This window comes from Musca vetustissima, unplaced genomic scaffold (assembly GCF_032173495.1).
Source record: "Musca vetustissima isolate MV318-11 ecotype Yass unplaced genomic scaffold, APGP_CSIRO_Mvet_v1 utg39613, whole genome shotgun sequence".
NCBI lineage: Eukaryota > Metazoa > Arthropoda > Insecta > Diptera > Muscidae > Musca > Musca vetustissima.
Genome location: NW_026875038.1, coordinates 6,321 through 150,499, shown reverse-complemented (window position 1 = coordinate 150,499; position 144,179 = coordinate 6,321). Strand labels below are relative to the sequence as shown.

At 34.4% G+C, this 144,179-nt stretch overlaps 4 protein-coding genes across 4 annotated transcripts in view; 3 read left to right on the top strand and 1 right to left on the bottom strand.

Annotated features, from left to right (window-relative positions):
* LOC133337550 (importin-11-like) overlaps positions 1–2,852 on the bottom strand; it is a 6,453-nt gene extending 3,601 nt beyond the window's left edge. Inside the window, exons 1-2 of the mRNA XM_061545768.1 lie at positions 2,767–2,852; positions 519–2,625 (exon numbers count right to left, since the gene is read on the bottom strand). Coding sequence (XP_061401752.1) covers positions 519–2,606 — 2,088 coding nt within the window. The 5' untranslated portion in view covers positions 2,607–2,625; positions 2,767–2,852. The remainder of the gene's footprint in view (positions 1–518; positions 2,626–2,766) is intronic.
* A 2,922-nt stretch (positions 2,853–5,774) lies between these two features.
* On the top strand, positions 5,775–11,711 carry LOC133337548 (mannose-1-phosphate guanyltransferase alpha-like). Its single transcript, XM_061545766.1, has 6 exons — positions 5,775–5,819; positions 5,885–6,652; positions 8,603–8,739; positions 8,808–8,928; positions 9,037–9,180; positions 11,559–11,711. Exons 1-6 carry the CDS (start codon positions 5,780–5,782, stop codon positions 11,657–11,659), a joined length of 1,311 nt encoding a protein of 436 aa, XP_061401750.1. The 5' UTR covers positions 5,775–5,779; the 3' UTR covers positions 11,660–11,711.
* Positions 11,712–50,159: 38,448 nt separating this feature from the next.
* On the top strand, positions 50,160–128,716 carry LOC133337543 (RNA-binding protein fusilli-like). The gene is made up of 12 exons (XM_061545762.1): positions 50,160–50,294; positions 87,097–87,537; positions 98,215–98,491; positions 98,559–98,648; positions 98,801–98,855; positions 109,111–109,221; positions 110,442–110,712; positions 110,780–111,094; positions 112,559–112,705; positions 112,777–113,017; positions 125,458–125,733; positions 128,538–128,716. The coding sequence occupies exons 1-12, from the start codon at positions 50,166–50,168 to the stop codon at positions 128,582–128,584; spliced, it is 2,400 nt and encodes a 799-aa protein (XP_061401746.1). The 5' UTR covers positions 50,160–50,165; the 3' UTR covers positions 128,585–128,716.
* Positions 128,691–129,287, top strand: LOC133337549 (probable serine/threonine-protein kinase DDB_G0280111). Its single transcript, XM_061545767.1, has one exon. The coding sequence runs from the start codon at positions 128,691–128,693 to the stop codon at positions 129,285–129,287; it is 597 nt and encodes a 198-aa protein (XP_061401751.1).
* Positions 129,288–144,179: the final 14,892 nt, after the last annotated feature.

Genomic DNA, 144,179 nt, shown 5'->3' with positions numbered 1-144,179 from the left:
TCCTTATATGTTACTTGATATAATCTGACCGCTTCGTTAACTCCACCAACTGACTCAATAAATCATACCCAAGACCTTCGTTTATGGTCCTTTAGCCTTCATGATATCGATATTTTACTTCTTGAATTGTTTATGGTCCTTAGATATTACTTTACGAAATATGATCGCTTCGTTAACTCCTTCAATCGACTCACAAAACATACCCAAGACTTGCGTTTAGCCTTCTTGATTTAGCTCTTATACTTGTTGAATAATTTATAGTCCTTTAGATATTACTTTACAAAATCTGACCGCATCGTTAACTCCATCAATTAAACTCACTAAAACATACCCAAAACTTGTGTTCAACCTTCTTGATTTCACTCTTGTACATAATGAACTGTTCCCTTTAATCATCACAATCAGTACTATCATTGTATGATTAAAATTTCTTCCTAACTTTCTCTAGAAGTTAAAAACATTATGAAATTGCATTCATTACGTCATCATCTCAATACATCTACTACATCACAACTCACCTGCAGATCAGTACTCAATGCAATCACACTATACAAAAATGGACGCATTTTCTCCGGTATGTCACGTATCGCTTTCACAACTTGTTGTAGTGTACAGATGATAGCACACCGCAGCATACTATAGTCCTCGCTTTCTTTCCATAGCAGAGGTAAATATGATATTAAACTATCGGCATAGGGTTCAATGTTATCACTCATTTTCTCCACCAGCGATGACATAATAGCCAATACTTTCATTTTGGTATCACATTCTTTGGCTTCACGCAACAGAATGAAGAGAGCATTGAACGAGGGTTCCAAATAGGGTAGGAAGGATTCGGGAGCAAAATCAAAATCAGATATTAATATGGATAATGTACTGGATGCTGCCAAACGGATGGACATATCTTCAGCTGGTCGCAGAAGATGTAAACATGCCTCATATGCCAAGGGTCGTAGATTACGCGAAAAATTAACACCAGCCCATTCGCCCAGTAGCCATATGATACGTCTTCTTAGAATACGAAAATTAAGTGCATCGATTTTCAGTTCATTCAACAGTTGACCACTAAACCAGGCATCGAAATCGAGTTCATTAAATAAATGTAATGAAGCCTGCCCTGCTGCATTGTAAATTGCATCTTTGAGTAAGATATCTTTTAGATCCGATTCCGCTGTCAGCTGTATTTGTTGAGCTTTCTGTACATATTTCACAACTTCTGCTGACATTTGAGCTTGATAATTGGTAACGCACACCGTAAAGAGAGTCTCAACACAAGGCCTCAACGCATATTTCCATGTATCACCACCACTATCATCTTGGGCAAACTCCTCCGGATCCTCCAGCCATAAATCCAATTCGATTTGTGTCAGAATAAAATAATGTGTAATAATTTTCTCACAAATATAACTTAAGCGCTCCTCGGTGAAAAAGGTTTCCAGCGATGAACGTATCTCCAAGTCCTGGCTATTTTCATTATCCAAGAAGTTGTCGATTTTCTGCCAATAGAACGGTGACATTAGACCCTTCATCAAATTGATACAGTGTATGGCAAATTGGCGAAAATTTATGACGTTTTCGGTGAATATCAGATAAGCACTAACATGGAAGACATGATCGAATGTGAACTGCAGGGCCATGGGTACGAAATTCTTAAAGGCCACGGCATGTGTATCTTGGAATTCCAGCAGGGTTTTCATCTGTTTCAAAATCAACTTTTCCAGCAGGCTGACCAAGTTTTCGTCGGCATTCAATTGGCGCAGTTCGTAGCGGACACTTAGGCACTGCTTCAAGCGTCCGAATAACTTCTCTACAAATTGTAAGCAAACAGGGAAGTTTTGTGGCTTCATATAACCATAAATGGTTAGCTTCCGCAAGATCCGAGTACACAACACTGCAATCTCCAGCGTGGTTTTGGCCAACATGGGCTGGCCATCTTTCAGCTGATGGAAGAACAGTGTGCAGTACGTTTCCCACATTTGATAGAGAAACTCATAGATGTTGCTAGTCAGCTCCTCGAAGACTCTCCTCTCGCCCCATATGCGACGCGATGCCAAGGCCTTAATGACATGATGCAACGTCAGCAGTACCCGTTGTAGTTCTCCGCTTTTCAGGGATTCACAGCCAGCAGTGTTCGAGGCGGAGAATGCTTGTATACGCTTCAGCAGTTCGGGCATCAGTTGTGGCCAATCGTGCGGACAGTCTATGCGTGCAATACGTGCCATCAGCACCGCAATTTGCAATGAAACCTGGGGAATGGGCTCGTTCGAGAAATGCATCAGCAGCAGGTCACGTATTTGCTGCTTTTCCTCCGGCGACAATTCCTGACGCATGCCCTTACGCCAATACTTATTAATGCCATTCTTCAGGTAGACCACGGCCATCCAACGGACATTGACATCCAGCTGTTGGATAATATTCGGATCGCCCACCGCAGCCAAGCACAAACGTGTTAACGTCGGAAAGAACCCCGTCTGTGATTCCCATTCTACCAGCTGGGCCTCAGCTTTGCGTACCACCTCATGATTGCTGTCGGTAGCGGCTCGTAAAGCCTGACATACCATTACTTCTGGTGAGAGAGGAGGCGGTGTTTGTTGCTGCATATCCATTATGATGGATGGCAAAATGCTACAAAGTTTGCAACCGACAAAAAGAAGGAAGACGAAATGAAAAGACGAACGTAATGCATCAATAACCGGAAGGTGTGGCTAACAAAATCACAGATATTGGACAATTTTCACAATGGAATGTGTTCGGGAGATGACTTACATTTTTTCAACATCAAATACGGCTCCTTTTCGATAATATTGATTGGTCTAATGAAAACGGAAAAATTGAAATATAATCGTGAGAATCTAAATTTTTGTAACCAAATGCTAATCGAGAGACGTCGGCGAACAATGACACTGTCAAATGGGGTATGTTCAGTGTTGTGCGAAATTGAAAAGAATGATGTCAATTTGTTGGCGAACAAAAAATTTGCAAATCCTATTAGAATTTGCTTGCTGCGGAACAGGGTGGTTCATAAATTCAGTATTTTTTTCTTTTTTCAGTCTTTTGAAGAGTTTACTTGTGGCAAGTCTTTGTTTGTGGGAGAGAGGGGCAAGGGGAATACAAATGGAAAAAATTACTCGTACGGGCAAACATGGATGCAGGTTTTTAAAAACCGTCTGATCAGAATTCTCTCGCCTTAAAACTCTGTAGGTGTCCATCGCTAATTAGCAGAAGACACAGACAGTTTGCCAAATATGAAATTGATAATCTAGCTTTCTTCTCCGGAATAGACACAAAGAATATCCTAATCTTTGTTAAAATGTTGACATGGCTGAAATAAATAATTTTCTACACTCTTTTAGACTTTCTCTATCTCTCCTTTTTCACTTTCCTTTACTCCTTTCTTTTCAGGTATCCAGGGTGAGCACAATGGACAATGGTCTCTAAGTGAAAGGGTGTTTTGCTTTATAGGAGATCTACAAGGTCTCTCTGTTAGCGTCAAAGTGCTGCCGGCCAGCTCATTCTGATGGATGTATATCCGAAGTAAAAACAAACATCTCAGCAGTATTTCCTAGTATTTGCCAATGGACATGACGAGCTTCTTCGTATTAACCCCAAACTTACTCTTGGCCAGCATGCGAGTATAATGGTCTGTTCCCGTACTGCAAGAATCTACTAGAATTTACTATTTTCTTCGATAACATAAGGGAAAATTCGTTATCGTAGTAAAAAGTTGTAGTTGTACGGGAACAGAACAGTAGGGAAAAATAAATAAGACATTCATGTTATTTCCGAACCCTGGAAGAAAAGACAACATAAGGATTTAATATAACTCTGACATACCGGAAGAGCACTTGCTTTCTTAACAAGTAGTTTCAAGAGCACTCCGAAAGTGATAATGCGAATAGAGGTGTGCTATGTCGTATAATACCCAATCAACCGAGGGGTTACCGCCACAATTTACGAATGAAGATGTTACAAATGTCATCAAAAAATCGCTGGGATCGGACAGAATATACATGGCAATTCTTAAGCAACTGGGCGAACCCGGAGTAGAGTAGTTAACATAATTATACATGGATTCCGAACTATTATGCTGGCTCTTAACCTCGATACCGTCAACAATGCCAAGCTGTTCGATGGTATAAAGAAGACCAACCATATGTGCGGACGCCATTCATGTGTGGTCATATTCCGTCCAGAGGTCATATTCCGTCAGAATTTAAACGGGTGGAGTGTATGTTAAATTTGTTATACCTCGGCATTTTAACCAGAGACTCCATATAATAAACATATATTCCTGATCAAAATAAAATTCGTTGACGATGACCGACGACACCCCCTAATATTCGGTGATACAAATAAAACTAATAATAAAAAATTTAACTAACTTAGTTCACTTTTAAGGGTAGATCCCATAAAAGAATAATCCTCATTATTCAGTATTTTCAAATTTTCTGGGGAGTTTGGACACGTTTTTCAAACAAATTGACTATAATTTATTAAAATTATCAAAATCTGTTCATTTTTGAGATATTTGGTACATTTTTTTAACCGAATTGGCTGTAATTCGGTACATTGATTTCCCATTGGGTAACAAATCACTCTAATAAAAATCGACATCGGTCTACTTTTTAGTATAGTCCCTACTATCGGTACACCCATTATTTTAACCGAACTGGCACTAAAACAGCACATGTTATAAATCCGGTATAATGTTAACGTACTTTTAACTCCTTTAATGAAATTTGTTTGATATTATTTAAGTCTGCTTTTCCACAGGCAGATTTTTATTTGTCAATTTTTTTGTTTTCTCTTTTGAAATTTTCGCTTTGTTTTCCATAGCAAATTTTTCTTTGCGAAATTTGCGAATCAAAATACAAAAGAAAGAAAATAAAAGTCAAAAGTGTTTGCATTTTAAAGATTTTTTTTAATATTTTATTTATTTTTTATATATTTTATTACATAAATTGCAAAAATTAAAAATTAAATTTCACTTGCACAAATTAAAGCAACAGGTTTGTAAACAAAAGCCGGCTGTGTGTCAGTAAAGCGAATAGGTTCAAAAGAAAATGTCAACAAAATTGTTTTCAACGAACAGAGCAAAGCAGAATTTGCGTGTACGGCAAATTCTGAACAGGCAAATTTTTGTTTTTCTTACTCGCACCCCTCTCGCCTACAAACTCAGTATTTGCCAAATAAAAATTTGCCTGTGGAAAAGCAGACTAATGGAATTGATTATTTAGATCCACTGATCCGGTGCAATGTAAATGTACTATAATTTTGTTCTCATGTTGGACGAACTTAACCTCAATTTTTTTTCGATTTTTAGTGGCACCTCGATGTACATATCGAATGCATACCTTTTAACGAACATCGAATGTGACCGCGATAACTGGTCTGATCCAGAACCTGCAAGAATGTAAAATTTTTTACTACGATAACATTTTTTTATGATATCGGAAAAAATTTTAAAAATTAGTAGATTCTTGCAGTACGGGAACAAACCAAACGTTATAACCCCGATTTAGTTATCCCTACCACCCATTGGCATTTTTGTTATTATTCTGCAACTTTATCGACGTTTCATTCTTCTTCCTTCTTTCGAAATTGTTCTAAAGAGAAAGAGGAGATAAAAAGAAATCAAAACAAATAGAATTGAACGTACATTCGGTCGGTCGATTGTCGACGGAAAAGATAACACACCGGGTAATTAAATACCACGTATCCAAGTTGCACAAATATTTCATTACTCTATAACACAAAAAAATCAATTAAATATCTAGAAATGATTAAGGCTGTCATACTTATTGGAGGGCCACAAAAAGGTAAACATTTTCCACCCAATGAAATTGTATTACTCAAAGGCTCCGTTTACAAAAATATTTTTTAGGTACCCGTTTTCGTCCATTGTCATTGGATACCCCAAAGCCCTTATTCCCCGTTGCCGGTCGTCCCATTATTCAACATCACATCGAGGCATGTCTGCGTTTGCCCGAACTAAAAGAAATTCTCATCATTGGCTATTATCCACAAACCCAAATGGAGAACTTTGTGACCGATATGCAGAACTTGTATAGCATCAATATACGCTACCTGCAAGAGTTCACCTCATTGGGTACGGCGGGAGGCATGTATCATTTCCGCGATCAAATCAGAGCTGGCAATCCGAAAGCATTCTTTGTCCTGAATGGTGATGTCTGTGCCGATTTCCCATTGCAGGAACTGTACAATTTCCATCGTCAACGTCCGGATACAGCTCTGGTGACCATTATGAGTACAGAAGCAACACGTCAGCAAGCTGTACACTATGGTTGTTTGGTATTTGATCGTGAAACGGGTGCCGTCTCTCATTATGTGGAAAAGCCAAGTTCATATGTATCGACGTTTATCAATTGCGGGGTGTATGTGTGTTCAATGGAAATATTTGGTAAACTGGCAGAGATATTCCATTCCAGGGTGCAGGAATATAATGGAACAAATTATGTTGGTATTGGTGGTAGTAATGGTAATGGCAAAGATCAGGGTCATATACAATGGGAGCAGGAGGTATTAACACCATTGGCGGGAACGGATAAATTGTTCGCCATGACAGTGCCAAATTGGTGGTCCCAGCTGAAGACAGCCGGTTCGGCGATATATGCTAATCGTCACTATTTAGGTGAGTTGATTTTTTTAACTTATTTTTGGAATTAATTTAAGAACTTTATATGATAAAAGGAGTCTTGACAGTGGCAGCAACGTAATGTTAATTAAATCAGCTGGTCTAAATAATGTAAATCAGGGAAGCAATTGTGGGTGTTTGAAAAAATTTTCTAGTGTGGACCGCCATGCCGCCTTGAGAACTGCAACAAGGTTATTTTCACAAAAGTCCAGTGGAAGTTATTGTCTGTAACACCCAGAGACGTTAAATGAGATCTTCATGATCTAAAGAGAGAGATGCCCAAAGTTACTTGTTTCAATCTCTAGATCAACAGAATTATATCAGACCCCAACATACCATTCAGTAATCAAATCTCAATACCACTTGAGAACAAGCTTATAATAACAGTTGTTCTTAAGCTTTTTTTTAGTAATATTGAAAAAATGTTGTTAAAATGTGAATTCACAAACAGTTTTCAACTATGCTTGAGAAACTATTGTTGTACACAAATGTTTCTCAAGTGTTGTTAAAGAAATCTGACTATTGAGAAAAAATTATTATTCTCAATAGTTTTTTAAATGTGAATTCACAAGCAATTCTCAACTATGCTTGAGAAACTATTGTTGTACACAATTGTTTCTCAAGTATAATTCAATCTGACGATTGAGAAAACCTTCTTATTCTCAATAGTTTTTTAATCGACGCTGTCGTCGTTTGCCCACGCGTCAGCTATAAACTGGTACCGTTAGTTATTTTCATGGAATTTGTGTTGTTTTGTTTTGTCTGTAAATTAATTGCAAAGTTTGTTAAGCGAGCGGACGGACGTGCATTTTCATGGAGTGATAAAAAGAAAAGTGTTAGAAATCTGTGCACAACAATGGCAATAAAAAGTAAGTAAAAAATTAAAAAAATACAAAATTTAAATACAATGTTATTAATATTTTTAATATTTATAGGTGCAGCATTGTCTATTGGGATCACTGAAGACCTATTTATAAAGGACACCCGCACATTTTTTTCAATTTGCCAAAAATCGGGGCAAGCTTCGAAATATTTATAAATTAAAAAAAAAAAATCCAAATGAAATATGAAACTATTTTTTTACTATATTAACTATAATTTCTTTTTACTATAATTTTAACTTTTAGCTGTGCAACTAAAATTTGAATTAACACATGAATAATGAATTGCATTATTATTATCAAGCTTATAAAAATATTGAGATGAGTAAGCTTATATACACACTAGTTAAGATAATATTACATTTGTAAGCTTATTCTACAATTGAAAAAATAAGCTTTAATATAATATTACATTTGTAAGCTTATTCTACAATTGCAAGAATAAGCTTTTAGTAATATTACACAAGTAATTGTATCATAAGGGTTCCGTTTTGATTTTTCTACAATTATTTATAAACATTTCTCAAGATTTTCTCAAGACTTTTTCAAGCTTAATGCTTGTCTTGGTAAGCTTAATATAATATTATTCTCAATACTTTTGGTTTGTTGGGACAGATCTGAATGACATTAATACAGATACACTCTCCCAGATATTAAAACAATTTTGTATGAATTATATACACTGAGTCCATTCACCATCCATAACATAAGAGATGAAGTAGCAGCCTAGACCAACACGAGTTGTAGCTCAGCTAAAATCAGAATGGAGCAACTTCCCCATTTCTTATTGACAGCATGTGGACTAGGCCCACGCGAAATGTTGCACCAATTCAACTGCTAACATTGGGCTACTCAGATTTCAAATTTTCTGAATTTGGATACAGAGGTGGCAGAACCAGAGACTGTATTTCAATGCCCCTTAAGAAAATTGATATTATGAAATCTTCTGAAAAAAAATTATATTGCTTATATATACGATAAATGTATTTTTATATATAGGAATAAGTTCGATCAACCCATTACCGTCTTCCTTTTATTTAACTTCTTCTGTATTTTCAATTTGCAGAATTATACCGTAAAACCCACCCCGAACGTTTGGCAAATGCCGGTGTAAAACATGCGGAAGGTGATGGAAATCTTATATGTACCATATATCCCGATGTGCATATACATCCCAGTGCAACGGTACATCACACAGCTGTGGTATGTAGAATTAAAAATAAAACTTTTTATCTAAAAAAAATTATTAACCAATTTTTACAACTTTTTAGTTGGGACCAAATGTATCAATTGGCCCTGGCGTCACCATTGGGCCAGGTGTTAGAATACGTGAATCAATCATTTTAGAAAATGCCGTTATCAAAGATCACACATTGATATTACATTCAATCGGTGAGTCATACAAGCATAAAGGGGAAAACGAAACAGTTTTTGGGGGTATTTTTCTTCTATCTATTTTAATTTATTTTTTGTGTTTTGTTATTGTTTCCTCTTTTTCAGTTGGTCGTGGTTCAACAATCGGCCAATGGTCACGAGTTGAGGGTACACCCAGTGATCCAGATCCAAATAAACCTTTTGCCAAAATGGAAAATCCACCGCTGTTCAATAAGGAGGGGAAATTGAATCCATCAATAACCATTTTAGGTGAGTGTACAGATGGAAAAGGTGAATACTATGAGCATGAGCGAACAGAGATTATCAAACTGAAATTAGAAACTACATGGTGCCATAAATTAGACTTGGCTGGAACGTCATCCTTCCAAGTCAAAATAGTATATATTACTGGAAGTTGCACTGGCCAATGAACGTCTTCGTCGTACGATTCCTGAAATTTCAAGGACCAAAAAACTTACTCCTAAAAGTTACAATATCAGTAACGTTATGAACTTCAAACCTAAAACACGAACAATATGCCAAGAACACGCAAACACGCAATGTGTTGCCACACGCCGACGCGTTGTTAGGAATCTGCTGCAAGAAGGCGAGACTACGAAAAATATTCGACGATCATATGGCACAGAATGGAGGAGGACGCGCCGGCAAAACCATTCCGAATTCCGTATAGCGGAACACTTAAGGAAAACTATCGAACACGCACGTAGACGACATAATGAGTTGTATCGCAGGTAAGAGCAAGAAAGAAATACAGCCGCGCATTCTCAACGAAGACAGAATTCTATATATCGTAACCAGGAACAACTAAGGAATACTGTTGATCATGTTATTTGGCGCCAGGTCCTAGTGAATCATGATGAGGAGCAACAGAGGAATACTAAATAGCATGCTCATAGAGGTCATGACCCACTGTATCATCAGGATGAACAACAGAGGAATACTGCAGAGCATACTCATAGAGGTCAGGACACACTGTATCGTGGAGAGGAGCAACATAGAGATGCTGCAGAGCATGCTCATAGACGTTAGAATCCACAGCGTCGTGCGTAGGAGCAACAAAGGAATACAGAAGAGCATGTTCAAAGACGCCAGACGATATCGTTTACTATAACGATATATGTGTGAACGCCTGCCGTATGTGGAATTAAGAAATACAAAGTGGACGACTCGTAGAGTGACAGGATGTTCCCTAAGTTGTTGTGATTTTTGCAGAATTGTACAACCTCTACCTTCCGGACCATACCACTTGGGTGGTTGAATGCAGAACAGATTCCGGGCATCAATTACCCATAGATATTCGGTGTATTTTTTGACAGTCTTTCCCTGTCGTTTACCCAAGCCACAGTTATTTGCCATAAGAGTCCTTAAGTCGTTGGTCCGGACCACATGAACGGCTGAAATGTAGCTCCCGGCTTTCCTGTCGTTTGCCAAGCCACACATATTTGCGATAAGTTGGGAAGTACAACCAAGGTCCTCAAGTCGCTGGGCGGCAGCACTTGGGGCGCTACAAAGAGACCTTTTTGACATCTTTAAAAGAAATATTCCCGCCAGTCCGCATTCAAAACTCGATACAGTACCTGTTTGGTTGTTATCGTCGGTTAAATCCAGACTATATTTATATGAGCAGACTTCCTCCATATAGGATATATCTTCTCTATCTTCATTAAGAGAGGGAGGTCGAAACGTACGGTAGTGAACTGCTAGATGAGCAGATCCATTAGACCTGAACAACATTTATTCATATGTATGTAATCGTCCAGGTAGTAGAACAATTCCGTTTGAATGATATATTCGGGAACCATACTCAAATCTCTGGCCGGCAGTATTTGGAGTGTTAACTTTGATGACATTTTTTAATGCAATTGGCCGGTTGGTGGTGTGGTATGCGGTCCCATTGGTTTGCGATTGTAAGTGGTTTACGGGGCGTATTGAAAGGTCACTCAGACCTGCCAGATGTCACCCAAAGAACATGCTTCGTCACGACATCTGTAGATCATCTTCATAAGAAGGCGAAAATCATACCAGTGTTAGTGTCTCTAACACCTGCAATGGACAGCCTTATTCCATTCAGGCACGTTAGGATAGATTTAGGGAGATGTCCAAAGTAACATGCGTCAACCTCTAGAGGCGACGATAACAACCAACAGGCCTTTCAGGCAGGTCTGAAAATCGCCAACAGTACGTCGTTTGGTATAAAGCCCATATCTTTGTCAAAGATCCCAGGAAGCCAATTCTCGATGGTATTGAAATATGTCTATTTAAAATAATGAACATTTTTATTTTTCGGGAATATTTAAAATAGTAGAATTTAACTCACATTATTTCATAATAGGTTATTTTCCTACCATGGTTATATTCAAGGTTAATGATATTAAAAATATTATCTTTATCAACATTTTTACTTAGTAATTAAATGTTAACAAAATATGTTGAAAGAAAATATTTACATTAATTATAACTGCGGGTGTTGTCCCAAATACGGATAAATATTAAATTTTTAACTTTTGATATTATCGAAATGTTAATGTTATTTTTAAAATTAAAAATTATAAAAAATTTAATACTTTTTCCCAAATTTTAAATTCATTATTTTATTATGTTTTGATTTTTTTCCTTTTTCTTTCTAGGATGTTTCGTACAAGTGCCTTCGGAGAAGATCCTATTAAATAGCATTGTATTGCCGCACAAAGAACTGAGTCGTAGTTTTAAAAATGAAATCATTTTATAAAATAATAAAAACAACAACAATAACCTAATTATTATTTGCCATTATACAATGTAATATTTTGCTTACACTGATGTTGTGTGTGTCTTTATTGTGCAGTTTTTTTAGAATTTGTTTTATTATTTTGTATTTGTATTATGTACTATAAACTATTTTACACAATTGAAAATAAACTTTATAAATAAAATCCATTAAAAATACATTTTTTATAAATACTGCTGCGGTGAACTTGTTATACCCTCCACCATATAAAACCGATTTGTAAAAACTCTACCAAGTTTGTTTATACTATGACTAGGACCGAACAGCGAACTTGTGGGTCATGTCAAAATATTGACTTATATAAACATTTTATACCAAAACACGAAAAAACTCCGAAAAACCATGAGAAATGAGGCTGAGCCATTCATGGAAGCTATGCTAAAATATTGCCAGATAATAAACATTTTCTGTCTAAATACGAAAAGCATCCGACATCCCTTGAGAAATGAGGCTGCATCATAAAAATACATAAAATGGTGCAGGGAATTTATACGGGATCGGAACTTCATATGGGACATTGTAAAAACATAGAGTTCTATTAACAATTTGCTGCAAAGAAGTTTTTCATTCGCCAAGAACAAGGGATGCCAAACTACAACCACTTCGATTATAAAACCAGTGAGCGGATACCGTACACAAACACCACTAAGCTCAACGTTTCATGATCATAATTGGTATCAATTTAAATGTCAATTACTCCTCTTGGATATACTATCAACTTCTCGGGTTTATGTCCTTCAGGGGAGGATCTACATATATGCTATAGAATATAAATTTTGTAATTTTTCACAAAAAAAGTCTGGGTCCATTTGACCCGCTAAACATTGACAAATCTTCATCAAAAAAGTCATGCTTATTATTTCTCCAGATTCCCTTTCTCGTTTTGTTCCGGTCATATTTGTTGCCTCTAGAGCGACCAGACAAAAACCACGTTATTTTAGGTTTGATTTGGTACGTTGTGCACTAATTCGTCCTAAGCGGATAAATTTTAGTTATTTGGTACATCATTTTGGTAATATCGGATGAAAATATCTATGGAAGCTATATCTTAACCTGAAATATCTTCAATCCAATATGCTATGTAATATTTCATGTAAAGCGAACAGACATTGGCTCCACTATTTGCATAAAATCGGACAAAAATATATGAAGGTACTATATCTACATCTGAACCGATTTCAACAAAACTTACCGGATGGCAATCTGTAGTGCTCCATTGCATAAAGTCGGACGAAACTATATATGTGAGCTATATATAAATCTGAACCGATTTCAGCAAAACTTAACACACATGCCTCAGTACTCTGTGTGGTCTCAATCGGACCAATATAGGCAGTATGGTGCTACATTTACATAAAATCGGATGAAACTATATATGGGAGAAAATATTGTCTCAATCGATTTACATAAAATCGGACGAATTTATATATGGGAGCTTTATCTAAATCTGAATTTCAATAGGGTTCGTCCTTGGGCCAAATAAGTGACCTATATGCGACCTGTACTTTGTTCACAAAAATACATGGACGGACAGACAGACGGACATGTATAAACCGACTCAGTAAGTGATTCTATGCATATTCTCAAAAGCAATTTTGGATCTATCTCGATTCCTTTTGCCTGTTACAAACCTATGCTTAGCTAGCTTGTGACAGAACTTTCGTTTCATAAGCCGAGCTTAAAAAAGATTTCCAGGCGCGTCGGTCTTTTGCACAGTTTCTCCAATTTGATCTTTCCGTCTTATTCGTGGCCTTCCCATTCTGCGTGAACCATCTTCATCCATTCTCACAACATGACCTAGCCAACGTAGTCGCTGCCGCACAATACGTCTAACAATGCCGATGCCCGAGTATAGTTGGTACAACTCATGGTTCATTCGACGTCGATATTCACCGTCGACGCAGTGCGTAATCGTCTGAATTGCTTACACCTCTCCCTTTCCATCGTTTTTCCTGTAAGGCAATAATATCGGCTTTGTACTTACTGAGCATATCCGCCAAAGCGAAAACTGCGACTGTTCTGTACAACGTGCTCACATTCCTAGTGCAGATTCGCAGATCGTGGTCCTTTATACGTTTGCGGGGGTCGTCAACATTAGGGAGGTTTGGTTTTCTTTTTCTTTGCTTTTTCATAGTAGGAGGGGTTTTCCGAGTATGGGCAACTAACCCGACGTCTCAACCCATTTTTTATAGTTCTTATGGGTGAACTCGCGGCACATATCAGATCACTATTTCAAGGGGTGATAAAAATAGCTACCCAGTCGACACCGCGGGGAGGTCAGTGTCCACAATTGAGATGAAAGAGGGACCAAAATAAGCCTGGGCTTCGCCATGTCAAAGCCAATTAGAGCCGTTGCTTGGTACCTATCATCCCCTACGCCACCCTTATATTGCAGTACAGTAAATAATTACATGAAGTTTCAATTACATGGCCACTTCAAAGTCAATTTTTTTTATAAAAACTATTATTTATGGAAAAAATTGTATGCAACAATTTTTTATTTTTAGTACAGTATATCTATGTGTTTTAAAATAAATCTTAATATCTTTCGATTTGCACGAAATTTGGCATAGCGTAGTGAATTAGGTCTAGAATGATGTGTGTTGAGTTTCCTGAATATCGGTCCAAATTTAGATATAGCTCCTATATACATTTTCGTCCGATTTAATGTAAATGGTTCACCAAAGTCCACATATATCTTTCGTACTGAACTTAGTATAACCTAGAAGTTAGATATAAATGCTGCACCGAATTCCTCAGGTGGGTCCGATTGGCACAAAATTTTGCACAACTTATGGAAGTTATTATGAGATAACGTGTGGCAAGTTTTATTGAAATCGGTTCAGATTTAGATATAGTTCCTATATATAGTTTCGTCAGATTTTAAGTAAAAGGTGCACCAAATACCCAAAGTTATATAGTTTATACAAGCTAGTATGTGGAAAGTTTAATTGAAATCGGTTCAAATTTGGATAGAGCCACCATAAATATTCTCTCTTGATTTTAAGTAAATGATGCACAAAGAACTCAAAATGTGGCCGATATTCGGTGACAAGTTTCGATGAAATCGGCATAGATTACGATATAACTTTTATAAATATTTTCGTCCGATTTGAAGTAAATGGTGCATCAAAATCCTCATGTTTATCAGATATGGGCACTTCCGCAGTCACTTACAGTCACTTCAGAGGCAAAATCAAATTATAAATCTTAAATAAATCGAAAACAATTACATTTTTCACAATTCTCCCTTATTACTTTTTTGTAGAACTTTAGGAGTACTATCAGTGGTAAAAAAATTGAGAGCCTCTAGTTTTTAACTTTTGAGATAAAAGCCACAAAAGAGCGGTCACTCACGCGACTTTAAATATACATGACTTTAGACATCACTGACTTTACACCGACTTTACTACTTTCCTTACTGGTTTTTAATGAAATATACCTATAACTAAGGCAAAAAAAAAAAAAAAAAAAAACGTTTGCGGGGTCAGCTAGTTAACTATAAAAACATTTTATTATATTATTTTTTTTAGCATTTTTCTGGCACATTTACTAATTTTTATAGTTTCTTTTCTTCTTTCTTTAAAACATATTCTAGCATTTTTTCAATAAAAATTTGGCAACACTGACCATCACAGATACGACAAAGCTGCAGTTGGCAACACTCACTGTGATATTTTGTTTGCTGTGGCAAAGAAAACAATTATTAACCTCTTCTCAACACACCTGTTCTTGAAGTGAGAATTATGACCACAAAGAGAATGCAATTGGATCTCTTCTCTTAAGACTGTCTTATCTCAAAAAAAATAAAACACACATTTTTCATACTCACAAGCTTTTCAAAAACATTAATGAGTCTCTCTCCAGGTGTGTATGTGTGTGGGTACGTCAACAGGTAGATATGTAGGTGGTAGAAAGGTAAACGCTAAATTAGATATACGTACGTTTTCCATGGTTGGTTAATGATATTTCTCATGCTCAACGGTTAGTTAGTTATTGAAGAGAGTTCGTGGAGTTATCAACAAGTCAGCCAACTACTCTACTGACAGATAAACTGACAGATGAAGTGTTTTTAGCGTGTATAGAGGAAGAAGAAGCAAAAAATATATACAATAAAATAGAGAAAACGGTTAAATTCTAGTTCGATGACGGTGAATTTACAGTGGATTTAGAATTAATCTTAAGATTTTTAATTTCAAAACAAATTGAAGCTAATATTGGCTAGAAGAGAAAATCAAATTGTATACCAAAAAAATATATGAAGTGGTGAAATTTGTGTAAAAAAGAAAACAAGTGAAAAGTTTCAAAGCCACAACAATTCGGAAAGAAGAAGAAAATAATAAAGCAGAGTTGTAAAAAACGTACACAGCCAACAACAAAAACAACAGTAAAGTAAACGAGAAATTAAGGTTTTTTCCTACGAAAACCTTTAATTAAGAGGATCTACAAGTGCAACCCAGGTTTTATGATCATCGTCATTGTACAAAAATAATAAAAAAAGAAAGAAAGAAGAAGAAGAAAAACAACAATAACATCAACTATAGTTATCATTACCAGGCAAAAGGCAAAAATTACCCCCTAGGGGAGAGACGACTAAATGAACAGGTATGTAGGCAGTTAATTTGTTGTGTACTATTGTTGTTGTTGCTGCCTTTTTGCCAGCCAAAAAAAGAATTCGAATTATTTGTTTGTCAGCAGTGGCAGCAACAACAACCAACAAGCATGGCCAAATGAGAATACAACTGGCAATATTCTCCAATGATTATGGGAATGCATCAGGTTGCGTGCTTGCGGCCATGGATGGATGGTTGGGTTGGCTGGCTGTCTACTTGATGGCATGTCTAAGGTACACACACAGTGTACGTACGGTCAGCTACCACTATGTGTTGCAAGTGAGGGGTTAATAGCAGTTTTAGAGTAGTTAATACATACAGATCGACCGACAGACAGACCGACACTTGTTTGTATGTAAACTTGTTTTTGTTGTTATAACCAATTTAACTCTCACGGAGCCAACAACAACGAACGACGTTGATGATCAGTTGTTGTTTTTTTTTCAACATTTCTTTATCCATGCTTCTTTTCTTCGCCTTCTTCTCCCGTGTATTGTGTGTATGTGTTAATATGTGTGAGTACACAGGTAACAAAACACAGCAATATTAACGGCTGCTCATTTCAAACTCCCCTTTGTTTTCTCTTGGATACTGTTCTACTCACATTTTGTGAGTATGGGAGAATAACTGAATTGTTGGCAGTTAATTCTCATTGTATACAATGTAGTTGTTGTTGTTCCTATATATGGTTAATATTTGTAAAGATATTATCTCTCATTGTTTTCACAGACCGACAGAAAAGTGCGGTAACCAAGGGTTTGATTCCAATTACACATTTTTAAGAAATATGACTTATTCCGATAAAAGGACTTGGAAATTAATTACTTTTTCTAGGTGTCATTGTTTCCGGTTTACATGACACAATTTTCCCACCAAAAATTGTTTTCTTTGAAATAGGCAAGTGTACTTCAAACAAATCAAATGAAATTTGTATAACGTGCACAACTATGTTTGAGGGTATTATAAGTTTGAGTGGCTCCAAGAATTTGTAACACCGCGAAATTTTGGTCCTAGACTAATACTGCTCATGCATAGGATCCGGTGCCCTTGTTTATATGACGGTTTCTCATTTACTCATCGACGCCTGTATTATTTGAGCACCTCTATCCAAGACAGCCTTTGAACCGGTGACTATCTTTGAGGATAGTCAATAGGATTTTAAAGTCATCAAATCGTGTAATATCTGCCAGCCAAAAGAACAAACACACTGTTGAACCTGAGCAACGTTGAAATTAGAGTAATGACGGTAGTTATTACTGGGCACTGCAATATCAAGGTCTTTACCATTAAATGGAACTATGATGTTACTGATTACTGCAGACTCTGTGATGATGAGGAGCGGACGGAGACAATCGAGCATCTCCTGTGTCGCTGTCCAGTTCTGGCCTGCAGACGGCATAGATTAGTGGAAGTTCACTTTCCATAGTGTCTAACCTTCTATTCAACTATGGAACCTGCTAACCTATCCTAGTCTCAACATTTCCATCGTCATATATCGACTTAGACATATGTGTCTGTTTAATTCGTAATCAATGTTCAGATGACAGTTAGGACATTTTGCATATAGGCTAAAAACGACATCTATGATCGGTTAATATTTAGGGGATAAAAAATTATTTTTTAGTTTTTCTGGTCGCACAAACACGCTTCAATGGGATAAAAAATGAATTCAGTTACCTATGTGGTATCGATTTTGTGGTTTGAAAGGTATGAAATTGGAACATAACATCTGTCAAACTATGTTGTTAAACCATTTTGTTTCTTATCGGTTGAAAGTCGAACATTGACAAAAATGGATCGATTAAAAATTATCAAAACCTACTACAAAAATAGTGATTGTGCCACAGAAAAATACCGTGCTTTAAGAGAAGATTATGGCTTACATAATCGTCCAACTACGGGTCCGGAGATCCAAACGGGACTCTTGATCAGAAAAAGTTTCTATGTCGATTTACGTATGTCCGTGTGTCCGTCGAAATCACAATCGAGATCGCAATATTTAAGATAGAGCTCTGAAATTTTGCACAGACACTGCTAGTACTCCTAGGATGTTTGGTATTGCAAATGACATATATCGGTCACAACCTTGTACTAAAAATTATTAATATTGAATTAACTTTTAGGGTAGGTTCCATATAACGGTATCGCACATCTCTGTACTAAAAATTACTCATGGTGAAGAGTATAAAAAGTTCGACCTGGCCGAACTTAACATCATTTTAACTTGTTCTTGTTGTTCCGGTTTTAGGTTCAAAAAGGTTGCAATCTAAACCGGCTGCGATCAAATGCTTCTGAAGACAGTTGAATGGGTTTAGCTGAACACTTAAATAGATGCAGCGTATCGTGATAACCGAGTCCAAGTTGTGCGATTGCTAATCATTGGTGCTTGAGGGGTTCTTCCGTGAACCGTTTGTAGGTGTATGTCTTTCCTTTTGTATCTGGGGCATTCTGACCTGCCCGAAATCCTCGTATATTCCTCTCCTGATTAGAGGCTTGGAGCTTGCTAAGATGTTTGTTCTCATTCATCTTGTACCTCTTGATTCAATTGTTCATCTACATTAGCCCTGTGCAAGCATGGGAACTGGTGCCCTTGTTTACATTTATCAATAAGCTCGTTCTCTACGTTCTCCTTTAATATGTCATTTCATATGGCGGTTTCTCATTTACTCTCCGATCATTTTCTTTATGCTTATGCTGGGCAACCATGGGAACTGGTGCCCTTGCTTACTTTGTATCAATAAGCCCCTTCTCTGCGTTCTCTTTTTGTAGGACATTTCATATAGCGGTTTCTCTTTTACTCTCCTCTCTTTTTGCACACCTCTACTTTATGCACACCTCTAATCTAGATCTGCATCAGGCAAATCACCGCACGCGTGCTCACTTTGAGAGTAATTTCTATATTAAAACACAGAATAGCGGCTCTCTACATATTCCTGTTCATTTCTAGGATGGAATTAAAACAACTATATGAAGGACTTAGTCCCTTTTACAGAGCATACCGAAAAAGATTCAGGGACGAGATTATCCAACTCTAGGGCTCCAACTCTGTAGCTAGCAAAGAACTGGGAAGGTCGAAACGTTGCTAACTACATATTACCAGTAGCCAAAACTCCGGGCATGCTACACATCTTCGTCACTCGTATTTCGTTAAGTTGGTTGTCGTTTAGGACTTAGTCCCTTTTACAGAGCAAACCGAAAAAGATCGAACCGCTTCAGGAACGAAATTATCCAACTCCAATTCTGTAGCTAGCTAGAAAAGAACTGCGAGGGTCGAAACGTTGCTAACTATTACCAGTAGCCGAAACTCCGGGCATGCAACACATCTTCGTCACTCGTATTTCGTTAAGTTGGTTGCCGTTTAGGGATAAGTATGTCGAAGTTCGATTAATCGGAGGAAATTGCAAAGTCGACTTTTCCTTTTCGACTTTCGATTTTCTTTATAAATGTTTGGTGTTATCGTATGAAGCTTATGTTATCAAAAATCAAATATTTCGGTATTTTAATTTTTGGTCGGAGTCAAAAATCGAAATTGTTGACCAAGCAGCAAAAGAAGGCTGTTAACCAGTGTTCGCTTCTGCATATAAATTGGCCTATAAATGGTGCTATTTCAAAAGTTGAAGACTAACTTTGGGGCGAATAGACAAGTGAATAATCTAGTATAGCCCATCAAAGCAACTCTCATTTTTTTAAAACTTGCCCGAAATCCAATAGAACAACATGATTCAAAAAATTCTAAACTCACGGCTTGTGACAAGAAAATCATAAATCGCATCATTACCAATCACTCATTTAGTAAAAACCCACTCTCAACCTTGAAACTCATCCAATCTGGCAACTTCAATTCAGAAGAAACTGTCTCTCATATAATTTTCAAATGCACCAAATACAGGAGCAACATACCCAGCCTTTAATGACATCTTCTCAGTTGAGGATTTCATGAATAAACCACGGAGAACATTTATACCAAATAGTCAAATACATAAGAGAAATAAAAATTGAAATTTTAAGGCAAATTAACCAAGTCTATAAAATTTGTCGTGGAACTAAAAAGGATTGCAAGTCCAGACGGCGGCCATTTCTCTAAAACATAAAACAAAATCATTTAACGTAGAAAAAATAACAAAAAAATCGACTTTTGCTCTCGACAACATGTTCCTATAGTCGATTCCTTCGGCAATGTAAACTGAAACATATATACGCATTGAATTCTTATGTGAATGAGAATTATCTAATTCAAGAAAAGAAGATTGCCGGTAAATTGATTGATATTAAAGAATGTAAATACCACTGGCGGAAATGCAAGATGTCAGATCTTCCGAACATTGCACCGTTTTCACTTGTTACTGCAAGTCATCTCCATGTAATTTTATCCGGTGTTATAAAAGGTTTTTATGTGGCATATTACCACTAAAGCCTATTCATCGGCAAAAAAAAATCCCCACAACAAGTGTTCCACACCCATTGTGCAAAATATTATTGTTTTTATCAATACATAAAAACACATATGGATTATAGCCCTACTAATCCGATAAAGTGTTTAACAGGTAGGTAGTCGGTCAGCCAGTCATCTCCACATAAAAAAAATCAAAAAGTCATAAATAATCTCTTGTTATTAATTTCTCTTTTTCGCCGTTGTTGTTAGTGGTGGTCACAGATTGGTTATTTGAAAACATTTACTGTGGTGAATATTTTTTGATCAGCCCTCGATTCGTTTGAAGTATTTTCGAAAATTTTTTAATTCAGAACACTTCGATATACTGCACTTAAGAGATTTAGTGTGAAAATGGAAAATTATTGCATGCAATTTTTCCATAAATAACGGTTTTTATGAAAATACATCGACTTTGAAGTGGCCATATAATTAAAACATTGTGTGATTTTTTACTTTACTGCATTTTTTGAAAATGTTTTTAAAAAAGCTCTTTAATTTAGTTAAATTATGTAAAGTAAGCACCGATAAAATCATTTACTGATAAAAATTTTTGAAAAAATCTGTAAAATCTATCAAAATTGCCAAAAATTTGTACAGTACACCTTACATTCAGAAAATAACCCTTATTATAGAAAATAAAGGTCCGAATGCACCAGAAATTGCTAGAATTAGTAGAAAACAATAAACAATTCTCAAAATAAATAAATATTTGAAATAAAAACTGAAAAAAATGGGAATTAACCTTAAGGAACGATTCAATTTCGATAGCCTTTATTGAAGAAGGCCGGAATATTTTTGCAGTATGTGAGGAAATATCGATTGATATTGGCATTTATTATATCAAATCGATTGTTCGAGTAGTACAGAATATATTTTATCCAAAAATATATCATTCACAACAGAACGAACAGAGATCAACGCCTATGTTTACGAGTAAAAGTTTCTGCCACACAGCAGCATTTTTGATGCTCAACACAAGACTTTAAATATTTGTCAAATTGTAAATTTTTTCTTTCTTTTAGGCTAAAATAGATTAAACGGACATTATTCTATTCAAAAAATATTATTTTGGAAAAATATTGTCATGTTCAATATATTTTAAGGGTCAAGAGTTAACCATCAAACATGCTGCTGTGTACCAGAAACGTTTTCTCGTAAACATAGGCGTTGATCTCTGTTCGTTCTGTTGTGACTGATAGATTTTTTGATAAAATATATTCTGTACTACTCGAACAATCGATTTGATATAATAAATGCCAATATCAATCGATATTTCCTCACATACTGCAAAAATATTCCGGCCTTCTTCAATAAAGGCTATCGAAATTGAATCGTTCCTTAAGGTTAATTCCCATTTTTTTCAGTTTTTATTTCAAATATTTATTTATTTTGAGAATTGTTTATTGTTTTCTACTAATTCTAGCAATTTCTGGTGCATTCGGACCTTTATTTTCTATAATAAGGGTTATTTTCTGAATGTAAGGTGTACTGTACAAATTTTTGGGCAATTTTGATAGATTTTACAGATTTTTTCAAAAATTGTTATCAGTAAATGATTTTATCGGTGCTTACATTACATAATTTAACTAAATTAAAGAGCTTTTTTAAAAACATTTTCAAAAAATGCAGTAAAGTAAAAAATCACACAATGTTTTAATTATATGGCCACTTCAAAGTCGATGTATTTTCATAAAAACCGTTATTTATGGAAAAATTGCATGCAATAATTTTCCATTTTCACACTAAATCTCTTAAATGCAGTATATCGTTCTGAATTAAAAAATTTTCGAATACTTCAAACGAGGGCTCCACAGTAAATGTTTTAATTCTGTGACCACCACTGTGAATTAAAAAATTTTCGAAAATACTTCAAACGAGAGAGCGAGGGCTGTTCAAAAAATGTTTACCACAGTAAATGTTTCTCTCTCAGGGTAATTCTGTGACCACCACTTTTGTTTTCGATACTGAAATGAATGAATGACAAGCAGAATCAACGAAAAAGAAACACGATTTGGACTGGCGTTGTTGTTGTTGTTGAGTTGAAATTGGAAATTGGGGACCAGACAAACTCACAAAAAAATTGTAGATATAGGTGTAAAGAAGGAGAGTTGAAAAAAAACACGAAACGCTCGTTGGCTTGACTGGTCGATTTGGTAGCTTGGTTCAGGTTTTCGTACACACAGTGGAAACCACAAATCACCAGTTGCTGTCTTGCCATCTAACGGAGAGCGCGACTAAACGGATAACCTCGGACTAAACAAAATAACAACAAATAGTGACGGCGTAAAAATTGACAATATCAAACAAAATTTGGACACTTTTTTAAAAAACAGTTTAAACAATTTTTAGAAAAATTGAAATACAAAACATTTTGGACTTTTGTAAATAAATTGAATTTGAAAAAAATATTGAAAATCTTTAAAAAAAAAATCAGTGATATTTTCCATGACATCTTCAAAAAACCAATTAAGATAAAAAAGTGCAATAAACAAACAAGGTTCGGAATAAAAAAATAACTCAAAAAACAACAAAAATAAAATTTTCTACAATATAGAAAAATTTCCATTAGTTACAAAAATCGAAAAAAAAAACGATCGGGAAAATCCAAGCTTAGCTCTATCCAGTTATTTGAACATATTTTTTTGTTGCGCCTGTGCCTGCCTGCTGACCATTCCAGTCGTCCAATCGTCATTAGTAATTATCTACAACCTGTTGGAGCAACGGAAATCTGTTAGTATCTCTTGTACATTTATTTTTTTCATTTTTACAACAAGTGTGTGTTTGGAAAAGCTGCAGGAAAATTGTGGATAAACTACCAAGAAAAAAAAAACTTAATAGAAAAATAAAATCGTAATCAAGTAAAAAAGCAAACCTGATTAGACAAAACTAAAAATAGAAATCATTTTGAAGCACCATTTCAAATTCCCCCAAGGCTGAGATATAGATTATCAGAGCAGGCGAGCCAGACAGCGGAACCATAAACAACAAAACATAAATTAAAACAATTCTTCCCTGCCTAAACTAAAGTGACATTCAGTGTATATATTTTTTATTACGATTGTACAACAACCACAACCAACCTGTAACTATCATAAGAAATATCGTATATTATTATTTCCACTTCAAAACCAACAAAAACAACACGCAAAACGCTTTCATGCGTGCAACAAGTGCAGCAGTGCTAAAGTAAGTACCACTTAACTACCCTACCCCTGTCTTGGCTAGCTAACTACCTACCTATCAGACATGCCTATCCAGCTACATACTATGTATGTAACCGATCTGATCATCAAAACATTCATGACTATCAGTCACAAAAAAAAAAACGACAACAACAACGACAAAAAATAGGCTAAAAATTCCTAAAAATATTTTTTATTACATTTTTTATTTGAATTCCATTCAAAAAAATCTTGGCTATTTCCATTAAAAAATATCTTTCCTCGTAAGAAAAAAATCTTCTTCCCATTTGTCGTGAATGAACGAACCAACGATTTTTATTGCCAAATTTTTTCTTGTTCTTCTTCTTCCTCTCGTTTACTATCATCCAGTCGTTTTAAACGTCATCTCATTCTTGATTTTCTTCTTCGGTTTTTTTTTTATTTTTTTGGACTTGGTTTGTTGATGATCTGTGAAGTGAAAAGAAATTTACAGTTAAAAGTAACGACCAAACGTTAAGAATACCAGAATAATTTTCTGAAAATAAAAGAAAAAACTGAGGTGAAGCATGCCGAAGAAGAAGAAGAACGATCCGTAAAGTAAAAACAACAGTGAGGGTCATAATTTTGATTATAGTTCGAAAAAGGAGTCACAGAATTGCAACCAATTGTCTCCATTTTCGAAGTTTATCTAAGTTCGGATAGAATATTACGATCGAAGTTTGATCGTGAGTTATTATGCGTTTGAAAGCGTTTTGGTACAGAGACACTTAAAACTTGACGATCGGAAGCAAGGGAAGCTTGTGCGGTATGCGATAGAAGATCCAAAAAATAGTGCTGTAAAATTAGCCAAATCATACAAGAGTTCGTCGTAGTCATGGCACAATAAATATTTTGTCCATTTAGCACAGCTGATGTCTCGATTATTTGTCAAAGTGGGTAATTTCTAATTGAATTCGATGTGCAATGTTGCCAACCATGTGAAATATTATAAGGAAAAATTTGGCAGATACATCGCCTTATCATGGTCGTAGTGAACCAATAGTCTCCTTTTTCGAACTATATATAAGTTTGGATGAAATATTTCGAGGTGCAAAATGCTGATCAAATTATTAGCCAAAGTAGTACAAGACTTCGTCGGAATAGAAGTGCATGTTCAATAAGTTTAAAAGTTGTAGAAGTTTAAGTAGAAACGAGAAATGTCCAAACTGTGGAAGCGAAATAAAAATCACAAATGAATACAATGAATATCTAAGTGTTGCCTTCACACCAAAAGTATAATTCTCCAAACATATAGAACAATCCAGTCAAAGATGGCTCGACCTGGAAAAACTTAATGGGTGGAAAAGAAGTAAATATTCAAATGAAATGGAATCTCCATCAATCCATTTGCAGAGCAATACATAAGTTCGTATTGCTCTGTGGCTCAAGTCTGGGGATTTCTTACTTCGACGTGGTAGATAAATTGCAGCGTGATTTTCTAAAGAAAATATTGAACGTAGACAGTTTTACTCCAAATTATGCTCTCATGCTAGAGACGTCGGTCGAAATTAGTCATTTGAAGTGCTCTGGGTAGCAAACATAAAGAATTTAGCACAACGAGCGGATATTCAATGGCCAGATACTGCAAATGAGTTTTAAAGGAAAATATTTACTTCAAATATTATTAACTCTGAAAAGCTACATATATTTTCAGAAAATTTAAGAATATACAAATTTTTGGACTTTTCTATGGGAGAATTTTATTTTACTGAGTCCATTACTAGTGACCAAAATTTCATGGATTCTTAAAACAAGGATTGGAATGATTAATTTGAATGTGACAAGAATCGAATCAAGAAGAAAGCAGGGAGTGCACCTTATGCAATAGAAATTAAGATGGAACCTTAAAAGTTTTTTTTTTTTTGGTTCTAAGAGATTTCCGATTGATAATTTTCCAAGCTGCGATATTATCTAAGGAAGATATCGCGACGTTTTGGATGGTCATGAGATAAATCATTGGAATAACTCGCGTCTTATTTAAAAACATCTTTAAAATATAGAGGATTACTAATAAGCGAGTATATTTCGTTATAGAATCATAATGAAATGTCAGACGGTTAATAAATAACCATTGTCGATTAAACTATTTTTTTCTCCGTACGATTTTAATTTAATTTTTTCATTTTTCTTCAGAGGCATTGTTGATGTTTCACCCCGATAATGGTTTATTAGGATGGTATAAATCATTGCCTTGACATCCTTTCCCTAATTTTGATCTGGTCCAAACTTGGCATTGCCGCCTTGCCTAAGCCTACAACAGAGAGAGTTTTCCATTCTTCACAAGCAGTGTCTTGTTTGGTAGACAAAGGAAATTTACGGATACGTAGTCGAGCGCAAAAGTCGACTTTTAGACATTTCGATTTTTGCCACAGACCAAAAAGTTGATTTTTAGATCTTTTTTCGATTTTAGCTTTGACTAAAAAGACGAATTTTCGATCTTTCAATTTTGTCAAACATGCTCAAAATTGATTTTCGACTTTTACCGACTAATGCATAATCGAGTAAAAGTTTGATATTTTATAGGAATTGTTGTCATCAGATAAATTAAAGTTCTGGAATGTGTAATTATTATGCAATTAGGGCTTTGTAATAATAAACCAAGTATTTATGAAGAAAATCGAAAGTCGATCTTGAAAAGTCGATTTTCCTATTTCTTCAAAGATCAAACGTCGACTTTGACTTTTAGACATTTCAAAACAAAAAGTCGATTAATCGAATAGTCGATTTAGTTAGCCCTGCAATTTCGTTCATTATTATTCGCTTTAAGTTTCGAAGTTTATTTAAATTTGGAAAGAGTTTATTGTTTGTTTTTTTTACATTTTGCACAAAAATGTGTACAACGTTGTGCAATTTTTCAACAAACGAAAGATACAACTAATGAACGACTGGAGAAAAAGGAACTAGTTGAATGACAGCAGAAAGGAACGACGGGAACTAGATGAACGAAAGAACCGGACCTAGTACAGATCGTTCCTTCTTCGTTATAATTCATATGAACCAGTTCGTGTCGGAACAACAAAACTCTAGTTCTCGAGCATGCGAAGCATTTGAAGTTGAGTAATAACTCCTTTCCATTAACGTCACCTTAGCTCAAAAATGTTTGTCCAGTTCTGTTCCACGAGCTTTAACATTAGTTTGTATACCATTTTAATTCCTATGTCTGTTAAGAATTGATTATTTATACCTTTTGTCGGTAATATATTTCTAGTTTGTGGCTAATTAGTTAGTGATGGAGATTATTTCCAATGATAATTAAAATATGACGATATTCAACGTCATTCAAGGGAAATTAAGTAAGTCGTCTTAATTAGAACATATGTATGTTTACAATAAAAATATGAATATGAATAATTAAAAATCGTCATGATTCTTGTTAGACGGATTGCAAATTCAATATAGGTTAGCATTTTTTTAAGAAGGTTCCCATAAAAAAGGCCCCGCTAATTTTTTCGGTACGTTGAAGTTTTTAGCCAAGTTTAAACATCACATATGAAACGAACGGAATACACAGTTTTACCCAAACTTTGCACATTGTAACATTTTTATCAATCCCAGATTAAGTCCGAAAATCGGACCCATCTGTCCAGTCCGTATGCTACCGCCTGCACAAAGTGGTAACATTTTAAAAACTTGAAATTTTCATTTTAAGCGAATGGATTAACCGATTTGATACATTGCATCAGCTCTCCCACAAACTGTCGCAATTAAGAAAATTTTTAAATTTAATAACAAATACTCACCCTCGACACTACTGTCTAGTGCCGATAGACCTCTGCACTTTTTTACTTGTTATTGCTAGGTTGATTCAAAGGTTGGGCGCCATTTATAAAAAAACATGGTTTTCCTACTTTAGAGGATTATACAACATCAGTACCCTCGTGGTACGATATCAGATCAATAAATTTGCAACTATTTTTATTTTTTGTAACCTCCACCATGCTCACACTCCTAGGATGTTCGACATTGAAATTTGGATATATCGGCCCCGAAGTGTCTATAATATGACATTCGCGGTTTTTGTTGTTACAAGGGACATCCTTGTAAAAGGTCCCGAATTTTGAATGTATAGCGCATATGCAGAGATTTTTTACTACTATGCTCTGTACTATGCTCATAAATTTCTACTACTCTTAGGATGTTAGGTTTTTAAGTTTGGATATATAGGTCCTCGTATTGGTATAGCATTTTCAGTTAGTTTATGTCCCTGCGCACATTTCTCAGCCGCAGTGTCAATAATATAGCAAAGGACCTGCTTGCAGAAGATTTTGAACCGGAGCCTTGATGTATTTGAATATGTACTTTTTGCTGCAAGAATATCGTTCCGATGTGGGTGCCCAGATTTGGGCGCCATTTTTAAACGCATGACTTCCAGCCGATACATATTAAAATCTGTTTTTTTCCTACCATGCTCAAATAATTATACTACTCTTAGGATTGAAGTTTGAATATATCGGCCTTCGTATTGGTATAGTCATTGGTATTTCGGCGTCTTATGCACATTTCTCAATCTCAGTGTCTATAATATATAGCATTTTAGATTTTTTGAGGCAAGGTAAAAGGTTTTGACCCAGACCCTTATTGTAATTGAATATTTATTTATTGCTGCAAGAAAATCAATCCTTGGTTGATCTCAATGTTGGGCGCCATTAGCAAACGCATAACTTCCAACCGATATATATTAAAATCTGTTTTTTTTCTACTTCAGAGGATAATATCAAGTACCACTTTAATACATTTCTGCTAGTCCTGGGATGATAAGTATTGGAACTTGGATATATATGTCCTCGTATTGGTATCGCCATTTCAGGTATTTCTGGGTCCCTTAGCACATTTCTCAAACGAAGTGTCTGTGATATGACATTTATGGTTTTGTTGTGTTTGAATATGTATTTATTGCCGCGAGAATAACATTACTATGTGAATCCCAAAGTTGGGCGCCATTTGTAAACGCATGTCTTTTAACCGATACGTATAAAAATCTTGGGCTTTTCTACTTTTCTACTAATCCTAAGATGTAAGGCATTGAAGTTTGGATATATCGGTCCTAGTAGTGGTATAGCCATTTCATGTATTTTTAGGCCTCTCGGTACATTTTTCCACCGAAGTATCTACAATATGGCATCCAGGGTTCTTGGTGGGCAAAGGACAAGCTTGCACAAGGTTTCACCCGGTTTGGTTGTGTTTGAATATATTTTTATGTGGATCCCAACGTTGGGCGCCATTGGTAAAAGCACGAGTTCAAGCCGATACGTATTAAAGTCTGGGGATTTTTTTTCTACTACAAGTACAATTCTCATAAATTTATACTACTCTTAGGATATTTGGGTACATAATTTGAAATATCCGCCACATAAAGCTTGCGCCTTTATTTTGGAATTTTTAAGGCCATCAAAAAGTTTCTGTAATTTAGTATTTTGAGTTCCTCAAAGAGTTACATTTTCATTTTTTTTATCTAAAATTGGATTTTTTCAATACTTAATATTCATTCATAATTTTTACAACTAGGGAGATTGAAGATGTTTAAGACAATCAATTTTATGATTTCATTCTTCTGTCCCGTTTCTTTTTGAGTTTCTGACATCCGGAATATAGATTTTTTTTAAATTCATTTATTTGTTACTTTATATTTTATTCAGATTTTACAGACACTCCAGTTTCGATGGCAATTTCTTTCTCTTTCCCTCTTTAATATTCAGTTTTTTTCCAAGACGATTTATTATTATTAATATTCTGATATTTTTTTATTAATGACTAGAAAAAAACTTTTGAGTTTTACTGTTAGTCAAGAAGAATCATTAAGTTTTGGTGTGTTCGTGTTCTACCAACAATTTGCAAGTATCTTTAACATGTAAACCGGGCTCTTTCTCTCTCACACTATGTGATCAAAGAACCAAAATACTGTCTTAGAGAAAGAGAGATGGGAAGAGTGGGGGATTGGTATTGGGAATGACAGTTGGTGGGGCACATAAAATAATGGTAGATGATGCGTGGAGTCAGCGTTGTTTTTTGTTTTCTTTTTTACAGGAGAGAGTCTCTGCTTGGTTGTGAGCTCTGCTCTCTGTTGTTTATGTTTTTTCTTTCAAATTAGGCTTTCTCTGTCTCTCTCTCGGCTTGTCAGCTCCCCATTTTACTCCATATTTCTGTTGTTGTTTATTCTTCTTCTTTTTCTTTCATTTGTTTGTTAACAGCACAAACGGCCAAAAAACAACACACAAATATTACGAAGAAAAATAAGAAGAAGAAAACTTGTTAAACCGCTGTTACTGCCAAAATCTGAACAAGCAAGCACATTTGTTTTACTGGTGATGGTGGTGGTAGTAATGGTGGTGGTCAATATAGTCGGTTAGACATAGCGACTATCTATCTGTCTGTCTATCTTACCACAAATGTGTTGTGTTGCGGCGGTGTGTGTACATTTTTGTATTAATTGTACAAATGGCCAAATTGGCTTTTTCGTTGATGATGTTGCCGTTGATGTTGGTTTTAATTTTATTTTGCACAAAAAGTTATGTTTACGGTATAATTCCAAAAACAAAAATTAAAGCCATGACTGAGTTTATCGTTTGTTGATGGGGATTTTGGTTGCTGCGGCTGGGGGGTAAAGGAGCTTTGATTGTTTTGATACATAAAATCTTACATACACACACACACATTAAACCCAAGACCATCAAATAAACACAAACTTTAAGTCTTTATGGCCAGAGTTGTCAGAACGTCTTACCCCGTTTTCATCTTAACAACAATGTAAACGTCACATTTGTGTTACAACATTGATGATAATTGTTGCATCCGTCGTTGTCTTCTCTTTCTCTCTCTCTGATGTTTGTCATTGTTTCTGTTGTTGTTGCTGTTGCACGACTCTGTCGTATATGTCTGAATGACAAGCATTGTCGATTTCCTTTTCTATCGAAAGATTTCCTAATAGATTTATGTTTTGTTGTTGTTGTATTCGATGTGCTGTTGAGGTATGAATAATACTAATACTCGGGGTATTTGGTGTGTCGTTGATGTTGCCTGCTTGCTAAGAAGAAAAAGAAGAATTTATGGAATTTTAGCAATTTTGGTGAGAATACACTGAGAGAAAAAAAAATGGAAAATATAAAAAAAATATTTCATTTCGAATTTTTGCTACTTTGAAGAAAAAATTGCCCGAAGAAAAATCAGGAACATTTGATGTTTTCATACCAATTTTCCTACTTGAGTTGTATTTGGATATATTTATTGCTGCAAGAATAACATTCCTATGTTTGACCCAAATGTTGGGCGCCATTTTGAAAAGTTCAACTTTCAGCCGTTTCTTGTTATACTCTCCAACATAGTATGGAGGCTGCTTACATATGTTTGTAACGGGCAAAAGGAAACGAGATAGACACTTTCTGAATCGATTTATGCATGTCCGTCAGTACGTCTGTCTATGTTAAATTGTAAATAAAGTACAGGACGCATCTATAATCCGAATTGGATGAAACCTCATTTATTTGAACAAGGGACAAACTCTTTTGAAATCGGGAAAAATCGGTTCAGATTTCTATATAGCTCCCATACATGATTTCATCCGATTTAGTGTAAAGTCCTTATATAGCTTTCGATTTGCACGAAATTTGGCATAGCGTACTGAATTAAGTTTAGAATGATGTGTGCTAAGTTTCGTGAAAATCGGTTCAGATTTAGATATAGCTCCCATATATATTTTCGTTCGATTTAATGTAAATTGTGCACCAAAGTCCCTATATATAATTCGATTTGCACGAAATTTGGCATAGTGTACTAAATTAAATCTAGAATAATATGTGCTAAGATTCGTGAAAATCGGTTCAGATTTAGATATAGCTTTCATATATATATTCGTCCGGTTTTATAAGAAAAAAATGTTTCTATCCATAGAATTTGTTTGAATTATTACACTTTTTGGGAAAAACCATTGATGCAATTAGAACCGCACATTACTTATATATTTTTTCTAGCATAATTTTTTATTTTTATATCAATATAAATATATTTGTAAAAATCTGCATAATTTGAACAGTACTACGTTATGCCATTTTATTTGAACCAGTTTAATTTTTAAGGGTTTTTTTGGATAATTTTTACGATTTTTAATTTTTTTTTGGAATTTTTGCGGCTTTTGCTAATTCATTTTTAATCGCTTGAAAACGTAATTTTTGAAATGTTGTTTACGCATTTTATTTATTCATATTTATCCGGTTTATCTGCTTGTTAATTGTTCCTGAAATTATTGCCTGTGGTTATGGTGCTGATGATGGGTATGAATTGGTTGGATTTCAAGGATATATTTTTCATTTTTTCGTGGAAAACCATAATATGTATTTCATTAATAATTTCAAAAAAATCGGAAAATTCGAGGACAGTTATTTTTCAAGTTATTGAAATGATTTATGTCCCTTGTCATAAAATTCATTTTTATACAACTATTAATAGGAGATTTTTTAACTAACTTCTAATAAAGATAACATATTTTCCATGTCCGATAATTTGAACTTGGTTTTTAATGGTGTCAGTTTGTATAGCTACTTTCTTCATACAAAATGTTACAGATTTTCAAGTTATATTGACTTTCAGCTTATATATTGAATTGAACAGCTTCGACAGACATGTCACAAATTTAATATTGTTTCTAATCTTGTAATTTTTTTAATTTCTAATTCTCCATCTAGGTGCTAATTTGGGTCAAGGACCTTTAATATTTGATAAACGTCTTTATTATCCAATTTTGTTATTCTCGAAGTAAAAAAAAACAAAATATTTTGTTGTTAATAAAATTGAATTGCGAAATATAATTTGCGGTTTTGGAAATGCCAAATATAAATCTTGAATTGTGAATATTACTAAATGGAATATTTATTAATTAATGCAACTAATTTAATATTTATTATTAAATAAAAAAGTTGTCACTAAAATAAATATTTCATCATACAACAATGAGCTACGTATTAGTTAGTGAATTTTTTTTTTGAGAGTTTTGCAGCGGTCTTCTTAGACCTTCTTATGAAGGCCATTGTCCTATGGCGTAGCTTATATTTAAATAGAAATGGGTTGCAATAAATTTATTTAGACGAATATATATTTGGAATGTTTATTGAAGCTGGATTTGATAAAAACATTATATCGAGATTAATAAATTGATTTTAGCTCTAAAATAAGTACACATCAAGAAGACCATAATACATATATACTTATATATGTCCTCCCACACAAGTGTTGCTACATATAACTGGTCTGACATATGTACTAACCCTGCTCTAATGGAACAATCGCCAGGCGACCATTTGTTTCAAAAAATTTCTTGCATGAACAATTTTTGTTGGAATTGGTTCATCTTCGAAGACCCACTTCGGGCTCATATGTACAGATACATGATTTGTCACCTTAGCGTCTTGTTAAGAAAAGCCAGAAACTAGTAAGGAAAGTAGTAAAGTCGGTCTGGGCCGACTATATGATACCCTTTACCACTTTGGGTACATTCTACATATGCATCCTAACAAATTCATGTCAATGTTCCTTCGAGGGAAATTGAACGAATTTAAATATGTGATTTTTATCTATAAGAGAACCGACTAACGGGAGAAAATTTATATATGGGAGTTATATTTAAATCTGAACCGATTTCAATGGAACTTTCTAGAGATTATTTTACATTAACTTCAGAACATTATACAAAATTGTGTACCAATCGGACAAACTTTGTATCTTTAGTGCATAAAATCGGAACAAAACATATATATATGGAAACTATGTCTAGAACTGAACCGATTTTCGCGAAACTTGGCACACATTATTCTAAAAATAATTCAGTAGGCTATGCCAAATTTCGTGCAAATCGAGAGATAAAAAGGGACTGTAGTGCATCGTTCACATTAAATCCGATGAATATATATATATATATATATATATATGGGAGCTATATCTAAATCTGAACCGATTTTCACGAAACTTAACACACATCTTTCTACACTTAATTCAGAAGGCTATGCCAAATTTCGTGCAAATCGAAAGATATATAGGGACTGTAGTGAACCATTCATCTTAAATCGGACGAAAATATATATAGGGTTCGCCCGTGGGCAAAATAGATGAGCCGTGCCAAATTTTATCCAATTCGGATCATAAATACGACCTGTACTTTGCTTACAACTCATTTCCACCTCGTTGTCCTCAGTTTGTTGACGTGGGTACGTCAACGTTGACTTTAAACAAAATTAAAGATAAGGATCACACCAACAGTTCTGCATTGATTTAAAACCTAAAAGATAGGCTATTCAGAATATAGATCAGACATTAACCAATCGAAGTGGCTCATATTTGGAATTTCAGGATCTTGGAGGGTGAGAAACATTGTTGTCGAAAATTTACGATATATATCGACTTCTATCATTAAAGTGTAATTCTGCATTTCGGGTTCTCGCCGAAAAATGTTCAAGATCCCTTCCCATTTGTCCATGTCCAGACTGATGTAAGGTATGTTGAATTTAAGATGTTATGCCGGAGCGAACTATACCACATGTTTATACCCTTCACCACAGGGTACTATGCCTTTGTGCATATGTTTGTAACAGGCAAAAGGAAACGAGATAGACAAATGGTTCCTTTTGAGAATATGCATAGAATCACGTTTTAAGTCGATTTATGCATGTCCGTCCGTCCATCCGTCCGTCCATGTATTTTTGTTAACAAAGTACAGGTCGCATTTGTGATCCGATTTGGATGAATTTTTGCACAGTTCACTTATTTGGCCCAAGGACGAACCCTATTGAAATTGGGAAAAATCGGTTCAGATTTAGATATAGCTCCCATATATATTTTCGTCCGATTATATGTAAATAGTGCACCAAAGTCCCTATATATCCTTCGATTTGTACGAAATTTGGATTTATAAGTAAATGAAGAGTTCAAAATGTGGTTGAATGCAAAAAACATACTGAAATAAGTGTAACCTATCATGTGACAAGTTTCGATGAAATCGGTTTTGATTTCGAAATTTTGCTTTAAATTTATTTACATAATTTTGTCCCATTGTAAGAAGCAACTCTATATCTGACTAAAATTTAGTATAGGTTGCAGAATCACATATTTAATTTCATGTTAATGGTCCTTCAAAAATGCGACGTCTGTTAGGAGCCCATCTGTTGAATATACCCAAAGTGGTGAAGGGTATCATATAGTCGGCCCCGTTCGACTTTACTACTTTCCTTACTGGTTTTTCTTTATTAACGGAATAAATTTCCGTTTTATTACATTTTGAAATAATTTGTGTCCAAAATTTAATATTGAATTTAGATACTAAAATAATACCTAAAAATAATACCTGTAGTAGACCAAAGTGACATTCTTTTGGAAAGCAAAGTTGTGTTCTAATAGAGAACTACGATGTCTTCATTGAGAAAATAAATTTTATATAGAATACCAAAACAGGTACTCATAGAAGTCCTACAGTGCTACTCATAGAAGACCAACATAGTTCCGTATATATTAACAAAGGGCTTCTTATAGAAGAATAAAGGGAATACTTATAAAATACCAAAAGAATTTAAAAAATATTCCCCCTGTCACCTATATCCTTCTCCTCCTCACTGTTGACGTGATGATTGATGCAATTTTGAAGCTTTTGAAAATTTATTTTGTTGTCTTGTTTTGTTTTTAATATCATTCTGCAAAATGTCTCCGCCAATAATAAGACAGGTTGAATGGTTATTTTTATAATTATAGCCTAGACTCATCAACACCTGTTAGATGGGTAATCTCTCTTTTATTGATGTATTTTTTTAATTTTGCATTATGGATTTTTACAAGGTTTTTGAACTCAGATTCTCTATAATGTTACAAGTGTGTAGGAAATTTAAAATATATTTTAATGCGTAATAATATGACAATGAGTCAAACGGTTAAGTGGTGCTAAAATAAAATTAACTTAAAAGCGAAAATTTTTATTAAATATATTTTATTGTTTAATATTTTAATTTAGTTCCTGGTCCAATTTGAACAAAAAAATGCAGTATTTTGATGACAATTTATATGGTGGGGATTTTTTAAAAGAAATTTTAAGATTATCGATTTCAAGTATAGGATGACAACAGGAGATCCCCTGTCAATCAATTTGAATTAAATACCTATAGTTGCAGTTTCTATGCCGAAGTTTAAATCCCGACAATAAATAAAAATTGTCTTCAATTCAAACCCTACTTCTCTCAGTAGATTACATCTCTTTTCCAACCACTTCGAGTTGAAATCAAATATAATAATTAAATTTACGTAATTTTTTTTTATAAATTCATATACTCATATGACGAATATTATTGTCTCGTATCGTCATATTAATTTTTTCCTAAACAAGGATTTCAAGTTTTGCTTTCGTTTTGGGATTTTCCTTTATACATAGTAGATAGTGCAACAACAACTCAAATATGATTCATTAAAAATAAATTGTTGTATCTAACTCTTAAATGAGATTGGTATCTGAAAATATATGCGGAAAAATAGAGAATCAGAATTAAATGGCAAGATGGCATAGTTCAATTTGCCCTTCACTATTTGCATCATAAAAATATTCTAGACATGCAATTTATGGAGAAGAATATTAACTAACTATTATTACACAGGGTAACAAGTTTTTTTTTATTTAAAATGAAAGATCAAAAAATTGATGTGAGAGAAAGCATATTTTTTATATATCAATTTCCGCTCTTGATGTTTTATATTGTGGTTTTATTTTGTTTTGTTCCCCAGTGTAATGAATAGCATAAATTTCCAGTAGCTAAACTATTGCAACATTTTTATTAGCAACAAATATTTTTTATTATTATCATTTAAACACTTGATGATTTGCAGCTACTGCATTCTCATTCAAAAATTCTTGTTGTTGTTGGTTTTCTGAAGATCAAGAAAAATGTGAAATGAATAAAAAGGTTTTCTATCAAACTTCATATCAACAACTTGTATAAAAATCCATTATTTATTATTATTATTAATAATCAATTTTATTAATGATAAAATTAGTAGTAGTTACATTGAACCTTTCTGACAGAGAGGTCGTAGTAAATTATCAGATTTTTTTTTAAATTTTAATATGTATAATTGTAGTCTGGAGTATTATGGGTATTAGTGTCCAGTTGAGGTGCCTTCAAGAATAGCTTTTTTAATATGTTATATTAAAGTAGATATATAATTTGATTTTAATTTGATTAAAAATGATTTTTAATATGTAATATATAGGAAAAAAATACATTTTTATAAAGAACTTTCTTGAATTTAAAAGAAACCATTTTATAAGAAAATATTACAAAACATTCAATCTTTATAAGGGAGTAAATTGTTTAAACCTCGTCGAAAAGTGGAAAAGGTTTTTGGAGAGGATGACAATTGATACTTTTAGGCAATACCGAAAATCTTAATATGAAAGTTTTGGTAATATATCCTGCGAATTATATTGTGTATAACCAAATCACAATGTGGCTGCACCATGTCCTTGATAGCTTCCCGAATTTAACATTTTTTGAACTTTTTGAATTGATGCTGCGGTAAGTGGTTACGTACCTTCAGGTCCAATTGCCTTTCTATGGGCCAGGTATCCGGTTTCAATTCAACTCCACACCAGGTCGAAACTCTACCTGCGATTTGAGAAAAAATCCAAGTCAGAATTATGTTATACCAGGTGCCAATACCCATCTGCCAGACAATATCATCGAACCTAGTGGCCACTGAACCCCGTGCTACCGAAGGTGTTTGGTCGTGTTCATAAAATAACTCCAAACAGTTCTGGACTGATCTTCCCATCGACTAGAGCTTCTGTCCTCCGCTTCATAGCCGAATAATAGCTGCATACTCCCTATAATGAAACAGTCATTGGATGGAAATAAAAGCATACGTGACAGCTAACGTCTATCAACATTGACAATCCACCATACCCCAATGCACCACACCCAACGATTTCCCACAAGCCTGCTAGTTCGGGAATGGTTGCCCACAGACTACAACCTCTGCTCATTATAATAATAATTTTTGGGTTCCCCAACATTGAACATGGATGGGAAGCAGAAGTGTGAGCCAACGTATTTTGATGTAGATTGTCATACAGCCCTCCAAACCCAAGCAACGATGGTTCTACAAGCCTATGTAATTGTCCAATAAATCTGCTACTTCGGGAATGTTAATCATATACTATATCCTCTGCAGATGTGAAAGCATATCGAAATTGACTGCAGTACAACACTCCGCCCCTATCCAAAGATCGGTCAACCTGTCTACATAGTTCGGGAATGACAACCCTACTAGATTCGACATAAAATCCGGGAGAAGATGAATGGACTTCTCAAAAATAACTCTTTGGTTTTCCGAGCCTCAAATTGTTTTTAAGCCACTGAGATCGGAATGGGCCTCATCAGTCAGGATGATATGTTCGATTGATTTTCGGAGATTTTTCATGAATTATATTTGTCAGGGAATATTAAACCCAAAAGTGCTCATCAAACAGCCACACTTTGATGACGAAGAGGCTTCACAACAATAACTATTTGATTTTTCAAATGTCCAGATGCTACAATTTCGCTGTAGCCACCGAGTTGGGAAGTGAGCCTCATTAGTGAAAATGGCTACTTGATTGGACTTCAGATGATATTTCGACATTTCAAAGATACGACGCTGTTGATGACCAACCTCATTTTCGCAAAAGTAAAGTCTAATAACCACACCGAACCATAACCCACAGCAAACAACCACATGATGAGGGTGTATAGAGGCTTCTCAACAATACATCTTGAACATTCTGAGCACCAGGTGCGTAGCCACCGTGGTGGAAAGTGGGTCTCATAAGTGAAATTTATTACTTGATAGAATTTCGGATTATTTTTCTGTAGTTCAAGGACCTTGGAGTTTCTTGATCGACATCGATTTCCTGATCCTTACGGATTTTATACAAGCGCCATTCTAGCTATGCTTTGGACATTTTTTCGAAATGGGCTGTGATCTGTCATACCGGTTTTTTGGAGGCTGAAATTATCAATACATGTCTATGTTCGGTATTTTGGAGACATATCCATCATATAAAGATCATACCGAATTTTCGGTATTTTGAGGATTTTAGACTCATTTTCCCAATGTGGCCCTAACTTGGTATTCCGGGTTTTTGTAGACCAACATAGCCCTCAAATAAATGTCAGGTTAAATTTTGGGAATTGGGTTTCGGGGGTTTTTTGAGACCTGCATATATCAGAGCAGAAAAAGGAATTACCCCATATAAAGGCCCAGCTCATTTTGAATGAATTTCCCCAACCAATTGCAGTAAATTGGCATTCCAGCTTCTTGACAAAAAAAAAAAAAAATAAATAAATAAAAAATACTTCTCCTCAGGAAAATGTACATACAGACGTTCCCTTCAACATAATGTGAAGTGTGTCTATGTACAACTTTTAGACTCAATAATATAGCTTTCAATTCATTTTTTTACTTTAACATGTTCCATATTGACCGTATGGAAAAAGACTCTCCCTTTTCAAAGAAAATTAAATTTATTAAAAATAAAAATTCCCAATAATGATGACAATTCAAATACAATTCAAGTTCTATCGTACTGAATACTGAAATAGTAGTTTATAAATCATGTTTGTGTTTGTTGTTTATATAAATAAATACGTGCGAAAACCCAGCAAACTGTATTAAGCCGTCCGATAGACATCTATCAAAAGGCTGATCATGTTAATACAAACAATTCAACAATGGCTAATAAAAAAAATGTTGAAATAACCATAAATTGCCAAGTCATTGTGATATTCTATAAAAAATTAAAAAACAAATAATATGCAAAATTAACTTATGAAATAAAATTAAATCATAAGACAACACATATTGTCATAAAAAATATAGTTTCTAAAGGAAAGAAATGGAATGAAAAAACATTGGTAACTAAAAAAGTAACTAAAAAATTTACAAAAACAAAAACAAATTTTATACAAAAAAATTTCCATACCTACTCTAATGATATAAATCTAAAGTCCGGATTTACTTTGGCAAATTTAAATGCCTTAATTCTGAAGTTTGTAGATGCAAGAGTTGAGGGAAAAACAGCCATTCACGGCTCTTGGGCCCAAACTGAAAATAGCTCCAGGTAAAATTGACTAATGTAATTTTGGAATAAAAATTGAATTCATTTTACTCCATCCCCCTGTGTTATATATTTTAGTTGAAAATAAATTTTAATGTCCTATATGTAGGCCCCAAAAACATGTTAAGAAAAATGTCAGTTCAAGAAAATGTCAAATAAAGTGCAGACAACATTAAAAAACACACACAAACACATAAAAATAAATAAAATAAAAAACTAAAGTGATTTGGTTTTCCGGGGTTAGAAGTGTTTTATGATACCCTCTGCCTCTGCTTAACACTTGACCGCTGACCATTGAACGGTAACATCCGGAAACATTTCATACCACACACACACTCTTACACACATCATACTATGTGTGTGGCATCATATTTGGCCGCCACTAGCCTCAGTTTCATGTACATGTTGCAACTTAATTACAATGCTTGTTACTTGATTTTTTTTAATTTTAAAGATTTCTTGAAAACCCCCCGAAACAGTAACACAATATTATGAAAGTCTTGTTAAAGCAGCTGTGCCCAAAATAGGTCCCATGGGCTGTCGGTGTGTGTCAAATTGCTCACACATACAATTATAAAAGAGAAAATTTTGAAAATAAAAATTATTTTCAAAATTGTCATTCATTCCTTTTCGTTTTTATACACTAACCGAAAAAATTGGGATATTTCTGGCAAACATTAGTTCGGAACAGGTCGAAATATGTGCGCAATATTATGCCGGAAGGGCAAAACAGAAACAAATATATCTTTATATGAGAAAATGTATCATCAACATCCATATTTGCATTAAATATTAAATTTGTTCTTCCTTAAAATTTGAAAATAATATTTTAACAAAATTTCTCCCAGTATATGACATAGAAACAGAACTTTTGAAAATATTGTATTTGAAACATATACAATCACAAAACTTGAATGTATTAGTGTGGACAGCCCTGTGTTAAAGTTTCCTTTTTGTTTTTCCATTGTTATTGTTGTTGCTGTTGTTGTTTTTTATTATTTTATATTTATTTTATTTTCCCTATGTCATAAGTAATGAAAAACAATAACAGTTGGTAGTTTTTTTGTTTAATGTCCATTAATGATTTTTTATACCCTTCACCACACTGTGGTACAGGGTATTATGTCTTTGTGCATATGTTTGTAACAGGCAAAAATAATCGAGATAGACCCATGGTTCCTTTTGAGAATATACATAGAATCACTTTCTAAGTCGATTTATGCATGTCCGTCCGTCCGTCCGTCCGTCTGTCCGTCTGTCCGTCTGTCCGTCTGTCTGTCCATGTTAAATTGTAAACAAAGTACAGGTCGCATTTATGATCCGAATTGGATGAAATTTGGCATAGGTCACTTATTCGGCCCAAGGACGAACCCTATTGAAATTGGGAAAAATCGGTTCAGATTTAGATATAGCTCCCATATATATATTTAACCGATTTAATGTAAACGGTCCCTATATATCTTTCGATTTGCACGAAATTTGGTGCAGCCTAATCATTTAAGTCTAGAATGATGTCTGCCAAGTTTCGTAAAAATCGGTCCAGATTTAGATATAGCTCCCATATATAGTTTCGTCCGATTTCATGTAAATGGTGCCCCAAAGTCCCTATATATATTTTGATTTGCACGAAATTTGGCATAACGTACTGAATTAAGCCTAGAGTGATGTCTGCCAAGTTTCGAGAAAATCGGTCCAGATTTAGATATAGCTCCCATATATAGTTTCGTCCGATTTCATGTAAATGGTGCCCCAAAGTCCCTATATATCTTTCGATTTGCACGAAATTTGGCATAATGTACTGAATTAAGCCTAGAGTGATGTCTGCCAAGTTTCGAGAAAATCGGTCCAGATTTAGATATAGCTCCCATATATAGTTTCGACCGATTTCATGTAAATGGTGCCCCAAAGTCCCTATATATCTTTCGATTTGCACAAAATTTGGCATAACGTACTGAATTGAGCCTAGAATGATGTCTGCCAAGTTTCGTCAAAATCGGTCCAGATTTAGATATAGCTCCCATATATAATTTCGTCCGATTTCATGTAAATGGTGCCCCAAAGTCCATATATATCTTTTGATTTTCACGAAATTTGGCATAACGTACTGAATTAGGTCCAGAATGATGTGTACCAAGTTTCGAGAAAATCAGTCCAGATTTAGATATAGCTCCCATATATAGTTTCGTCCGATTTCATGTAAATGGTGCCCCAAAGTCCCTATATATCTTTCGATTTGCACGGAATTTGGCATAACGTACTGAATTGAGCCTAGAATGATGTCTGCCAACTTTCGAGAAAATCGGTCCAGATTTAGATATGGCTCCCATATATAGTTTCGTCCGATTTCATGTAAATGTTGCACCAAAGTCCCTATATATCTTTCGATTTGCACGAAATTTGGTACAGCCTGATCATTTAGGTCTAGAATGATGTCTGCCAAGTTTCGTGAAAATCGGTCCAGATTTAGATAGATATAGCCCCTTTTATTATAGATTGATTTTAAGTAATTGACGCACCATATATATTTTCGCCCGATTTCAAGTGTAATTTGGCATCAAACTCCTCATGTTAGACAGATTGACATCAAAGTTTGCACATCGTACAAAATTGGGCATAAAATTATATAGTTGCGTTTTCTAGAAGTACAGACATAGCCCTACGGATGACCTATTTATATTTGTTTGATGTCGATTTACATACTTTATGGATAGATCTAGGTAGATTCGCATTTAGATAAATATCACATATTTTATTTCATCCAATTTCATGCTAATAGTCCTGTGTAATATACCCATAGTGGTGAAGGGTATCATATAGTCGGCCCCGTCCGACTTTACTACTTTCCTTACTGGTTTTAATATGAAACAATAACATCAACATTTTAATGATGATGAAAACATGCGCAGATCGGTAGCAGCAACAACAACACACACACAAGTGAAATCATAATAAAGATATCTTGATGTACTACATTAAAAACAAAACGAGGTGAGGGCGATGAGGTTGGGGAAAATAATAAAATATGAGTGATAAAATTAAAATCTTCAGTCAGTTTACCACTTGCGAGTTGAGCTTAATGATCGAAATTTTGCAATGAGATGCAAACACGGGGAGAACCCACACACCCACCATTTTTTACGCGCTTTGCCAATGATTAAGCAGATTCTCAGGCCTATTGGGCTATGTGGTTTTACGAAGGTCGTATGTTGATAACAATGCGTAAATAATCGTGCTACATTTATTGAATCGGACTATTATCGGGTTTATTATTATTTGAATATCTGGTTCAAAAATGTAGAAAAACGGTTATATTTTTTTTCTCAAAAAAAAAAAAAAAAAAAAAAAAAGGCAAATAGCTACAATTCCAGACATAGTACGTTTACATTGTACAGGATTTAGTTAACCTAATGGGTTTCAATTGTCAATTCCATTCTTCGATATTGACAATAAAATAGATAAACTCAATTTTTAAAAGTATACCCCATGTAATGGTTCCGCTTTATACCCAAGGTTTTATCAGCATTTCTTATAAAGGATTAATGCCAAAATCCCAAAACTTAATAATATAATTCACTACAAGGTCTTCTGAAAGTCTCACAATTCTCCCATACATTTTCCTTTTGACTTGGTCCCGTATTGTCCGTCCGCATTTTCCCAATTCTTATGGCTATAGTTTAACATTTGTTCAACATTTTGGATTCTTAGAGGATAATATAAATTTTTTCATAGCTTTGGGTATGTTTAATGCCCGAAGGTATGTTCAATGCTCTTTGGATATGTTTAGTGCTCTTTGGGTATATTCAATGATCTAAAGTGAAAACCTCCTCGCTGAAAGCTTTTCAATACATGTTCAAAATTAGACATAAAACCGTATCATGTTTTTTTCTGAGTCTATAAATCGGAATTCGTAAATTTTCGTTTAGACTTTTTGATTCTTGGAGGATAAAATACTATCATACTATTTTTTCCATAGTATAGGGTATGTTCAACGCTCGAAATAACCCAGTCATTTGAAGATCGCAGAAAATTTGTCAATATATGTAAATTCCTTATTAGATTTTGTTGGAAAACGTATCAGATTCGAAAAAATATGTTTTTAAATACCATACCATTACATAATATTTCTATGAACATTGGTTATTGGTTAATTTTTGAGACTTTGACTTTGTCAGACTATAAATGTGATGTGTCTGATACATCCCTCACAAAGGGTCAAACTTTAAAGTAGGCAGTGATACCTCCGCTAATCAAAATAACATACAAAAAAATCAGCATATTTCATATACTGGACGTCGTAATTGCCTTTTAAAGTATTCTCCACCATGATTTATAAACCTGTTCAGCAGACATATTCATAACATGGGTTTTGAATCCTTCAATGACATTTTCTAGCGACAAAAACCCTGACCACGTATTTTTTCTTGATATGTAGGAATACAAATAAGTCACAGGGCAATAAAAAGGAGTTATTGGGTCTCAATTCAGGGCTGACAAATTAATTTCTAAGAGTCGCTGATTTGAGTCGATGTGTGAGGGCTCTCTGGTTCGTTTTATAATTTTTCCGAAATTTTCAGTCAAACAAATGGTGGTGTACCACTCAGAATTGAAACATTTAATCATATATATGGGGCTTATTTTATTTTAAAAAAACAAATTCTTTAAAATTGTTGACGAAATCGGAATTTGATTATGGTCAAATGACCATTCGCTCAAATGACCATTTGTAGCCAAATGTCCACTTTTGCCGATGAAGGAAAGACAAATGCAAATTCAAGTGATTCTCCCTCGAAATAATTTGGATGGATTTCGCTCGTCTTCGAAGACTCACGCAGCCGCAGCACCAATAGATCAATGGCTTCACTCGTGACAAAGTTTTAAACGCCATACGAAGCACTGCGATCGTTTCAAAAAAATATCCTCCAAACGACACTAGCCTTGTTTATGCGTTGGCTGAAAGTTTATATATTATAGGTTTACATGTTGAACATAGTCCGTAATGACTATTCCGAGAAGAGGCTATTGTAACGATTGAAGAGACCATTGGTAATAATACCCAATCAGAGAACAAATTACATCTGGGGAATGTTGTTACAAAGATAGCTCAAAATTGGTTTATGATCTACCAAAAATTAAAATTACACTCCATGGAAAACATGTAAATGGATTTCCCCTTGTTATTCTTCTGGGGAGCATAGAGCTTCCACAAATCAGCGTCATCTTACTCGGTTAGTCCTAGGTAGATGATTGGTCCACAGTAGCCTGTTCTTGGTGATGGGACTGCCATCTATCGTTGCATAGAAACAACACCTCCCTGAATTTTGTGCAGTGGTTGAAGTCCTTGCTTATTGTAGTATTGGTCCTAGATCCACATTAAGAATCATCTTATATCGTCTAGTTGAATCGATATGGATGTGTATGGTTATAATTATGATTATAACGAATTTTTGCTGAATTTCGAATTTAGCAAAGGATGACACCTATAGGTGATTGAGTAATGTTTAGGGGTGCAAGCGACTATCGATCTGCAGGCCACAATTCTAATTCTAACAACTTTTGTAACATTTAGTGTTGCTGATGGCTTGTTCACTCGTGGTTTTGACTTTCAATGTGAACCATTCCCCATAATTTTCATACCACACACATATACATGAAAATATTTCCCTTACTTTGAATATGTCGCCATCTATCTGCCAATCGAAAATTACCATCAACGCCAATTTGTACTGGTGACGATGTTGTCGATAGCGATAATAATGATGATGTTTGGCAAGGTGCTTTAATTACAGCCTCTGCCAAAAGGCGCCATATCTGTGTATCTGTGTCATTTAGACTATAATTTGTTGGTATAGTATTTTCATGGAACCTCTCTCAATCTCCGCAAACAATTTTAATCTCTCAGTTACTTAAGTAATTTCCATCAATTGTTTTGCTGGTTTTTTTCTCCGTATTGTTCTGCAGTCACCTAAATTGGCATTCAGAGGTAATAAAAAATCCCCTACACCGTCATACACATATTTATTTCAAAATCTAGTCGCTATTATTTCCATAAACTTGGTTGTTGTTGCTTTGGCTCGGCTTTGCTCGATTAACCCAAACACCTCTAAACTTGACCCATGACCATTGAACGCAGCCCATCGAGCAACGTCAATGAGACGTCAGTGTAAATACGCATACCAGTGGCTGGTTGGCTGGCCTGCCACCACAGAATTATTATATCATGTAGAAATAATAACAAAAACATCGTATAAAAAACTTTAGAGAATTAAACAAAGCTTATTTTGCATTTATTTTAGCGCGGACTGGCCACTTAAAGATGTTATTAAATGTTTTTTATTTAGATTTTTGTTTTTGTTCAGTACATTTTTTAATGATAACCGGTATAAGGCTCTAATGCAAATTACAAGGTGTATTGTCGTTCATACATATAAATATTGAAATAATACATGGGCAATTGTCTGATAACTATGTGTGTAGTTAAATGTAACATTTCCCTTGACCTGCGGTGTGTCTTCACTTTAATGGGTCACCTAAAATTTTTACATTTTTAGTAATTATTTTAGGAATCGTAATGTTGTAATACAATCGAAATTGTTTGTAACGACATATCGGTTATAACGAAGGTTACCGCTATATCCCGAAAGTTCTGCCCTTTATTTTGATATCGCTTACAACTACTACGACTTCTTACAGCCTCAAATTTCTCCGGTCACTTGCCCGTCGTTATAAGCGATTTCGACTGTACTTATATTTGGAGATCGATTCGATAAGTTTTAATTAAAATGTATTTACTCGTATTAAGTTTTTCAAAAAGGTGTATAGCTAAATTCTGGCTTCACAATATCTGACCTTGTATAAATTTTAATGAAACTTCTGTCTCTAACCTAATATCGCTGTTAAGCTACATTAACAGCGATATTAGGTTATGTAGCAAATCATAATTTATTCCCAAAAAAAATATTGTGTGGTTGTTTTCAGAACAGAAGATACACAATATTTTTTTTCTTTTCTGATACAGGCTAAGCATTGTTCACCTTTATTAAATATAATAAACTTCAGAATTTATTATGGAGTAAATATGTAGTTTGTTAATTTGAAAGGATTTGTCATCAATGAATGTTTTTGTTTATTTTTTCGAGGAAAAAATTCATGTTTGAATTTCTTTAATATCTCTGAATCATGATGTGATATTGAAAGTTGTAAATAAGTGCTTGTGAATACAGTCGAACTTCTATAAATTGTAATTATAATAAATTCCACAAGGCGAAGTTGTTTCCGGGATGGAAGTTAGACGTGAGGTCATTCTGTTTGCAACACATTCAAATATTCGTCGAGGGAAATGGCAGTACTTAAAATAACTTCTAAATTAGCAAGGACTCCAACCACTGCACATATTTTAAGGAGTCGTTGGGCTTAGACAACGATAGATGGCAGCCCAAATTGCCTAAGACAGGCGACATTAAACTAATCATCTACATAGTTTGAGTTCAAAAACCATTAACAAGACTGAAGCAAAGCAATATAAACAACAACAGGATTTCATGACAATGACGAAATAGGACGCGCATTTCTGGATCATGATGTAGTTTTGAATGTCACAAATAAGAGTTATGTGAATACAGTCGAAATTATAATTATTTCCACAATTTGAAGTTATTTTCGGGATAATGGTAGTTCGAAGTCATTCCGTTTGTAACACATTGAAATATTCGTCGTGAAAAATGGCAACACTTAAAAAACATCTAAATAAGCAAGGTCCCCAACCACTGCAAAGCATTTAAGGAGCCTTTACCCTCAGGCACGATAGATGGCAGCCCAATCGCCTAAGACAAGCTACAGTAAACTAATCATCTTCTTAGTTGGAATTCAAAAACGATTAATAAAACTGAAGCAAAGCGAAGGAAACAACTACAGGATTTTATGGCAATGATCTTCGGCACACAAAATAGGACGCCCATTGCGCAATGGCATTTACGAATTCTTCGTGAAGCATCGAGGTTTGAAAAAAACCAAATAAGATCGAAGTCTTAGGCATAACCGAAATGAGATTGAATAATAGCGATGAACTTCCAACAGAAAATGACAAATATGTACTATACAGTGGAAAAAAATACGGTGAAAGCGGAGTTGGAATCGTACTGTCGAAGTGCGCTCAAAAGTCGTTGGAGACATGGAAATCAATATCTGGCCGTGTGATACTCGATTCAAGAGCAATGTAAGAAAAGTCATCATAGCGCACGGAATACGATGATGGTACTGTGAAAGATGAATTCTGCTCTGAATCAAAAACCATGCTTAATGAAATTCGGAGGGGAAACATTGTGAAGGCTTATAATTTTCAGTTAATACAAAAACTCTACCCGGCCGATGGTCAATAACGTAGTGCCATTGCTGATTGAGTCTTTGAAATTATGAAAATTATCTGGAGGTCCATGGGAGAATCATTTTGACTGATGAAGCAAATTTCAACCATGGTGGCTACGTCAGCAAGCGAAGTTACCGCATCTGGGGCTTGGAAAACTCAAGAGTTATTGTTAAGAAGCCTATCCATTCGAATATCAGGGGGCTTTTTCTTCTCTTGGGAGCATATTGTTTTACAAAGCCTGTCCATCTTAACTGTCCTTGTATTGGCTTCGCTAATTGTTTAAATTCTAGCTATTGAGATGATTGATCTGCTGTGGCTTTCCCTAGGCTATAGAGCTGCCATCTATCGTTGCTTAGAAACAACATCCTCTTGTATTTTGTGCTGCAGTTTTGATCCTTGCTTATTTAGTGGTTCCATTTTCCTCGTGATGGCGCTATATCCTTTCATTCATATTTTGTGTTATCCCCATTTGTTGATGTTGATGCCGAGATTGGTAATTAGTCCTTTGGTCTGTTCCAGTACTTTTTTAATAGTAAATCTAGTAAAAGGGAAACATTTCAAAATTGCTCTCAGAGTACAAAATAATTTGAAAAGTTCGGGAACGCAAATCTAGTAAATATGCCAAAATTAAATGGCAATACTTCATAATCAACATAACAGCCAATCAGAAGTAGGCACCATTTTACTCTACCAAATTTCTCGAGTAAAAAGTTTTCAAAGAGAACGTCATTTTGTTTTGTGCTCTCTTAAATTTGAGTCAATGTTTTACCAGTTTTGTGGGTTGAGGAACGGGTTTCGAGTAAAAAGTTGGAAAATATGTAATATGAGTAGATTCTTTTAGGTTCTGGAACAGAACTCTTGTGTTATTTTCGTTGTTTTTATTGTTTTATTCCAGCTTATTGATCTGTTCTAGCCTAGCCCTAGGTTATAGGGCTGCCATCTATCGTTGCCTAGAAACAACGCCTTGAATTTTCTGCAGCGGTTTGGATCCTTGCTTAATAAATAGCGTAATATCTCCTGTCATTCTTATTTTTGTTATAATTTTCCTCGATATAGTGGTGCCATTTTCTTTTTAGTCCTTTTGGGGGCATAGGGCTTTAACAAAGCATAGTCATATTAACTGTCCTTGTGTTAGTTTCGTTAATTATTTGTTGCGTTTTCAGGACAGCTTCAAACAAGGACTACGCCCAATATTAATCTCGATATGATACTATAATTTCTTGACTTCATAATTTATTTCTTATATTGTTAATTTCGGTAAAATTATATTTTTATTTACTTTATTTATTATAATATATATTTTTTATTTAATAATTTAATTTTTTAAGTCAATTCATTTATTTATTTTTGTTTCGTTTTTTTCCTTTCTTTTCAGATAATGACAACCTTCAACAATGTACCAAATCAATAATTGGTACTTTTAGTACAAACAAACAGAAACTAAAATAAAATCACAACGACAAAAACATAGTCCAAATGATTTGTAATAATTATTGGAAAATACAACAACATCAACAAAAACATCATTTAACTACAAGTGATAGCTTTGACGTTAATGTCCTCTACAACAACAACGTTTTGGCCGCATAAGGAAAAACACCCTAACACTACCTAACTACGCACACACAAAAATCTACTTAAATTTTAGTTAGTATATTTTTATAAAAAATATAAAGGAAGAAAATTATTTTTTTCTTCTACACCAATATATCAACTCAAACGGTTTGATACCCAACACAACCCAACACAATGCAAGGTCCCGAACATGTTGTGTCATTCTATGTGGCAACCTGTGGACAAAATGGACCCGGTTTGGGTTCCGATGAAAAAGAAATCATATTGCTGGTCTATGTGATTTTGGAAGCGGCAACGGGACAGGTGAGATATATTATTTTTTTTATTTTACTTTTATTGTTTTTGTTTTGTTTTGTTTTTTGCCCAATCGCATTGAATTGCTTTGCAATTGTCAATTATATCGATTATTAAATAACTGTGTTTGTTGTTTTTATTTATTTGTTATTGTTTATTTGTATATACTATAATTTATAATTGTTTTTGAATGTATGTTATTGTTTGTATTAACTTTTTTTGTCTTGTGTTCATTTCGGGGTACGCCTACTTAAGCTCCATTGAAATGAAGGGAAACGCCATTGTATTCCGCGCTGTAAGGTTTTAATTAAGAAAACAACATGTAGAGGCATATTTTTATATGTATGTACAATGTACATACAAACATATGTATCGGACAGAGAACATAGATTGGCTATGGAATTGAAAGTCGCTTTTTAATTTTAAAGATGTACGCCATAATATGTTCTGTCAATTAGGGTTGTTGCCAATGGGGGCAAGAATTTGCTTTCATATTGGATTTTATATAGTTAATCAGACATCGGATGAGAGTGAGGCATTGGATATTAGTCTGTTATTCAACGAAAACAATTTTTTGAGAGAAATGATCGGAATTTTATTTCATAATCAGAAGGAAGTTATGCCGTTAATAATGAAAAACAAGTAAAAACGCATTTAGGATCGTTCGGACCGAACTTTTTGTACCCTACACCATGAGATTAACAATTAAAATACCATTGTTAACCAGCTTAATAAATGGTGAGTTATGCCATGGTAAATTTTTTTGAAGATTTGCATTTAACTGCACAGGGAATATTAAATAAAACCAGTAAGGAAAGTAGTCAAGTCTGTCGGGGCCGACTATATGATACCCTTCACAGTTTATTGTACAAAATTGTGTGGCAATCGGACAAACTTTGGGTCTTTAGTGCACAATTTACATAAAATCGGAAGAAAATATATATAGGAGCTATAACTAAATCTGATGGACTTTGGTGCACCATTTACAATAATTCGGACAAAAATATACATGGGAGCTATATCTAACTCGGAACCGATTATCACGAAACTTAACACACATCATTCTAGACTTTATTCAGCCTGCTATGCCAAATTTCGTGCAAATCGAAAGATATATGGGACTTTGGTACACCGTTTACCTTACGAAAATATGTATGGGAGCCATATCTAAATCTGAACCTATTTTCAGGAAACTTAACACACGTCATTCTAGACTTAATTTAGTACGCAATGCCAAATTTCGTGCAAATCGAATGGTATATAGGGACTTTGGTGCACCATTTACCTTAAATCGGACGAAAATATATATGGGAGTCATATCTAAATCTGAACCGATTTTTAGAAAACTTAACACACATCATTCTAGACCTAATTCATTACGCTATGCCAAATTTCGTAAAAAATCGAACGGTATATAGGGATTTTTGTACACCATTTACATTAAATTGGACGAAAATATATATGAGAACTATATCGAAGTCGGAACCGATTTTTCCCAATTTCAATGGAGTTCATCCTTGAGCCAAATAAATGAGCTGTGCCACATTTCGTCCAATTCCCATAATAAATGCATTATATGGGGGCTACTAGAAAAAGTGAACATATATTTATAATTTTTCGTGGAGAAATTTGTTATCCAAACGTACAAAACGGAAACCCGAATTTAATATAAAACCAGTAAGAAAAGTAGTAAAGTCGGACGGGGCAGACTATTCACCACTTTGGGTATATTCAACAGATGAATCCTAACAGACGTCACATTTTTAATGTAAAATGAAATTGGATCCATAAACATGTCATTCTGCAACCTATACTAAATAGAAGCTATATCTAAATCTGAACCGATTTCAACGATTTCAGGAAACATAAACCACCTAATTCATAACGCTGTGCCAAATTTCGTGCAAACCGAAAGATATATATTGACTTTAGTGAACCATTTACATAAAATCGGACAAAACTATATATAGAGCTATATTTAAATCTGAACCGATTTACTCGAAACTTAACACACGTCATTCAAGACTCAATTCAGTATACTATGCAAAATTTCGTGTAAATCAAAAGATATATATAGACTTTGGTGCACATTTACATAAAATCGGACGAAACTATATATAAAAGCTATATCTTAATCTGAACCGATTTTCACGAAACTTAGCACACATCATTGTAGGCCTAATTCAATACACTGTGCGAAATTTCGTTCAAATAGAAAGATATTTAGGGGCTTTGGTGCATCATTTACCTTAAATCGTACGAAACTATATATGGGAGCTATATCTAAATCTTGACCGATTTTCACGAAACTTGGCAGACATCATTCTAGATTCAATTCAGCACGTTATGCCAAATATCGTGCAAATCGAAGGATATATAGGGACTTTGGTGCACCATTTACATGAAATCGGACGAAACTATATATGGGAGCTATATCTAAATCTGGATAAATCGGTTAAATATATATATGGGAGCTATATCTAAATCTGAACCAATTTTTCCCAATTTCAATAGGGTTCGTCCTTGGGCCGAATAAGTGACCTATGCCAAATTTCATCCAATTCGGATCATAAATGCGACCTGTACTTTGTTTACAATTTAACATGGAAAGACGGACGGACGGACAGACAGACATGCGTAAATCGACTCAGAAAGTGATTCTATGCATATTTTCAAAAGGCACATATCTCGTTTCCTTTTGCCTGTTACAAACATATGCACAAAGACATAATACCCTGTACCACAGTGTGGTGAAGAGTATAAATACATTCAATTTTACATATGGCTTCGATTTTTACATATCGTAGTGATTTGAGTCTAGAATTATGTTTGTCATAATTTCTTTGAATCGGTTCCAATTTGTATATATGTATGTCTCATGTCTATTTTCGTTCGATTTCAAAATGAGGCGCCAATGATTCCACACATTTGTTCGATTGAAACAAAATCAGACATGTGTTACCATCCTGCGGCTAGAATAAGGATTTTGGTGTTTTTTGAAATCGATTTAGGTTTAGATATAGCTTTCATAAATAATTTTGTGCGATTTATGATTTAAATGGGTTACAAAAAATATACATACATATGTCTGTACAGTCGACACGAAAATGTGCATAGACTATCGACATGAAGCTAGAATAGTGAGTATTGAGTTTTCTTAAAATCGGCTCAGATTTAGATATATCTACAATATATATGTTCTGCGCCAAAGACACAAATATTATCCGATTAACACCACATTTTAATTTCGATATAGCTCCATATACATATGTATAAATTGTTTTTTTTTTCAATTGACACGAAATTTTACCAGGGCTGCCGACTAGAATTCAATATAATTCGAAAAAGCATAATTTAATTTAGGGTATAATATATAAGACCCTGTCCGACTTTGGTCCTTTTTAAGTCTATGTAAGTGTTGGGTCATTGTTAAAAATTTTGATCACATCTGTTTCCAAAGATAATTTTTTTAAATTATTATAATATTGCTCTAGTCATTTTTTTTCTATACTAAATTGACATTTGTTTTTATAAATGTAACTTTCTACTAACCACAAAAATATATAAATAACAAAAAAAATGTCGAATTTGCCAGTTTCCAGTTTTCTCCTGTTTGTCTTTTCTTGTCGCTTTTTTTGCAAACTAATTTGTTTATTGTTTTGTGGTGTGTTAGACAGACAACTGGATTTTTTTTTCATTGTATTTGTTGTGTGTGTGTGTTAAATACAATAATTTATTTGTTTTAAAAATTAGCAAATATTAAAGCAAATTTTTAAATGACACACAAAAAAGGAACAACAAAATGCACTAAAAAGATGTTAACTCATTCACTCACACTCTCTAATGCTCCTGCTTTTTTTTTGTTGGACTGCATAATTTTTATAAGACGCAATGATGCCATAAAGAGGGCATTGACAATTTTGTTGGTCTATTTTTTGTTGTCCAAAAAAAAAATCGTTTTCATTTTGTCTTGCGAAAAGTTAACTTGCAGACAGACGGTGGTCAAAACGGCTACTCTAATATTGGCCTGGTATGATAATTATTTGAGACCGGTTTCGGTTTCCATAGTCTTTTCTCAAAAAATAACGACAACAACAACAACAAAGGAATCGTTTGCTGTCAAAAAAATATATTTTAAATAATTATTTGCAATTAAATGCACACAGAAATAACTTAATTTGTATTGTTGTTGTTGTGGCTCTTGTGCTTGCATTATAAGGATTAGAGTGCTTATTTGGATTTATTGATATAAAAAAAAAAACAAAAAGAGTACAAATTTGTCACGGCCTAAAGTTATTCAACTTGTCAATATATATTTTAGATAGGTACATGCATTGGATACCTTACTAATTTATTTTTATATAAATATAATAATTTTTGTGATGTTAACTGAACTTTTTATACCCACCACCAAGAGGGTTACAATCAAAATATCTAATGGGGACTTCTAGGAGAAAACTCATGTTATGATAGGACCTTGAACATACCGAAAAATACGTGAGAAAAATATGATTGAAATTCTTAAAATATTTAATAGTGGGGCTTCCGTTATATGGGTATAATAAAACGGAGATCAATATCGATATTTTTGGAAGTGAGATTTGACAGCCAATGAGAATACAAAATACCATATTACATCCCATTCGGTTGAAAGACGTGTGCAAAATTCTCAAGATACAGACTTGGGTCAATATTAATAATAATTTTTAATAATTTAATCATTTTTAGAGCCGAAATGTGGTGATACTGCTATGAGAACCCAAAATACAGCCAATTTAATTGAAAAAGCCGTTTTTAAAATCCACATATTGCGGGGTACTTTATTATGGCGACTACCCTTAAACGTGGGTCAATGTTAAAATTTTTAGTATGGAGGTGTGATATGCAACGAGAAGCCAAAATTTTTGGTAAGGAGATGTGCTATTTCATGAGAATCCAAAATACCAAACTACAGCCAATTAGGTTGGAAAACCTGCCCAGAATACGGTTATATGGTACCTACCCTGAAACTTGGATCAACATTAATAATTATACCCTAAACCACACTGTGATACAGGGTAATATGTCAAAAGGGAAGGCAGAAGGAAATGAGAAAGACCCGTGGTTCCTTTTGAGAATATGGATAGAATCACTTTCTGAGTCGATTTATGCATGTCCGTCCGCCCGTCTATCCCTCTCTTAATGTTGTTGTCTGTTGTTATGATCCGATTTGGATGAAATTTAGTACACGCCACTTATTTGGTCAAAGGAAGAAACCTATTGAAATTGGAGAAAATCTAATCAGATTTAGATATAGCTCCCATATATATGTTCGTCCGATTTTATGTAAATGGTGTACCAAAGCCCTTATATTTTCTTCAATTAGCACGGAATTTGGCATAGGATACTGAATTAGGTTCAGAATGATGTATATAAAGTTTCGTAAACATGGGTTGAGATATAGATATAGCTCCCATATATATTTTCGTCCGATTTATGGTAAATGGGGCACCAGCATAGCTCCCTTATATATGTCCGTTCGATTTAATGTAAATGGTGCACCACAGTCCATATATATCTTTCGATTTTCACGAAATTTGGCATAGTGTATTGAATTAAGTCTAGAGTGATGTGTGTTAAGTTTCGTGAAAATCGGTACAGATTTAGATATAGCTCTAATATATATTTTCATCCGATTTTATGCAAATGGTGTACCAAAGCCCCTACATTTCCTTCAATTTGCACGAAATTTGGTATAGCGTACTGCATTGCGTCTAGAATAATGTGTGTTTAGTTTCCTGAAAATCGGTTCAGATTTAGATATAGCTGTCATATATATTTTCTTCCGATTTAATGTAAATGGTGCACCAAAGTCCCTATATATCTTTCGATTTGCACGAAATTTGGCAAAGTGTTCTTAATTAGGTCTATAATGATGTGTGCTAAGTTCCGTGGAAAACGGTTCTGATTTAGATATAGCTCCGATGTGTATTTTCGCCCGATTTAATGTAAATGGTGCACCAAAGTCCCTATATATCTTTCGATTTTCACGAATTTTGGTATGTCACACAGAATTAGGTATAGAATGATGTGTGCTAAGTTTCGTGAAAATCGGTCCAGATTTGGATATACCTCCCATATATACTTTCGTTCCATTTTCCATAAATGGTACACACAAAATATGAAATTGATTCAGATTTAGATTTATCTCCCATATATATTATGGTCCGATTTAATGTAAATGATACACCGATTCGCACGAAATTTTGTACAGTTTACTGAATTGAATGAGTGCTAATTTTCGAGAAAATCGGTTCTGATTTATATATAGCTCCCATATATATTACCTTTCGATTTAATGTAGATGTTGCCCCAAAGTCCCTATATATCTTTCGATTTGAACGAAATTTCGCATAACGTACTGAATTAAGTTTAGAATGATGTGTGTTAGGTTTCGTGAAAATCGGTTATGATTTTTTCCGATTTTATGAAAATTGTGCACTAAAGACCCAAAGATTGGCCGATTGGCACCCAATTTTGTACAATATAGTGAAGATAACCTTACTTGTGTGAAGTTTTGTTCAAATCGGTTCAGATTTTCATATAGCTCCTATATATACTTTCGTCCGATTTTAAGTAAATGTTGCACTAAAGGCCCATACCTGCGCAGATTGACAAATCGTACTGAAATTAATATAAATTAATCTTTTGTAAGTTTCCTTGAGATCGTTTAAGATTTAGCATAGCTCCCATATATAATTTCGACCTATTCATGTTTATTGTACACCAAATAATCAATGGGTGTCTGATTGCGATTCAATTTGAAACAGTGCAGCATACCGAATAGCGTCTGTGAAGTTTGCTTTAAATCTATTCACAAAATTTAGCATAGGTTGATGTTAGTCGGTTTACATGTTCGTTAAATTTCATGTCAATGTTCTTTCGAAAAGGCGACGTCTGTTAGGACACATATCGACGCCTCCGAAGAATAGTATGCTAAGTCTGAAAAGTGAGTTTTTCAGCAGAAGCTCTCAAAGTATGGAAGTTTCTTAAATCTTACGTGCCATGCTAAGTACATTTTTGCTTATAACTTTGGTTTGGATTGGCCGATGATTACCAAAAAACGTAAAGAACTTTAAAACATGCTAAGTCGACTTAGCACACACATGTAGAATATACCCAAAGTGGTGAAGGGTATCATATAGTCGGCCCAGTCCGACCTTACTACTTTCCTTACCAATTTAAATATTGCGATCGCTACAGTGATTTCAATAGACGAACACGTATAAATCGACATATAATTTTATTCTGATCAATAAAAATTACTGTACTTTATGGTGGAGGGTATAAAAAGTTCCGTTTTAAAAAAATATTACATAATTGTATTACATTATTTCCGTTTCTGCAATTTCATAAGTTTTCTTGTAATCAGAATTACATGAGGGCTATAACAAGATTTATTTATTCATTATAAAACTCATTGAGTAACCAATCTAATCGATCTAATTTCAAAATCAAGTCTTAGCGAAATTTTGAATTAATTCTCTGTCTGGTTAAGGAAAGTTATTGAATTAAACAATAAGTTAATTAGGTAGAAGTTTTTTTTGTTTTCTATCAAATCCTAATCAATTTACATGGCTATTTTTCATTACCTTTCTTTGTGCCATAAAAATTCTACCATTCGAAAAACTTGAAAAAAAAACAACAACAATTTTTCGCGTGCAAAAAAATAACGCTTTTTTGCATGTCATTAACCCCCTAAGGTCAAATATCGCATAATTACGAAGAGTAGCAGGCCAGGGAAAGGTATATGCGGATTTCATTGGCGATTTATGTAAATCTCTAAATGAATGACTTAAGTCCCTAGCTGGCCACTTCATATATATATATATATATATATATATATATATATGAAACTATGTATGTCGGATTGAATGTTCGCATTTATTTATTTATTTTGTTTCGCTATGTAAGTCATCTGCCCATCATTTAATATGTAAAGAATGTTAATAAGGCTATGCAGAAATATTATTATTGGCATTAGGCATTCTCCAAATCAATGTTTATTTTTTCTGCTACTTTATAATACAAAATTTATAAATTTATACAATGCGAGTTCAAATGCTTCGTTCGTCGGGACTTTCTGTTTTACATATTTTTTGCACACAAGAAAAATACCACAATAGAAATATTCAAAACATATCATATATAATTTGGAATCTGTGTCTCTGCGAACAGGTTTTCTCTGTAGAATTCCACTGAAACATTTTTCTTTCAAGTCGACGATAAACGATGACTATTGACTCGGTTTTGTTTTTACTTTATATATTTTGGCAAATAAAGATAAATCAAAACGATGCGACAGAAAATGCATAGTTGGATTTGTTTGTAGTTGTTGTATTTTAAATAATTTACATAACTAATACAATAATATAGTAGTTAATCGAATTTTAAATGGAAACCAAGTCAACAACTTAAATATATAGAGGTATGTCACAAATTCCGATCGAAATGGTTTCAACTTCGTAAGTGAATTCCGATCGTTTTTGTTTTGGCTTTTATAGATTTCGATCGATTTCAAAAATTCCAAAAAATAAATACCTTTATTTGATTTAAATATGAACATTACCAAAATCAAAATACAACCAGTAAGGAAAGTAGTAAAGTCGGACTTTGGGTACCAATCAGAAATTTATGAAAAATTGAATTTCAATATATAAATGGATCTCGACAAAAATCTTAGACCTAATTCAGTACTCCGTGCAAAATTTTGCCTCAATCGGACAAACATCTAATTACATAAAATCGCAGGAAACTATATACATACTTACTTAGCTGGCTTGTGACAGAACTTTCGTTCCATAAGCCGAGTTTAAAAAAGATTTCCAGGCGCGTCGGTCTTTAGCGCAGGTTTTCCAGTTTGAAAGATCATATTCGGCAATGCTGTCTTCTTCTTGATCTTTATATCTTATTCGTGGCCTTCTCCTTCTGTGTGAGCCAACAGCTGGTTCGCTTTTATATGCCTTTCTTCATCCTAGCCAACGTAGTCGCTGCAGCTCAATACGTCTAACAATGCCGATGTCCGAGAATAGCTGGTACAGCTCATGGTTCATTCGACGGCGATATTCAGCGTCAACGCAGATCGGCCCATTGATCTTTCGGAGAATTTTGCGGATAGGGCTGTCGAATGCCGCATTATAGTCGACGAATAGGTGGTCTGTGTCGATGTGTTTTTCGTGAATTTTTTTCAGGATTTAGCGCAGAGTGAAAATCTGGTCAATGGAGGACTTGCCAGGTCTGAAGCCGCATTGGTATGGTCCAATAATGTCATTGACCATTGGCTTCAGTCGTTCACACAGCACGCTGGATAGCACTTTATATGGGATGGGAAGGAGACTTATTCCTCTATAATTGACACAAATTGTCTTGTCTCCTTTTTGTACACGGGACACAGGATGCTGAGGTTTCAATAATTGGGCATGCATTGCTCTAGCCAAATTGTACTAATCAGCTGCTGCCTGCTCCTTACCAGCATCTGACCATCAGTCTTGAATAGTTCGGCTTGTAACCCATCTGCATATGCTGCTTTATTATTCTTCAGCCGATTGATTGCTATTCTGACCTCGTCTTGGCTAGGTGGTATACACTCTATACCGTCATCTATTATTGGTTCTGGAGTATCTTCTTCACCGCCACTATATGATATCAGAAGCTTTTCAAAATGCTCCTTCCAGATCCTCAACACACTGTCTGTATCTGTCACCAGGTTTCCTTCTTCCTCTCTGCAGGAGGTTGCGACTGCACCAAAGCATTCGGTTTGGTGTTTTACTCGTTGGTAATATTTTCGGACTTCTTTCTGACTCCTGTACATCTCGATTTCCTCACGCTCACGTGTTTCTTGTTCTTTCTTCTTTTTTCTGAAAATACGTTTCTCCTCTCTCCTTTCCTCCCGATAATTCTCCATCGCATTACGTGTTGCTACTGTTTGCAGGGTTGCTATACGCTGCGTTTTTCACATCAGTAACATTACGACACTCCTGATCATACCATGGGCTTCTTGATGGTTGTTTTTGGTACCCAAGTGTTGCTTTTGCTGCAGTTTGTAGGGAGTGGGCAATTCTTTGCCATTGTGCTTCTATACTATTATTGGGACAAGAAGTGCTTTCTTCAAGCAGATGGGTAAGTTGAGCGGCTTCTGCTATCTGTTGTGTTTGCAGCGACAAATTTCCGTGTTACATTAGATCGCACCTTGAATCTGTTGCTGCTAACTACCTTGTTTTTTGCTGCCGCGAAGTCAATCAACCTCATGCCGTTATCGGATGTTTTTTATGGAGGCTTAATTTTCCGACGGTGGAACCAAACCTATTTTTCTTCCGATTTTTGCATTAAAATCTCCTAGCAGAATTTTAAAGACATGGCCACGGCTGTTTGTAGGCGCTCGTAAAATATGTCTTTGGTCTGTTCATCTTTGTCTTCCGTCGGAGCATGGGCGCAAATAAGACTGATGTAGAAGAAGTTCGGTTTTATACGGATTCGCTCATCTATTGGAGTGAATCTGGAGACGAGGTCTTTTATTCTCCTCTCATCTGATTTGCTTACGCCAGTCCCTTTCCATTGCATTTCCTGTAAGGCAATAATATCGGCTTTGTACTTCTTAAGTACATCCGCAAAGGCGAATGTACAAGTAAAGAGCCGTTGCTTATCATCCCTACGCCACCCAACTATATATGGGAGATATATCTAAATCTGAACAGATTGCAACAAAACTTCCCATACATAAATTTGGACATACTTCAGTACGCTGTGCAAAATTTTGTGCCAATCGGCCTAAATTTAACTCTTTGGTGCTCCATTTACATAAAATGGGAGCTATATCTAAATCTGAACCGATTTCAACAAAACTTGACATACATCAATCTAGTCCTAATTCAGTACTCTGTGCAAAATTTTGTCTCAGTTGGACAAATATTGGGAGTTTGGTGCTCCATTTACATAAAATCGGACGAAACAATATATGGGAGCTATATCTAAATCTGAACCGATTTTCTCCAATTTCAATAGGGTTCGTCCTTGGGCCAAATAAGTGACATATGCAAAATTTCATTCAAATCGGATCATAAATACAACTTGTACTTTGTTTTGCAAAAATACATGGACGGACGGACGGACGGACCGACGGACATGCGTAAATCGACTCAGAAAGTGAGTCTATGCATATTCTCAAAAGGAACCATGGATCTATCTTGATTCCTTTTGCCTGTTACAAACATATGCACAAAGACATAATAATAAAAATAATAGCCTGACAACATAGTTGTGTAGGGTATAAAAAGGGCCCCTTTCTGGCTACGTCGCTGAATCGGACAAGGAGTTGTAAAATCGAACGAAAGTATTAAAGGGCGCTATATCTAAATATGAATCGTTTTTTTTTCATCATAAATATTCGCATTTTCATTGTTAGGCCAGAAATTATTTTGGTGTCCCCTTTACCCGGGGTATTGATTAGTCTGTCACTGTATCGAACATATAGATAGATATAGACGTTCCCAAACATTTCCAAGTCTGGCTTTCTGTTCCTTTTCAATCTTGTTTTCTATTTGAAACAAACATCATTAGTGGGGTTTTTATTTCGGATTTCGGATTTTCTTACCATACACTAGAAAAAAACGATAACGAAATGTTTCTTGGAAAGACTAATCCGCTGGGTATTCATCAACAGATTTCGCCTATTATACGAGGAGGTCTTTCGATAAGGGTCATCTTTGCTCAAATTTTGTTTGGTTAATTAATCTTTTTTTTTCAGTCGTCAGTGGGGGCATTGTTTGGATTTCCCGTGTTGGTCAAATGTTTGCCATAATTATGTTTGAAACAAATTATAATTAACGTGAGCATGTGTGTTAGTGTGTCTTCACACTTATAATAGATTTTTAATTTGTTAATAAGAAAATATATATATTTTTTTGCAAAACTTTGCCAAACACTTGCCACTCACACACACATACTCATACTTAGCAACTAAAATTCCAAATAAACCAACTTTCAAATGACAAAACCAACAAAGCTCACCGACTGACATATAAAAAAATTCATAATGGTTATTGTTTTTTTTTCTGTTGTTTGGAACAATTTATGTAAATTTTGTGTGATATATGAATATCATTTGACACAGAGCGGGGATTCACCACCGTCGTCTGATAACAGCCAAGGGGTCACTGCACGCAACTAACCAATATCATCGACTAAGTTGTGGTGACCAAATGAAAGTTATTAACCAACATTTGTAGAAAAAAATAATTTTCGTTTGAATGGTAATCAATCTTTTGAAAATCCGAAACCTAAAATCAACACGGAGAAGATGAAGAAGATCCATGGAATTACACATTAATGATGGGTTAAACCAACCATTTCGGCTAAACTTAGTTGTCAATCAGTCTGTTGCTAATTGTGGGAAGTTGTTGTGTTGGATCTTCTTCCTCTAACCTCACCACCCCCCATGAAGAGTTATAATTATTATAATGGTAATTATGTTCAATATTAATTAACCTGGATTGTTGGGTGTTAAGTTTGGGTTAATGTTATTGAATGCAAATTTTTTTGCAATTTTTTTGGCAAAAATTAATCGTGTTTTTGGTTATGAGTTTTGAACAAAATGGTAGCTAAAAATAAAAAAAAATATTTTTTGTTTCCTTACTTTCTCCACTAGTTTCTATTTTTTAATCGACGGAATTTTCAATAGGTTTGGTAGTGTTAAAATGGATTTTTAAGGACCTTCTTATCAAGAGAACAAGTGCATCTGTATGAATGCTATTCAGACCTGTCTTATAGGCCTATTGATATAGAGTTTAAGAACCCCCTGCCTGAGGGGGTAAAGGAATAGAGATAGACACATGGTTCCTTTTAAGAATATGCATAGAATCACTTTTTGAGTCGATTTATGTCCGTCCGTCTGTCTATCCATGTTAAATTGTAAACAAAGTACAGGTCGCATTTTTGATTCGAATTAGATGAAATTTGGCACAGCCCATTTTTTTGATTTAATTCGAATCTACACTAATTCAAGAATGTCCCTACAACATTTCAAGTGTAAATCTCAAGAACTTTTGAAGATATAGCCGATTTTTTGTGTCAGCATCAAGTGACGGCTAAAGGGCTTCTCAAACTTTAAAAGCGTGTTTTCTTTTGCGTATGGCGGGCACGATAACTGAAAAACTAATGACCCAATCGATTCCAAATTTTTACACGTTTCTCTGTGAGTGTATAGCTATCGTATGAACTAGGATAAAACCAATCGGGGAAGATCTTCCTTATTTTTTAACTTGTTTTTTGGTCAAAAATCGGCAATTTTCCAAAAATATTTTTTCAAAGATCCGCCATTTTGTTAATTTTAGAGCGAAGTCAATAATCCTAGTTCATACGAGAGCCAGACATGTACTCTTCTTAAAACCTTTGGAATTTTCCGATTCCGATGTTCCAGTAAGGAGTTATCATGCCCGCCATCAAAAATAAGGACTTCTCTTTAATTACCAAAAACAACAACAAAACAACAACAAAAATTTTTTGTAAATTATTTTTCTTCCTTTTTAAATCTTCAGATATATATGCGCAAAGTTACAAACCTTAACAAGCATTGGCATTGTTTTACCAGCCCATTTAAAATCTTAAAAATAAAAAATCGAGAATGGAGGGGGTTCCCTTAAAGAAAATCGCTTGAGAATGACGTTATTGTTTTTTTTTTTTTGAAATTGGTGCTAATGCAGCCATAGATTCCATAAGGATTTCGAACGGGTGTCTGATTGAAATTAAATTTTTAACAGTGCGGTGTACCGAATAGTGTTTATCAATTTTCCCTGTAAATCGTTTTCCATAAATTTGTCTCTGCCCAAATGAACATAAATTTTTCATAAGTTGTAGACATGCATATTGACATGCTATTTTAAGGATACATATATACAACATACCCAAAGTGGTGAAGGGTATCATATAGTCGGCCCAGTCCGACTTTACTACTTTCCTTACTGGTTTATTATTTATTTTTACAATTTATTTTTTTCTAATGGTCAAAAAAAATTATTTTATTGTTAATAAATTGACAAGCAGATCAGTTAATGCTGTCATTATGTGTCAGAAAATTAATTTTATTTTTATTTATAATAATTTAACACTTAACGGTGATAACTTGTCAAACCAACCCCAACATTTATTATATAGAAACAACAAATAAAGAGGCATATAAACAAATATATTATTTATTTTAATGCAATATATACTGATAATTTATTTTTCTCTCCTTCTTTTTTTAGGTAAGATAATTAATTTTTTAAATCCTGAAATATCATAAAAAATGTTGGTGAGTTGTATTAAAATACGAAGCAAGAATGCATCGGGTTGACTCATATATGTTTACCGTCAACCAATGACCACATTGTTTTGTTACACATTTTAACCAAAAAAAAAAATAAACAAATAATTTTTTTTTTCACGAGAGCACCTTTGATAGGAAAATATGCACTTTAGCTGTAGGCATTTACATTGAGGCTCCCTCAACCCTAGGCTACCTAACCCTTAGAAAACATTCGAATTGACTAAATATAGATGGATATACTGCAATATGCACGACCAAACTATAATGAACAAAATTACACCTATCGCCACTTCTCTGGGTTCCCTCTATTAATATCTATTATTAGTAGTTGTAACACGTCTATGCGGAAAGGACACCAACTTAGGCCGGCCTTAATGTGAACGGATCCGACGGAGATATGATTTCTTACCAGAAAGACAAAAATAGGAAAATAGGCTTTAGCCTATAAATGTGATTTCAATTTAAAGATAATACACAGAATTGATTGCGTCGAAAGCAGGTGTGTGTAATTTAAAGTAACAAGTAAAAATTTTCCTAGTAAATTACCAAATTTCGTAGTAGCTGTAATTTGGTATTTCTAAATATTATACCATAGACAGACGACAGCCTTAATTTGCATTAAAAAGTTCTTAATTTGAATTAAAATTTACCCCAGACAGACGAGAGTTTCTTCATTTATGAACCAGTTTTTGTTTCAAAACAATTGTTTGTTTGTGTGTAGGAAGAAAATATTGGCATTTGTTTACAATATTTTTTAGGATTACATCTTTTTGAAATTGATACATGGCAGGAAGGAAAACTAACAGCTATAATGAAGATAAAACAGCTCCAAATTTGAAGAAATGTTGAATTTTGCCTTTATTTTTAATTTATATTTTCGTAAACATAAACAAATTTGACAGCAATCAATTTATTTTCTACAGCATTGCCATATTGAAATTGCTTAATTCAGTATAAATTCAGTTTGATTTTGTGCATTAACAACACATAAAAATGAGGATAATGTACAAGTTAATTTGAATTAAGGCTGTTAATGCAAATTAAGGCTGTCGTCTGTCTAGGCTATTAGAATTTGAAATACAAAGAGAAATCTCCTTTGGGTGCAAATTTTTATTACTAGGAACTTCAAATTATAAAAATTCGAGTACCAAACACCCATAGAAAAGCCCCTCTCTATTTTAAGTATTTTGTCTGTTGTTATCACTCTATCCTCTTAACGAATTGAGACAGATCGGCAAAATTTGGCATAGAATTATTTTTTTGTCTACAGGCAGGTCAAGTTCGAAGATGAGCTATTTCGGTCCTCGTTCAGGCATAGGTCCCATATGTCGGTACACCAATTTTTTTAGGTTTTTGATCGTGTCCCCAAAATTTAAACATTTTGAGATTTTTATGCGCGTTTTTGATCGAATCCGCTGTAATTTGGCACAATGTGTTATAAATGGGTACCAATCTTCACAATAAAAATGATCAATATCGGTCTACTTTTTCGGTTAGACCCCATATAAAGAAACCCCCAATATTTTGGTATTTTGAGGATAATGGACACGTTTTTTAACATAAATTAATTTAATTAGGTATTTGGGATTCCTATTCCTATCCAAGTTTTAGGTGATTGGAAAATGCCTTCGCCGAACTTTCTAGGGTAGCAACCCCCATACAACGGTACTCTAAAATATGCGGATTATAAGGATTTTGGGCAAGTTTTTCAATTGAATTGGCTGTGTTTTGGTGTGGTGGGTTCTAATTTTGTAGCAAATTTTCCCATCAAAAGTTATCAACATTGGTCCAATTTTCTGGGTTGCCTCCATATAACGGTACGAACAAAATGTGGTTCGTTTGGGGCATTTGAACGCGGTTTTGGTTGTCCCCATATGGGCGTATTCTACCATAGTAGATATTTTTTGTGGAATTCTAAGAATTCTGTGGAAATAATCTGCGGTAATCATTCTATCTTCGGAGGATATCGAGATAAAAAACTTGAATGAAATATACCTCCCGATTTACTATATTTGTAATACAATTTAGTATTGAGGTATATCGGTCCTTAATTAGACATAGCTCCTCATATAATGATAACCCCAAATATTTGCTAATTCCTAAACATTGGTCGGTCTTTAGGTATAGCCTAATATAGCTTTGCCCTCTAAATTGCAGTATTTTTTTTTTTTGCATTTGGGGTTATAGGAGTATAAATACTACTTCGCCTAAAACTTTCAAAAATTTGTTATGCTTTGCCACGACACAAGGTCTCGACCCATTTTAAATATTTTGAAGTTTTAGCCAAATTCTCCAATCGATATAAATATGAATAAAATTCATTTTCAATCTTCCTCAAAAACTATCATTTGGCAGGGCGGGTTATTCGATAAAAATGAAATAAAATGGCTCTTGTCCGAATATGTTCAATATGGATTTGGTTTAGATATAGTCGGCATATAATGGTTCCGATTAATTTCAGGTATTTTGAAAATCAATCCATCTTAAGGTGGAGTTTATAAACAATTCGTCTTTTTCAAAAATTGTAGTAGGTATTTAATCCCCCAACACCCATTCCTATATACCGACCAGATGAATCAATGTACATATGGTGTGATTTTCGAGAAATTTTTAACAGGTTATTCAAACTCAAAAGTCAGGACCTTTTAAATTTTTGTGCGAAATTAATAATTCTAGTTCACCCCAAGCCATACATGTACTTTTTATAATCCCTTTTGACAAATTGGTTTGGTATTTTAATTACAAAAACTACAACCAAAATCAGATACCGTAGCAGTATAGTAGAACGTTGTCCTACATAACTACGATTGAACTTTGACGTCATAATGTGGTCCAATGTGGCAATGATAACATTAAACAACACTTAAATATGTAGATCACTAAAAATAGTTAAGTATTTCTCGCATATCCCAGGTCCTCTTTCTTACAATGGAAACTTTTTCCGATTAGGATTTCCCACAGTGAACATTTGAAACGCTAAATATTCACTGATCGGTATTCGTTGGCCAAATCCCCTCTCCGTGTAAAATTTCGTGACGTTCTGGTGAGACAAATTGGTCCATTTGTCCAGCTATGGCAATCGGTATATTAAAAGGTATCCCTAGTAGTAATATTTCGCGACTTTAAAAACTCTTAGGACCACACAAATTTTTATAATACCTTTACAGCATAGTTGAGCTGGGTATAATTGTAGAAAATTTGTTTGAATAGAGATTTGGGAGTTCTTTAAACATTTTGTACCTATTGTCCCCTAGCAGAAAATTTTGGGGGTATTTTATAACTCTCCCTCATCCACCTGATGTTTCCTGAATAGTTTTATTTCGGCTGTTTTGATGGTCCAACAATTTTTTTGTATTTAAGCATAATAATTGTTGATGATTGCTTTTGGATACACACATACGTATGTAGCAACTTGTGTATGTATGTGTATATGTGCGTGTGTATGTTGGTAATTACAAACTATCAACAAATATAAAATGTTTATCATAAATCGCTTCATTAAATGAGTTAATAATGGCTTTGAATATTTTTTTTCTGTTTTGAGATTTTAATTTCTGCTTTGTTTCATTCGATCGTTCGTTTTGTTTGTTTGACATGTTTGGGAAAAGTCAAATGGATTTATTTACGTATGTGTGCCTGTATGTATGCACGTAAGTCACTGTGACACAGACAAACCGACAAACATACATACCCCCTGTATTTATGTCAAAATTCATTTTATTTTGCGGTTTTGACATCATAACTTTATGGCCGAACTTGTGGCACGAATAAACATATTATTTTATTTTTATAGTAGAGATGGTTTCTGATTGGCGGGGTGAGGGGGGTGGGGCAGAGGTTTTCTCTTTTTTGTGTATGGTTTTATAAAAAGGGTTAATAATGATGACGATGGCGATGTTGATGATGTCGTTGATAGCATTGACAGTGCTGGTGATAGTTGTGATGGCAGTTTGTATTGAAATCTCAATTTTTATTTTGAAGTTTTTCATTTTCTTTTTTTTCGGAATATTTTAATGAGTTTTGGGGAGTTGGTAGGGGCAATAAAGTGTTCAATTTCTGATTGCTACTGTGTATTATTTTATTATGGCGTTTGGTTTGAAAACATAGATAATTACATTGGCTATTATTTTTTTATTATTACCAAACTAGTTTTGTTACAATTGCATGCCAATGTATCCATAAAACAAAATAAATAAAATCTAAATTGAGTTATTTATTATTTGGTGGCAGCTGAAAATGTTCGAACAGGTGTGTGTGTGTCATGAAAATTCGAAATTCTTAAAATTTATAGTATTAATTTACATTTTCTTGGATTTCTTTGAATTAACCGTTGACCCAGTCATTTTGGAACTCGTATTAACATGACACAAGCCAAAGCTTTATTTTATATATTTTTTGTCTTTTTGTTGTTGTATTTTTTTTCTTTTTTAATTTTCGACTCCTTTCTTCATTCAGCTGTTTCAAATTAGCATTTGAAGTGGTGTTTCAAATTGAAAAGCTTCAGGTGATTAATGTGAAATAAAGTAAAAGTTATTGAATGCCAGCAGGGCCATATAGCTACCGAACATTAATATATAATTATGTTGTCCGGATTAGTTTGATAGTAGCTGTTAGCTATTAAAAAAATTGGTGTTGGCAAATCTTGTTTTTTGGTTAATCGAAAAAAATATCGTAGAAGAAAGAGAAGGCTATGGTTGATTGTGCCCTTCACTAATAAAAACGTGATCAAAGGATGGGTGACAGGTTCAAAAGGTATCCCTTCTTTGGTAAAGAGGTGTTGGAAGAAAAATTCAGAAAGGTTTGACGTTAATAAAAGAAATACAATATCAGGCAAATAGCCACCAGGGATACAGAGGGCCTCATTTGTTCCTCGATAGTCTTGCGAATTCTGTCATTGATGTTTTAAATGGAGTCTGGGATATTTGCACACGGTCCGGAATAGTTTTTCCATAAAGGAGCATAGATTTCGTTGCTTTCTGTAGCACGTCGTGTTGTCTAGATGGACGTAAACGTTATCTAGACCAATACCATTCAACTTCGATTATCAAAAATAAGGTCCAATGACCCGCCATATCATAAACAGCATAAAATAGTCATATAATAACTGTTAGGGTTTCTGATCGCCAGATTCCACAATTTTGCTTCGTGACGTACCCAGGTGAAAATGGACATCATTAGTCGTTGGAATTCTAGATCATAGGATCAAATCCAGAAAGACGCTACGTTGTTGATGTTCGATGTTCTTGTGCCAAGTCAGTGATGTTCGACGGTCAATTCCACGTTTTGGATTGTCAAAAAAGGGGCTGATTTCAGCCGATCTCAGAGAACTCGAATTGTGGTACACAAGTATTTGTCATTTCTTTTAGGTTTCGAATTCTTTCGAAGACTTCAGATCATAATATCTATTGGATCCCTAGAAGCAATAAATGATCTTCTTGGTAGTCTTTCAGGAGTCATTTTCCCTTATTCACATTTAACAAAGAGAAGAACACGTTCAGAAACTTCTTTGGAGCTTTATTGTTCAATATTATTTTTCAAAAATGTTCACTGGATTGTGTCGATAGGGAATTCGGCGATGGGTGAGTTGGCTTAGCCGGGCAGTTGAAGAGGTGCAACGTGTCGTGTGGTCCTAGTCCACATGAAGGACATGTGTTAAGTATCAAGCCGTCAATTCTTGCCCAATAGGAATTGAGGTGGTTCAACCATCCTGATCTTAGTTGAGCTTAGAATACTGGTGTTTGTCAGGCAGCTGTTTCACCTCCTTTGCGATGGATGGGGGTGGTCTCCGATTTTGGTATTCACACGTTATTGCTCTACTGCCTGAACGCGTGCGTCCCCGTGAATGTCAATCAGACCTGCTAGAGGTCCACGCTTATTAGACCTGCTAGAGGTTTAGGCTTGTATCTTTGGACCTCTCTCTATCTCTAGATTAGGAAGATCTCGCCTGCCTGGGCGGGGAGTTCTACCCATAAGGCAATGACAGGGGTGTCCCATACATTAACACCCAGCAAGTACTGCGTTAACAACATATAGTTGTGTTGATGGACGGGTAAAATCATCTTCTCCTCATGAGGGTGGTCCAGTAGAGCCATGAGAATACGCCCTGTTGCAGTTTTCAGGGCTGCATTTTGGTAGGTCTGGATATTCCTCCACTGCATATCACTTACATACGCAAACCACACTGTTGCCGCATAGCTTACCACTAACCGGCCTATTGTTTTATAAGAGGTCAACAAGCTACTTGAGGACCTTTTTCCTACTTCTCATTTTATAGCATAAAACAGTGGATTGCTCAGAGTCTTTGAGAAGGTTTTCGAACGTTTCACCCCGTATTATTAGGTAGATGGTGTTCGGAATCAATTCTCCATCTACGATTATGTTCAGCGGGGGCTTCATTTCAAACGTTTTCATATTCCTCAGATAGAAGAAATTTTCGAGATCAGCTATGTAGACGAGTCGTTTTCGAACGTTTCACTCCGTACAATGAAGTAGATGGTGTTCGGAGTCAATTCTCCATCTACGCTTATGTTCAGCGGGGGCTTCATTTGAAACGTTTTCATATTCCTCAGATAGAAGAAATTTTCGAGATCAGCTATGTAGACGAGTCTTTGAGAAGGTTTTCGAACGTTTCACTCCGTATAATGAGGTAGATGGTGTTCGGAATCAATTCTCCATCTACGATTATGTTCAGCGGGGGCTTCATTTCAAACGTTTTCATAATCTTCTATGACGTCCGATGCTTGTGCAATTTCAGAAAGGTAGAGGTTAAACAATTTCGGAGATATGTCCCCTCTTTGGGGAACTCCCCGTTTAACTCTGCAGGGTTTGGACTTCCTGTTTCATGATACATGATTTCCTACTACGTAAAGTGTGGTGCTAAATCCTCGGTTCGGAGTGCCCAAATGCGACGTAGTACACACCTTTTCGCCCTTTCACTCTCGGGGTGCTCAGTGAATTGTCGGTTAAAATAACACGCGTACCTTTTCGGGTCGGGTCACAATTACGTCGTTAAATGTGACAGCCGTCCTGACATCCTTTCTTCCAGTGACTTAACCGTTGCCTCACAATTTACTTGTTTCGATGACAATGTTGTATTGCTTCAGGTGGTCTTGCCTCTTTTTGATTTTGCACTCGCATACTAGCCTGTTGACCTGTCTTCGGGGGTCGTATATGCGAATGTAGAATAACCTGCTGCCGTTACGTTCCTTTTTTGTATCAGAGTAATATGAACATCCACATACCCACTAACCGTCAAACCAGGACACGCCCGATTAGAGAATGACAAATCCTTCGCTGACTTTAACGGAATCTATATTGTATATCGTCGAGGAAGAGGAGAAATGGGCGGCGAATTGAGGTCATCACTACCGTAAACTTACAGCCTCTGCGCCTAAAAGGCTTTATTCCTGGATTTCAAACTCTGCTTGTTGTTATTGTTGTATCATGCCTATATAATGTGCTACGATGACAGTCCTTGGCCGAGTGAGACAAATCCATCTGGTTAATGCTAGTGTGGCTCCATAGGCTCCATATTTTGGGGGTAAGATTCACCATATTTTGGGTATTTTGAAGAGTAATTTTCCTAACAAAGTTGCATTTCTGGTTCTGGCATGAGAACCAGCCTCATTTTTCAAAGGGTAATTTTTCAAAATGGTCGGCCCTACTCGACTATTCTGCTCTGGCCAATTAATAAGAATGTCTGGTTTGATGATGATGGGTTCATATTTAGCGGGTCAAATTAACGAAGACGTTTATTTATAAAATAAATCCGGTAGAAAATAATTCGGGCAATATGTCAAAGTATGAAAAAGAGGTGCTAATATTGCGAAATATTGCCCAGGCGTAGAATATAGACCCCCAGAAAGTAAAAGTTCATTTCGGTTAGCCAGATGATAATGGATTTTTAATAGACATGTATACGGTCTTGTGATAGAAAGAGGATATGCCTTACAAAAATATTCTTCATTCGATTTGACTGAAGGCAGATTACTCAAAAATAGATTGCAATAGCCGCATAGCCAAAATCTTGTTGCACAGTGTAATAAATGAAACACTTTTATGGCCCATTCCAAACAATTCGAAAATTTCCATGATACTAATATTTTGAATAATTAATAAATTAAGAAGAAGTCAGCGATTCTTGAACTCTTGTCTACCTTGTCCAATGTTTGAGCTTGATAATACTAATAATATTATATAATAATAAAACTACAATGTAAACTATTTTTTGTTGTTGTTTACACGCCTATCGACTAACAACTCAGACGTAATAGTTCAATGATAGCCGGGTATTAGTTGGGTAGTTAATTATCTATCTATTGGAGCTAGTTGTTAATTGTAATTTGTTTTATTTTTTTTTCTAAAAAAATGGAAAACTTTGTAATTAGAAATTAAAGACAAAAAAAGTGGCTATGGATTTCAAGTGGTCCCCTTGGCCTATCAACTTTATTAAATAACAACAAAAACAATGACAACAACAAAAAAACATTGTTCACTTGAAATGTTTGTGTGTGTGTTTGTGTGCAAAAAGAAATATTATTTAATTAAAACAACGACAAAAACAACAACAAGAAAAATGACATAAACAATTTCAAATCCCATTAAGAAAAACCCCACAATGCTTAAGAAATCCAAGACAAATTTGACCGTTAAGCCAACAAATGGATGTTCGCAGACAACAACATGTGCCATTGTCTGGCCAACTGGGCAAAGTAGTGAAGATAGATGGCTGGCGGGATGCACTCACTGGCCGGCTCACACGGTGTAAATATTTTTTGTTGTTTTCTTCTAATGTATAACACAACAACAGCAAACATCACTTATGATAATTACTTTTAATTGTTGGTATTCAAGTCATAACTATATAATAATTAACTACCAATTATTAGCCATTTTCATATCAATTCGAAAAATGGCACACAGATCAGAAATATGGAGAGAAAAAAAATACAAAAATTATCTCAAATGTATACATACATATGTGAATAATGTTAGTTATATTGCATTTGCTCGTGTAGTTTATAGATACAAATCTAATGCGTTAGCGTTTTTAGCTGCAGCTAGTTAAATTGGAGTTCACACCATTTTGTCAAACCGACATATATACAAAATAAAAAAACGAATAAAATGATCAATATTTAAAAATTTACACAGATTATGATTTTTGGGGGGTAATAGTGTATTACCCTGCATCTTAAGTAGTATTTTTTCGTAGTATTTATACCCTTCACCACACTGTGGTATAGGGTATTATGTCTTTGTGCATATGTTTGTAACAGGCAAAAGGAAACGAGATAGACACATGGTTTCTTTTGAGAATATGCATAGAATCACTTTTTAAGTCGATTTATGCATGTCCGTCCGTCTGTAGATGTTAAATTGTAAACAAAGTACAGGTCGCATTTACGATCCGATTTGGATGAAATTTGGCACAAGTCACTTATTTGACCCAAGGACGAGCCCTATTGAAATTGTTAAAAATCGGTTCAGATTTAGATATAGCTCCCATATATATTTTCGTCCGATTTAAGGTAAATGTGGCACCAAAGTCCCTGTTTATCTTTCGATTTGCGCAAAATTTGGCACAGAGTACTGAATTAGGTCCAGAATGATGTGTGCCAAGTTTCGAGAAAATCGATTTAGATTTAGATATAGCTCCCATATATATTTTCGTCCTATTTAAGGTAAATGTTGTACCAAAGTCCTTGTATATCTTTCGATTTGCACAAAATTTGGCACAGAGTACTGAATTAGGTCCGGAATGATGTGTGGCAAGTTTCGAGAAAATCGGTTCAGATTTAGATATAGCTTCCATATATATTTTCGTCTGATTTAAGGTAAATGGTGCACAAAAGTCTCTATATATCATTCGATTTGCACGAAATTTGGCATAGCGTACAGTATTCAGTCCGGAATGATGTGTGCCAAGTTTCGAGAAAATCGGTTCAGAGTTAGGTATAGCTCCCATATATAGTTTTGCCCGATTTTATGTAAATGGTGCACCAAAGTCCCTATATACCTTTCGATTTGCATGAAATTTGACATAGAGTACTAAATTAGGTCCAGAATGATGTGTGCCAAGTTTCGAGAAAATCGGTTCAGATTTGGATATAACTCCCATATATAGTTTTGCCCGATTTTATGTAAATGGGCACAGCGTACTGAATTAATTCTAGAACGATGAGTGTTAAATTTCGTGAAAATCGATTCAGATTTAGATATAACTCCCATATATAGTTTTGTTCGATTATATGTAAATGGTGCACCAAAGTCCCTATATATCCTTCAATTTGCACGAAATGTGGATTTATTAGTAAATGAAGAACTCAAGATGTGGCCGAATGCAAAAAACATATTGAAATATGTGTAACCTAACATGTGACAAGTTTCGATGAAATCGGTTTAGATTTCGATATTTTGATTTAAATTTATTTACACAATTTTGTCCGATTGTAAGAAGCAACTCTATATCTGACCAAAATTTAGTATATTTTGCAGAATGACATGTTTAATTTCATGTTAATGGTCCTTCAAAAATGCGACGTCTTGTAGGATTCCATCTGATGAATATACCCAAAGTGGTGAAGGGTATCATATAGTCGGCCCCGACCGACTTTACTACTTTCCTTACTGGTTTTTCATATCGTTTATATGACAAAATAAAACTCAAAATGTCTGATATTGAAAGGACACGTTTCAGTAGAGTTTGGGTACTCCCCTGACTCTACCGTAGTAGGTAGATAGTCCATGGTATGCTCATATGAAGTTGCCAGACAATTTTGAATTTATGAAGGATTTCAACTGATATTTTCGTAATCAAACCAATTTTAGCATTTCGAATGCTTAGAAAACCCACTGTACATGGTTAGACAGGGGACCAATATGTCGACTCCGCCGACATAGTGCTACCCTGTGCAGTCCTAGCTGCATTTTCCAATTGAACACAGTACATGCCACAGATATGGACCAATTATCACGGAATTTTTTCAATATAATCCGGGATTAAGGGCTGCTATCGATTTTATTAGCGGTTGAGAATATATGCAAAAATAAAATCCTTTTAAAATCCGCATTATCCGATATCCAAATTAATTTAATAGCAATTTGCAAATGCGAAAGTTTTCGCTTTATTATATTTTTGGCTTCTCGCTTAAACCTTTTTTCAGGAATAAAATATAGTTTTTTCTCGAAATTTAAGACCAATAGAGATTCATAATTTTTTACAGGACCGGTAAAAAGGGGTTTAATCACTAGAAATCCCATCGAATTTAATTTTTTGACAATTGTTAGGAACACTTTTGTAGAAACTCTTCGGAACGTATTTTATCTATCGAATAGGGATATATTTCAACAGAATTTCTCTAATGTATTTTAATGACCTACGGTAGGTTTTAAATCTTTAGCAGCAGTTGTACGTATATCTGCAACAGACCGAAATAAGGTCATCTTCTTTTGGAAGACATTCTTTTGCTATCATTTACCACAAAGTGTATTAGAATTACTCACAATTGATCGTAATTATAATATTCCATTGAAAAAAATCTATAGTGAACACAAAATTTCCATATTTAAATGTTTAATTTTTTTCACAGAATTGTAATTTCATTGCATACGCAATCGAGCTGTCTACTTAATTGTCTGTCCGGTCGCCGTCGACCATCCAGCCATTTATGAAGCCACAACATTTTTAGTGTCTCTCTCTCTCTCTCTCTGCCTCTCCCCGAAAAATTATCATCACTTACAATCAGAATAATTTCCATAACGTTACATGAATGTTGCGAGTAACTAACTGATTAATGCAACAGAATTATTCATGTGCTACCCCACGTCTCTCTTCCTCCTTTCAGGTAGACAATTTTCTCAAAGTCTACTGAGTTTTTTTTTTTCAATATCAAAGATAAAGCTTTATGTAAATTCTATTGGAATTTTCCGAAAGGAAACAAGCGGTAATGTGTTCGAAGCGGATATGTATCACTGTTTGTGGTGCGGGCAATTTCTTCTGGTGACATAAAACAAGAAATGGAAATTTAAGTTTTGTTGTGCGGTGTGGTGATTTAATTTGAATTTATTTCGGGGAAACTTAAAATTTAAAATTTTAACGAAAAACAAAATCATTGAAGAAGTAAACCTGACAATGACATTTATGTAATGGTTGTTGTTTGGGTAATTTTGGGTCTGCGATTTACATTAAATTTTGATTGATGGCCTTCTTTACTTTCGGTATATGTTAGAATGTAGGAAGATATTTTCTTAAAATTCTCGTATTTCGAGTTAATGATTCATAGCTGTACAATACCTTTAAAGACATTTTGTTCTGGAAGAACACCTTCTATTTAAGGTCTAACAACAGTCGCCTAGCTACTACTGGATATTTGTAGCCGTTTAATATCCATCATTTCAATCTATTGTATGGAATAGAATTCTTTTTGATTCGGACGTTCCAGTGGTCGGAAATCTTTCCACCATTGAAATAACCACATTCAGCATTAATACATGAGTATAACACGAAATAAGAATGAGGAAAATGGCAACACTAAAAAACCAATGACACCCACCGATGCACATTATTCAAGTAGATGTTGTTTCTAGGCAATGATAGATGACAGTCAAATCACCTAAAACCTTGAAGGTCTTTAAAAACTCTTCTCTGGAGGTCTGGTAAAAAGTAAATGCTCAGTAGAAAATCTTAACTATTTAGAAGTCTTTAGAAGTTGATAACAAAAGATGTATCGAATATTATTTTCTACAATAAATCAAAACTAAGGAGTAGAGACCATGGAAACAAAATCAAAAACTTTCATTCATTCTTCGCGTTTTTAGTTATGTAGAAATCAATCTGAGAAACCCCACTAAGGTAACATATGGGATATTTGTTATCCCGCCATCTATGTGTCATTTTTAATACTAAGAGTCTGGTCTAGGTAATATGAAGCTTTATCTGGCGCCATCCGACATTTTTAGCCATCTATCGTTACCTAGAAAAAAAACCTCTTTAATTTTGTGGAGTGGTTGGGGTCCTTGCTTAATCAGTGTTCCTATTTTCTTCTTGGTTCTAAAGATCTAGTAAAAGGCGTATGATCTAGAAGAATAGCAAAAAATCATAATCTTTCATTCAATCGCGTTTTTAGTTATGTGGAAATCAATCTTAGGAAATTCACAAAGTTAACATATGGCCCGGCATCTAGGTGTCATTTTTAATACTAAGAGGCCTACTTATATATAGGTCTTAGAGGTTAACTTATATATAGGTCTGGTCTAGGTAATACGAAGCCTTACATAGCGCCATCTGACATGTTAAGCCATCTGCCGTTGCCTAGAAACAATGTCTCTTGAATTCCCTGCTTAATCAGTGTTGCAATTTTCCTTTAGGTGGCGCCATCTCCATTTCTGTCTTGTTTTATCCTCTTGTGTTGATGCGGGTGTATTTGTTCAATCACCATCTATGTGTAATTTTTAATTTTAAAAGGCCTTCTTATATATATATATATATATATCAGGTCTGGGTATTAGGAAGCCTTACATGGGCTATCTGGCATTGAATTTTTTGCAATGGTTGGGGCCCCTGCTTAATCAGTGTTGCCATTTTCCTTTCGGTGGCGCTCTCTTCCACCACTTCTGTGTCGTTTTATCCTTATGTGTAGATGCGGAGGTTGGTTATTAGTATGCCAGGGATTATTAAAATTTCGTGTCATCTCTCGATGAAGTGATCACACTTCATCACAGCGATCTTGTGATATAACTCCCTATGACTTTTTCCTTTGGAACCCCGTGAAATACAGTATCTACGCCAAAGGAACTGCGATGATTCTATCCGTGGAAATCTGGTAATAGATAATTTTTTTTCTCTCCTAAAATTTCATATTTTGCTCATTTAAAATGTATTATTGGTTTCTAGTTATTCTTAGCTTGAATTATTTTAAAATAATGTCTTAAATCATTTTAATTAAATTTGTAATTATTCAACTGGGGACAGTAAGTACCAAGAACTTGTTTCGTTCAAGATGACTTGATATTTTTTATGTGTCAGATTTTTGCAAAATATAATATTTGGCATAATTAAATGAAATTTATATATTAATAATAAAAAATTAAATATATTATATTAACGATGTCTTTATTGCGGTTGTCTGTTGGATTATCCCAAAAAATCCCCGAGGCAAGAAAAATAAGAAAGAAATATTTTTGAATCTATTTTCAAAATTAGTTCAATTTCAGGTATTCGAATCTGAAGTAATTAAACAGAAAATAACAGGATTGATACGAAAAAATTCATTTTTGAATAATAATTTATAAAGAGTACACCTTATGGTTACCCAACTTTTATCCCCCATTTACCTTATAGTTTTTATTTTTGAATTTCTCCCCTCTCCACCCCTCCCAAAACTTACTTCATAAAAGGCGATTTTCGTTATTAGCGTATTTACCTATACCAACATTATTTTTGAAGTAGCCTGCCCCATAATAATATTTTTTTTCAATAAACAAAAGATAAAGCCTGTAAAATGTAAAATGTAAAATGTCATGTAAAATGTTTAAAATTTACTTATGAGACAAGTTAATAGGCTTTTAGGCTAATACAAAACAAAGAAAGAAAAAAAATAAGTAAAAAATAAAACAAATCAAGTTAATGACTTGTGAAACAAAACTTGTATTCACTTTATGAAGTAGTAAATCAACTCAAAACCAAATTTATGTCAAATTATAAACACAAGAAAAATATTTATGGTACCAAATAAGAATACCAAAGAATAAAATTAAATAAAACAGATGCAGTTTTTTAAACTGTGCAGTTTTAAAAGTGCACCAATAAAAATCTGACTGGTTCTATATAAGAAAATAAAGCGATAAAAGTTTAATGTTAGGTAATCTCAAAGGGAACTAGTTTCTTAATACAAAATCTTCTTTACCTCCTCCTCCATTCATGAGTCATCAAATTGACATTTTTTGTTCCTTTTTCGCAATTTCGAATCATTCCCTTTAGTCCATTCGAACCTTTTGCCTCTTGCAATAACGTTCCTGAAGCAGTTCGATAATTTTCGGTTCACTCTGCGAACGGAACTAGGCCTCTCATTTAGTTCCACAGTAAAATCGTTCATTGGAACAAGTCTGTTGATTAGTTGAATGAAAGAGAAGATATAAATGTACGATTGAATAAAATGCAATCTGGTTTCTGAAACGGTTCGATATTATTCGGTTCTCTCCACAAAGGAAATAAGTCAAAATAGTTCACTGACCGTGAAGATCAAGATGGGAATATTTCATTTGAATTAGTTCATTCCTGAAGGATCCAATTATGGAATTTTGTGCAGTGGTTGGGATCCCTGCTGATTTAGTGTTGCCATTTTTCTCTAGATGGCGCTCTCTCATGGCATTCCAATTTAGTGTTATCCTAATGCACAAATGTCGATGCTGGTTATTATAAAGTCAAGAAGCATTACGTAAGTTTCATCTCTAATGGAATATAAGCCTTCTATATTCGAAAACCACTTGGGCCACATTTCCATCTTCGCTGGGATTCGAAACCGGTACCCCAACTAACGTATAACATTATTTTGCAGGAATATATTTCTAATTATACCCTACACAACTATGTTGTCAGGTTATTATAGCTTTGTGCAGCCCCAAAAGTTTGTAACGCCGCGAAATATTGGTCCTAGATCCACCTTTAAGTATACCGATCGTCATATCTCGACTAGCTGTGTCGATCTAGATATGTGTGTCCGTCCGTCTGTCCATTATAATTTGTAAACACGATACAGGCCACAGTTATGGACCAATCTTCACGAAATTTTGCATGTAGGATGGGTTCTGGCCAATAAAGACCCCTATTGATAAAGTTCGGTTAATATTTAGGGCATGAAATGGACCAAAAACTTTATTTTTGTCCAATTTTCTGGTCGCTGCAGAGGTCGCAATTATGGCCCGAACCAAAGAATAAGCATGCCTGTTTTTATAAAGATCGGTCAATATTTAGCGGATCAAATGGACCCTGATTTTTGTGTGAAAAATGACAAAATTTGTATTCTATGGCGTATATATTTACCACTGAAGGACATAGACCCGAGAAGTTAATAGTATATCCAAGAGGAGTGGTTGACCTTTAAATTGATACCAATCATATTATCGTAGGTACTCGAATGCGGGAGTTACACTTAAATATTTACAGGTGCTTACGTATTCATATATTATTTAGTAACCTATTACCACACTTTATGGCGGATATATAGCCTGATCGCTTTGAAATGTTCCATGAGGTTCCAGTTAAGGTCAAGGACAACGCTTAAAATGTTAGGTGATTATAAGATAATAATTTTTCGGATGAAGTGTACCGAAAACTTAATTATTTGTACTTTTCGTGTCGAAAACCGAACATCACAACACAACCTACGGTGGAGGGAACCTGGTCAAGTAATTAGATTATAAGTAACATTTTCTGACCTCTAGCCAGTCAAAAGTGTGCAAATATCGCGAAATATTGCCCCATCTCAGAAAATAGAACCACAGAAAGTAAGATTTTCATGGAAGTTGTGTAGGGTATCATATGGTCGGCCCCGTCCGACTATACTGCTCCGCTCACTGGTTTTTTTCTGTGTATTAATTTAAGGGAAAAAATCTTAAATATTAAAAGAAATTCATTATTTTCATATGAACTATAGGACTTTATTTAACATGCTTTTCGGCCAAATATGCACCGTCGATTTTAACAATCCTCCTTAGATACCAATTTTTTTATCATTAAAGAAATTTTGCAATGCAAGAAAATCATGATAATCGCTTGGTGCCAAGTCCGGACTGTATGGCGGATACATTAAAATTTCCCAACTAAGCTCCGATGTTTCTGGCGAGTCACTGTAGATGTGTGTCGCCTAGCGTTATCCTAGTGGAACACGACACATCTCCTGTTGGCCGATTCTGGCCGTCTCTGGTCAATTGCTATTGCTTCCTGGCCGTTAGTCCTGGTTTGGCCACCGTTTGAAGTGCTTCATCGATCTTTGACCACGATTGTTTTCGCACAGGGTTATCGTATGTGATCCAATTCTCATCTCCAGTCACCATCCGTTTAAGAAATGAGTCTATCTCATTCCGTTTGGCCAAGGCTTCGCAGATGGAAATTCGGTCCATCCAACATGGAGCTTCTTTTTGAATTCAAATTTGTGTAAACTGTTCGAAACAGTTTTATGGTCGATTTTTAGCTCCTGGGCGATGTTACGACTACTAACATGCCGGTCAACTTCGATCATTTCTCCGATTTTTCATAATGGATTTCTCTTTCCCAAACCTAATATTATATGGACATCTCTCGCGTATAATTTAAACGATATCAGTTGATATTATATATAAAAAGGTATGACGAAGTCAGTATTTATAGTTTGATAAATTGCGTTCATAAAATGTAAAACATTAGGAACCATTTCTGAACAGTCCTCATAAAATTTATGAACACTTTTCCTATAATATATGAATTATGTTTTTATGTGTTATTTATACCCTTGAAAGGGTGTGTGTTTTCTCCGGAAATCTGGTGTCACAGTCAAAATAAATCTCAATTTTCAAATTCTTATTTATATCTATTGTATTTTATTATTCACTACTGAGATGACAGCTATAGCTTGTATTCACGCAAACATTTTTTTATGCGTATTTACTAGAAATGCATTGAATCGTATTAAGTATTCATGTTGATGTGTGAGTGTATTTTTTTTACAATCCATGAATTGATAATGATGAAGTAACAAATTATGAAGATAGTAGAAAAATTTTACCTAAAAATAGAAAAAAATAATAATAAAACTAGTGGAGGCCTAAAAGTAAAATTTCAGCTGGTAGGGAAGGGTCTACTGTAGAATTCTTTATTGATTTTAAATTTTTACGATTTGCAATGACTGGTAAATGAAAATAAATTGTTTTGTGGACTGGTAAGGGAGAAGGGTATAGAGAACAGTCCTACTCTTGTTTAAAAATGTGTATGATTTTAATTATTGGTAAATGAAAATAATTTTTTTTGTGAGCTGGTATAGACATAACATGCCGCCTTATACTGACACCAGGAGTTTTTGGGATTTTTTTAAATATTGCAAAGGGATATTCTTGGCCCATAGTAGGCTCGAATTCGATAATAAAAAATATTCGATGTTTTGAAACGAAAATGGTGGGGAACCCCCTTAAAGAATAGTATATTATATATTTATCTACAGCATTTTCGCGTTTTCGGGTTTGATAATAAAAGTTGCATTTCTGCCCTGTATAAACAGTGAATATGATTTGGGCTTTCGCGTCTCATCATTGTGTCAGAATGATAAACTTGACAGCAGCCGAATGAGAAACTCAACACGCAATAAAGTGATTTTTTATTGTTATAATATGATTTGTTATTTTTTTTTCAAGTTGAACTTGTTGAAGTTATACTTGAAGTCATAAACAATGTGAATACAAAGTAAAAAAGCTTTATAACCATCATTTCAATAACTCTTAGAGGATGATCGTCATAATATAATACACACAGTGGGTTCCTGGGAAACAAATAATTAAAATAATTAATTTGGTAGCAATGAGAAAGCAATTTTGCCATAAAAGGGACATATTAATAGGTGAGACTAAACTTTAGTAATTGTCTATGTCTGGTCCTGAACAATATTAATAGCTCAATTTATTCACCAAAGATTAGAAGGCCAATATCTCTCGGCATTAATTATTAAATTAGTTCAATCCTGTAAGGGAATTACGATCAAAAACTGGAGTTTATAGTCTTCGTTTGAATTCAAATTTTTTAAGCCTTTATTTATCTTATAAGAGCTCATTTTTAAAATATATTAATTTTTCATCGAATTTTCTTTGAATTCGTAACCACTGTGCAACATTACGTCAAAGCTATTTTTATTGTAAAAATTTAATTTTCTTGTTTTGTTTTTTGCAAAAATACAATTTAAGAAAATAGCCTGACTCTCACTTTGAGCTTGTTTTCAGCAAATGACTCATAACTGAAGTTTTTGGTTTAAGCTAAGGTAGTAAATCCTCTGTCTAAGGAATTTTTGATAAAAAAACTCGCTTCAACATTTATATTCCATTGTCCTTTTTGGGGAACTTTCATTTTCATTTCAAATAATAATACGGCAATTTTATTGCACCACTTAATCAGATCTCAATTTATGGTTAACAATAAATATTTATATAATTAATTTTATGTTAATTGAGAAGAAATATAAAAATTATTGTTCGATTTTCAAGGGGATTAAGGAACATATATTTTTATTATGTTGTTTAATTTTTTCGAATAATTATATCAAGGTTTTTATTAAGATTTCGAAGCAAGACTGTTTTAGAATCATGTCCCATTTTCTTTCAATATTTTTCGATACTGGCTCATGATACTAATAGGGGTCTGTTCTATTTTTTTCAATAATTTTCGATGCTGTTTCATAAAACCAATAGAGTTTTGATAGATCTTCTACAAGTTACTATATAAAGACAGCCTCAGCTGGTCCACAAAGACAGCCTTAGGTCGGTCTCTGGTCTATAAAGACAACCATCATATATATAAGGACATCCATCAACTGGTCTATAAAGGCCACCTTCATGTGGTATATAAAGACAGTTTACTGCTACTTTGGTTCGTCTATAGATGCCTCTTCCATTTCTTCTATAAGGATTCCAGCTCGTCTACAAAGTCTATAAAGACTCCGTTCAACTCACCTATAAAAATTCCTTCCATCTCTTTTATAAAGACTCCCTCCAGCTCGTCTATAAAGACTCCCTCCAGCTCGTCTATAAAGAGTCCATCCGGCTCGTCTATTAAGACTCACTCTATGGCGTCTATAAAAACTCCCTCCAGCTTGTCTATAAATACAACTTCCAGCTCGTCTATAAAGACTCCCTCCAGCTCGTCTATAAAGACTTCCTCCAGCTCGTCTATAAAGAATCCCTCCAGCTCGTCTATAAAGAATCCCTCCAGCTCGTCTATAAAGATCCCTCCAGCTTGTCTATAAAGACCCTCTCCAGCTCGTCTATAAAGACTCCCTCCAGCTCGTCTAAAAAGACTCCCTCCAGCTCGTCTATAAAGACTCCCTCCAGCTCGTCTATAAAGTCTCCCTTCAGCTTGTCTATAAAGACTCCCTCCAGCTCGTCTATAAAGACTCCCTCCAGCTCGTCTATAAAGACTCTCAAGCTCGTTTATAAAGACTCTCAAGCTCGTCTATAAAGACTCCCTTCAGCTCGTCTATAAAGACTCCTTCCAGCTCGTCTATAAAGACTCCTTCCAGCTCGTCTATAAAGACTCCCTTCAGCTCGTCTATAAAGACTCCTTCCAGCTCGTCTATAAAGACACCCTCCAGCTCGTCTATAAAGACTCCCTTCAGCTTGTCTATAAAGACTCCCTTCAGCTTGTCTATAAAGACTCCCACCACCTCGTCTATAAAGACTCTCAAGCTCGTCTATAAAGACTCCCTCCAGCTCGTCTATAAAGACTCCCTCCAGCTCGTCTATAAAGACTCCCTCCAGCTCGTCTATAAAGACTCCCTCCAGCTCGTCTATAAAGACTCCCTCCAGCTCGTCTATAAAGACTCCCTCCAGCTCGTCTATAAAGACTCCCTCCAGCTCGTCTATAAAGACTCCCTCCAGCTCGTCTATAAAGACTCCCTCCAGCTCGTCTATAAAGACTCCCTCCAGCTCGTCTATAAAGACTCTCTCCAGCTCGTCTATAAAGACTCCCTTCAGCTTGTCTATAAAGACTCCCTCCACCTCGTCTATAAAGACTCCCTCCAGCTTGTCTATAAAGACTCTCAAGCTCGTCTATAAAGACTCTCAAGCTCATCTATAAAGACTCCCTCCAGCTCGTCTATAAAGACTCCCTCCACCTCGTCTATAAAGACTCACTCTATGGCGTCTATAAAAACTCCCTCCAGCTTGTCTACAAATACAACTTCCAGCTCGTCTACAAAGACTCCCTTCAACTTGTCTATAAATATTCCTTTCATCTCTTCTATAAAGACCCCCTCCAGCTCACCTACAGACTCCGTTAAACTCGTCTATAACGACTTCCTCCAGCTCGTCTACAAAGGCTCACTTCAATTCGTCCACAAAGACTCTCTTCAGCTCGTCAAATAAAATGTCTCAGTCGATTACATTTTAAGTACCCGGTATATGCCCTACACTAGAACATATATATGCAGATATGTTTGTGTAACAAATTCAATACCACAATGGAATATTTTGTTGTTCTTTAAAGGAACAAAAAAAAAAATCAAATAAAATATTGAAAAAAAACAATACATATTCCAGCAACACATTGGAAAATGAAATATTTATAAGTTTTACTTGAACGACAGAAAAAAAACAAAAACACGATGGCGACAACCCTCAAGATCTGCATGCGTTTACCTAGCCACCCATTCTTCTTCGACTTCGATTTTTTTGTCCGAGAATTCGGGGTCAAAACCTGTACGAATCCATAATGGAAAGTGAAGAAGAAAAAACAAAGACAAAACGTCAATGTGTGTTATTGTCGCAATTTGGCATAGAGGAATTATATGACCACAAGTATAACAAAAAATAAATAACAAAGAAATGAAGCAAATATAAATGAAAATGTAAAGCAAAACTAAACGTGTTGAATGGAATATTCCTCCAATGAAAACTGTTGCAAAATAATGTATGGTGTACAGGTGGAATTCACAACGTCAGTGGCTAAATCAATACCCGAAGTTTGTTGGTTTTTGTAATTATTTAAAATAAGTATTTATTATAAAAAAGAAAATAATTCTGGTTTCCGGTCTTTGTATTATTTGTTTGCAATCATTATATTTTGATAGTTCTTAAGTCATTATTTGAGGTTTTAGTAAAAAAAAATAAACACTTCAATCTACCTATAATGTTGCCTACTGTCCGTCTATTAAAACTCCCTCCACCTCATCTCTTAATACCCCTTCGGATCGTCTATAAAGACTCCCTATAGCTTCTCTAAAAAATCTTACTCAGATTGCCTATAAAGACTTGTCACAGCTCGTTTATAAAGACACCCCTCAGCTCGTCTATAAAGACTCCCCTCAACTCGTCTATAAAGACTCCCATCAGGTCGCCTATAAAGACCCCCTCAGCTCGTCTATAAAGACTCCCCTCATCTCGTCAGAGTGCCTTTAAAGACATTATTCATCTCTTTTATAAAGACTCCCTCCAGTCCATCTACTCCTTTCAGTTCATCTATAGATACTCTCCTTATCGTCTTTAAAACATCCACCAGCTCGTCTATAAAGACTTGATTCAGTTTATCTATAAAGGCTCCCTCCATCTCCCTTTATGAAGACTACCTTCATCTTCTCTATAAAGACTCCCACCAGCTCGTCTATAAAGACTCCTATTATATTGTCTATAAAGTCTCCCTTTAGCTCGCAAAATTTACTTAATTTTATTATTTTTCTTTTATTTATGAATTTTCATTTTTAATTAACTTCCTATTTGTTTTTTTTTTCTTTTTTCCAGATAATCGGCACCAAACAAATTTTAGTACGTCCCGATGGCACCTTTGTCAAGGATCGTACAACCTCAACATCATCGGATGCATCACATACGGCTGCGTCAACATCACCGCCGCTGGCGAATACCTCGTTCCAGGATTCGGGCAATAATAGTACGTGTAGCGGCAGCAGTAATCACTTAAATTCAACTAGCAACAGTATCAACAGCAGTTCACTTAACATCACAAATAATAGTTCAACGCCAACATCGCCAAATACTTCAATAAGCAATTGTACAACATCGACACCATCTATAAATAATAATACAACCACCACTAATAGCAATAATAACAGTAACAACATCACAAATGGGCCAACAACAACGCTGGCTAATGATATCATCGAACAATTGCCCATTGCAATGGCCCAGGCTGCTGGAAAGCCTTTACAGGAAGCTATCGAAGAGGTGAGTTTTTAAATTGATTGAATACAAATTTTAAAATAATATTAGCGTAAGGGAGTCCCCTTGTTCAGCTATAGGGACTTCCTTGATGTCGTCTATGGAGACTTCCTTCTATAGAGACTGCCTTCTTGTCGCCTGAAGAGACTCCATTTTCGTCATCTATGAAGACTCTCTTTTGGAAAATTTAACTACAAGGGATTTCTTCTGTAGGGATTTTATTCCGCTTGTCTATAAAGTCTCCCACCCTCTTGCCATAAATACTATCTTCCTCTCACCAATTACTACTCCCTCCATTCATCTATAAAAGACTCCTTTCCGTTCGCCTACAAAGACTCCATTCTGTCTATAAAGGCAACCTGTCTATAAAGAAGATTTTCAGATCGACTATAAAGACTTCTTCTAGCTTGTCTATAAATACGCCTTCTAGCTCGTCTATAAAGACATCCTTAAGTTCGACTATGAGACGAATTCCAGCTCATCTACAAAGTCCCCTCCAGCTCGTTTATAAAGACTCCTTCCATGTCTATAAATATCCCTTCCAGCTTGTAGGTAAAGAATATATCCAGTTCATATATATTTAACCTTTAGGTGATCTATAAAGATTCCGAACAGCTGGTCTATAAAGACCGACTTCTGCCGGATTATAAAATCCGCCTTCATGAGGTCTTTAAAGACAGCCATCAGCTGACATTAGTTTGTGTATAACAACAAGTTTCAGTTAGACACTTTTCCTCTTTTGCGATAACTCAATTTTTTTTTACAATATGTATAAAACTATCACCCAACTAAATCAAATATTGAACAAAAATATAAAACACAACAAAAATGCTAGTCATTATTTTTTTTGGAAGCAGGAAAAAGTGTGAAAGAAAAGAAAGTGCTACTAGTGGTCTTATCACAAAGATTAGATTAACGAATTGAAAAAAAAAAACAAAAAAATATGGAACACCAACAAACTCATCTAAAAATATGATTGCATACCTGCTGAACTTTGAAACATCGAAGTAATTGCTAATCAAAATAGATTAATTCGAAGGCAATATGATATCAACTGAATGGAGCTTAAGCTTATAAACAAGCGTATTGATTGGTTGGCAATTAACCACTCCAGAAACCTGTCAATAATTGGACCTCTATAATTTCCGATATGAAGATAAAATTTAAATATTGTTGGCAGATTTTTGTTCGAGCAAATTATGACATTTTATTAGAAGCAATTAAATTATTTATACCGAACAATTTTTATGGGTCTTGGAGAACAGGTTGATGGGGTTACTATTATAGATATTAAATTCAATATTTGTTTATAACTTGAAATGATAATAACATTGGGCTTCTAAGAAAGTATTAATTGAAGTGGATATAGTAGTTATTCGGAAAATTATTACTCAGCCTATATAAATAATTATCATAGCTAATCTGACTAGCAAGATGGAATCTTTATAAACGAGCTGGACGGAGTCTTATAGACGAGCTTTAAGGGAGTTTTTATACACCAGCTGATCGGAGTCTTTCATAGACGGGCTGGAGGAAGTCTTTATAAACGGACTCGAGGGAGTTTTTATAGACGCGTTGGAGGGAGTTTCTATAGATTAGCTGGAGGGTGTCTTTTTAGACGAACTGAAAGGAGTTTTTCATAGACGAACTGAAGGGAGTCTTTCATAGACGAACTGAAGGGAGTCTTTATAGACGCGATGGAGGAAGCCATTATGGTTGAACTGAATGGAGTCTTCATAGAAGAGCAGGAGGTAGTTTTTCATAGACGAGCTGAAGGGAGTCTTTCATAGACGAGCTTGAAGGGAGTCTTTTATAGACGAGCTTGAAGGGAGTCTTTCATAGACGAGCTTGAAGGGAGTCTTTCATAGACGAGCTTGAAAGGAGTCTTTATAGACCAGCTGAAGGCAGTCTTTATAGACGAGCTGAAGGGAGTCTTTCATAGATGAGCTTGAAGGGAGTCTTTCATAGACGAGCTGAAGGCAGTCTTTATAGACGAGCTGAAGGGTGTCTTTCGTAGGTAAGGTGGAGGCAATATCTACAGACCAACTGCCTACAGTATTTATGGAATTCGGTCTTTATAGACCAACTGAATCCCGTCTCTGTAAGCGAATTGAAGGTTATCGCTATAAGCACCTTAGGTCAGGTTTTGGAGAACAGCTGAAGATATTCATTACCCTGAATCCCGTCTCTGTAAGCGAATTGAAGGTTATCGCTATAAGCACCTTAGGTCAGGTTTTGGAGAACAGCTGAAGATATTCATTACAGAACAGCTCGAGCTGAAGATGTTTTTTATGCAACAGCTGAAGTCGGTTTTTATATACCAGCTGAAGTCGGTCTTTATAGACCAGCTGAAGTCGGTCTTTATAGACCAGCTGATGTCGATCTTTATATATCAGCTGAAGTCGGTCTTTAAAGACCAACTGATGGTAGTCTTTTCATCGGTCGGTTTTTTTTTTATTTTCAAGACTAGTTGAAGTCATGTTTTGTAAACCAGCTGAAGGTGGATTTTATTGATTTTATAGCCCCATTGCAGTAAGTATTTGAGAGATAGATCTCGGGGAGTCTGGGTGGATGATCTAGACATCAGGGTGTCTCTGTAGGTTATCTGGGTCTCAAGGAATGTAAGTAAAAATATCGTTTTTATAGAGGGCCCGATATGAGCCCTTTCAAATTTGTGCCCTTTCAGTTGTGTGAATCGTTGGAGGTGTTGGGATGATGGAGTTCCCTTAATAATCATAACCGATTAATTTGTTTACACCCTAAGATATGATATTAAGTAGATTATTTCTAAAAGCTATTTCAAATATGCAACAACACTTCAAGATTTGAGTGAGAAAATTGACACCAATTGTACAAATACATATTTGTCGTCTACGATTTCAAAAAGCGAATAGAGCGAAGCGAGAACAAATATTGCAACAACCTTGACATAATATAATGTACATAATGATATGCACACAAAAATGGGAACCCATAAATTATTTGGAGAGCATACATATTTTTGCAAATTTAATTTTTTCGATGTTGAAAAGATTTTTATTTGTTAAGACCCATATTTCCCCATTACTAATTAATTGGAAAACAATTTTGAATTTTTACGAGTGTTTGTTTGGATGTTATTTTTGTATGCAACACATTTACCTACAGAACAATGAAAACTAGGCCCAGCTCTTTAAACGGATTTAAAACAAATTTTGTTTGCCTGTACTTAAGCTAAATTTATTTGTTGACGTTTGAAGTGCACTTTGCTGCGCATGCGCATCATTTGCAAGCGTGCCCTTGTCACATGCCGGACATTGACAAGTTTTTATTGCAAATTGCAAGCGTTTGTTCCAAATGAAAATATGAACATTGAATTAGAAAAATGATTTTGACTACAATTTTACAAACTAATTGACGAACACTTTGTCGAATTGAAAAATTATTTAGGGAGTTGACATATGTAAGCATTTCCAAAGAGCTATATAAAATCTATAAACATGTTCTTATGGTCAAGTTTTATAACTTTAATTAAAGCCATATAATGGTAAAACCAATAATATGTCGGGAAATTTATATTACAACACTTGCAACCCATACGATCTTTGGATTATATTTGAAAATTTTCTTCTTCTTAGCTCTTTATATTTCATGGAAGTTTTTTTCCGTCAACTTCTACATTTATGTAATCCCTTATCATCCGGTTAGTTTTTTATATTTTTTGAGCCTAAATTCTTTGGACAGTGGTATTAGCTTTGAAGGTTTCTAAATCTCTATTCTCAGTATCGGTAATGATAATTTAGTATTGCACCTAAAATAGAATTCTCTCACCTATAGCTGGTGGTCGGAAAATCTCTTGAGATTTAAATTTAAATCAATATTTCCTGGAATTTTGTTATTTTCAATAATTTCCATATTGATGCAATCACTTATCATCCCGCTAGTTGTAGCGGTTTTTTTCTATCTTATTCATGCATTTAAAGCAAACAACCGCAACAACAATTTGAATAGTCTCTTCAAACATGCATGATGCTGTCAGATGTTGATATTTTTCTAATTGATTTGTTAAATAAATAATAAAAGTAAGTAAAAATGTTGTGGGGTTCGAAAGGGTAGAATTGTTTATACACATTACTATGTGGTGTGCGGATTCAAAATTCCTTAAATCGGTCGGGATCCTTATATGGAGATTATGACACTACAAATTGTCTGCTAGCAGGTTGTTTATTTCGGAAAAATTAAATACTAAATTACAGATACTCAGATTGGAAATCTGGAGATGGGCATTGAAAAACAAATAACTAAGAAGGATATTTTTTGGGAAAGACATGTTTATTCGCTTCGGTTGGAAAATTTGTCTACAACTTTCAAAATATCGAAAACGTAGCGGCGACCCGTATGGCCAGCAAAAATATTTTCCACCTCTGATGAAATCGAAATATTAAAAATTATAGTCACTGAAAATATGGGTACAAAATTACTTTTCACCTCTCTAGATCCCTAAACGCCAATTTTTAGTCACTTCGACATCACGTACGGACAACACCAAATAGGAATGATAGGATATAGCCCCACCCAGAGGAAAATAGCAACACTGGTTTTCAAATATTTATTAAAAAAGTCTTTCAGTAGCTACCAGAAGACCTGAAGCTCTTTTTATCGAAGGCCAACAGGTCTTCATCGCATACGAATAACACCAAATAGGAAATATAAGGTATAGCGAAACCCAGAGGAAAATAGCACAACCAATGCAAGTAATTCAAGGAGGTGTTGTTTCTAGGCAATGGTAGATGGCAGCCCCATCACCTAGGGAAATCTATGGTGGACGATTATCTAAAGATATTTCCCGCTTCTCATGAAACTGGAATGTTAAAAATTATAGACACTTCTGTAGCGAAATTTGGCTAAAATTTTCAAAATACCGAAATTGAGGTCGTGAAGTTAGTTTTCACCTCTCAAGATCTCTAAACGTCTAAAAATAATCACGTCGCTGAGAAAATGCAAGCAATTCAAGGAGGTTTTACTTCTAGACCATGATAGATGACAGCTCCATCACCTAGGGAAAGCTATCTAAAGATATTTTCGCTTCTCATGAAACCGGAATATTGAAAATTATGTACACTCCTGCGAAATTCGGCTAACATTTTCAAAATATCGAACATGTGGGTGCAAAGTTACTTTACCCTCGAGAACCGTTAATGTCAAATTATAATCACTTCGTTGAGAAAATGCGGGAACTTTGTTAAAAAATTGGGCTGGCGTAATGCAGTGGATAGTTTGACAGACTAGTAACCGATGGGTTCTGGGTTTGAATCTCAACGGAGGAGGAAAAATTATCTCAATGAGATTTTCGAATATTTATAAAAAAAAACGTCTTTCAGATTAAATGCATTCGAAGCTCCCTGAAGACCTGAAGCTTTTCTTATCTAAGATCTGTAAGTCACATATAAATAAAACCAAATAGGATTGATAGGATGTAGCACCGCTTAGAAAAAACTGGCAACACTAAAAACAGCAAGGACCCTAACCACTGCATGAAATTTAAGGAGGTGTTGTTCCTAGGCAACGGTAGATGGTACCACCATCAATTAGGACAGGCTATAGTGGAACGATCGTTTACTTAGCTAGAATAACATCAATGCCATATACCGCAAAGGCCTTTAAAATATAGAATATATGGCGGTAACTTTATTTACCAGCTATGTCAGTACATGGACCTATATTCTTATTTTCTACATATATTTATATTGTACTTTAAAATTTCGCAATGTCAAATTACTGTTCGTTTGGTGGTAAATTTTGGGTAAAGTTTTCAAAATACCGAAAACTACGACAGCTTCGGTGTGAAAACGCTGCTTAAACGTTTGAAATACCAAAAAATGGGGAGTTCCCGCTAGATACTGATATTTTTAGGAGGAAAATTTTTTACAACCTGAAAATCTGAAACGTCAAATTAAAGTCAATTCGGTTGAATATATGGAGATACCATTATATAGGGGGCTACCCCGATCCTTGATCTCATATATTAAAAATTGGATCATGGTTCGGATTATTACTCATACAAAGTTCCCGTCCTATTTTCAGTATTTTGAAGTGGATTTTCCAACCGAAATAACCGCATATTTGCATTACGGATTTTTGGTGGGTTAAAAAAGAATTGTTCAGTATTTCGGATACTTTGTGGTAAAGGACATCCATGCAGAAAATTTTCTACGCAAGTCCATATATAGCTCCTATACAAATTTGGCGTCCTATTTAAGGCTTTGATGGTTCTATGCGTTTTTTCAATAACTGTATTAAGCCATTCCGAATTTTTGTTGGCTATACCAGAAAATCGATCGATGTTGATAATTTTTCGGTTAGAAGATTGAACCCAAAATTTAAAATTAAAGCCATTTTGGTTCAAGTGGTCCAAAATATCGATTTTTGCTAGGTACTGTGATACTGTAAAAAGTAGACCAATGTTGCTTGAAAAGGTGTGGTAGGAAAATTTGCTACCCAAAGATAATCTAAAATACCAAATTACTGCTAATTAGGTTGAAAAATGTGCCAAAATGCTTCAAAATACCGAATATTGGGGGTTAGGGTTACAAAGAGGCTACCCTAATAAGTTTACCTATATATCCCATTTTTAATACCAAAAAGTTTATGAGTAGTGGTCAGGTCTACGACAAGTATTTCAAAATGTTGTAAATAGAATGATGAATTTAGTATGCCCTCCATCTTGTGGTGTAGGTTATACAAAAATCTATAAATTCCCTATTTACACACACACTCACACATTTACATATTCTCCAGACGATTTTAGCAATAAATGCATTTAAGTTTTGGTAAATATTTTAACAACAAGTTATACCAACAACGATAAACACACAGTGTGAAATGTTTTGTTTTTTTTTGTTTCTGAGAGTAAATCAAAGAAATAGATTTTTCCAGACCTCAACAAAATGAGATAATCTGGAAAATCTAGGGTCTAACAAACATCGAAATATGGTGTATAATGTTTTTTTTTTCACAAGCCAACAACAATAATAAACAATGACTTTTGAAATTATTGACATTTTGCAACAGGTTAATGTGCTGTCAAAATGTGTTGACAAAAAAATTCCGTGGAGTTATATGCGATCGTCGGCAACGATTCTCTCTCAGCAGCCCTTTTTATGAATTTCCTGCTTGTCATGCCCACGATTACAACAAAAGTGTATGGCGTAATGGTATGATGAAGTGATGGTCGTATCAACTACGTGTGTGGTTACTTTTATTGCACTATAGATTTGTTGTTGTTGGGTTCTGACGTTTATTTGTTGCCAACGCCAACAACAACAATAGCAACAGTAATATTCTGAAGTGTAAATATAGACATAATGATGACACTGCTAGAATTGTTGAGGTTGTAAACGATTATGATTGCTGCATTTAAGTCAGTTGGCTGATGGCTAGTTGTTTGGGAGGCAGTGGAGGTGGTGTTGCCACTTAACTTGATGTGTGTGTATGAGTGTTGTGATTTTTTTTCTATTTGTCCAATAACATCAAAACAATAATTCAACACAACAACAAAAATAGCATCTCGGCAAATAGTCGCTGTCACGCAAATATGCCAAAACTTTGCGTGTGTTTGGCACGCGTTTTTTTGTCTTTCAACAAAAAGGCATAACAAATTCGAATTGAAAAATAGAAATAACAATAAAAATAATTAAAAGGAAATAAAAATAAATGTGAATGATGTGTGTGTTTGTATGTCGCTACAAATTGCAATCTAGCAATGATATTTTAAAATTGACATTTTGCATCAATAATTTGATTATGATGAAGATAGAGGTTTGATAAATTTATTTTTAGAATGCAAAGGGGGATGTCATCCGTAATAACGGACATCGGGTCTACAATTTAGACTCTCATCTGATCTGCTATAAAATTTAGTTCGTGTATAAAAACCTTCTCCCATTATTTATTAAAAAAAAATCTATAGAGATTGACTAAGATCACCCAAATAGATGCCCTGATCCTGCATTCTCCATAAAGGACAATTTAACTGCACATTTATAAAGCCTTGCAAATTATATTAGCCTATAAAGACACGGTTTCAAGTCACATTAAATTAAAGGCTTCGTTCGGATTTACTTCCCCATTTATATCGTTCTACAGCGGTTTTCTGTTGCAGTTTATTTTTATTATCTCCTCTATAAGGAGTAGAGTATATTATCTTTTCCATTCCGTTTGAAACACATAAAAATAATCATCGGAGAACACATAAAGTATATATTGTCCTAATCGGAATAAAATTCGATGTGGATTTAGGCAGGTCTATCTATCAATCTGTCCATTGCTGAAATCACATGGAGTTTTGCTACCCTTGGATGTTTGGTATCGAAATGCGAGAAATCGATCCAAATAGTGGTATAGCCCCGTAATACGCAATGACCATGTCGGCATTTTAAATGTTTTGATTTTGGCGAATTTCAAACGGCTGGCAAATTAGCGTATATTATATTGAAAACTTGTAACTTTGCATATCGACGCCTCCGAACATAGTATGCTAAGTCGACTTAGCATGTTTTAAAGTTCTTTACGTTTTTAGATACTACGGTCCTTAATTTATATTCTCTGAAATTTTGGTATCATTCCAAACCAAAGTTATAAGCAAAAATGTACTTAGCATGGCCCCTATATATGAAACTTCCAAACTTTGACATAATTTTGTTGTTGTTTTATATTTGAAGATTTAAAGGATAAGACAATTATTTGACAAAATGTTGTTGTTGTTTTTGTAATAAATGAGAAGCCCTTCTTTTTGACGGCGGACAAGATTTCCGACCACAGAATCGTCCGAATCCGAAAATTCCCCCTTAATCCTTTAACCGCACTCTTGAAACGTATTGTCGGTAGTTTGGATTTTTTTAAGGAGAAATGACTGCATTTCGGATTTTTGGTGGGCTAAAAACCTTCCACATTGGTCTATATTTTGACGTAGCTCCAATTCAAAGTTCCCGCCCTATTTTAGGTATTTTTAAAGTTGGAGCCGGATTTTCCAACCGAAGTGGCTGTATTATATCATTCCGGATTGTTGGTTGATAAAGAAACGTTGATAGTCCCGATATGTCTGACATTCAATATGGAGGGTAAAAACTTCGACCAAAGAAGATAATCCATATCAACTGGCCTGTAAAGACCAGCTGGTGAAATACCACTTTCAGCTGGCCCATATATACCACTTTTAGCTGGTCTATAAATACCACCTTCAGACACATAAAACACCACATTTAGCTGGTACTGTAAGGACCACCTTCAGCTTTTAGCTGATACATAAAAAATAGAATTCAGCTTTTCTGCAAATACCCCTACATTTAAGACGACCTTCAGCTTCTACTTTTATCTGATCCATAAAGAAAATCTCTTATCCTTCAAATCGTCTATAAGACCGCTTTCATATGACCTATAAAGACTCCTTTGAAGTCTCCCATGAATGTGGTTTTCAGCTTTTCTATAAATCTAGTCTGGAGTCGATCTGTCGTTAAGTTCGGTCAGGTCGTGAATTGAAATCAAAACACCAGAAATGTTGGTACCCACATTTGGGGAATGCTTCAAAACATTACTCGCTTTTTTTTATCGTCGTAGAAGAAAAATTGCAGATTCTTGGGTCTAAAATTCGTTAGGTACTACAACATACGGAAAAGGGGACAGGATTTGTATGTCAAAACACCTATCAAATGAGGCGGAACTTTTATACAGTGTCTATGTCCAAAAAATTTTCTTCAAAAGCCGAAATGCCTAATCTCCCGTTGAAGCTCCTTTTCGAAAGGCTACTAACTCGTTTATAAAAAAAACTCCCAGAATTTTTGCTATGAAAGACAACCTGACCTATAGCGGATTTATGAAGGACTCTCTGACCTTCATCCCATATATGAAATACACCCATGTCTATGAATGACTTCATGGAATACACCATGCATTCTACAACGTTTATAACGACCCGGATGTTTTTATCTTGGACACATTTTTTATAAGATTTCCGGACTTCCTGATTTTCATTATCTCCATAAGTTTCGAATGACTCCTGATGGCCCAATTATCTTCTGTTTGAAAACCTTATTTGTAACCCTTCTTTCCCATCTCTAGACTATACAGACTTCATGAGCTAAAGTTCGTCTGTAAAGACTACCTAGAGAGTTTGTCTATACAAACTCCTTAATAAACTGTGTAGATTCCTTATGCAGTCATCCCTTAACTCGTCTGTAAAATACTCCCCTCTGAATCGTCTATAATGAAAGTTCCATTAGCTCGTCTATAAAAAAATGCCCTTTTAGTCATTAGTTTCAGGTCATTGGCCTTAATTCATACGTAAAAGTCATAAACAGATATTTGTTGCCTATTTTTAGGAAACTACAGTTATAAAAAAATATTTGCCTACATCTGGCAAAATATTGAAGGAAATTGAGTTTTGAAATTAAAAAGAAACCTCTTGATTTTTGAATTAAGCTAAGTGATTTGAAGTACCTTAGCAAACAAAGATCGGAAAAAATTGCCGAAAATGGATTGCATTTTAACAATAAAAAATCAAATAGCACAAATCAAATAAAAGATCAAACGTACCTATTAAGTAAACAAATGTTGAACTGTGTTTTAAAACACTTGAAATAAATTAATAGTATTCTAAAACCTACAAAAATAACAACAATATTTACTAATGTTCTCTCTTTATTACAGTTCGATGAATATCTACGTTCATTGTCGTTGTTGGATACCGATTTTAAAATCATTACCGATGGTCAATTGCCCCTGCGTCAGTGTTTACATCGTGAGGCCTGTGTAAAGGATATCGAATTGCCTTCGTACTATAATAAATTCAGTGATCTACGCAAGGAATATAACAATTATAAATCGGGTGATTTGTCAAGGGCTTTGGTCCCCGTCAAGGATGTCAAGAAAATGCTACAAATGCCTGTGGTGCCAATTGTACAGAGTATTGGTGAAATTATGAGTGGTAGGATAAAACTATGAAATATTTATTTGAAACTATTTTTAATAATTTTTTTTCTCTCCTCTCCTAGAACTTAACCTCACATCGGTTGAAGAAACGGATTTCTATATTCGTGAATCTCGTGATATGGTCACAGTTATTCAACATTTACTAAGATCAGGTAAACTATTTGTTGTTCTTCGCTTTCGTTAATGATTTTATTGCATGGAATGCTGCAATTGAATTTGTTGTTGTTGTTGTTCTTTTTAATTTGTTTTTAACATTTGCCATTAATAAATATTTATTTGATTTTCCAAACATTTTGTTTTGCAGGTCATAAATTTACAGCCAGCGAAACGGTTAGCTTAGTTTTAGAACCTGGAATTTGGTAAGTATTGAGAAATTCATTTATAATAGACTAGGGGAATTTATGAGACATATTAAAACAAAGTTGTTTGTTATTAAATTGTTAATTACGTAATTTCTAAATTGAAATGTTAAAAAATAATAATTAATTAAGTAACATTAACAAACAATTAGTCAAATTGCTATAGATTCTGAATTATCTTCCGTCTTCAGCTGACCTATAGAGAAAGACTTCAGCTGGCCTGTAGAGACAGCATTCAGTTGGTCTATAGAGACAGCCGTTAGTTTTTTTATAAAGACAGCCTTCCGCTGATCTATAAAGAAAGCCTTTAAGTGGCCGGTAGAGATAGCCTTCAGATGGCCTGTAGAGGTAGCATTCAGCTGCATTTAGAGACAGCCTTCAGTTGATCCATAGAGACAGCTTTCAATTGGTCTATAGAGGCAGCCTTCAGTTTATCTATAAGGAACGCCTATATAACCGCACCCATATGATAGTATACGAAATTATAGATATTTTAAGGATTTCAATATTTTATTTTATTTATTTTATTTTTTTATACAATGGCTCGAATTTTATTATTTTAAGCGGCCAACGGGTTACAAAGTCGCATTGGAAACAATTTTCGGTATAGGTATACTTTTTTATATAACACTTATAAAGATCCAACTCGGTTTTTATTATATCGGTCACTTTCCTAATTTATTGTTGCCAATATGACCCTCTAGAGTCAATTTAGACTGTCGATCGATCTGTCCATGACTTTGATTATCAAAGTACCAGGTATCTATGTTTAGAAATTCTTTTAAACATTACTCGCCTTTTTGAGCGTCGTGTAAACGAAATTTCAAGATTTTTGGTTCCAAAATTCCACATACTGAAAAGGGGACATTATTTGTATGCCAAAATACCTTATCAAAGCACCAATGTCGCAAACTTTCCATGAATATATTTTTTACACGTCATTTACATCCGGAATGCCAATTTAAGCCACTTCTATTCATCCCAGGAGAATGAAAATGTTTCAAATTAAGTAGAACTTTTATAGGGTCCAAATATAGAGTTTTATTGCCCAAATATATGACAAAACATAAAGTCATATTTCAAATATTTTAGAAAGATTTTTCATCTAAAGTGATTACAATTGAGTATTTCCATTGTAAAGTGAGATACAAACTCTGCTTGGAAAAAGTGTCGGTATAGGTCCGCTTTTTTGTGTAGCACCTGCAATTATCCCTCATGGTTTTCTTAACATCGGACTCTTTTTCAAATGATTGCTTCCAATACGACCCTCTGAAGTCGATCTGGGCAATCGTCGTTGAGTTCGGTCAGGTCATGAATTGAACATGGAAAACACCAGGTATGTGAGTACCCACTTTTGGGGATTATTCAAAATATTAATCGTATTTTTAATTGTCGTAGAAACAAAATTTCAGGTACTTGGGATCTAAAATTCCGTAGGTCATTCAATATACTATAAAGGGGACAGGATCTTTATTTTCAGTAAGGAATTTTTTAAAACTTCAATAATCCGGAATGCCAAATTACAGCCCCTTCGATTGGAAATTCCTCCTTGGCCAATGAAAATGTTTAAAATGAGGCTGACTGTTTTGTATTTTATTTTTCAAAGTAGGAAATATATAAATCAGAATTGATTTGAACAAAATTCAGTCTAGCCGCCATTTTAAGCTCATATACATTTTCGGACATAGATTGAAGTCTTATCTACATCTGAATCAATTTGGGCATAAATTTACATTTCATTCCGAAAAAAACATTAAGGAACGTTGATATATTTTACATATGTATACTAACAGACGTCGCCTTTTCGAAGCAATATTGACATGAAATTGAACGAACATAAATATGTGATATTTATCTATATGTGAAACGACTAATATGAATCCATACACTTGTTATTCTGCAACCTATGCCAAATTTGATTTCATTCGGGCAGATTTAGAAACATTTACATAAAATCGGATGAAAATATTTATGGGAGCATATGTAAACCTGAACCGATTTCAACGAAACTTAATGTGTACTCAATTGAGTGCACAATGCCAAATTTCGAGCAAATCGTAAGAAATATAAAGGCCTTGCTGTACAATTTATTTTAAATCGGTCGAAAATATTATATATTTGAGCTATATCTAAATCTGAACCGATTTTTAGCAAACTTAGCACACAACATTCTAGACACAATTCATTGCGCTAAGCGAAATTTCGTGCAAATCGAAAGAAATATAGAGACTTTGGTACACCATTTACATGAAATCGGACAAAAAATATATGGGAGCTATATCTAAATCTGAACCGGTTTTCACCAATTTCAATATTGTGCTGTACCAAATTTCATCAAAATCGGATTATAAATGCGAACTGTACTTTGTTTACAATTTAATTTCAGCAGACGTACGGACTCTATGTATACGGATTCTATGCATATTCTCAAAAGGAACCATGGGTCTATCTCGTTTCATTTTGCCTGTTACAAAAACATATACACTAAGACATAATACCTTGTACCACAGTGTGGCGAAGGGTATGAAAAGGGGGTTATATGGGGACAACCACCAAAATGGGACTAGTATTATTAATAATATAATTTATTACCAAATACGAATACAAAATAGGAAATTGTAGCGAATTCGGTTCTAATTTGGGGATACTGTTATATAGGGACTACCCGAAAAAATGGACCTAAATTTGTATTTTTTAGTGGAGAGATTTGGTATCTAATGAGAACCCAAAGCATCAAACTTCAGCGAATTCGGTTGTAAGACGCTCTGAAAATCATCAAAATTCCAAAATTTTGGGTTACCGTGATATGGGTTCTACCTGAAAAAGCGGACTTATATTTAAAATTTTTGGTGGAGTGATTTTTGCAGTGAAAAAATTCGCTTAATACCCCCAAAATACTGAAAATTGAGGGGTACCCTTATGTGGGGGCTACCCGAAAAATTGAACCTATATTTATCATTTTTAGTGGACAGATTTGGTACCGAATAAGAACGCAAGGTATAAAAGCGAAATCAGTTAAAAATGCATTCAAACCCCCAAATTACCGAAAATAGAGGAGTACCCGTATATGGGAGCTATGCCTAAACGTGGACCGATATAGCACATCTTCGAACTTGACCTGCCTGCAGACAAAAGACAACTCTATGTCAAATATTGGCGATCTATCTCAATTTGTTTCCTTATATAAATAGACCGCTGATCTAGAATATATAAAGTTTATAGGGCCAGAAATGATTATTTCGATGAGTTACAAACGAAAAACTAATTTAATATATCCTCCATTCTATGGTGGAGGGTATAAAAAAAAATACAGAAATATAATATACATTGGGCGCCACTTTTATTGGAATACAAAAATGTCATAGATAGAATTTGGGGGGATAATACTGAGTATATATGTAAGTGACGCCCAACGTTTAAGGACATATATCTATATCTAAACCAATGAGTACCAAATGACGGTTAAGACTCAAGTCGGTCCCTTGTGCAATAGGGATCTTCCTCATGAGTATGTTTGTAAGTGGTGCCCAACGTTTAGGGAAATATATTTTTATCTGAACCGATTTATACCAAACGGAGACGAATGCAATCGAGACGTAAGTTGGTCCCCTGTGCAATATGCATTATCACTGTGCCAATGAAATGAGATGTTTTCGACTTCATCGCAATTGTTATTGTCCAATTGCGACAAAAATACATGGCGATTTCTTTTCATTTTTTGGGAAAACTATTTTTTATTATGGATGCATATTTTTCCTATAGGCTTCAAACAAATATTTTCATGGCTTTCAGTCTTCAGGGAAAAATATTCATTGATAACATATTTTACTTAATATTATCTAATAGCTTGAGAGTAGATTCCCATACCTCTTCCCTTCGGCCACATTCGAAATTCTCACTCAAAACACAACCACCCTTTCTCTCTCCCACCCCAATAACAATTTCTCCCATGCATATTATTTATGGCCTATGTCATAAAAAAAAACAACAAATATTTATCAGAAAGTATCTTGACACCAAGAACTCGGTGACACCTGATAAGAATGATGATACTCTTCAATTCCAATCCAATCCCAACAAGATTATCTTTTTGAAACTAAATAAAAACGATATCTTCTTACACAAGAGCAATTGACGACCATATGTGCGTGTGAGTATGATTCACTGCAACTCCTTCTGCTGTAGCATGTGTGATCCACTAACAGACTGATTGTCTGTCCCTAAGAGCCTAAGAAACTAAGTCAAATCCCGAAAACCAACCACTTGTGTTTGTGTGTATGTTTGTTTCTTTTAAGCGTGTGTATTATCAGCTGGAAACTCACACCAAATGTAAACAAACCAGTGAACTACAAATAATCCCAAAACGAAAAAGAAGAATAAAAACAAAAAACTGAAATAATTTGACACTTAAAGATCACTCAAAACAATTCTGAAGAGGAGGAGCAGCAATGATTTTGTTGCTTGCTTTTGTTCAAAGAGAAAACCCAAGTAAACCTATGCAAGAGAGAGTGGGAGAGAGCTAATCATGTGTGAGAATTTCCACTCGAACCTAGAACTTCGAAATTCGAATGACTCGGACATGCTTGAGGCAGCTATAATTCGATATTGATTTCCCAAAACAACCATTGGTTCTCTGTTTAAACATGACTTCTTGGTATGACAGTAGCAATTTTTATTTAAACGGTGCTGGACGGTGTATCATATTTGGATTAGATTTTTTTGGATTAAAGAAAATTTTAATTAAATTTCCGTACAAAAACAACAACACTACGTAAATAATCAATCTCAAAACAGATTATTTGTTATCGGATGCCGCTGTTCAGACAACATAAAAACGAAATACCTTCCATCGAATAAAATAAAAATAAACAACAGCTATAAAAAAAATAAATAATTTTTCGTTACTAAATATTTGTGACAATGTCGGAATACTTTTTTTTTTGAATTCTTGTTAAATACACTACATAAGTAGTACATCGTGGCAAAAGTAAGAACAAAAACAACTAAAAATGCAACAATCCGAAAAAGTGCTTTTAAAATAAAACTGCAGCCCCAATTCTAGCTTACAAAGCAATTTTTTAGAATTCTGTTTCGTATTGCTGTTTATTGGAATTTTTTATGTGAATTTCGAAGTGAGTGTGTTTGTGGGTTCGTATTGCTGTGTTTATTTTTTTAGAAAAATATTTATTTATTTATTTTATTGGATTATTTGAACATTTTCTTTAGAGAATAATACATGAATAATATGAGAATGGGGCAAACATTGGATTATCAATTGAAAAGGATAGCAGAGAATTAGAATGATTCTCAAATGATACAGATTACAGACTTAGTTTTTTTTAGTGGATGACAACATTAGAAATCGGCATGGTTTTGAATCAATGGAAATTGCCAAATTTTGTTATCTTCTACCTTCCGGACATCATCTTTATTTGAAAGTGTATTAGAAATCAAATAATTCCAATCTAGTGAATACAAAAATTATCTTAGATGACGGGGCATTTCGTAACCGTACATACTATTTACTCAATCCTGCAATCAAATTGCCAATACATTACCAACAAATCTAGATTTTTTCGCCCTTATGTAGTAGAGAACTATTCTGTATAAGTATGGTGAATGGAAAAACAGAATGTTGAAATAAAAAAAATCGATCATCTAAATTATTGTTGTGGATAGCCACACTCGTGTATACTATTTCCAGAGGGATCTTGGACTTGATAATAATAAGTGTTTTAAAAAATCCAAGCAGAAATCCCACATAATTTTCCACCTACAATTTTGCGCAACCTATTGCTTGCAAGCCTCATACAATAGCGCCATCCAATTTCAGTCGTTTGTAATTTCATATTTTAGGTATTTTTTGGTTGGTAAATCTCCCCATCTAAATAAAAACCGGCCTATCTTTCTTTAGGTGTATCCCATATTTTATATATTGTGAGTAGTGACTATAATTTTAGGTAGTATTACTATCGACCTTAGTTTAGATATATTCACCATACACAGGATCCATCATTTTTGCGTACCTTGAGGATATGCTTCCCAGCCTATTTCTTCTATAAAAAATTTTAAATGTTTGATATTTGAGTCGTTTATTTTGAAAGTGGTTTAAGTACATTTTTTTTCTAATATTAATATATTTAAAGGTTTGGGTTTGAATTGTTTCAAACATACTGTAAAGTGGTATTGATTTTGTTTGTGGTTTTGTGCCCTTACACATAATAGAATATATATCGTAATTTATTTAGTAGACTTTTCTACAAAACCAAGATTTGTGTCAGAACCTATAATGGACTTTAATCACTTACAAAATAAACGACTAATATCTGATTTTGATTACCTAACTTACCTCTCTACCAAAGATTCTCTAATTTTTTTAGAAAATGGCCCATACGAAAATTTTATGTTATGTTAAATTTCTTCTTGGAAATATTGTCGGTATAAGTCAATTTTTATACCCTCAGCCTTATGGCTAATAAGCCTTTGCTACGCAAAAATATATATATGTTGCTTTGGACCAAATCCGTTTCGGACAATTTGGAGTCTATTTACAAATGTCCGTCCGTCTGGCCGGCTGGTGAGCACGATAACTTTTGAATGGAGTAACCGATTTCATCTAAACTTTGCGCATTGTAATATTTTTTCCAAACCTAGTTAAAGTTCAGAGGTGGGGGCTATCAGTCCAGTTCTTCTGGTACAACCCCCACTAAATGGTCAAAATCGTGATAAAAATTAATTTTTATATTTGAATTTTGAGATTTGAACCAAACTTTGTTTAACCTATTGTCTTTACCAAGGCTTTATCAAGTCCGAAGATAGGTCCCATTGGTCCTCCCCCCACAAATGGCCAAAATTTTCATTATTTTGAAACCCAATATCAGACGAATGGAATGTCCGATTTGAACCAAACTTAATACAACCTATTATCTCTACCAAACCAATATTAAGTCCGAAAATGGGACCCAATGTCATGATCGTTTGTGTAAGATCTGTTAAAAAGTCGCCGACTAATAAAAGTCTTGTTTTCAAAATTAGTTATTTTTCCCCTTCCCTTTAATGCATTTTTCCATCGAGTAGTCTTTTGAGATCTGAGAAATGGAAAATGTCGCTATGGACCTTCTCAGGAGAATTAGATAGATTCTAAAGCCCTAATTGCTGTCATTGGAACGAGGATGTTTTTTTAATGTGATATTCGGTGATATTTTCTATAGACAGAGATCAGAAACTTACCATCGATCCACGATTTTTTACCTCATTTAGAAGCTTTAGGGCTAACAAAAATTCTTCTGACGTCGTAAATTTTGACCGGGCCGATATTTTGATATTTTCCAATATGAGCAGCACCTTCGAAATATATAAAATTGCTCGGGGTCATTATATGCCAAAATAATGACCGGCATTTTTAATGTTCTGCAAATAGATTATTATTCTCTTAAACTCCAAACTATACACAAAAATCTAAAATAGTACGGGCGATATCAAAAAACATGGCCTACATTTAAAATATTCGGCGAATATGTTTTTTATTCTTCAAAAACACACCATTATTTTGGATAATGCAGCTAAAACATTTATAATATTGAAAATGGGCGAATCTTTATATGAAAGCTATATTAAAATATTTACATATATTAAAAAAGTTTCGGAAAAAAGTTTTTATCCTCCAAGAACCCGAAATGGCAAACTAAAATTACTTCGATTGAAAAATAAGCCTATGATGATCAAAATGGGGAAGACGTTTATATGTGATCTATGTGGAGCATTTTCGTGGATTTGTTTTTCAACCTCCAAAAACATAGACTTTGTGCTCAGAATATGTTAGACACCGTCTGCGATAAGTTTTAAAGGGTCGTACTGTCAAAATGAAAGAAATTAAAAATTATGTGAAATCAGGAGAGACTGGAGGTGGTATTGAAAAAGGGAACTTAATGTTCATATTTTTAAGAAAAGTGTGCAGAATGGTGGAATATCGGTTTTGCACACTAACTGATAGAAAATCCCATTATTTTCAACTGAATTTTAAACACCTCAGTCAGCCAACAACCATGAATATTTTAGAGGTTTTCTGATGAATGTCGAACATGAAGGGCCACACTATCATAGAAGCAAAATTTGAGCAAGAGTGCCAATCAAAATCATAGTGTGTATTCCGCTTCCTGTCCTGTACTGCTTGATTTAATTACTTTGAACCAACAAGGACATTTCGAAAATCTATTCTCCTTAAATTCCACTGAACTCGTGGTGGAAGGAATAACAACCTTATAAAATAAAACTGACTCAGGAATTAATGCCGATAAGCCATTTGAACTAATGTTGTCAAGTCCATATTAAAAAAAAACCTTTAAAAATTCCGACTTGTATTGAGTTACGGGGACTATGGATGAGTGTACATTCTATCCTTTCAGGACTAGTAACACATTTTTTAAAACAAACTCTGTGAATTTTTGTATAATTTGTCTTTGCATTAAAAATGACGCCCAACATAATAGTCATAAACGACATAAGATCTGAGAAGAGAAAATAGTTGCTGGGCGCCCAATATTCAGAAAATCGATTCGTCATCGTTTTCGATGTCTTGTGACACGGTGTATTGGCTTGGCGAAGGCGGTCCTTATTTATATTTTCATTATTAAAAACATTTCTAATCCTATTAGGATTATGACAGTGCGAATGTGCTGCCTCCATTCCTTCCTGTTATTTATTTGAAGATTTTGTTTTATAAAAAAATTAAATTGGGAGCCAATTTTCACCGTGAAAGTGATAAGCATTCAAACCCATCCTCTTATCAATATTATTTTTTGAACTATGGCGTTTGGAACATTCAGGAACCCTCTGACATCTAAAAATATATATAAGGATAATCTTGTTTTTTGCAAAATAGTCAACTATTTATTAGTGTGGAATGTATGGCATTGTCCGCCGAGGGGTAAGGCAGGGAAGACTACAGTTTCGGATCTCGCCACTGATCCACATCAGTTCCCTTAGTTTTTTATTGGGATATTCTCCCCAGAAGCTTTTAATAGCTTCTTTACAAAAAAACCTTTCAAACCCAAATGTCTCTTGTGACAATTCGAAGTTCTTACGTTACCAGCGATACGACCCTAATGAGAAGTTCGTTTCGTTGGCGCCTGACGTGGTCAACAAGGCATTTGCAGACAACTACAATACATTTCCCACTGCTATGTGTCGTCACTTTGTGACGAATTAAGCCTGGGATTAAGCCTGACTATTTTGCAAAAACAAAATACAAAATGACAATTCGAAGTTCTTACGTTACCAGCGATACGACCCTAATGAGAAGTTCGTTTCGTTGGTGCCTGACGTGGTCAACAAGGCATTTGCAGACAACTACAATACATTTCCCACTGCTATGTGTCGTCACTTTGTGACGAATTAAGCCTGGGATTAAGCCTGACTATTTTGCAAAAACAAAATACAAATGGTATCCCAAATAACCCGCCAACACTACTACAGCTTCCTTTTGGTAAAATTGAATTTAATTTACACGAAATAACCACAAATCCACATATTTTCTGTAGCGGATCTGGATTGACTGGATTAGGAGTATCAACGTAACATAAAAATACAAAATTATGCATACAATTTACTTTCAGGTATTTAGGAGTTTAGACCCCTTACTATCGAAAACAACCATCGATGTCACTATAAAGCTTTAAATAATTTTAGAAACTACCGCAATTTCTGTCATGTATTTATTTGTTTTCCTGCAGAGGGAGACATTGCTCTTTTTAGTTAAACATGTATGTTATCCTTCGAAGAATTCCCGGATTTAATTATAAGCCACTGCTTTTGAACAAACAAAAAGTCATAACAATATGGCGCCCAACAATAGTTTTTAGATGTTTTTAGTTATCGAATATAATTAAGTGTGGCTTTTCAATTATACTGGGACAACAATCTCCGGATTACAAGATGTGAACTAAAAGTCCCAAAAATATGGCGCCCAACATTGAGATTGATTTAGATGTTTTTAAGTATCGAATATAATTCAGTGTGTATTTTCATCTATACAACTAGGACAGAAATCGGCTGATTATAAGGTGTGATTCTATTATATTTGATAGGAAATTATGTTAAAGATTAACAAGATTTGAGCTGTGATGTTCCTTTGTTATAATAAATCTTTTGATGTCTATAGAAATTAGTCAGAAAATGCTATATATAATTCTATAAATTAATTAATAATAACACCTATGACCTTGATTAATATATATTTTTTGCAATTTCTTTACAGCTCAATTGACGATGAAATTGATGGCAATTGTATTGTGAGAGCTCGTGGCTTACCCTGGCAGAGTAGTGATCAGGATATAGCAAAATTCTTTCGTGGTCTCAACGTTGCCAAGTAAGTATTAATGATAACAACCATAACAACAAAAAATGGAAATTCTTAAATTAATTCGAATGATGTTGCAAATCAATACGAATGAAATATTTTCATACCACAACAACAGCGACAACAACTATTGATTGATATTAAAAATATATACAGAGATTTTTCAATTGAAACATTGATAATTCAGAAGCGAACCGACTTGATATTCATTTTCATTACAAATACACACACAGACACAATCTTGTGTATGTTTGAGTATGTGATAGGTATAACTGTAGAATTTACATTTTGCATGATAATGAAAGGCTGCGGATGCAGTCTCTGCTGCCACTGTTGCAGTCACCAAAGATCGCCTGCCATACCAAAGAAAATTGATTTTGTTGTACTTACAACAAAAACAATGCAACCATTTGTTTGCCTTACTCACGTTGTAGCGCCACAGCTTGAGATGCTCTCATTGTTGATTATTCCTTGAAAACAAGAGTAATGATCAGCAACAGCGATTTTCACCACGGGTCGCATTACGCACTGATAAAGATTTATATATTTTTCGATTTTACATTAGATTCGAACATTCGTTATGGTAATGGAGCATAGAAAAATTCGAATTGATAAGTATTTTTGTAAATTTTCGTGTTTTTCTCCCTCTCTCGGTCAAGTATGGCTTTACTAGAACGATTTTCTTTCATCAGCCATAGTCAACACCTTATCAGCAGTTAAAGTATCGCCATGAAATCTCAAATGTTTCGGTTTTTATTAGATTTTTCGATTTGGTTGGGTAATTGACGACAATGAGTTGCATTGATTGTTTGTGTGATTAGAATAAATTTTTGTTGTAGTTTTCATTTTGAATGGATTTTAATCTCGAAATAAATAAATAAAAGAAATTAGACTTGATTTAAAACTAATAATAATATTCGTGTTTTCAATAAATCTTTTAAAATTCAGCTTAGTTTTCCATTAACATGGAATACATATCTGATTTCAGAACCCAGTCTTACTAAAAAATAATAAAAAAATTCTTTTAAAATAGTGGATCTTGTTCAGTATTTGCTTAATACTGGGTATCAACATCAATGAAGGCTAAATAATTTATTACAGCATTTATATTGCTTGTAATGGCGCCCAACCTAAAATTTGTATTTTTCTATACATATGTTTTTTCATTAATATCAATAATTCTTTATACTAAAAAAAATCCCATCCCATATTTTCATTTCCATTTACAGAGGCGGCGTCGCTTTATGTCTATCACCATTGGGCCGTCGTAACGGTGAAGCTTTAATTCGTTTCATATCACAAGAACATCGCGACATGGCGCTAAAACGTCACAAACATCATATTGGCAATCGTTATATAGAAGTATATAGGGCAACGGGGGAAGATTTCCTCTCCGTAGCCGGTGGTGCCTCAAATGAGGCACAGGCTTTCCTATCGAAGGGAGCTCAAGTTATAATTCGCATGCGTGGCTTGCCCTATGATTGTACTGCCAAACAAGTGGTAAGTATTTGGCTGAATCTTTTAATTGTGTTATATCTCTATTCATATTTGATTTTATTTTTTCTAGTTGGACTTCTTCACAACCGGTGACCAGCCGTGCAATGTCTTGGACAGTACCGAAGGTGTATTGTTTGTCAAAAAACCGGATGGCCGTGCCACCGGTGATGCTTTTGTTTTATTTGCCAATGAAAGTGATGCTCCCAAGGCCTTATCACGTCATCGTGAATCAATTGGTCAACGTTATATCGAATTGTTTAGATCTACCACAGCAGAGGTACAACAAGTCCTAAATCGTTCATTGGATCCAAAGACCTATGAACCAAATCACCAGCCGCCTTTGATTGCTCAATTGCCACCAATGCAATTGTCATTGTTGCCACAGGTGAGTAGACAAAAAATTATATATTTAAATAAGGGGTAGGGCGGGAAAAGGAAGGAATACCAGGAAGTAGTCATATTAACATAAAAACAGGACTATGAAATTCTTTGATCAATAATCGATGGGCCTCAGAATATTTGCTATGGTAACAAAAATTTCGACCTTTATGGATTCTTTGGAATAACGCCCAACATAAGAACATTACACTTTTCAAGATATGTCTCAAAATTTCCCAGTGTGTCTTCGAAATATACTTATGTTTAATATCGTATTCGAATATCCATCTCAACATATTTTCAAATGTACCAAAAACTTCGACATCCAGCATTCTTTGCAATGGCGCCCAATTTACGCCGATATTGGCAGATATTAGAATATCGCCAAATCTCCAAGGGGTCTTCGAAATATTCTTGTGTTCAATATCGGCTTTGATCAAAATTCTAATAGCTTTCTCAGAATATTTTCACATTTAGCCAAAATTTCGACTTCCATGACTTATTTGAAATGGCGCCCAACGTCAGCCTTGAAATATACTAGAATATATTAATGTCATCAAATCTCCGAGGCGTCTGCGCAATATTCTTAAGTTCAATATCGTAACCCCCGTCTTTGATCAATATTCAAATATATATTTCAGAATATATTTAAATGACGCCCAACCTTGGGCAAAAATTTCTCCTACCTTAGACTTGTAAAGTTTGACATTAACCAATTTGAAATTTAATTGAGATTGGCGCCCAACAAATCTATATTTATTAGAGTTTCAAATTTTGACATTGCTATAAGCCTTTACTTTATTATAATTTTTTCAAAGTGGCGCCCAACGTAAATCCAAATATTTTTTAAAATGTAGGTCTTCACAGATATTGTTACATTTTATAACGTCTCAAAATCTGCACATTTAAAATTTTCTTTGGAATGGCGCCCAACGTCAAGCGCCCAAAATCAATTCTATTTTTACTAATTCTTTCCACTTTGTAATTTTAAGCATTTGATTAGGAGATATTCTTGATTTGGACTATTTTGCCGTATTTGATCAATATTCGGTTAGCTTCCTCAGACTGTTTTAAAATACTGCAAGAACTTCGACTTCCATTGCTTCTTTGAAATGGCGCCCAACGTTCAGCATTGACCTCGGGCTTTATTGTATTAGAATCTTTTCAAATGTCTCAAAATCGCCCAACGTAAAACCAAATATATTTTTATTCGACTTTTAAAGTCTGACATTGACTTTATTAGAATCTTTTAAAATGTCTTAAAATCTCCAATTTTGATCATGTCTTTGGAATGGCGCAACGTAAAACCAAATATATTTACATAAGACTTTCAAAATCTTTTGTAGGACTTTACAGATATTATAATATTATAACGTCTCAAAATCTCCAAATTTGATTTTTTCGGAATGGCGCCCAACGTAAAACCAATTCTATTTTTCATAATTCCTTCCATTTTGTTTCTAATTTTCAGCATTTGATTACCTCTGGCACTACCAAGAATTGTATACGTTTGCGTGGCCTGCCCTATGAGGCCTTGGTGGAACATATTCTACATTTTCTGGATGATTTTGCCAAGCATATCATCTTCCAAGGTGTACACATGGTGATAAATGCCCAGGTAAGTTTCGCATAATTTCCTCGAAAATGATCAGAACTTCTTATTAACGTTTTATCTTTTTTGCTTTTCAGGGTCAACCCAGTGGCGAAGCCTTCATACAAATGGATTCCGAAGAATCTGCCCGCTTGTGTGCCCAACGTAAACACCACCAATTTATGGTGTTCGGCAAGAAATACCGTTACATTGAAGTGTTCCAGTGTTCGGGTGATGACATGAATATGGTACTCAATGGTGGCCTACAATCACCAGTTCCTGCCGCCCATCCCCATGCTCATTTGGCGGGTGGCAAGCAGCCATCATTATTATCACCGGGTATGTTAGCACAACAACCGCCGGCCAACGCACAAGCTATTAGTCCTCATACGCATGCTCATTCTCATGTCCATGCCCATTCCCATCCTCATTCCCATGCTCATGCCTTGCAATCACAGCCCTCGGTAGCTGCTGCTGTGGCAGCTTTGACACAACCACCGCATGCAGTTGCAGTGCCCGCAGCAGCCCCGCCTGTACCTTTGGGTGCTGCTGCTGCGGCGGCAGGTGGTATTTCACCATACATGACTGCACCGGCTGCAGCTCATGCTGGTGTACAACATCCTTCCCTGGCTCAATCGGCAGTGGCAGCAGCAGCTGCTGCACAAAATGCTGCTGCCGCTGCTGTGGGTACTCTTGCCTCGCCGCCAAATCAATTGGCGGTGCATACAGCCACAGCTTCGGCTGTCAGCCCTCAGGCTGCCATGACATTTCCCTTTAATTTATCCCTGCCTCCCCCACCCACAGCTGCGGCCACAGCTGCTCATAACTCTGCACTGATTGCTCAACAACAAGCTCAATTTATTGCTCAGCATAATTTAATGGCACGCCAACAAGCTGCGGCTGTTGCAGCTGTTGAACAACACCATCAACAGCAGCAACAACAACATCAGCAGCAGCAACACCAACAGCATCATCAGCAGCAGCAACAACAACAGCATTTGTATACAAATTTGAATCCGTTGTTTATGCAGCATCCGGGTGTTGCTGCCATGGGTGGACCAGGTAGCGCTGGGGCACATTCCGCGGTAGCAGCTGCTGCTGCCGCCGCTGCTGCCGGTCAGCCACAATTTGTTTTTATGCCAAGACCGTATTTTCAAACCTTCAGTCCCTTGGGTTATATGCAGGCCCAACAGGGTTATCAGTTTGCCACGGGTATGATGCCACCTCAAACGGCGCAGTCGGCTGCTGCGGCTGCAAATAGTGGTAGTTATGCTGTGGCAGCAGCTGCTGCGGCAAATGCTGCAGCCGCTGCAGCGGGCTCATTGCCACATTCCATGAAGCGTTCGTATGAAAATGCATTTCAACATGAAGCCAATGCAGCGGCGGCTAGTGCTGCCAAACGGGCCTTGACACGGCCACCGGGTAATATTTATCATTTCTATAATCCGGGGGTATAAGAAACATTTTCTAATTCGCCTTTTCCTGGCAGCTAATTCAGTAATTTATTCTCTTACCGAATTGGAATAATTATTGATTGAAAATACTGATTCGAAACTCCCTATGATTTTTAATGGATGAGGTCTAAGAGTTTGGCTGGGAAAAGCCTCTTTTTCCTCACTTTGAATTGCTCAAAATCGAACCCTGACCCCATTTCAATTTTCTTTATTTTTCTGATGAAAATATATATCGAATATTTCAAAATGTCTACCATCCCCTAGGATTTACATACATATATATATAGACTGCTTAGCAGCTGTTCTTAATTTTTTTTATTTAAAAAAAATATATTAATTTTTATTTTTAATTTTTTATTAATAATAATATTTTTATTTTCAAATTATTTTGAAAACTAAACAAAAAATATTAAAACTCCATTACTTTGCTCAATACATTCCACATTAGCATTTAAGTAAAAATAAGTGCTTCCATGATACTTAAAAAACCGCGTTTGCCTTAAGCCAGCTTAAGAGGGCTACCAACATGATTGCAATATTTCAAAATTATTTATAAAAAAAAATCGAAACAAAAATAATTTTGTTTGAAAACATTTATTCCTCATCCCCTACATGCCCCCATTTCCCCCACTTTTAACCTTTTATAAAAACCCTGGGTTAACCTTTAAACTCTACTTTAACTTTAGTTTATAAGTTTAAATATTTTTTATTATTTGAATTATTTTTTAGCTTAGTTTTTTTGGATTAGAATTAAGAAAAAAAATTGAAAAAATAGACAAGAAATTTGCCCAAACAAAAAATAATAATTTTTAGAAAACCAAGAAATGTGGCAACTATCTAACCTTACAAAAATTCAAAAATGTTTTTGTTGCAAAAAAATCAACTACAAAAAAATAAATGGAACAAAAACATCTAGAAAGGGTTAAAACGAATAATGGTTTTTAATGAAAAGAGGCTAACGTTAATCAAATACTGTTTAACTATTTTTTTTTAAATTTTATTTTTTTGTTTTATAAAAATCCATCAAAAATCCCTCCATATTGAAACAAAAAATCACAAAACTGTGCAATTTTTTTAAAGTATTTTTTAAAAATACTTAAACATTTCTTTTTATTTATTTTGAAAAAATTTAACCCTCCTTAAAAGTTAAACCGTGTTTGATTAACGTCTGGTGTTGGCTTAAAAAAATAAAATTTGGTGATTTAAAAAAATCTGGTTTTCGTGCATACAACCATATTTTCGGGCCTATTGCATCTTGTGTCTCTAAAAAACAAGAAAAAAAAAAAAAAATCAACAACAACAAACTCAAATTAAGAAAAAATATATATATTAAAAAATTGTAAAAAATCATTTGCTAAAACAAATCACCCTAGTTTTGGTTTCTTATCATTTTTGTTATATTTAGTTTTCTATTAAATTTCTTATTTTTAGTTATAATCATGATTTTTGTTTAAACACAAAAAAACTTAATTTGCCCTAGTTATATAGAATTTCATTAAGAAAAAAAAACATAAAACTTGAAACTTGAAACTTCCATAAATGTTTAAAACTATCATTACAACAAAAAAGAAATGTGGTTACTATTCTCTATTGAAAACCTTTCCTGTCATGTGTCTCTATTTTGTCTCTCACTGTCTTCCACTAATATTTGGTTATAATAGTTAATAATTGAAATTGGAATCTACTTACAAAAAACAACAATATTTTCACAAAGCTAAAAGCAGTAAATTAAATATCAACACTTTTAACTATAAAATATTAACACAATGCGAATCAGAATGTACAACTACATTAAAATTCTAACTATCGTTCAAAATAGAAATCAATTTTTAAAAGCTCTGTGAAAATATTTTCCCTAACATAATTTGTACTTAAATAATTTTCATTTGATCTTTTTCTATTAAAAGGGATATTAATCTAATAAATTACATACATATGTACAAGCATAATGATATATACATAATGAGAGCGGCATTCTGTCAAAGATAAATTTTCAAAGCTAAAATTAATGTACCTAAAAATATAACGATATTTTTGAGTGCATTAATTTTAGTTCTAGAGCCAATGTGTACTGAGTTTCGTGAGACCAAATTCATTATATTGTGGCCTTTTCTAATTTTTAATTTGAACATCTTCACGACGACGAATGTTTTTTATTATGTGTATTGTTCATCGATAATGGTGTTAGTCACAAAATTGTCCTTGCTTAGGTTCCTTTAATTTATTTTGGGTTATTCATTGTATTATAGATCGTTCTACGTGTTTTTTGTCTCGTCATTACTAATCCGAAAATTTCTACTCTACCATCTTTTGCTGATGTTTTCTAATCATCCATTATTGTGTTCTTGCCATTTTCATAAATATCAAAATAAATCGAATTGACGTATCGGTGTCCTAATCCAGGCTTTTGACGGGTATTATGTCTTTGTGCATTTATATAATTAATATATACCCATCGCTCCCAATGATAATCTATTAAATTATTTTTTGACTTGATTTATATATTTCGTCAATCCGACTATGAGCTTGTATTTATTATCCTGAAACGCCTCATTTGTTTGACCCAAGGGCTAACCCTATTGATTAAAATCGATATAAAGCAAACGAAGCATGAAATATTCCAAATATACCACTCCGATTATGTTGATCGGAATTTAACCTTGAGCCTAAAATGACGTGTACCTAGTTTGGTTTAAATTACTTCATATTTAAGTATACAGTTGTGCCTAGACCTTTGCAGAGCCTGTTCACAGTGTACTGAATAAGTTGCTGCTTACGCTCAGAAATTGATTTTAGAACTGGGTATTCGCAGGCTTATACTGTTTAGAGTTCGGGGTGGAAAAATCTTTTTACTATATCCAGAAACGTGTGTATCTCTTCTATATATTTATACACTAAAGAATGTATATACAAGAAAATGGTCAAAATTGTGCAAAAAATTGATTTTATAATAACATGCGAGAAGACCATCCAATTTGAACCAAACTTTGTACAACCTATTATCTATACCAAGCCTAGATTAATTTTGAAGATGAGACCCTTTGGTCCACTCATCCATACTTCCTCCACAAATGGTCGAAATTTTCAATATTTATAAATCCAATATCAGGCGAATGGAATGTCCGATTTGAACTAAACTTTGTACAATTTATTACCTTTACCAAGCCTAGATAATGTCGGAAGATGACATCCTTTGGTCCACTCCTTCTGGTAAATTCAATATTACACTGAACCAAACATTGCACAATTTAACAATCCTAGAAAAGCTCTGAAGGTTTGACTCGTCCGTCCTCTGCTTCTGGTACCTCTGTTGTAAACTTGTAAATTAAATTTCAAGCGAATTGAATAACCAATTTGATCAACATTAAATTCGAAACCTCTTTGATAGAAGCCTTTGGTCAGAATTTATTACATCCACCAGACACATAGTCTGTTTCTCATTCAGAACTTTATTTATTCAACAACATATAATACGAATTTGTACTTAAAACTAGTTTAAGTTTACAATACTTTGAAATATTCGCCGAAGACCCCACATTCTTGATACGAAAAAATCTGTCGATTGTCGTTTTAACCTAGTGCGTTCATATTAAAATCGCAATATTAAAGATCGAAATTTAAAATTTAGTTGATAGAATGCTAGTAGGGGAGACTGGGGCACCTTCGGCACTTTTTTTAGAGCTCTATATCTCAGTACTTATTCAACATATATAACAACTTTATGGCAGATTATTGTCCTCTGACACTTAATTATAAAAAATAGTACCAAAAAGATATAAAAAATAGCATTAGTTAACAAATTTTACAGTTTTGTAAAAAAAGTCAAATTCGCCGAATGTGCCCCAACCCAGGGTAGATTCGGCATTTGATGGGGCACATTCGCCACCATAGTCATAGCCGGGTAATTGTCATCGCTATCAGTCTGGTTGAAATTCTGATCCTCTAAAGGCTCTATTTGGTTTAAATACGCCACATAATTATAGGGCTTTATTTTCTAGCGGCGGACGTTTACATCTCAAGGTCGCACACATCATCAGAAACAGGGGTTTTCTATCGCATTTTTGTCAATACAAGCACGTTTGATCTTATATATGCAATTTCGAACCATATTAAAGGATTAGTTTTAAAGACAAACTCAAAAACATTTTAAGGAAATAATATTGCACTACCTGTATATGGCCGAATGTGACCCACTTTAAAATGCCAAATGTACCACGAATGTACTTTTTATAGTTTTTTCATTTTTTTTCGATCATTTTTGTAAAAACATTATATTTTTAAATATTTTTATAATAATACACATCGTAGTTAATCACTTTTTAATAATATTGTCTTAAAAATTTAAAAAGTTTTATACACGAAATACTTACGAAATGGAATTGAAATATTACAGAAACATCTATAAAAATACAAAAACCTATGTATCTAAATAAGTTTATTAGCTAGAAATTTCAAACTTTGTGTCAGTTATTTATTTCGATATTCGATACCTATGTATCGAAACTAGTGATGTACGGTGAGAGCTTCATATCGAAACGCGATTGCCGAAGGTGCCCCAGTCTCCCCTACTTCTAAAATGGGACACATCGTTTTAATATGAGGTAGTCCCCAAGTTTTAGCCACATTTTCTAATGGTTGGGGCTATAATTCTGTATTTCGTATTCTTGGAGTGTTTTTGTTTTAGTATTTTGAAATATTTCCTAGCGTTTTTCAAACATCTTTGCAGAAAAAAATTTAGTATAGTTTCGTGTGAGCACATATTCCGCTTTAGCAGAAAATATTCAATGTAGGTTCATTTTTGATTAGCCTCCATAAAAAATTCAGCAATATTTTAGGTATTTTGACTCAAAAATCAAATAGAAAATTCCAGTTCATATTCAGTTGTCGTCCTCTTCTTTGTGCTTTTAATTTTGACATATACTCCGCACTTTTATGATTTGAGCTGAAGGTTCTATAATTGGTTTCCAATGGGTAAAAATATCTCATCACAAAAGTGTTCACAGTTTGGATCCCTCCGATTCTCGGTTTCAACACATGGAATTTTTTTTTATTACTAAATTGGACGACTATATAGCATTTTGGATGTTTTCCCTGGTTCAATATATTCTCATTAATTATCGGTTGTTACAATCGTTTAGTGTATGGAGGATATAAGAGGCGAACAAAAATATTTTGACCTGATATTTAGAGACCGACAGCAATAGTCAGATGTGGTCAGACAACCTTGTTTTCCTTATAAGTAACTTATGCAGGTTCTCAAAATTTTACTATGCTGTGAATTTAAAAATGTTCTATAAATTCTTGTAAAATTGAATTCGGATTTTTTGTAACTTGACTATTTTGTGACACACCATTATTGTTTGCACATAAATAAAACCCATGCGTGTATGTCTGTTCAAAATATTGGGAGTGAATTTTGTTATACTTAATATTATTTACTTAATTATACTTAAAGTACATCTTAAAAAAGGATTTCATTAAGAATTCATAGCAACAAAAAAGAATTTATTACGAAAATACGTAAATGATTTAAATAGAGTAATTAACAATTAGAATTTAGTAACGAAAAAAAAAACAACAATAAAACATTTTGGTTTTTATTTCAATTATTATTAAGTTTATTATGCATTTTTTTATTTATTTAAATATATTTCTTCTTCTAGATTTTAATACACAATACTTTGGTATAATTTGGGGTTTTGGTATAAATGTGGTATTTATTGTTATTATTTATGATTTTAGATACTTGAGATACAGTAAATATTTGCACAAATTTTGGAAAAATATTTAATTAATTTTTTTACCAAAAAAATATTGACAAAATATAAGCAAATTCTAATTGAAAAATTAAAAAAATATATTCAAAAAAAAAATATATATATATATATATATATATATGTATATTTTTTAATTTTTATATCAATTATTTAGATTTCAATTAAATTGGCAAAAATATAGAATTGTATAATTATTGAATTTTTTTCTGATTTTTTTTTAAATCTATATGCAAATATTCATTGTGTCTATTGATTATATTATTTATTATTTACCTGTAAAGGTTCACAAAAATCACTTTGCCTTGGATTCATGCCTACAGTCAGGATTGCTTTATAGGTGGCATCCTAGCTTGACCCAAAAAATATATACCGCCTATATATGGTTTTATTTTTGTGTATTGCAATTTGGAAGAAGGGATATATTTAAATAATTTATTATTAAGAAAAAATCAATTATGGTTGACCCCATTTTAATTTAAGTTTTCATTTGATATTATTAATTACAAAACAAAAAACAAAATAATTTTGACAATATTTTTTATTATTTAATTATTGTTTATATATAAAACAATATTTTTTTAGCATAGTGTTTTTTCTTCTTTAAACATTTTTTACATACTCTATATATAAACAAAAACAACAACAATAATATACATTCATTAAAAAAACTACAAAAAAATCTCTTCAAAATTTAGTTTTGTTTGTGTGTCTGTGTATAACTTTCTTTCATAGTTTCGAGTGGTATCGTGTTTGGGAGGGTATCTCATTTTTTCATTACCTTTTAATATTTTTTTAGCATTTTTTTTTATTTATTTAACTTAAATGTGTGTGTCCTTTTTAAAACTTATTTTTCTTCTACTTTTATTATTTTGCAAAGCAAAACGTCGTAATGTGTGATAATTTTCATAATTTTTTTAACAAACAACAACAACAATGTGGTGGTTGTCGCTCCAACAGCAAAAAAAAAATATTCGGTTTCAGTTTTTGGTGGCTTTAATTACAATAAATGATATTTTGCTATTTAATTGATCATAATTATTATTCTTTTTGTATATGTATGTGTGTGTCTTGTAGCGTCCGGTCACATTATTCTCTAGAAAAAATGAAACTGATAACACGCCATGGCTGTCTAATTATAGGTAACATATTTGGTGAGATGGTTGTTTTAGGTTTGGTGCCGCCTTCTGCAGCCAAAATGTTGGGTGCTTGAAAACAAAATCGCCGCACTTGAATAAAAGAAAAAAAAACAGTCATGATTTTTCCTTTTAGCATTAGTTTTTATTTCCTTTTAAATGTTTTCTAGATTGGTGCTAACACAATAATTTTTTTCTTTTCGAAGCTGTAAAGTTAAGTGTTAATAAATAAGAGTAATATTTCATTGTTATTTTTAAATAATATTAAACGTTACATTGGTTTGGTTATTTCAATGGTTGATGGTGTGCTATTTATCATTATCTCATTTTTGGAATTGAATTATCATTTATATCCAAATGTGTAGTATGATCAAAAATTAGGAATTGATTTCGAAGTGAAAAATATGATATAGTCCACTATTTTCTAATGTTCCTGCGAATTGAGCTCAAAGGTTGTGGGAGGCGTTTATAAGAATCCAGAAGGGCAAATATCGATATGAAAGTTAATTTCTGATAAAAACTGTCTTCAATTAAATCAAACGCGGAATATTTTTGTACACCATTTTAGTCATTTTATATCGATGCCTTGTGACTTTTTTTCTTAAGGCATAAAAACTTCAACTTATCTTATAAAGTTAAAAATCCCTAAAATCATTTGGGACTTAAAAAACAATCTACAGTTACTCAAGTTGGGCTAGCAACTTCAACATGCCTTGGCGATTAAAAAAATATATCTTAAATTACTTTTATATGAAAACATAACCAAAACGGGCACCGATATTGAAAATTTTTAGAAGTGAGATTTGAAATGCAATGAGAATCCAATTTAAAATTACAACACATTTGGATGAAAAACGTACACAAATTCCCAAGACTCTGTACCATAAACTCTGTATGGTAGCGTTATGTTGGTCCCATTTTGATCAAATCTAGAGGTCTTCTCACTTACCGATTAAGATATTTGAGAAGTAAAAAACCTATAAGTCTAAATGGAGTATGTCCAGCGTGATTTATCCGCTTTTTCATACGATGATGAAAAGCGAGTGGAACAACTTACGCAGTGATTTTTCAGCACAAAAATGTTTTTTGTGTTCATACACATGTATCTGTGATTTGTCACCAGTGACGATCATATAAAATTTTTGAGAACTGCGATCGTATTTCTGTGCACCATTCGACAAAGGTCTTCGTTAACAAACATTCTTTATGGCTATGTATTTATGCCATATCGAATGTATGCTGGTCAAAGAAATGCCCAACGATTCCTTCTTTCGTGGTTTTCCCCACCAAGAAGACAGAATGCTATAATAAAGCTACTCGGTTGGATAATGCTGAAATTGTCCATTTCACCCCCAAACTTATGGCTAATGAGGCTGTAAACACTTTGATACGACAACAATTTTCCTTGTCGAAATAGTGGATTATATACGTTTCCCATAATTGGCTGTCGTACAATTGGTGCGTACAATAACTTTCAAAAGTAGTGATCGAAAAAACTTAACGCATCGCAATATAACTTCCATACTTACATTATCTGAAAATGGGGATTATCAGTCCACTCGTTCCGGCACCTCCCCCGCTTTCTGTAAAGTGGTCCTTCTAATATTAAAAAATATATAGTAAGGAAAGTTCCAGTGACGCGATTATATGATACCCTTCACCTCTTTGGATATACACATAGATGCTCCTGTTGATAGAACGGACATAACATTATTAGAAGATGATTGGACTGGAATCGAACTAAACCAAATCTTAAATCTATGCAAAATTGCATGTCATTCGGGTAGATTTGGGATCTATTGCATTGCCTTTATTAGCAATGCTGTAAAAAATTTTTACAAAACTTATCACAAATGTTAGGCTGGGGGACTTGGTGCCAAGTCCGGACTGTATGGCGGATGTATTAAAACTTCTCAACCAAGCTCCCGAAGTTTCTGGCGAGTCACTTTAGATATGTGTGGCCTAGCGTTGTCCTGGTGGAACACGAAACCTCTCCTGTTGGCCAATTCGGGCCGTTTATGATCAATTGTAAATGTTTTAAAACAGTTTTATTGTCGATTTTTTGGTTCTGGGCGATGTTACTACTGCTAACATGCCGGCCAACTTCGATCATTTCTCCGATTGAATGGACATTTTCGACCACCTGTGCGAGGTGCATCTTTAATATCAAAAATTCCTGAACGGAATCTATGAAACTAAAAGGTTGTTACAGTATCGGAACCATAAACAACATTCACAATTTTAGCCGCTTGGCTTGCATTTCGCCTTTGAAAAAAAAAAACTGTAAAATGTACCGAATTTTCACTTTGTTCACTTCCATGTTTAATACCCTGTAACTCACAACTGAATGCAACAAAAAATTCAGCAAAATATTTTTACTGCGAAATGTCACCCTTCCAACGAGCATAAATCTATCAGTACCTGCCGAAATAATAATGGATTTATTTTTCCCCAACCTAATATATTTAGGAGCTATATTTAAATCTGAACCGATTTCTCCAAAATTAAACATACTCAATTCAATACGATATTGGACAAATCTCTGAAGGTTGGTGCACCATTTACATAAAATAGAACGAAAATATATGGAAACTATATCAATATCTGATATAATTTCAATGAAACTTAGCACACTTCATCCCATACTCAATTCCACACGTTGTGCCAAATTTTGCATCAAAGGGCCAAACCTCGGGCGTTTGGTGCACGGTACATCGATTCAGAAAGCGATTTTATCCATATTCTCAATAGGAATAATGGGCCTATCTCGTTTCCCTTTGCATAATACCCAGTACCGCAGTGTAAAGGAGTAGAACAGTCATTTTGGTGGGAAAATACTGTAACTACACATTATTCGTATTGCTAATGTGGGTATGACAGAACTATGCCTCATCGAAATATTGGTTCTAGTTTCTTGAGACCATATCTATTTACAAATGTTCGTCCGTCTGGCCAAATTCGGAGATGGGGAATATCGGTCTACCTTTTTGTTACCTTCCCATAAAATTTACATAAAATAATTTTTTAATATCCGTTTATTAGATTGGAACCAAACATTGTCATACCATATATTTTAACCAATCCTGTATAATATTTGAAGATGGGGCTTATAGGTCTACTTCTTATAGTACCTCTCCCACAAAGGGCCAAATTAGAAAATTGTTAAAACTCGTATGAAGCGTATCCAATCCTGAAAGCCATTGACTCATAAGGGAACATCCTTATATCTTTGTTTGGGGTTATTGCAGGTTATTTTAAAGCTAACATGTCTTCTGTCAAATCGAATGAGGAATATTTTTGAAAAACATATCCCCCTTCTATCTCGAGAGCCTGTGCGTCGTTTTCATCATTATTTTCTTGAACCATAATCTAAATACCATAAGACATATATTCCATACACATGTCGCTTATATAATTTTAGTGAAATATATTTCCATGTTTTTATCTCCTTTGTAACAAAAATTCAATGAGCTAAGTAGGGAATTGTAATCCAATGTAACGTTTAATATTATTTCAGTTTTATAAATCTGGTTAAATTTTAAATTCCTCATAAAACACAAAAATTAGTTTGAACCCATTTTCCACGAGGGAATATAATTTTAGGATGCTTTTCATTTTAAGACGGTTTGGTTGAAAAAAAAAATTGAATAAAAACAATGGTGATCCTCATTCATGCGCAGCTATTTATATAAATAGAATATAATGTGCGTGTGCCTTTTATATGTTCGTTAAAAAAGTTAGCAAAACTTTAGTCAACTATTTACTAAACTATGTACTACTCCTACCACTACTACTACTATTCCACAAGTATACAACAACAAAATCATCATCGTATCTGGTCCAGAATGTGTCAGTTGTAATTCTACTCTTATGGTGGTGCTGGTGGCATAAAATTAAAACAAAAAATGTGCAAAGCAAATTGCAATTCAGTCTTCTATTATCATGGTGGGTCGGTCACTGGTAAATATTTAATTTAAATGTTTTCTAAAAAAATTTGCTACGGTGAGTGCTTTTTTAAATATATAATTTTTATTTTAATTATTTCTATGTATCTATACAATCACCTAACTATTCTGTCTATCAAAAAAAAAAAACACTCTACATGCTCTATCTATAACACATAACATTTTCCCTTTACCAAAAATTAACTTGTTTTTGAAGATGAACTTAAAAAAAGAAATCACTAAAGAAAAAGAGGAGAAAAATAATTACAAATTAATAAAGAAGAAAAATATGTCACTTGTTACTTACCGCATTCTTCTATTTTAGATTTTCCCTTTATATGAATTAACAAAAAACAAAACTACAAAAATTTAAAAAAATATTTGTATCCAATATTTAAAAATGTTTTTATTAATTATTAATTATATTAATTTTTTGAGACATTCATTAATGTTATCTTTTAATTTCCTTAGGTGCCTCAGTGCTGGGTCCTCCCTTTGGTCATTTCGGTCCATTTCCTCCGCCACCGGGTCCAATTTTGGCTGCTCCTCATCGTGCTCATCATCCTCATGGACCAACCCATCCAGCTGGTGCACCGCCTCCACCACCCCCTCATGCTGCCGCATTCTATCCCCATCCAGTTGTCTATTGGCCATATCCAAGTCCTCCAGTGTCGCCAACAACATATTACAATCAGCCGACACATTCGCCCACTCATGTTCCTGGCAATCATGGGCCACCAATGGTAGGTAAATGTTGATATTTTAGTAAAAAAAACTTTTAGAAAAACATTTTCAAAATTACAAGGCTTTTAAAAAAATTATTTTAAATATTAAACAAGTGAAAAAGCGTTAAGTTAAGTTAAAATAAAGGGAACATACAAAAAAGTGGATCTATACCGACCGACATGTCTAAAAACGGATTATGTAAACAAACCATAATACAAATTTCAGAAATTTTTAATTGATAATTCAAATTCGAAAATGGGGAATATCGGTCCACTCCTTCTGAAACCTCCACACAGGGGCTAGGTCTAAATGCGGCTATAGTTCATTATCGAACCTTACGTTCTAATTTTTATCTCGCTATCCTCCGCAGGTGAAATGATTACAATAGAGAAATACTGAAAATTGGAAGGTACCGTTATATGGGGGCTACCAGAAAAAGTGGACCTATATTTATAATTTTTTGTGGAGATATTTAAAACCCAATAAAAACCCAATGTAGCTAATTTCAGCGAATACGGCTGAAAAACGCGCTCAAGAACCTCAAAATACCGGGTACCCTTATATGGGAGCTATGCCTAAACGTGGACCGATATATCCCATCTTCGAACTTGACCTGCCTGCAGACAAAAGACAACCCTATTCAAAATTTCAGCACCCTATCTCAATTCCTTCAGAAGATAGCGTGATTAGAACAGACGGACAGACGGACGGAAATGGCTAGATCGTTTTAGAATTTTACCCTGATCAAGAATATATATACTTTATAGGGTCGGAAATGAATATTTCGATTAGTTACAAACGGAATGACAAAATTAATATACCCTCCATACTAAATACTGTAAAAAAACATGCCTTAATTTTGCTTTTAAAAATCCCTGCAGTCCATGTATTTTTATGAACAAAGTACTGTTCGCATTTACAATCAGATTTAGATGAAATTTGGCACATGTCACTTATTTGGCCCAAAGCTTCCATACATAGTTTCATCCGATGTTTTGTAAATGGTCCACCAATTTCCCAATATTGGTCCGATTGAAACAAAATTTTGCACAGAGTACTGAGTTAGGTCTAGATTGATATATGCCAAGTTTCGTTGGAATCAGTTCAGACTTAGATTTAGCTCCCATATCATCCGATTTTATCAAAATGATATACCAAGTAACTAAAGTTTGTCCGCTTAGGACGAATTAGTGTACAACGTACCAAATCGAACCTATAATAACGTGTATTGGATTTGGTGTCGAGGTAAATTTTGGATAGCGCACTGGTGGATGCCACGGCTACTCAAATAAGGGTATCGTCGGCCCCGTCCGACTTTTGAACTTTCCTTACTGGTTTTTAATAAATCTACGCCTTAATTTTTTTAATAAATCCATGCTTTGATTTTTTTATACCCTTCGCCACACTGTGGTACATGGTATTATGTCTTTGTCCATATGTTTGAAACAGGCAAAAGAAACGAGATAGACACATGGTTCCTTTTGAGAATATGCATAGAATCACTTTTTGAGTCGATTTATGCATGTCCGTCCGCCCGTCTGTAGATTTTAAATTGTAAACAAAGTACAGGTCGCATTTATGATTCGATTTGGATGAAATTTGGCACAAGTCACTTATTTGGCCCAAGGACGAACCCTATTGAAATTGGTGAAAATCGGTTCAGATTTAGATATAGCTCCCATATATATTTTCGTCCGATATAGGCACCAAAGTCCGTATATATCATTCGATATGTACGAAATTTGGCACAGCGTACTTAATGAGGTCTAGAGTAATGTGTGTTAAGATTCGTGAAAATCGGTACATATTTAGATATAGCTCCCATATATAATTTCGCCCGATTTTATGTAAATAGTACACCAAAGTCCCTATATATCCTTCGATTTGCACGAAATTTGGCATAGTGTTCTAAATTAAGTCTATAGTGATGTGTGTTAAATTTCGTGAAAATCGGTTAAGATTTAGATATAGCTCCCATATCTATTTTCGTCCGATTTTAGGTTAGTAGTGCACCAATTTGCTCGAAATTCGGTACAGCGTACTGAATTAAGTCTAGAACGATGTGTGTTAAGTTTCGTGAAAATCGGTTCAGATTTAGATATAGCTCCCATATATTTTCGTCCGATTTTAAGTAGGACCCAAGGACCCAAAATATGCCCGTTAGGAACAAAACGTGCAAACGTGTGTCACGTTTCATTGGAATCTGTCCAGATTTAGATATAGCTCCCATATAGTTTCGTCCGATTTTAAGTAGGACCCAAGGACCCAAAATATGCCCTTTAGGAACAAAAAGTGCATAAATTAGTCTAACCTAACGTGTGACAAGTTTCGTTGAAATCCGTTTACGTTTGGATATAGCTTCTATATCTATTTTCATCCGATTTTAAGTAAATGTTGCACCAAACTCTTCATGTTTTTTTTTCAGAATAGAATGACGTAATTGCGTGTAGAAGTACAGATGTAGCCCATATAAATTTCCGACCGACTTCGTGTTAAACGGGCTCCAAATATTCAACGGGTGCCCGATTGATATTTGCTTTAAATCGATTTACAATTTTACAATTTTCTTCCATTTTAACAAACGAATGGCATGATTATGGATTGGTCTAAGTCGATTGACATTTAGATAAAGGTCTCATATTTTAAATCATTCAATTTCATGTAAATGGCCCTTCTGTTAGGATGCATTTGTTTAATATACCCATAGTGGTGAAGGGTATCATATAGACGGCCCCGTCCGACTTTAATACTTTCCTTACAGGTTTTAAATCTAGGCGTTGGTAGTTCTTAAAACAATTAACAATATTTTTTGTTTTTATTTCCAGTATTCTCTCGACTATATAACCACTGTGCCACCAACAAATTACGCTAATCCCCAACCATCACCACTCAGTCCACCAAATGTTGCAATACCACCCAATGCTGCAAATGGGCTTATATTGTCACCAAGCAAAGGCGGTGGTGCTGGTGGTGCTCCAATGACTTTAGTGCCACCAAAACAATATCCTGCATCGCCAGCATTGCTCCAAGGACCACCCACTCCCAATAGCTATCATCATCATAACAACAACAATAAGTTGGTGGCATTAACACCACCATCAGGGCCAAAAACATCACCATCTTTACGTCCAGCTCAAAATAATGTCTATCATCAGCAGCAGCATCATCATCAACATCATTATGGATCACCACCACCAGGCGCCGTAGCTGGACCAGTACCACAAACAACGTTGTCACAAACGTCACCAACAACTGCAGTTGCTCCCATTGTTACTGCATTGACCAATGGCCAGGTAATTGTAAATGCTCCAACCACCACACCCACAATGCCTGGCCACAATGCAGTAACGCCGCCAGTTGTTCACCAGCCACAGCAGCAGCAGCCATTACTTGCCATCGATACCAATGCACCGGCAGCCGGAGAACGTAGTGTCAATCTTAAAGCCAGTGTAAAAATAACCAAAATTACAACCAAAAATACAAAAACAACTTCCAACAGTAATGGTGTGGTGGTGGCAACACCACCATCACTCACCGTCACCACCAATCGGTGTGTGGAGTTGTACACAGCCTAAAAGGCCCGGAGACCTGTAGAAATACTAAGAAAATAACAAAAACAAGCGAACAAACTAAAGCAATCACCAAGTGGACATTTTTTATAAAAAATAAAACAAACATAACAATTATTTATTTAGTAAACGTATAGCTATAAATTACTTCCTGATCTTGCCAAAAGAAGGGATTCCGAAAAAAACTCCTTTAGAAAAGTGGTCTGGATGAAAGTCAGCTTTGGACCATTTTTGACATTCAACGAATCTCGAATGTAGGCTACAAAATATGATACACTTTTTTGGTGGACAAACTCTCAAGAATCCGTGTACTTCCTTAGGTGCGATAATACCTAACCTACAAATGTACTTCCATAGGACCTAACCTAGAAACAAAAGTTTGCCACTCAAAACAAAAGTGTTTTTTTTTTAAGATTTTAAGAATAAAGGAAAGAAATACATAAATGTTGATATTATTTTTATAAAAAACATAAACAATAATAATAAAAAATAAATAGCAAACAATTTTATAAAAAAATATTAAATTAAGAAAAAATATCCCAAAATCCCCGAAAGAAACCCCTGCTGCTCAAGAACAACCATTGGAAACCAGTGCAATTTAAAACAAAAATCTTGTCAAACAGATAAAGATGACATATGTCAAAGTGCTCAGAATATTTTTTTAAAAAATATTCCGCACATCTTCCTCACACACACACTCTCTTACACAACACACCTACACATATCTAGTGAATTACAACCAACAAACTATAACCAATAATGTTGAACAATCAATCAACCAACCAACCAACACAAACAAACAAATACCCTAGTCAATAGTAAAATTATTTATAAAATTTATATATATATACAATTTTTTTTATAATAATACATAATAATGTGTATATATCTGTGAGTGTTTTGTTTTTTTATTGTGTGTCTTCACATGTATACATATTTACTATATATATTTGTTTGTCATAAATAATTATTTAAAATTTGTTTTAAAAAAACACAAAAAATAAAATAAATACATCAATGTTAAATTTAATAAAATATTAAATAAAAAAAGAAACTTGTCATTTGTTAAAATATAAATCATTTTAAATATTTAAAATTGTGAAAAAATAAAACAATTATATTTTTTGAACTTCTTGTCACGATACACCACAAACATCAGATTGTCATTTATTTAAGTAAATGAATTTTATAATTTAATTATAAATAATTTTTTATATATCAAAATTGTTTTTATTGTCAAGTCTATTGTTTTTTTCTAATAAATATATATTTTTAAAATAAATAAACAAATAAAATATATACACAAATATACTCGAAATTGTGTTGATTATATGATACCCTTCACCACTGTGGGTATATTGAACAAATGTATCCTAACAGACGTCGCATTTCTGAAGGACCATTAACATGGAATTGGATGAAATAAAATATGTGATCTTTATCCAAATCAATCAGGACTTAATTCAGTACTCCGAGCAAAATTTTGTCTCAATCGTACAATTATTGGGAGTTTGATGCACCAATAAGGTAAAATAGGCGAAACTATATATGGGAGCTATATCTAAAACTGAACCGATTTCAAAAAAAGGCATATATGGGCAATATTGCCAATTTTTTAACATAGCTGAAGCTGAGGTTCACCCCTTTATAACTCGGGAACTACTTAAGTATATGAAAAAAATGAATAGTTTTGGGTTAATTGATCTGTCGTTGCAAACTGTTCATGATATTGACCTCCAAACTTTATTTTGGTGGAAGCTGTGTCTACTTTAATGTGTAAAAAAAGGTTGAGGCGAACCAGTTTTTTTAGGTTCTCTATCGATTTGTGACTAAGCCACTCATTGCACGGTCTTCGTGTCAAAATAAAACTAGAAGCCAACAAAATGGGGACTACGCCCCTTATGTATCATTTTTCAAAATTTTAACGGCATCTACCTTTAAATGATGCTGACATTTTGAAGCTCGATTTTGAGTGTTTTTTTATTTTTACTTATAGCTTTAATACGCAAACAGGAATTTATAAAAATCGATTATAAGATTATTGTAGTCGCGAATCTGCGTAATTTGATATGTATTTTGTGTATGTAGTAGGCACAGCTTCAGAGTAATACTCATCCGAAGGTGCGAATTTTGTGCTATCAAATTTCTAAAAAACCAATTTTTCGGGCCAAATTTTTAGATCTGTCAACTGAATGATATGAAAATTCGTGAAAATCCATCCAAAACATCCAAAAACACGAAATTTGGCAAAAAATGTTTTTGAAAATATCGCGGATTTATTTGCGTTTTCTGTGTATCATTTACGCTTCAATAAATGACCTCATACGGATTTTGATCTTTTTCGAAAAGAGAACTTTAAAAACTTCACCCGAAAGAGAGATGTACGCAAATTATCTCAAAAATAGTGTGAGCTGGCACATCCATGGTTCTTAATGGACCACATTGAAATCGGTATAGATTAGGGTGCACACCGAAATCGGATGCGCGTTAATGGCATATGGAGTTTTCGGAAATTATTCGCGTTTTACGATTTTTTGGGTACTTCAATGTAACGTGCGGCACATCTTAGCCGTCAAATGAAATTTCGGAAAATATATATGGATTGGAAGATAAACTTCAGTACTTCCTGGAAACCGCATGCGCATCGATTTACACGCAATTTAAAATGTATATTTCATAATATTATTTTATTTTAAGATTTATTCCTATTTATAGAATTCTAAGATTATCGGAAAGGTCTTGATATAATCCGCAAGCCGTATACTTATACACAAAAAGTGATTATTATTATATATGTCAATTTTTCGGCGAAATTCGGGTAAAATAGCAGAATAACCCCAACATTTTTTTCTGAAATTTCTTGTATACAATTAAAAAAAATAAATATGATGACATTATTTTTTCGAACCAAAAACAAATATTTTTCCTCAATATCTTGTTTTGTTGTCGCTGTGATTTACAAACCGCTACACGGACTTGTGTGATTTTGATATCATTTGATTCATCATGGTGTTTAGATTATGTACATAGATATTTTTAAATTAATTTTTAGGTGTGTGTATGTCATTAATATAATGAAAATATTGATGTAATCTCCTATATTTTTATTATTTTGCTCATATTTCGCGAAGATGTGCAACTTTTTCGCGATTATTATAATATATTCATATTCTTATTCTACGGAGGAAGATATATATCAGCGTTTTTGGTCAATATAATAAACGGCGTAATTTTAAGATTTTTTTCTTATGCCCAAAATTAAAACGTCGATAACTTTTGCGCGCATCAACCAAAAATTTGATCGCGAACGGTTTCGGAGTCAGAACATTTTTCTCTAATGTGTACCAAAAATCATTGATGTGCCACAAAAACAAAAAAAAAACTGATTTTTTGAATATTAAAAAATTGGCAATATTGCCCATATCTATTTAGATCTAATTCAGTACTCTCTACAAAATTTTGTCTTAATGTCGCTGTATTGGGAGTTTGGTGCACCTGTAAGTTAAAATCGGACGAAAATATATATGGGAGCTATATCTAAATCTGAACCGATATTCTCCATTTCCAATAGGGTTCATCCTTGGGCTAATTAAGTGACCTGCGCCAAATCGGATCATAAATGCGAGCTGTACTTTGCTCACAAAAATACATGGACGGACAGACGGACATGCATAAATCGACTCAGAAAGTAATTCTATGCATATTCTCATAAGGAACCATGGGTCTATCTCGATTCCTTTTGCCTGTTACAAACATATGAACGACATCAGAAAAAGGAACTATATTTTTAAAGAGCTGGAACTAGTTACTCGGAATAGTTTCAATGAACTAGTTCGTTCCGGAACTACCCAATTCTACCGCTATTCGAATTAGTTTGTCAGATCCCCTTCCCCGTGTAACATTTGTGATGTTCGGCTTATAATTGTGGCATATATAGCGACTAAAAAAGTGACAAAACTAAAGCTATCGGTCCTTGCCATACCCTAAATATTATCCGATCGTAATTGTAATACTAAACAATATCAGAACCCATAGACAACATTTCTTCCATATTTCGAGTAGTCGCATCAAAAATCGAAGAACAACGCCACTATGAGAAATTACGCGACTAGAAAATATCTCTTACTCCAAGTTGTATTCTTCAATAGCAGGCAAAAAAGGCAGCTATTATATGACCATAACGCTCCGAATTGACGTCGATAGTCGTTTTCGAAGTAGTAAGGTCCAAACACACCTTCGGATTTTTGGATATTCAATTACTAAAGAATTCTCAGAACCCCAAATTCGACAAACATTGTTTATTAACATAACCATCGAGTGAGAAATTTGCTTTATCACTGAAGAAAATTTTGTTGAGTCTGATTTTTTGTAGTTTTGCAGATTCCTAACAATTGTACCATAGTTTCCTTTAAGGGGACCCCCATTCTCGGGTTCAATTTTTTTATATAATTCGAATCTACACTAATTCAAGAATGTCCCTACAAAATTTCAAGAGAAAATCTCAAGAACTCTTGAAGATATAGCCGATTTATTGTGTCAGCATCAAGTGACGGCTTTCCTTTCAGTTTAGAAATAAATTCAATTTAACCCGTATTTCAATAAATGTATCAATCACAATAGTGCACCAAGTTAATACACAAACCATGTAGCGGCAATAAAGGGTGACTCATAATTATCCTTGTGAAATATATGCATATGGTTTGTGTATTGGATTATTGCCAAATATCTTTGGTACTAAGGAATTCAGTGTGAGTAGAAATAATATAAGTCTGAGTTAGGGACGGGGATATATTCTTATATGATATGGAGAGGGAATGGGAATAATGCAAAGGAGGAATCGGTATTTTTTACCCATATCGACGCCTCCGAAGAATAGTATGCTAAGTCAGAAAAGTGAGTTTTTCAGCAGAAGCTTTCAAAGTATGGAAGTTTCTTAAATCTTACGTGCCATGCTAAGTACATTTTTGCTTATAACTTTGGTTTGGATTGGTTTGGATCGAAGTACCCAAAAAATCGCAAAACGCGAATAATTTCCGAAAACGCCATATGCCATTAACGCGCATCCGATTTCGGTGCGCACCCTAAAAAAATACATCGATCTATACCATTTCAATGTGGTCCATTAAGAAACATGGATGTGCCAGCTCACACTATTTTTGAGATAAATTGCGTACATCTCTCTTTCGGCTGAAGTTTTTAAAGTTCTCTTTTCGAAAAAAATCCGTATGAGGTCATTTATTGAAGCGGAAATGATACACAGAAAACGCAAATAAATCCGCGATATTTTCAAAAACATTTTTTGCCAAATTTCGTGTTTTTGGAAGGCCAGTTCCCGCCGTTCTAGTAGATGAATTTTCACGAAGAAGATATTATATCATCCGAAACGTAAAAAACCTTATTGATCGCGTGTACCCATATCATTCAGTTGACAGATCTGAAAATTTGGCCCGAAAAATAGGTTTTTTAGAAATTTGATCGCACAAAATTCGCAACTTCGGATGAGTATTACTCTGAAGCTGTGCATACTTCATACACAAAATACATATCAAATTACGCAGATTCGCGACTACAATAATCTTATAATCGATTTTTATAAATTCCTGTTTGCGTATTAAAGCTAGAAATAAAATTAAAAAACACTCAAAATCGAGCTTCAAAATGTCAGCATCATTTAAAGGTAGATGCAGTGAAAATTTTGAAAAATGATACATAAGGGGCGTAGTCCCCATTTTGTTGGCTTCTAGTTTTATTTTGACACGAAGACCGTGCAATGAGTGGCTTAGTCACAAATCAATAGAGAACATAAAAAAACTGGTTCGCCTCAACGTGTTTTTACACATTTTTTTACATTAAAGTAGACACAGCTTCCATCAAAATAAAGTTTGGAGGTCAATATCATGGACAGTTTGCAACGACAGATCAATTAACCCAAAACTATTCACTTTTTTTCATATACATAAGTAGTTCCCGAGTTATAAAGGGGTGAACCTCCGCTTCAGCTATGTTAAAAAATTGGCAATATTGCCCATATATGTTAGCCTTCCAGAACCCTTTAAACCAAACTACATTCTCATGGGTCGGAAAATTCGGATAAAGTTTTCAAAATAACCAAAATGGGATGGAACCGTTCAATGGATGCTATACAAACCAAAAACTGACATTGATAATTATACCCTTCACCACACTGTTGTACAGGGTATTATGTCTTTGTGCATATTTTTGTAACAGGCAAAAGGAAACGAGATAGACACATGGTTCCTTTTGAGAATATGCATAGAATCACTTTCTGAGTCGATTTATGCATGTCCGTCTGTCTGTCCATGTTAAATTGTAAACAAAGTACAGGTCGCATTTTTTATCCGAATTCGATGAAATTTGGCACAGCTCATTTGTTTGGCCCAAGGACGAACCCTACTGAATGATATAGCTCCCATATATATCTTCGTCCGATTTAAGATAAATTGTGTACCATAGTCCCTACATATCTTTCGATTTGCACGAAATGTGGCAGAACGTAATGAATAAGGTCTAGAATGATGTCAGCCAAGTTTCGCGAAAATCGGTTCAGATTTAGATATAGCTCCCATATATATCTTCGTCCGATTTAAAATAAATTGTGTACCAAAGTCCCTATATATATCTTTCGACTTGCACGAAATTTGGCATAGCGTACTAAATTAAATCGTGAAAATCGGTTTAGATTAAATATAGCTCCCATATATAGTTTCGTCCGATTTAAGGTAAATTGTGTACCAAAGTCCCTATTGATATAGCTCCCAAATATAGTTTCGCCCGATTTTAGGTAATTGGTGCACTAAAGTCCCTGGAAATCTTTTCATTTGCACGAATTTTGGCATAGCGTACTGAATTAAGTCTAGAACGATGTGTGCAAAGTTTCGTGAAAATCGGTTCAGATTTAGATATAGATCCCATATATATTTTCAACGATTTTATTTAATTGGTGCACCAAAGTCTCTGAAAATCATTCGATTTGCTAGCTATATCTAAATCTGAAAATCGGTTCAGATTTAGACATAGCTCCCATATGTACTTTCGTCCGATTTGGTATAGGGTACTGAATTAAGTCTAGAATGATGTTGCTAAGCTTCGTGAAAAGATCCATAGCTAGGCCGATTGAGACAACGTACTGAAGTAATATAAATTTGTCTCTGGCAAGTTTCCCTGAAATCGGTACAGATATAGATATATAACAAAAACGGGTCGTCTGTTAGGATACATATGTAGAATGTACACAAAGTGGTGAAGGGTATCATATAGTCGGCCCAGTCCGACTTTACTACTTTCCTTACTGGTTTTTGGTAGGAAATTTTGATACCCCACATGAATATGATACATCAAATTGGAGGGAAATCGGCTGACAAACATGTCCAAACTCCCCAAAATACTGAATAAGGAGTGTACCATTGGGGGCTACCCAAAAACTTGGGCCAATATTGATCATTGTTGGTAGGGAGATTTTCTACTCAAGAATGAAAAATATAAAATTACTTTTAATTTGGTTTATACACTTGTCCAAGATCACCGAAATACCATAGTTTGGAATGTAGCGTTATATGTTGATTATGTTTAATAGGAGAATTTAACACCGCATGAGAACCTCGACGATCTAGTGCTCGCAATTTTTAAGATAAAGCTTTGAATTTTTGAACATACATTGCTGCTTCGTCTATAATATTTAGTATTGGACAAAATATATATCTCCGCGTTTAGGTATAGTCCCGTATAACGGTAATCCAAAACATTCGGTATTTTTGGGATTTTGGTTACGTTTTTTAACCAAATTGGATAACTTTTTTATTTTGGTTCTCATTTCGGTTGCAATTGAATAAAAATTGGTTATCCTTTAAGGAAAATTCCCATGTAACTGTACGTCCGGATTTCTCATATAGGCTCATGTTTCAGTATAGTCCCCAAATAATATATGTAATTTAATATTTTGGGTTCTGATCGGGTGTCAATCAAATTTTCAACTTCAGAGTCAGTAATTTGATTTTTATACAGGCAGCAATTTGCCATGGCATAGCACCCATATATATAAGTCCTGATCGATTTTTGGAATTTTAAATGTGCAATCTGTAACATTAAGCCTAGAGTTGCCAAATTACAGCCAATTCGGTGATAAAATGAGGAGTAGACTAATATTTCTACTCTGTATTTAATATTTTTTGTAAGGCGAAAAACCATTGCAAATTCCGAATTGGGTCGGAAAAGTGGGTAAAATCAAATATATGCATACATTAATTCCTATGTATTTTATTCCTTAACCCATTGGGTTAGTTCCTTATAATATTACACTTTCCATTTTGTTAACATTTCACACACGAGAACAAAAAAATGCATGTTTGTAAAAACCACTTACCACTAAACTGAAATTTATATCCTTCTAATCATGGTTTCATTACAATCAAATCAATTACCATGAACTAATTTGCCATTGTTGATTTTCTAATAATGAAATGTCGTTGTCGTCGTTGTCTTCTCCTTCGTGTGAAATGAAAGCAATTTAAATTTCATCTACTCTTAAGTCCTGCAAACACGCACAAACACATCGATGACACTTCAAAAGCCACAAAGTGTAAATTTTCAAAATGAAAATTATTTCAAGATTCCACAAAAGTGGAACACCAACGACGACAATGACTGGGTTTTCTTCTGATGATAGTCGTCACAATTAACCGATAATAGGCTAAAATGTTACAAATCGCACGTTCGAGATAGAGGGCTGGCTATGTAGAGAAGAATCAGAAATGGCGATTGATGGTGGAGAATGGATGAATGTTTGAAGTGTCAGTGGACTACCGAGTGCTGATTTGTCTCAGTGGATACTTATGGAATGTAGTGGTGATAGTTCTTGACATAATCCAAATATTTCTGAGAAGACAATATGAACATAATTTTTGCTGATATGCATTGTGAAGAATTTATGGAATGTAATTTTATTAGAAATGCAAGAAATATTTGTAATCAATTTTAATATTTTTGCAATTTTAATATTTTTAAAATTTTGAAAGAGTAGCAGTAGTAATTTTCTAAATCATTTATATAGTTTGTTTTTCAACCTAATCTGCTATAGTTTGGAAATTATTATAGATCCACTTTTTAAGGTAGTCACCATATAACGCTACCAAGTTTTCGGGTAGCTCCATATGAGTCGCTAATTTTTAAATTGGTTTAAGTATTTTTTTCTTATTTTCAGACATTTAAAAGTTTGTTTGTGACTTTGTCCCCTGAAACCAGATATCATATATAACGTGATATATTTTGTAAACTTTTCTAGAAAACTAAGATTTGTATCAGAATTTTATTTAAATATCTTTAATATATATATATATATATATATATATATATATGATCAATATTGTCTATATATGTCCAAGTTTGATATAGGCCCATGAAGGTCCCATTTCGATGTTAATAAACTTTAAACCGATTTCGGTATATTGAAACTTCTGCCCCAGTTTTCCTAACTGATTTTGAAATTTAACTGTAATTTTGAAATTTGCATTCGTCCTGCATCACAATATCATAGTCCCTATATAAAAGTCTTGACCGAATTAAGGGGACCTACCCCATTCTCGATTTTAAATTTTCAAGATTTTCATTGAGCTGTAAATGAATACCAATACATGATAAGGTTTGTAACTTTCCACATGTGTAAGATTTAAAAGAAAATAAAAATAATTTGCAAAATTTGGTTGTTGTTGTTTTTGGTGATTAAAGAAAATACCTTATCTATCACTGGAACATCGGAATCCGGAAATTCCAAGGATCTAGTAAGAACTAGGATTATTGACTTCGCTCAAAAATTAACAAAAAGGCGGACCTTTGAAAAGAGTTAAAAGTAAGGAAGTTCTTCATCGATTGGGTTTATTCTAGTTCATACGATATGGAACCGATTGGATTATTCGTTTTTGAGTTATCGTGCCTGTCATTTGTAAAACACTGCTTCGAGAAGAATGCGTTTAAAGTTTGAGATTCACTCTTGATGCTGACATAATAAATCGACTATATCTTCCAGAGTTCTTGGGATTTTCACTTGTTTTTTGACACAGAGAAGGAAGGCGGTGTGTCCCATTAAAGAATTTTGGTGCTGGATATAAAATGTTCGACCTGGCCGACATATCGACGTTAATACTAAGTGCCACCTGCATGTTTTTTCAACAAATTAGTTTAGCATGCATTTTGCATTTTGTCAAATCTTTACAGTCTTATGATTAAATTGAAAGAAATATTGGGCTATTTCAATAAAATCCAACGGTACTACATATAGGGCTATATCTAAATATTAAACGACTTTCATGAAATTTCAAAATTCCTTTTAATCGGGCTATTTAAAAAAATGAACATATATATGGTAGATATATCTAAATCGGATCCGATTTTAATGAAACAATTTCAATTTCGTGTGAGTCGATATATATATATATATATGTGCATATAATCAGACAAAGATATATATGGCAGCCATATCCAAATCTGAAACGATTATACAATAATCATATACGTCAACATGTATTTAATTCAGGACGCTGTGAAAAATTTTGTCTCCATGGGCAAACATTGTGACTTGGGTGAACTATTGTGGAATCGGACAAACCTATATATGGCACAAAGCTAATAAGGTTCGTCATTGGGCCAAATAAGTGGGCTGTGTCATTGTAAACTAAGTGCATTTATGATCCGCATTAGCCATAAGGCTAAATTAATAGAAGAATTTCAATACCTTGGAAGCTGATTCCATGCGCCGGATTGACTCAAAGGAAGTCTTCAGAGGCAAATTCATGTTCAGATTTTTATCATGGGAGTGGTATTATATACCGGAAACCTCGATATAGGTTATGTAACGTTTGTCAAAAACTACTCCACCCATCTCCCAAAATACTCAGCATCTAATCGAGATAGATGGTGAAATGCAAAGGATGTATGAATGAGTGCCATACCGTATTTGGAGCCTATAAAAAACTCCGACATTTCTATGGATCAGACACTTGCAATGCAACTCCACATCAACCCGAAACTTTACCCGTGATTTGTGCATAATCCATAACCAACACTATTTCCTAGATCAGTGCTACCAAAGACCTTCGGTCATAGTCGGATCATATAGGGGGAATCTAAAGAGAATCTTTATAATCTAGAGAGAGGTCCAAATGTAAAAGCGCAAATTAGGCATGGCTGATATCGTTCATATATATGCATAATAATAATAGGAAGTTGACGACTATTAGTGCGAAACTGAGAGTTAACCTAGGCAGGGTGATTTCTACAAAATTGTATAACCTCTATTACAATCAACGAGCGTCATAAATATCATAATGTATTTGGATGGTTGTGCGATCATGGTGTCGGTTCGTATTATATGTGAGGGTCTACAAATCTACAAGTTTGGATTTCTTTCATCTAGGAAATTTAAAAATATCCCACAATAAATCAATAGGCTCACTGTGACGGTTGAAGAAAAGTTTCCAGTGAACATAATGGTCTATGGAGAATAAGTTTCGAAAACCAATTACCCAAAAATATATCGAACACCAATTACCCAAAGATATTGCGATAGAAACACTGCCGATTACCATTTGAGGCGCTGATAATGTCACTTTCTTAACCTATAGTTATACAAAGTGGAAGCAAATTCAACCCTCCCGATCCAGACTGCAACATGAAGCCTCCACATGATGGTGTATCTGTTCAACTCTTATCATCTTTAACAAGCCTGTCATATTCCCATGGGCGGACAACCCGCACCCGGAAATTCAGGAGAGATCTTCATAACATTGAAAGCCTTTTATCTCCAATGAAAGCCTTTATAGGCCTCTTATGGAAGATATAAACTTTTATTGACGATTTATAGATGATAGAAGTCTATAAAAGACCGATAGAAGGTCTAAAAAGAATGCATACAGTCTCTCAGGCAGTAGAACTTTACAGTATGAATGTTATAACACTGTGCGAGAAGATTTTGGCGGGTGGAAAATCCCTATTGGGGATGAAAAGCCTTTGTGAGTATATGAAAACTCCAGAAGGAAAAATTTGACATATGTCCAATTTCGGAAATATGGCAAGATAATCTTTTGCTTGCTACCCTATTATACATGAAGATATTGCTTCATATTTCAAAGATATTGTATATGTTTTTATACCCTACACAACTATGTTGTCAGGGTATTATAGCTTTGTGCAGCCCCAAAAGTTTGTAACGCCGCGAAATATTGGTCCTAGACCCGCCTTTAAGTATACCGATCGTCATATCTCGATTCGCTGAGTCGATCTAGATATGTGTGTCCGTCCGTCTGTCCATTATAATTTGTAAACACGATACAGGCCACAGTTATGGACCAATCTTCACGAAATTTTGCATGTAGGATGGGTTCTGGCCAATGAAGACCCCTATTGTTTGAGTAAAGACCGGTTAATATCAAGGGGGTGAAATGGATCTGATTTTCTGGTCGCTCCAGAGGCCGAAATTATGTTCCAAACATATACAGAGAAGGGGATTGGGCCAAAGAATAAGCATGCCTATTTTGATGAAGATCGGTCAATATTTAGCGGGTCAAATGGGCCCTGACTTTTGTGTGAATAATGACAACATTTGTATTCTATAGCGGATATATTTACACCTGAGGGACATAGACCCGAGAAGTTGATAGCATATCCAAGAGGAGTGGTTGATCTTTAAATAGATACTAATTATATTGTCGGTGCTTACGTATTCATGTATTATATAGTAACCCATTACAACATTAGAGGGCGGAAAAACTGCGCTGATCGTTTTGAAATTTTCCATGAGGATAAAGGTATGGTCAAGGACAACGTCTATAATTATCGGTGATTATCAGATAATAATATTGTGATGTAGTGGACTGAAAACTTAATTTTTTGTGTTTTTTTTTCGAGTCGATATGTAGGTCATAATAGAAAGCCGAACATCACAACACAACCAACGGTGAAGGGAATCTGGACAAGAAGGGCTGTACGGAATATGAGTAATAGTAATTTGTTGACCTCTAGTCGGTTAAGATGGTGGATGGAATATAGAACAACAAAAAGTTAGATTTTCGTGAATGTAGTGTAGAGTATCATATGGTCGGCCCCGTCCAACTATACTGCTCCGCTCACTGGTTTGTGTTTACATTTCTTCAGTAAAAACGAATAGGGAATTTTTCGTAGAACATTTCGTATATTTGTCCTTAATTTTGCGATTTTTCATTCGCCTATACCGATTATTTCCTTAAGGGGGTTTCATATACTCACCAAGGCTTTCCATCCCCAATAAGAAATATCCAACCCCCAGACCATGATCTCGATTTTGTCTCACAGTGTAATCGGAGACTTTCTCCCATATATAGAAGGAGAAGGGTAGCAGCTGCCAATGATAACACAAGTAGTCTTAGCACAGTTCAAATCAGGGCGATGCACTGCCGTAAGTCCTATTGGGCACGAATTGATGACACGATACCTAACACATGCACATCATATGGACTTACCAGAATATACAATCTTTCTGAATTTCGAATAGTTCTAATGGAAATTAACTATGTGGTACGTAATTGCCACCAGTGATATTGGATATGAAGTCGAGATTATAACGTAGTCAAAATTTAATACACGGTATAACTGGAATTAAAACTTGTTTAAATGTTGATTAATTCAGTGTTATTGTTGTTGTTATGTTGAATTCTAGAACAGAAATATTACCATTTGAATTAGATTAATTAAATAATGCAAAAAAGTCCATATAAAATAGTATGCGATTGTCTGCGGCTATTTTAGTATTCCTAATATCTTCCGCTATTTCAAATCGACGAATTTTGTCACAATGCAAAAAGTTACTGTGAGTTATTTTATTCCCAAAACGTAAATCAGTGAAATCAGTCTATTTATATATTTTGCAGATCTTGATTGTTTTATTAGTCTGTGTGTTTGCCTTAGCTGCTGGTAAAACTTTTGGAGATATGAAAAATCAAATTATGGGTATGTCATATTGTCGAATTACGGATGATTTAAACAGTGATTTATTTGTAATTAACATTACAGGTGAATATGACAAAATGGGAGTGGCCTCTCTAGTACATAGAGATGAAGGTGAAGCTGGTGCTGTTAATTTATACGATGTTCCTTTCCCATTGATTTTTTAAATTTTATAAAAATAATTTAAACATTTAGATAATATGTAGTTCAATTTAAATAGCTTATTAAATTTTAATACTGAAATCTGAAATGTCTTTGTTGTTTATTGTTTTTACTTAGAGTTTCACAGTAATTTTTTAAAGTTATTTGTGTAAAAAATTGTATTTATTGATACTGTATATTCGTAAAGTGTGAAATACCAACTAATGTTGTGCTTACTTAAAGGATAAGTGGATCTGTTTCAATTTGCTTACGCTGACGTTTGTTATTGCAGTGCATTGTGTGGGCGACACTTTGGTCAATCTCGAACTCTGAAAGGTTAAATGGCGACTATATGTATCCTCATAACTGTGACAAACCCCAATTGGGCGTATTATTTTAATCGGCATTTAATAGAGACCTGAAGGATGACAGGTCGAATCGGAGTGTTGTATCAGAGTAGAATGCACCACCACAATTTACGGCTGAAGATATGGCAAATGTCATTAAGAATGACAATTCATTCAAAGCGTTGCACTCGAACGCAATATCTATGGTAATGATCCGGAGCTGAGTATGTAATATCATCCCTCCGTGTCTGTGGGCTATATAGTAGGGCGTAGTCCCCGTACTGAAGTATGGCAATTATGTCAGCACGGTTGAATCATACAGACCTATTTCACTACTGTAGTAAAAATACTTGAGGCGCTATTCTTCTCATCGATGAGAAACAGTTTTCCAGTAGCCCAACACCATTTCGTAAAATGCATA

Bases quoted from the DNA above. Each gene is read 5' to 3' on its own strand.
- LOC133337548 (XM_061545766.1), top strand. From the start codon at position 5,780: ATGATTAAGGCTGTCATACTTATTGGAGGGCCACAAAAAG. The intron at 5,820-5,884 runs GTAAACATTTTC...AATATTTTTTAG, and splicing joins TATTGGAGGGCCACAAAAAG to GTACCCGTTTTCGTCCATTG. The intron at 6,653-8,602 runs GTGAGTTGATTT...TTCAATTTGCAG, and splicing joins TGCTAATCGTCACTATTTAG to AATTATACCGTAAAACCCAC.
- LOC133337543 (XM_061545762.1), top strand. From the start codon at position 50,166: ATGCAAGGTCCCGAACATGTTGTGTCATTCTATGTGGCAACCTGTGGA. The intron at 109,222-110,441 runs GTAAGTATTAAT...TTCCATTTACAG, and splicing joins CGTGGTCTCAACGTTGCCAA to AGGCGGCGTCGCTTTATGTC. The intron at 112,706-112,776 runs GTAAGTTTCGCA...TTTGCTTTTCAG, and splicing joins ACATGGTGATAAATGCCCAG to GGTCAACCCAGTGGCGAAGC.
- LOC133337549 (XM_061545767.1), top strand. From the start codon at position 128,691: ATGACTTTAGTGCCACCAAAACAATATCCTGCATCGCCAGCATTGCTC.